The 126,887-nt window shown below is 37.4% G+C and overlaps 5 protein-coding genes across 8 annotated transcripts; 4 read left to right on the top strand and 1 right to left on the bottom strand.

Annotated features, from left to right (window-relative positions):
- The first annotated feature begins 5,426 nt into the window (after nt 1–5,426).
- LOC125225098 lies at nt 5,427–8,360 on the top strand. Its single transcript, XM_048128645.1, has 2 exons — nt 5,427–6,858; nt 7,381–8,360. Exons 1-2 carry the CDS (start codon nt 5,782–5,784, stop codon nt 7,654–7,656), a joined length of 1,353 nt encoding a protein of 450 aa, XP_047984602.1. The 5' UTR covers nt 5,427–5,781; the 3' UTR covers nt 7,657–8,360.
- Nucleotides 8,361–10,313: 1,953 nt separating this feature from the next.
- Nucleotides 10,314–62,287, bottom strand: LOC125225096 (sphingomyelin phosphodiesterase). 2 transcript variants are annotated; one of them, XM_048128640.1, is made up of 13 exons: nt 62,029–62,287; nt 37,451–37,548; nt 36,207–36,685; nt 35,822–36,053; nt 34,936–35,096; nt 18,105–18,277; nt 16,797–16,991; nt 14,603–14,856; nt 14,264–14,373; nt 13,951–14,135; nt 13,371–13,562; nt 11,649–11,698; nt 10,314–10,785 (listed from the first exon to the last, which is right to left on the bottom strand). In XM_048128640.1, exons 2-12 carry the CDS (start codon nt 37,521–37,523, stop codon nt 11,677–11,679), a joined length of 2,076 nt encoding a protein of 691 aa, XP_047984597.1. In that variant the 5' UTR covers nt 37,524–37,548; nt 62,029–62,287; the 3' UTR covers nt 10,314–10,785; nt 11,649–11,676. The 2 variants fall into 2 exon arrangements, with proteins under 2 accessions (XP_047984597.1, XP_047984596.1); XM_048128639.1 differs by lacking the exon at nt 11,649–11,698.
- LOC125225097 (suppressor of tumorigenicity 14 protein homolog) lies at nt 55,314–74,266 on the top strand. 3 transcript variants are annotated; one of them, XM_048128641.1, is made up of 5 exons: nt 55,314–55,566; nt 68,684–69,792; nt 70,689–70,889; nt 72,030–72,149; nt 73,456–74,266. In XM_048128641.1, exons 2-5 carry the CDS (start codon nt 68,757–68,759, stop codon nt 73,683–73,685), a joined length of 1,587 nt encoding a protein of 528 aa, XP_047984598.1. In that variant the 5' UTR covers nt 55,314–55,566; nt 68,684–68,756; the 3' UTR covers nt 73,686–74,266. The 3 variants fall into 3 exon arrangements, with proteins under 3 accessions (XP_047984598.1, XP_047984601.1, XP_047984600.1); XM_048128643.1 differs by lacking the exon at nt 55,314–55,566 and adding an exon at nt 66,150–66,256; XM_048128644.1 differs by lacking the exon at nt 68,684–69,792.
- Nucleotides 74,267–76,875: 2,609 nt separating this feature from the next.
- Nucleotides 76,876–94,379, top strand: LOC125225531 (serrate RNA effector molecule homolog). Its single transcript, XM_048129286.1, is given in 18 exon segments — nt 76,876–77,128; nt 79,318–79,572; nt 79,709–79,894; nt 80,752–80,818; nt 81,019–81,217; nt 81,746–81,834; nt 81,923–82,082; nt 82,369–82,635; nt 82,638–82,708; nt 83,078–83,218; nt 83,573–83,779; nt 87,804–87,947; nt 88,334–88,477; nt 89,104–89,217; nt 89,309–89,452; nt 90,076–90,203; nt 90,743–90,847; nt 94,095–94,379. Coding segments are annotated over 18 exon segments (2,640 nt in total). The 5' UTR covers nt 76,876–76,988; the 3' UTR covers nt 94,174–94,379.
- Nucleotides 94,380–104,035: 9,656 nt separating this feature from the next.
- Nucleotides 104,036–108,664, top strand: LOC125225220 (keratin, type I cytoskeletal 9-like). Its single transcript, XM_048128826.1, has 3 exons — nt 104,036–104,132; nt 107,248–107,676; nt 108,091–108,664. The coding sequence occupies exons 1-3, from the start codon at nt 104,036–104,038 to the stop codon at nt 108,105–108,107; spliced, it is 543 nt and encodes a 180-aa protein (XP_047984783.1). The 3' UTR covers nt 108,108–108,664.
- Nucleotides 108,665–126,887: the final 18,223 nt, after the last annotated feature.

Here is a 126,887-nt window from a genome sequence, read left to right as displayed (position 1 = left end):
ACATTTGTACTGTGCGAGCCCGGGTGAATGACATCATTTCGCATTTACTGGCATTAAAATAGAGCTTATTTTCAACACTCCAGCGATGGACTGCCTCTAAGTCCCGTTGCAGCTCTTCACAATCCCCCGCCTCCGAATCGGTTTAATCAGCTTTACATCATCCGCGAACATTAGTACTGTGCAGTGATGCACGTCATCCGGAAGATCATTTATCAGCAGCACGAAAAGAAAAGGCCCCAAGTTAGATCCTTGACTAATGCCAGATCTCGTGGGGTAACTTTCAGAAACGTACGGACCATACTTTACGTACTGCTTCCGACCGGATAGATAATTCGCGAAAAGATTTAGGAAGAAACAAAGAATTTTATTTCAATTTTAGATTTATTAAAAACATTCATAGACGCAATTTTAGCATTGGCATCAAATTGGCATTTGATTGGCATTACATTACTATATTTTGACGTGATAACGTCTAATAACTCGTTACTACGGGCAGCATGCACGAAAAAGATGACGTCATTGTCCCGTTTCCCAAGAGAGCGAAAGCGCCATCTATTGGCGCGCGTAGGAACTAAGCGGCTGATCGATGCGCTCGGTATGGTTGTAGCGTGTGGCCTGAGTAAAGCACCACAGCTGCGACAGATGGCGCGCCCGTGTTTATTATTTTTGAGTGTTTGTAATTTAAAAACATGAAAGATTGCATTAAAATAAGCATCTTTTATAGAATGAAGTTGTTTGAAAAACCTACTTATTTTTATTTAGGAGTTAGAGCAGTACGAAGTTGCGAATTTTCCCATAGTATTTACTAAGGCGCCAGAGACTTAATAAATTTACGATGATTTTTTTTACCAATATAACCTATGTTAATATTGATAAATCATATAGAACACGTTTAAATAAGGATGTTTTGTTATATAAACTTTTTCTTCTCCATTAATATTTACTGAGATATTAGGATTCTAAGATTAGTAAATGGCACTAGCACTTTAATAAAATTAACGCGTGTCTCGCAAACGGTCTAGGATACAAAATTACGACTTTTATATAGGTATAGGTTAGGTTCGGTAGGTATCTTCAAACGGCCGAAGGCTCCTATTCTGTGCAGTTTCTGTAATAAGCGGGGCTCCGTCGATATCGCTTTCTGTCTCTGGCGCCTTAGTAATGCTACGGGAAAATTTTGCAACTTTGCACCACTCTAACTCCTAAATTAGTAGGTTTTAAAAAAAACTTTAATTTATAAAAAATGCTTATTTTAATGCATTCTTTCTAATAAGAACAAAACACTATGCTAGAAAGAGTGCAGAGGAAGTTCTGTAGGCACATTTACAAACGACTGTACGGATATTACCCATATATGCAGGGCCGGATTAAGGGTAGAGCGAGTGGAGCGGCCGCTCTAGGCGCCACAATGGTAAGGGGGCGCCAAAATCGAGAATGTGGAAAAATCTATACAAAAAAATTATACGTTGCGTGGGCGCGCACAAATCACACAATGGTGAGAGGAGTCGGGAATGAATCCACTATTGAAAATCTAGATTTGTAATTCAGATTAAGTGGAAAGTTGCACCACATTGCCAACATATACCAACATTCATAAGGGCGCTGTTGCTAGGGCGCCGTAAAAGGAGGATTCTAGCCCTTGACTTGACGAACCACATTGTTGTGCGGCGAACGACAAAGTTACGGAGTTCCTCATAAAGCCAAAGGCGCAAAACGTTTCAGAGAGGCGCAATTTTGTGAGTCACAGCAGATGGTGGAGCGAACTTCAATCAAAGCACTAAGATCACTTGGCAAAATAACGAAATGGGCATTTCGACGGTGACGATCGAGTCCACAGTTAATCTCTTAATTAACTCTTAGTACTTATTATAAAAATAATAGTGATGGCGAAATATAAGGCCTAAAAGTCGGGAACATAAGCGCCCTGTGAAGTCAAAATACCCCAAAATATGTCAAAGGCCGCAGCTCTGCAGAACATAATAGCTTGAAAGTTCGCGGATTCCCCGCTGGCGGGTTCAGACTTAATAAATCGAGTAAAAAAAAATCGCGCTCGCTTCGCTCGCGCTTACTATCAACATGTTCTCTTTTAGTTACTCATGAAAAAATCCGAATCTGTTTTCCTGACTTAACCACTATAGTGCTCCATTTTGTTTGTTATTTTATGTATTTCAGCAATTCCCGAAAAGTTTGTACATTTGGATCACGTCTTCAAACATCGATCTTCGAACATGATCCACTAGGTTTCCCAAAATGTCCCAAGCAGTTTGTATGAAACTTTCCTTTTTTGTTACCGAAAATGTATAGAAATCTGGTAACAAAAAAGGAAGGTTTCATACAAACTACCTGGGACATTTTGGGAAACCTAGTGGATCTTGCTCAGAATCATGGACTCTATCAGCCTACCAATTTTTATCAAAATCGGAGACGTGATCCAAATGTACAAACTTTTCGGGAATTACTCATTTACATGATATCCACGTTCAGCCACACGTAACTATACTAGGGTGCGACTACGAATGTCCGAAACCTACGAAATCCATAAATTCTGTATTACGTTAATCTTCAAATTACGGCATTACTATGAAAAAAACTTCGCGCTCGCTACGCTCGCGATTAATTTTCCTACGTAGTGAAACCTTACCAAGGGGCGCCGAAACTCAAACTCGCTCTACCCTGATCGAGTGCACGGGCCGGCGCTGCATATATGTATCCATCTCTATTCGTAACAGGAATGGTTGGTCTTCAAACTCTAGAAACCAGACGGAAACTCATATATATTATACTACTCTTTGCGGAAACTGCTGCATATTATGCATTACCGCCAACTGTTTCACCATAGAGTAGATGACGCATCCGTGCTTGAGAGAATGGGGCTGCAAGTGCCAAGAGCGAATGTGGTGGTTGGCATGCCGGGCGCGGTGCCGGCGCGGCGGCGGCGGCGCCTGTTCGCGGCGGCCGGCGCACCGCTCGAGCCCGAGCTGCTCTTAACCGCATCATGTTGGAGACAGACGATATTGACATATTTGCTGATAGTATTGGTGTGTTTTGCACTCCTTAGGTGATTAATGTAATAACCATAGTTTAACTTTTAAGTGTGTTTGCTTTTATTTATGTCAATTTAACATGTACATAATTATATTACCACATAAGTGCTTTGGTGAAATACTGTTAACTTTTGTGTATTTTTAATAAATAAATAAAAAAACGTGAAAAAAGTCCCAGAATCGGGCCCCTTTTGCTATACTCTGACCGCCCCTGTCTATACTACTGTAATGTTTGACGTTATCACGTTAACCTCTTACCTACATTCTTCCTTTGGAAAGGACATAAGAAATCAAAAAATATTGCGGAGAATTTTTCAATGGTAACCCTAATGTGTTCCTTGTAACTCGTTATACAGCTGTCAAAGTTCACAGATAAAAATAAAAATGTCAACGTCAATCTGTCATTATTTAAAAATGGCGGCGGCGAGTGTACGGTCCGCCCTGCGCCCGCGCAAAGGTAAGTTTAATCGTCATTAATCTCGTGTTTTCTTAGCAATTATCCTATGAAACGTGTAATTTATCAATAATTAGTGCATATATTTACGTATTACACAGTTAGTTTCTTGAACTATTCAAAATCTTTCGTTGCACCATGTCGGAAGGTTTTATGTCCTTTGCAGAGTACAAATGTAGGTGATTAAGTTTAAGAAATTTTGCCTACATGTGTACTTTGTAAAGGACATAAATAAACGAAGATGTATTTTTCATTTATATTGTACGTTGTTTTCAGCCTTAGCAGACATAGAGATAGAAGACGTCCTAAATGACTCGGAATTTGATTACTCGGGAAATGATTCAGACGACGACCCTATGTTTCTTCCATCAGAAATTGCAAAACATGCCAGTATCGAGTCTGAGTCAAGCAGCAGTTCGGATGAAGAAGAAAATGTACCCGATCCTCCTGTTACACCACCTTTATCATATTCTGATGTATCAGAGTTAGCAACTACAAGTTCTTCTTCAAGGGGACTAGCCAGATCTTCATCAAGAGCACGCAGCCGCGGGAGAGGTAGAAACAGAGGAAGAGGCCGAGGACGAGGTAGGGACAGCAATGCACAAGCGCAATCACCGCCTTCCCTTCAGACAAGGGCTTCTGCTTCCAGTGTTCAGGATAATTGGTCGAAAGAATATTTTCAGCCTGAAATAAGACCACTGACACAACCGGCATATAAGCAGATAGATTATTCAGATTATGAATGGTAGGTACCAATTTTACGAACAATACATTGACGCCGATATTCTGTTTCAAATAATTGATGCTACTAATAGAACTCACATTTTGAACACTGGAAAGTCACTTGGACTTAGTCTAAGAGAGTTAAACGTGTTTATTGGAATAACTCAAGTCATGTCAGCTCTCCAGTATCCACAAATTGATATGTATTGGTCAGAAAAATGGAGAGTTCCCATAATAGCTCAAGCCATGACTCGCAACCGATTTTTTTTCATTAGAAAACGCCTCAAATGCGTTTACGATAATGAAGTAACTCTTGAACAGAAGAAGGATAGGATTTGGAAAATCAAGCCGTTGTTTGATCGCATACTAAGAGCATGCTACGAACAAGATCGTCCTCAGGAGGAAGACCGCTTTTCTGACTACGAAGAACTGGAGCCAAAGCATAAAAAGCGTAGGATATTAATTAAGCCAGTTTCCTACCCAAGAAATTCGATTGAAAAAAGCTACTCATCTGCCAAGTTTATAACACGGAAAACCAGCATCGTTGCCGCAAGCCCGGCTGTGAGAAAAAGACAACGGTATTTTGTCAGAAATGCGAGATATTTTTATGTTTCATGCCAAACAAAAACTGCTTTTCTGATTTTCATGAAGCTGATAATTAGACTAAACATGAAACTGCTGATCTCATTGTTGATTATTAATAGTATTGACTATTCTAGTATTTTTTTTAGGTCTAGTATGATGACTGAGAGTACAAATTAAGATATAACAGAAGAAAAAGTATGTTTTTGTTTTTACATTTCAAAGAAATGTGCTTTATGTTTATTGTTTTTTTTTTAAATAAAAATTGATTATTTCTATATATTTTTGTATTCTTTTCCTCGAGAAACCCCATATTTTACGCATTTAATAGCTATCTTAGCGTTATGTCCTTTCCAAAGGACAACTTAATTGGGCACTGATGTCCTTTGTAAAGGACGTAAGGAAAAACTGGTTGGGAAAGCGTAGGATTTTTTTCCATATTTTTCCAATACATATCTAACCTTAAGCAACATTATGTGAAAGTTTCAAAAATATACTATAAAAAAAGTACCTCTGGTAGGCAGGAGGTTAAACTACCGTCCGTAAACCGACTTTACAGACAACCAATTTTTTTTACATTGGTAATGTCATCTTTAAACTGTCAAACGAATAAAAAAAAAGAAAGTTAGTGGAACAATACTGAAATCGCGCTTCCAAACAATAAAAGGAAATCAAAGCATCTCTATGCGTATTTGATAATTTTAAATAAAACTTAACCGTGAATTAGTCAGTGAAACTACAGCGAAATAAAGAGAGTTTCGAATAACGAACAAATTGTGATAGCATCAGCGTCGTGTCAAGTCAACCGTCAAATGCGGTCGTTATATATTTTGTACCTATACATTTTGTGGCGGCATGTTAATGTTATGCTGTAGGTAAAAACAGCCATGGCGCCGTTGGAAGCAATGTTTACTTGGATCACGTGAAATTGGCGCGGAAATGCAGTTAAACATTTCTTCGTTTTAAGTTTGCATCAACATGGATACGCTTTCTGATATGATGGAGCCCGCCACCCCAGTGCTATCTTGCGATGGTGTCAACTATTGCAGAACTGAAGACAGTGGATATCATACTTTTACTCCTGGCTCCATCGACTGTTCAGAATTGTCTTCTGAGAATATAGATCCAGTTATTGTTCAAGCATCTGTAGGTGAAGGTAAAGGAAATCATCACAGATTTTATAACAATACTCCTGAACCATGCTATGATTTGACTAATTTCTCGGATAACAATGAAAACTACCCAGAAAGGATTAAGAGAAGAGGTGTGAAAAGGCCATATCAAAATGATACCGAGGCCAATGACAGCTTTGGATCAATTCCAACTCCAACAAGTATAATAGCTGGTCAAATACAGAAGTTAAAAGTAAATGAATCTGGAAACTACAGCGGTAACTATTCAATCTCACCAATCAGTTCTAACTACACTGATGCCAGTAGTCTCTACAACTTCAATGCATGTTCATGGTCATTCCCATCTACACCCATAAAGAAAGTATGCAAAAGCAGTTGCAAATTGAACAGGATAAGATCTAATCACAAATCAAGTCCATTGAGGCCATTAAATATCAACACCCAGCAACCTAAAAAGTTTGCTAGACAACTTGATTTTGAAACTCACTCTTTGGCTTGTGAGCCCCAGAGCCTGATATTGATCAATATCCCACCTCCAAGCTCTCCTGCTCCAGTACTCTATAAACCCAATCAGAGGATTGATATCATCAAGCTCTTGAGCGACAGAATCTGCTCCATACCAGTTATTGATACTATATTGAGCTTTATGTCACCAGCAGACATTTTTAACTTCTCTTTGGTCAGCCCTACGTGGTCCCGGGTATGTGGAGATTCATGCGCAGGCAGAGAAAAGTTAAAGACATATTTGAGATTGTCTAAAGAAAACCAAGAGAACAAAAGGAGTAGCCCTAAGCTCAACATTACTGATATCAGAAGGAAGCTTAGGGATATACACAATATTGAACACCTGCAAACTACACCAAGCTCTCCAAGAAGTCCTCCAACTTCACCTCGATCCATGAGGTTCAAGACATTTGCTCGGGTAAGATATCAAACTTTATTGATCAACAAACTGTAGACTGGTTACCTATCTGTTTTAGGTATATAATGTATTTATTTAAATTACTGAGCATAAACCATGTAACTTTAATCTCATAAGAACAAAAATATTGAAAATGATGACAGGTGAATTATAAGTGTTACAAATTGCACTTTTGGTTTATTCCAGTGAGATATATGTATTTGAGATCTTTTAAGATCACTAATGGTAATTTTTTTGTTTTCCTAGAACCTATTTTAGTTTACATGTTTTACTTACTACACTGTGCTGGCTTAGCAATCCAAATTAGATTTTGGCTTTTGACACTGACTATGCCATTCTCTCCCGTCCTGTGTATTCTGATGCTACTTAATAATATGAAGGTCTTTCAAGGCCTCATATATACATTTTAGATTATTGTACTTATCTAAGATTTTATTCATATGTCCCTATTCGTCATTCCTAGTGTCTATACAGATCAAACATTACTTTGACATGAATGACCTATTCTATTTGTGTTTGCAGTCAGCATCTTTGGATGTGTGCATTCAACTGGCCTGTGTGCGGTGTCAGCAACCAGCTAAGGTGACAAAAGATCCTTCCGGTGAGATTTGGGCATCATGCACACGTGCTACCTGCGCATACCAGTTCTGCAAGCTTTGCTCCTGTGATCGCCACCCAGGTAAGAGCTGTATTCGTTTTGACCTTGAAGGACCCAGCCCATCTAAAAGGAAAAAGAAAACTTGTGCTGCTGGATCTAGGCAAAGTAAGACCAATCTGCGCAGGCTTCTCATCAAATGAGACATGATTAAACTTAGTTTATAATGTGTGCTACTTAAAGTTGCTAGTTTCTATGTAAATGTAAGAAGCTGGATGTGTAGGGGTCCAATTCGTTTATAATATGTGTTGAGATTATTTTTTCAAAAAATCCCAGTGTTAGGTGGTGTGCCATTTTTTACAACTTTTTATTCAAATTAACTTTGTTTATAATGTGTTTGGTTATTTTTAAAGATAAGAAAGAAAATTAGATATAATTTTGTGTGCGTAATTTGAAGTATAAACTATTAAACATTCTTTTAATGAGCCCTACATTCCATAATGACATTTTAATTTTAAATTTCAAGTATAAGGAATAACTCTGGAAGTTAAACGATAGACTGAAATATTAATGCCATGTTAAAGTAGGTTTTAATTTAGAAATAATATTTTGACTCGTTTGCCTGTAAAAGGAGATGTGCCTGTGTTGTGCCTATTAACAATAAGCTAATTTCTGTACCTACAAGTAAATGGCAATTCCATTTACTCAAAATGCCATAACATTCGTGCTGATGGCTAATATGCTACAGTAAATGGAAACAGTGTATGATTTTATTGAATATTGAACAACTGATTTTTTGTTCTATTTTATGATCTTGACATATCAAATTTGTTTACTAGTTTTAGTAAAATCAAACATTCTGGTTATACAATTCACTACTAAGTAGGTATGCCGAATCCGTGGACTTTTTTTTTTTTTATTATAAATGGGCTTACTCTTGACCACAGACTAGCCAAAGGCAAAGACGTGGCCTACGATGGAGTGAGCTCGCCCAGAAGATGCCTGTTCACTCTTGATTTGAAGGTTGCCGGGTTAACAACAAAAAATAATAACAAAAAAGAATTTTAGATGTAAACCACTCCATAATATTCAGAACTTATCCTGCAAACTTAATGGTCCTTCATAAATAATATAGGGTATAGTTAAAATATTAACATCGAATCTAATAGTGCCATATCTTTGCGGTGTAATGTCTGAAGTACCTAACTTTTACACTTAAATAAATAGTTTTGGTGATCTCCATATAATAGGCAATACACCAGTGATGTTTTAAATTAATCATTCTGTATAAGTGTATATTAACTTTTTAAATATCAGGTGCACAACATAAAATAATCTAACAATGTAAGGAGGACGCATTTACTCACAAAAACAAGACTGTTCATATTACATCACTACTTTTTAACTTTCACTCGAATTACATGGACAAAATGGCATTTTTGTGTACAGTGCGATTAAAATCAGTTAACGATTTGGCTTTTACCCTTCGGCTTCGGCTCTTATCGAGAGTTAACTGATGTTGATAGTACTGTAATAGGTTACATTTTAATTATTTTTAATTCGGTTTTATTGCATTTTATCACATAGATTATTTGAGTAATATTAGGGATTGTTACACTAAATCCTAATAACTATCAAATAAGTATCTAGTCCTATACATTATTAAAATAGTGGTTTGTTCGTAATATTTAAATAAATAGTATTACATCAAAAGTCAACTTATGTGCTTGTAATACTTGATTTTAGTAATAACTATGTTGTGCTGGCATACTTTTAATTACCTGCACGGGAAGCATGGTCGCGCGATAGACGATAAAATATTATCGTCTATCGCGCGACCATGCTTCCCGTGCTGAAGTGAATTATCATACTTACAATTAAATATTTTAATAAACAGGATGTATTGTATTACTGGATGAGTGAAGACAACTACCTGATTAAATAGACAAAAATAACCTTTTTCCCGCAGCATGTACGTTTTTCTCCAAAATCTGTAAACGCCAACCTTAATAAGGTAATTTAAAATCGACGCAAGGTCTTCTAAGATAGTTTTCGCGTAGCAGCACGCGATCTGGTAGCTGCCCTCACTGACCCAATAAAATGCATTCTATTCTATATACTTCATCATTAAGATTTTATCAAATGGAAACAAGATTTTCCAGTTTAGGTAATTAAAAATATTAACAAATATTGAATGTAAGTTACTTGATTTCTGTTGAACAAAAAAAAGTGTCATTTTCCATTTTATACACAATGTTATTATTAATTTCAAGTATTTCAAGTACTATTGCATAAGCCTTTTTCCATAATTATACGTAATGGTATTGACTGGTACATACCTCATTTTAATTATAATTATATTTTGATTTTAATTGTATTTGATAGCATTCAGTAATTAGTTATCGCTACTAAGTTACGTATTTAATGCTCTTAATTTTATTGTCACAAAACATCGAATTACTCAATGTCGTAATGTAGAATTATCAATTTTGGTTATGCAAAAATTGCTATGGGCACAATTGTGTTTAGACACATTTTAAATAATTTTAAAGACTCATTTGATTTAAATGTAAATACATGATTATTATAATTCGGGACGCTTCGAAAGCTCTCTATTTCTGTGAATTGAAGTTTTAAAGATAAATAAAACCTGATAAAATTTTGTTTTTAATTTATGTTAACCAAGATAGCCCTCTTCATGTTACCCGCATTAAAAAAAATGCCAAAGTTAATAGTTTAAAATGTCCAACAAAAATGTCTTAATAGATTATAAAATACTTATCATTCTTATCAACTCATCACATAGTACAGCAGTAAATTATGGCGGGAGTAGGTAAATCTATTTAATGAAGGACAGATATATTTCAAATCATTTAATTAAAAATTTACAGATTTGTAGGTATTTACAATATAACATTACTTAAATTATTATTAACATCAAATTATCACTAAGTCTATACAACATTCAGTATTTAGTACAATTGGAGACCACCATAGAGTCAATCGGAGTAAGTTATAAAATTAAATCCAAGTCGCAAATGTATTAGGAACTGGAAATATCCATACAATTGAAGCTTGAAGTCATCAATATTACTTAGAATAAAAAGCGATAAGGGAAACAGTTGGAATAATGTCTTGCGTAATCAGTAAGATTGTTCGATGTGAATCAGTTCCCTGTAATAATTGAAGTGACTACAGCAGCTTATTTAACTACCGAGCTTCCGGCGCTGATCAAACTTCCGCAGTTTCCGCTTGACACTTCTCAGCCGAGACCCATCACGAACTTTGGTATCGAGTATGCCACTTGAGGTATTTGCATTATCATTGACATCCTGAAATGGTGGTAATATAATATTAAATTACTTAGATATAGGTGTGTATAGATATAAGTGTCATTCACGATGACGCACAAATTTGTCAAATCTAAGGTCTTAGGGTCCATCAAATACGGCCTGCGAACTTGCTTACGAGTTTACATTGCTATTGAGATTGCATACAATTCAGCACACCAATCAGTTCAATGAATGGGTTCTTACCGAATAAAACATAATCGGTAAAAGCGGATAGAAAGAAGCCTTATGTCTGCGACCTTATTTTAGAGCGGAAAAGACTTCGTCGCGTCAGATGGCGTCCGCTACTTCGCTCTTGTTGCGCAGCCTTTTACTTTTGTATGGACTTCTACAGACACTGCTGAATTTTAGGGAAGCCGTTGGGAATCGAGTTGTATCGACGCTACGCCACTGATAGGCTAAAGGTACGTGCAAGAATGATGCACGTTGAGGATTTTTTATACCACCTATTTGATTTTCAATGTTCATCCTGTTGTTTTACCAGCCAGCGTATTATGCTTCCAATTTTATCCTTTATTATCCAGGTGGATAAGACATCTGTCACTCTCGCAGTGACATGCTTGCCAAAGCGTGACGGATACTTTATCCACATAGATAAGTGATAAAATTGGAAGCATAATACGCCGACTGGCCGGAAAAAAATGGAAATTATAAATCTAGGTATATTTGGCCGCAGGAAACCAATTCCAAGCAGCGAACTGTACGCTCTATCGTCATTCGCTTAAGTAGATACTTAATCTTATGATTCTTCAGTATCCATTCGTTTCAACCACGATATTTATACTTATCTTGCGCATCCTTATCACAATCCTTAGGTAAATAGTTTATCGTTAAATTGTACCCACCTTTTTTGCTTTGGTTATTTCCACCACCTTAAACTTGCTGTACACTAGGTCTGTACAAAAAGAAATGAACAATAATATTTACAGTGAATTGTATATTATAAGCTGTGTAGGCACTAGGCACTTAAAACAGTACTGGCCAAAAATATTTCTGTGATTTTATTTTATTGATAGTCTTATAGATTTAATTACCTTCACAGTCATGTCATTGTCATGATGAAAATATATGACTATCTGACACATACAATTTATTGGCGGATACTGTTTATGCGGAAATAGAAGAACCATCACCATTCCAAACCGAATTAACCAGTACGGGTCAGTGTCAGACCACGCACAATTAAGGGTTCTGTATGTAGCATTCCAAATCCAATTATCCAAGTTTATTTATAATTATGACACACGGACGGACAGGACTTGTAGTAAACTTACGAACTGCCTGCTGTAAGTTTTTTTTTCTTAAGAGCTGAAATGTTACTATTACCTGTAAGTAAGGCTATTTTTCGGAAGTAGGTGATGTCTTTACGTTTAGTGATCGGTAAAGTAAACTTTAGCAAATTTCATGTCAGAGTTGCAGAGTTAAAACAATATTGTGTACTTAATTCAGGGGAATTTATTAACTAATGTTAAAAATCTTAAAATTAACTCTGTTTCAAATTGTTACTTTACCTACTGTAACTCGACTGCCATGAAATTTCCTACCAGTTCCCGATTACTACTTAATACTTATGCTATATTCCGTTATCACCTACGTGCAGAAGTTAAGATAGAGTGTTTGTTCTCTTCAAGTTGCTAATGAACAACTTTGGCAACTAATATTAGAAACTTGAGTGAGTTGAATTGGATGAAAGCTTTATTTCCAACTTTTAGACATTAAACTTGATGGGTATAGTGCATTCGAGGACAGTGAATCTAAAGATTTGTTTGAGGCAGCAGGCCTCTGTGCAGTGCATATGCATGGTGTTTACACAGGTAATACATGTTGTTACCTTGACATATCATTCCGTTATTTAGTCGAAAAGCACAAATTACAAAGCATCCAATATTACTTTGATTAAGCTTTCTATAGCTTTGAAACTGAAAAGTGATATAATAATATATACATACATGATTTATTTAAGAACGTGAGGATAGTTAGACGGACAGGCAAATATTTAAATAAATAGGTAAGCTAGGTATTAGGGTACCTACAAAAGTATTGACAGATTAAAATTATATTAGAATTTTGCGTGTTGCATTGAACGTGCTCTTAAAATATTGAGTGCATTCTTAACATACCTTCATTGTTAACTAAAAGTGTATAAAGTGCACTGCGGCAATTTCGACTGGGGGTAAATTTCAACTACTTTATCGATTTTTTTCCACATTTTATACTCTTGACTAAAGTGCCATAATGATTCCACTGAAGCACTGAACAGTTGAATACGCGTGACCAGTGGATACATGTCGCACTCCAGTTAATAGTTTAGAATGTGGAAAATATTTAAGTTTGTTCCCCAGTCCCCCCAGTCGAAATAGTCCCGGTGCACCTTACAGCAGATTGTGAGATCGAGAACAGTTTCTAAAGTAATTTATAGGCAAGCTTATGGTATAAACTTGCCTTTAGTTTAGTAGTGACTATGATACACCTTCCACATTTTATATGTAGGTAGGTAATGTGAAATATTATACACTGCAGAATCGCTGTCCTGTATCGAAAACTGCTGAGGTGAGCTAAATACTTACGAGACTGAGAGTCCGTTATAGAACCATGCCCGCCACGTCTGTGGCGCCGGCGCAGATCCGTCGATGCGCGCCTCGATGTGCCCACAGAGCGCACGGCGGTCGTGCGAGCGGCCTGAACGCGCATCGCACACCAGCCGCTTGCGGCATTCGCCGTCGCAAGTTCCTCGGCGGGGACTGTTCTTCCAGTAATGTCTGGAAGTATAATTAATTGTAGAAATCCTACAGCCACAAGCGGAGTGGAGACAAGCACAGTTTTCTACAGACTCCCCTCCGCCCTGAGCAAGTGAGCATATCATATGGAGGCGTTTTATTGAGAGAGAACTGAAGGTAGTTCCAATTAGCTGGAAGATGAAAGGAAGCCAAGGACGTTGCAACGGATTGGAAGCGTTGTGAGAACTCATGAAGGTTCTCAGGAAGGTGTAGTTGCAGGAATGAATAAAAAGGAACCGTTTCTGCGGTGACTTGCTTGGAAGACTTCAGTTGAAGGGTGTAGAAACTATCATATAGTATGCAGTCGTCCTATCCAAGAGTATTTATGGCTCTGCTCTCGTGTTGACAAATAAACTTAAACTAAAATTACTTGTAATATAAATTGAAGACGTCTTCTTTGGCTGTCATATCGTCAATGAATTTGTCCCAGTCCTGCGGCCGCAGGGCGTTCATTGTGTACGACGACCGCGCGGAGTACAGCTTGTACCATATCGGATAACCAAACAAATTGGCCTCCTTCAAGTTCATTATCCATGTCTCATGATCCACCACTAACTGTAAAATTCAATATAATTCAATTAGACCTAAAATCGTCAATAGCCATTAATTTTCAATATTTTTGATGTGTAGATATGTCTGTTGCTACGAATATTTATTTGGACAGTTTACATACGTATACGTACCCGAGTAGTTGCATCATGATCTCCATCAACATAATATATTCGATATCCAAGATTTAAATCATAGTAAGGCGAGACAGACGGTCCCACGTAGGCTATACTAGTTGCTCTTCCTGTAAACAAAATTAAGTAATGTAAATGTTTACTACTTATTCAAGTATAATACGTCATATACCTAAGTACATACTCGTATGTATAATTAACTACATAGATAACTGTGACGACTTACGAAATCCTCATTTACAATCCGAAAAGTGATTAAACCTGCCAGTTTGCAACCCACTGACATGAGAAGATAAACGTCAGGTACTTAGATGCAAGAAGCATATTTTTAATATTTACCTAAATCGTTTGGATCGTAGAACACTTCAAATTCATCAAAATGCGTGTGTCCGAAGAATTGTGCAGTAATTGTGGACTCGTAACGGTTGATGATGGCGTAGTAGTTTCTGCTCCACACTTTTAGACAGTCAGAGTGACCGGGCGGTATGTGACCGATTATGTGAACTTTCTCCCCGCTGAACTCTGCTGACTGCAACTCGTAAATCAGCCACTGAAGCTCGGTCGCCGGGTCGGTGCTGTTCAGTAACAGCCACCTGAAATTATTTTTCTAAATTAAAACAAGATACCTCTATTGATGACCTAGATTTAAAGACTGTATCGTTAAGTATGAAGACAACTTTGAGTAGCCGTATTTATTTGCTATTAGATTTTTTTCTTATAACAAGACATGGGCTTAATAAGGCACATAATAAGGTACACATTTTGTCCTAGAAGCTCGACTTAAAGCATATGGTTTAGACAGTATTGACTTAATCCTCCCGAGTAACAATTACGATTCCGGACAAATGCTACTAGAAAATTCACAAAGTGCGTAAAAGACGATACGATTGCGAAAAAAAATTGTACGGTGCGAACGAAAAAAATTGTACAACGACACATGATCCACAAAGCAGAATATCTGGACATAGTCTAGCCACTGTTATTTTAAAAAAATAAAGTTCAGGATCTGTGTATGGCGGCCATTTAGAGAATGTGGCATGGTGCTTACTCTAACTCCGACTTTGATGTCGAATTTGACTATCATACACTGTTTATATTGATCTGGTTTAGGCACTGTTCAAACACCATGAATGTCAATTAGACTTTGGCCTATGGCTAATTTTTTTATCTGTTTCTCTCATCCTGCTCGCATCAAAAATTTACGGCAATCCGGAACGTTGCTCAAAATTGCGTTTTATTAATTTATATAAATTCACCGCATTTATTCTACAAGGACCCAATTGGAAAACCATGAAGAGGACTCATAAAGAATATATTTTGGCAGCATATTAACCTTTGTTTGTTGAAATCGTACAAAGAGTCATTGAAATATTCTCAAATTAAGCCAGATAGGGGTTGTCCGAAATTTATTTGCTAGACCTTAATGAAAGTACCATAAAGTCCCTAAAATAAAAAAAATATCAGACCTTCTTATATCAAATAGTGCTTACCAATACCTTCAGATCATACTCTCGGAACATAATAATACAAAATTATGCACATGTCAACATTTAGACGAGGTTTGTTTTGTCCTTATACTTAACGATACAGTCCTTACATACCTCAATATAAGTTTGCGAAGTAAGAAGCACAGCAAATGATTTGAAACCACTAATAGTTATTTGTTATACAAGGGGGCAAAGTTGTATTTTAACGCCGAGTGTGGAATTGAAAAACGAGCAAGTGAAAGGATTCTATAGTTGAACCACGAGCGAAGCGAGTGGTTCGAGAATAGAATCCTGAACTTGCGAGTTTTTTAACACACGAGAAGTAAAATACATTTGCACCCGAGTGTAACACAAAACTTTTCCCCTCACTATAGCGAGGAAACTACAACGCAAAGAAATGCGTTTATCACTGCTTCCAGTAGTTCCACAGGTGGTAAATCATCTTTATTACTAGATTCACCTACTTTTATCAATTTTAAAGCAGTTAATTTGACTTTATTCAAGGTCAAATTACTTTACCCACTAGTGGATAAAATGCGTTTTTACCCGCTGGTATTAAAGGACAAAACACGTGTTTCCGAGCTAGTGGGGGGAAAAGATCTTTATGATACAATCTGTAGGAGTGTGTATTCTGACTGACTACGGATTAGATAAGGCAATTAATTAGCAGTGGAATCAAAGGGAAGAGGAAATTTTGCAACTGTTGCAAGCGGCGGAGCTGACGTGTCTAATTTAACACCAAAGAGCATCAATTTAGCCATCATGTCATCATTGCATGGGAATGCCGGAGTTACACAAGCAAAGTTGCTAAGTGGTGTTCATAATGGTTTCTGATGTTCTGAATGTTCTTGTTAAGAGGTTAACGACTCCACTTTGCCAGCTAAGCTACCGTCGCCACCGCTACCCGCTAGGTGCTACTTCTGCTTACGGAATGTACGTTTGAATCTAGAGATTTTTATGGCCGTTAAGATGTCGCTGATTACTTAGCACGATTCGTACATATATCACGGACAAAACGTATTCTAATTATCTTGAAAAATGCATACCAGTTTTTATTGTTGCAATAGTTCATGTTGAGCGATATGATGCGAAAGCCAGGGCGCACCAGTACCGAGTAGAAGGCCCCTCGTCGCACCGTATGGGACACCCCGGCTGGCAGCCACCGTCGCCACTGGGCATCCAGTTCGTTGTACAGCCACGCTATGTTGGACTCCGGTGACGATATGTATGGCGGTGGGAAACTGGAAACAATAGATATGTGATTTGAAAAACGGAACACGGCACGGTTACCTACTTACATAATATGATCATGGCGACAGCTCTGATATTTGCAACGTGTAGGTTTCGCATGAAGTATATAAAATAATTCTACGTAGGTATTGCCCCTAGATCTTTAATAGACTTACTCGTCAATGATTTCTTATTATCCTCTATTTAACATGATTATGTTACTGTTCCGGTTACTAACGTACTTTGCGTACCTATACCTACCTATATTCTGCATTTTTTTTAAATTACCTAAATTAGTACAAAGTCGCTGTCAATCAGGGTTCGAGGATATATATCAAGATATATATCCAACTGGGTTCGACGATATATATCAATGGATAAAATATCCAATATATCTTTATATCTTTTTTAAAAATATTGTAATATAAAAATGGTTCTCGAAAATGTAATAACAAGGTTAAAAATATACTTTTTTTTGTGTTTGTTACTGTTTTTCTACAAAATGGTAAGTGTTTCCTTATCTAAAGTAATATTCATAAATAATGCAACAAAATAATAATATGCCATCCATACAAAATTGATATATATCAAAGTTGTTATATATCCGATATTTTGATATTTATTATAGATATTTTCGAACCTTGCCGTCAATAGAAATTGCGAACAATGTAAACAGAATGGTTGAAATATCCATATTCCAACACTCTTTTATTGTTTTAATGGTCTAGGATCATGTGTGATATGATTTGACTGAATAACACATTTTTAAGCCAGTCTTTGATTAGTCAGAATGGAAATTAAATAAAGGCATTTTGAATACAAGGTTTGTTTACATTGTTCGCAAATTCTGTTGCCGGCGACTTATAATTGGTAGTTGGTACCTTGTAGGTTCTGCTGGGCCTTTCGAATTTATTTGTGAGCAGAAATTAGCATAAACTACCTATCGAAACTGTGCCAGAACATCCAACCTGTTTTTATATGAAAGCCAATTTAAAAATATCAACCTTAATCAAGAACATACGAGCGGGCGTGATCGCACTGATTGATACGACCTCGAGCATTACAGCAACACAACGGAACGAGTAATGAACCTGTATCCATAATTGTATCCATTTTATCCGTACCTGTTAACTGGAGATGACTCGTGGTTACCAAGAGCGGGGAAGATAGGAACACCCGGAAACATATCCGACATCTGGGCCACTGTCTCCTGCAGGACTTTGAGGTTTTCTTCCTTCGTCTGGTTCCAAACGTCGTGAGGAGGCAGGTCACCAGTCCATAGAATATAGTCGATATCCTGGAAACACCAGAAGAAAATGGTTGAAATAAAGTATGATCGGAACATGGTGAAAGACTAAATTTACACTTTGGGAAATTTAGGATAATAATTATAATAAGGCTACTCCAAGAAGGAGCTCTGCATAAGAGTAAGCACTTGTTTGTCAATGATTACAATTTAAGAATAAATAGTGGAAAAAGAGTCCAATCGGAAAAGTCGGAAACCGGCCTTGTAGACTAACCCCCGGATTCATAAACGTTCCCTAAAGTTATCAAGCCGATAAAGTTCGTTTGTCCCTTTCCGACGTGTTGGTGCGACAGAAAGGGACAAACGAACTTTATCGGCTTGATAACTTTAGCGAACGTTTATGAATAAGAGTAGTAGGGTACCCCCGTTACCAGCCCGGGTCTGGGGCCTGCTCCCAGGACCCCACCACCGCCCATCCATGGTCTTACTGAACCTAAAAAAAAAAAAAAAAAAAAAAAAAAAACTAATAGCCCCCCATTTAGATTCATTGCGCTGGGTCTCGACGCTCTCAGAAGCCTCCTTCTAGTATTTACAGAATACGTTCTTTACACAATAAACCTTGTGCACGACGGTCACAAAAGGATTACCGACCCTTTCTATTGTTCGATCTGGACTCGGCGCTAGACCATTGTTACCCTACCCAGCTACCTGGCAGTGTCATGCACACCTTTTCCTTGTGTCTCATACTGATAGGTATTTTATAATTAATTTTTAGTATAACTTTGTAATCATATGGATTGCGATTCTAACCTAACCTAACCTAATTAAAATACCTAACTTTTCCATTCGTAACCTAACCAAATTTAATTAAAACCTACTCTTAGTTAACCTAAGTAGTCTAGACTTACCTTTATGAAACCTAACTGAGTTTCACCTACTTTTACTTTTATTTCTATAAATGTAGGTATTTATGAAATGTATTATAATTACGTTTTAACTTAAGAACTTCTGAGTTACATTTAAGTTTATCCAAATACCTAAACTTAACGATCCTATCTAGCGTATCTTTCTTTTTCTCGAATATTTATGATATCTTATACCTATTTCTATCATACATCTCTTTGTTGTATTACCAAATTTGTACATATGATTAATAAGTCAATTTTTTGATTACGTCTTAATAAAAGTTAATTTCCCATCTTATCAAACTTTTTTTTTTTTACATATATTTCAATGTTTTGTATCTGAATAAACCTCGGTAATTTTGTGAAGTTGCGTTTTTGCTTAATTGCTTTATTTATTGTACCTTCTTTGAATAATTTACTTACCTATGTCTATTATTATTTTTTATGACTTGTGTATTGTTTAAGAGAATGCATACTTTCAATAAACTTGTTACGACGTGAGAAACTGAGAACCGGTTAAAACATGTTTAAGGCTAATTCTATGTGAATAAAAATGTCTTTTGTGCATTTTTAAAGATAATATATATTTATTGTTTCCGCTTATTTGAATAATTCGGGTTTTGGGTAAAGAGATCCTTCGACGAACATGTCAAGGCATGATACTTTCTATTCATATTTAACAAAGAGCATTAACTGGTGTAAACATGTTTTAGACTAACGCACCGGTAATTCTTGTGACTTGAATTTATTATTGTAACAACTTAGTTGCTTTATTATAGATGTTTATTGTATTGTAAAATGACAAAAAGTTTATTGTTTGCGTTCAGGTATAAGATGAACTGGTTGAAACAAGATTTATGGTACGTTCCCCTGCTCTCTACCATATTACGAGTATAAAAGCCAAAGAGAGTCGAGGCTGAATAAGTATTCCTGTAGAGGCAGCCTTCTGTACCAGAGCTCCTTGTATCTAGTGTGGTATATAGAGAAGTGGAGTGTGCGTTCAAAAGTGAAGTGTTTATAGACAGATCCAACAATGGACGTGAGTATGTTTTTCTTTTTAAATTACTGTAACCCATATTGCCTTTTTAGGGTTCCGTAGCCAAAATGGCAAAAACGGAACCCTTATAGTTTCGTCATGTCCGTCTGTCCGTCTGTCCGTCTGTCCGTCTGTCCGTCTGTCACAGCCGATTTACTCGGAAACTATAAGTACTACAGTGATGAAATTTGATGGGAATATGTGTTGTATGAACCGCTACAAAATTATGACACTAAATAGTAAAAAAAAGAATTGGGGGTGGGGCCCCCCATACATGTAACTGAGGGATGAAAATTTTTTTTTCGATGTACATACCCGTGTGGGGTATCAATGGAAAGGTCTTTTAAAATGATATAAAGTTTTCTAAAAAACATTTTTCTTAAAGTGAACGGTTTTTGAGATATCAGCTCTCAAAGTCGTAAAAAGTATGTCCCCCCCCTCTATTTTTATAACTACGGGGTATAAAATTCTAAAAAAAATAGAGGTGATGCATGCTAATTAACTCTTTCAACGATTTTTGGTTTGATCAAAGTATCTCTTATAGTTTTTGAGATAGGTTGATTTAACTGTAATTTTGGTTAAGTTATTGGTTTATTATATTTGCTGCTACGGAACCCTTTGTGCGCGAGCCCGACTCGCACTTGGCCGGTTTTTTTTATAATATTGTTTCGTCTAGTGTTCTTTGTATTTAATTAATAGAATTGTTAATAGTGTTTAAAATATTGTCTTTCATTGTTTCAGTTCTCTGAAAATACTTTCAAGAACTATTACTACCCGGAAAATCAGGGTGATTCAACCGATGAGGAAGGTACAGCTGGTTTCAAAGTTAAGCAAGCCCTCGCAAAGAAACGTCCTGGAAATAATATTGACAGCTTCTTTGAACGACCTAAAAAGCAGTGTAAAACCTTGAAACGGTCTTCGAATGTAAGCAAAAGTTCGCCAGAAGGCGTGGCTAATTTATCATCTGGACAAGATGATGGGGCGTATTCATCTCACTTAATTAAAATAGAGATATATGATATGCAAACAATCAAAAACATCCCATCCACGGAACACTGGAAGCACGCGGACGTCAGACTGAAGTATTTTGCGTTGGAAGACGACTTGGAATTACAAAATACGCGAAATATTGTATATAATATTACAAAACAATTAGCTTCTAAGGACACATGTGTAAAATATTTTATAGATAATAAGAAACAGTGATAAATATAATTTTTAACGATAGCAGTAGGATAGTGTTAAAGTGTTTCACATTTCTTATCTTTCCTTTTTATGATTTAAGTAAATTTCCTTGTAAGATATTCTTTTGCATTGTTTCACATTAAAAATGACGAAAAGTGTTAAGTCGGTCCACTACATTTGTTAATATGTAATAACCCTCTTTGTTTTATAAAATGTATACTCTTTATTGAATTACTTAACGCAGAAACTCAATGTGGGGAGGCGGCTTCGTTTGACAATGGATTCTCTGAACTGTGATGTTTATGATGCGGAACTTATAAGACTCTGTGAAGTAATCGAACTAGATGAAGAGTTATATGAAGCCGCCCGACTTGTGAGCCAATGTCACGGAGAGACGTAAGTTATTTCCACTTAAAATATTCATGTTCCTGCATGTTCAAACCATTTAACGAATACCTGCTTCATGTTGAGTTTTAACTTGTTATGACCGGATCTTGTTTCTACTTGTAGCGATTATTCCATTACCTGCTGAACAATAGGATAGTTTTTTAACGAGGTGATACTTGATCTTATTGTTACGTTGATGGTGAGGTGGGAGAGCCCACATATATAAACGGGGTATCTGAGATTGTTATCATTCAGTGTTTTACCACCGTGCTTCAATAATTGTAATACTTATTTGTGACGTTCATTTCCAAAATGGTTTTTACTTACTATCATATTGGTCCCACTTTACCTCGTGACAAGATTGCACAATTAAGTAAAGAATTTATTTTAAAATGTTTCCATAACAGTATAAGGCTCTGGTACACAGAAAATAAGTTACCTTCTACATTAGTGGAAGATTTTGATATTAAACCATACTTTACACCATGTAGTGGTCATTATATCAACGATTCCAAGAAGAAAACTGTATCTGAAGATGTAATTGACGGTGTTTTAATGATGCAAGCCTATTGTCAGCAGTGTCGAAAAGATTTGAGTTAGTATAAATGAAGTAACATTTAAATATTTTTAATTATATCTCGCATCAGAGTATTTATAAATGTATATGTTTTCGTTGTTTTAGATCTTCTCAAATAGGAGGTGGATTGAAAAGGTCGGCTACAGTTTTAGAGACAGAAGAAGAAGTATCTGTTAAGAAAAGTCGCCTAGCTGTTGAGCCTACATCATCAACGTCATCTAAACCAACCCCTTCTGTCATTGTAAGTACAAATAATAATGCTGAAATTGAATGTTCTGTATGTAAAAAGTTAGTGTCTAAAAGATATTTTAAAAATCATTTAAACAGTAATCTTCATAAAAATAATGTTATAAGATCTGACTTAGAATGGATTGATGTTCAATTAATTGAGAATGCGTTTAAGAATAGGGTGGCCACTTATAGAATACTACTTAATGAAAAAGTTTACCAACCTTTTACACCTGAAACTATTTTACAAAAGAATAGAGATAAAATCTTTGCATTATTGGATCGTTCCCTTAGTAATCATTTTGCATTGAAAGTTAACTTTATTCTAAATGCCGATTTTACACAAGAGAGCAAACAAATCAATAATACTTTTGATTTCCAATTATGTAACAATATTATTGATACTAGTAGCGACAAGGATGAAATTTTCGAGTCCGTGATTAAGGATATATTAACAAAATTATCTAACTTTGAAAGAAAAGACAGTGGGTGGGGTTTAGTAAAATTTAACTATCTAGATGTTAATGTTAACAAATTTAATCCGTTGCGCGGTTCTTCTTATATTGAGTTACCACGAGATATTCAAAATAAAAAAGCAGTTATTAATGTAAAAAATAGTGATCAAGAATGTTTTAGATGGGCAGTATTGTCAGGATTATACCCCCAACAAACCATCGTTCAAACTGTACTAAATCGTATATTGTTCATAAAAATAAATTGAATTTTAGAGATTTAACTTTTCCAATAAAATTGGGGGATATTCCAAAATTTGAAAATAATAATAATATGAGCATAAACGTTTTTGGAATTGAATACAATTCTCAAAATAAAAAACATGATATAGTAGGACCATTGCATTTAACAAAGTGTAGAAAAGATATCCATTTGAACTTATTGTATATATCCAAAAATAGTAACGGACATTATTGCTTTATCAAAAACTTATCTAGATTAGTATCTAAGCAATTATCAAATACACAGCATGCTGTTCATATTTGCGATGGATGCTTATCCAACTTCACAACTCACGAAAATTTAATGAAACATCAAAAAAACGATTGTTTCCATGTTTGCACACATTTACCTTCAGAACAAGATAAAAAGAAAAACTGGTTCAATGAAAACGTTCCCACCAATGAAGTTACCTTCGATAATTACGAACGTAAATTAAGGGTGCCTTTTGTTGTTTATGCTGATTTTGAAGCCTTTTTAAACCCTATAGCAACACAGTCAAATAACCCTACAACATCTTCTACTACAAATATTCAAAAACATGAGGTATATAGTTTTGGATATTATATTAAGTGTTCTTATAATGATAAATTGTCTGTGTATAGAACATACAAAGGTAAAGATTGCACCCAGGTATTTATGAAGTACATAGAAAAAGATTTAAAAAGCATTTGTAAGAGGAATACTTTCGGAAAAACTCCATTGCCTTTATCCATTGAAAATAATAAACATATTGCTCAGAGTAGGACATGTTACATTTGTGATAGAAATTTAAATAGTGATTCTATCATTTCCTACAATTTCCATACTGGTCTTTACGAAGGCGTAGCACATACATTTTGTTCTGAAAAATACAAAGCACCTCAATTTATACCTGTATTTTTTCATAATTTGAGTAACTATGATAGTCATTTCATAGTACATGGACTTGGTTTGGTGGAAGGGGACATTGAATTGATTCCACAGAACAAAGAAAAATACATTTCATTTTCTAAGAAGTTACAAATAAATAATCGCACAATCAAATTGAGGTTTGTAGATTCACTTAAATTTATGCCCAGCAGTCTTGATAAACTAGCAAAAAACTTGTTTCCTAAACAATTTCATGAATTAAAATTGAATTTCACTTGTGAGGACGATTTTAAACGCTTATTACGAAAGGGTGTGTATCCGTATGAATACATGACATCATACGATTCTTTAAAGTTAACTGATCTTCCCTCTAAAGACAATTTTTTTAGTTCTTTGACTGATAGTCACATCTCAGAAGATGATTATAATCATGCAAAAGATGTTTGGTCCCATTTTCGTTGCAAAAATATGGGCGATTACTCCGATTTATACCTAAAAACAGATGTTTTGTTACTGGCTGACGTATTTGAAAATTTTAGAAACCTTTGTCTTAAGACGTATGGTTTAGATCCCGCTCATTATTATACTGCTCCAGGATTAAGTTGGGATGCAATGTTATTTACTACAAAAATAAAATTAGAACTCCTAACTGATATAGATAAAATATCATTCATTGCAAAAAATATTCGAGGTGGCATATCGCAATGTAGTAACAGATATGCGAAAGCTAATAATAAATTTATGGGTGATTTTGATTCAAACATACCATCGTCCTATCTTATGTATTTTGATGCAAACAACCTTTACGGATGGGCTATGTCTCAATGTCTCCCTACAGGTAAATTTGAATGGGTTCATGTAGATACAGACTTCAATATAGCCGATGACGCTGATCATGGTTTCATATTAGAAGTTGACCTCGAATACCCTAACGAAATTCATGACTCACATTCAGATTTACCATTCTGTCCTGAAAACGTTTGTTTGGGTAATTGTAAAGAAAAAAAACTGATTCCTAATTTAAATAGAAAAACTAATTATGTAATTCATTATCGAAATCTAAAACAGTGTTTGAAGAATGGTTTGGTATTAAGTAAAATACATCGCATTCTTAAATTTCAGCAGTCTATGTGGTTAAAAAGTTACATAGATTTAAATACCCACATGAGATCGCTGGCATCATCTGATTTTGAAAAAGATTTTTTTAAACTAATGAACAATTCAGTGTTCGGTAAGACTATGGAAAATGTTGCAAAACGTGTAAACGTCAAATTATTAAATCACTGGGAAAATCGAGGGAAATCGCAAGGGGTTCAGTCTTTGATAGCTAGACCTGAGTTCCACAGTCTATCCATATTCTCAGAGAATTTAGTAGCTGTTCAATTGAAAAAAACTAAAGTCTTTTATAATAAACCGATTTATTTGGGGTTTTGTGTATTAGATATATCAAAAACTTTAATGTATGACTTTCACTACAACTACATGAAAATCAAATATCCTAACAAACTCAAACTTCTTTATACAGATACGGATAGTTTAATTTATCAAATTTTCACTGAAAATTTTTATGCAGATATAAAAAAAGATCTTAATTTCTATTTTGATACATCTGACTATCCTCCTATCAATAAATATAATTTCCCACTTATAAATAAAAAGCGATTAGGATTTTTCAAAGATGAAAATAATGGTAGAATTTTAAAAGAGTTCGTTGGTCTAAAATCTAAAATGTATGCCTTAGATGTTGAAAAATATGATGAGAATGATGACAAAAAAGGTAAATATGGTGTTTTATCAAAAGCTAAAGGAGTCAATGTATGTGTTACAAAGAAATTTACTCTAAATAATTTCAAAACATGTTTATTTAACAAAAATGTGCAACGTGCTCAAATGCTAAGATTTAAATCTATAAAACATGTAATATTCACTCAAAAAATTAATAAAATATCATTATCTCATGATGATACAAAACGTTACTTATTAGAAAACACTTGTGACACCCTTGCGTGGGGACATTGTAAAATAAAAAAATAATTTAAATTTTGTCATGTAAATGACAGAACATTCAAATTCGAATTATTGTTTGTAATATATATTTTGTATGTAAATTTGAATAGTTAACTTAAATTTAATTGTAAATTATATTTTAATTAATTGTTTAATTTAACATTTATTCGTGTTTTGGCATAAGAATATTGTAAACATAGATTTATTGTTTTTTATGTTTAAATTTAAATTGGTGGTTGGGTATATAAAATGTAACAATAGATTATAAAGAAAAGTGTTAATATCAGAATAAAAATACATATTTTTTATCAGTTTTTTTTTTTTTACTCTACTTTAGTTTAAATAGTAATATGTTTATTGAATAGCACCATTTAATGTCTATCCGCATTCATATCAACACTGTTAAACATATTACAGCATTCAAAGATGATTCATTTTTATCATCCTTTCACTACCATTGTCGCAGGTCCCAGTGGGTGTGGCAAAACTCAATTTGTTACAAATTTTTTGAATAATACTAAAGAGATATGTAACATAGAATTTGATGAAATTATTTGGTGTTATGATGAAATGCAACCTCTTTATAATCTAGAAAATGTAAATTATAGTCAAGGAATACCAGATTTTTCAACCTTCGATGGGAAAAAACCTAAACTTCTAATAATAGATGATTTAATGAGAGAATCAGATGGACGAGTTGTTGATATTTTTACTAAAGGAAGTCATCATAGAAATTTAAGTGTTTTTTATATAACACAAAACATATTTCATCAAGGAAGAGGTCAACGTGATATTTCACTGAACACAAGCTACATTGTATTTTTTAAGAACCCTAGAGATAAAACTCAAATACGATACCTGTCACGACAAGTTTGTCCTGAAAACTCAAAATTCGTGGATGAAGCCTACAAAGATGCTACAAAGGATGCTCATGGTTACCTTATGATTGATCTGAAACAAAATACAAATGACATATGTCGTTTTAAAACAAAAATATTTCCATTTGATGGACATTGCACAGTGTATGTACCCAAAAAAGGATTTAAATATGATAAAAATCAACAAATTTTAGTCAGTTCTACATGATGCATGCAAGAGTAAACACATATAAACATTTATTAGAAGCATTGCACTTGCTTAAACCCAAATATCGTACTGCATTACTTAAATCTTGTGATGATGAAGAGATCAACATTATATGCGAGTGCATTTATAACGTTCTGAATGGGAAAATTCCTTTAGAAAAAAAGGAAAAAACAAAGTTAAAAAGTACAAAGACATATTAAGGAAATTAGTTTCAAAAGGTAAACATAAATTAAGAAAAACGGTTATAATTCAAAAAGGAGGTGCCTTTTTACCTATTATTTTAGGAGCAGTTCTAAGTGCCTTAGTTAACTCTTTATCATAAATAAACAAAATGGAAAACACGAAAAAAATGTTATTAGTTGAATCGGACTTTATTGAAAAGTTGAAACGCAATGAGAACCCTCCTGAAAATTCCTCATCTCGGCTAGATGAAGAGATGCAAAAAATTCTCAAAAGTAAAATGAACGATCGTGAAAAATGGATGCTTTATTCTCAAGCATTGCAGCGGTTTCTACATTTTATTGAAACAGATCGAAAACCGTTTAAGATACCTATAGTAATGGAGGGGTTCGATCAATTCAACAAAGAAAGTAATGATATCATAAATTCAAAGATACCCAAAAAGGAGGAGACAGAATATAAGGAATCAGCGAAAGGTGATGTAACTGAGATAGCTGCACCATCTTTGTTTAACACGACACCTGGTGAAATAAATCAAGAATCAATGCCGATCAGTCCATCAAAAATAATAGAGATATTACCTAAATCTTATGAAAAAAAAGCTAGAACGCTATTAGATTACATTGTTTTAAGTAAACCTAAAATTTGGTGGAAGCAGACTGGTGAAGTTGTTATAAACAACCAGACTATTCAAAATAGCAATATTACTGATTTGGTGAGCGACACGGTTAGATGTCTTAAACGTCCTAAACCAATTGGCTGGGAAGTGTTTGCTTTACTTTTAAAAGATATCAAAGTTCCTAAGTCATGCATAGGTAATCCTACAAATTTAGCATTTATTAATGACACTCCTTTGATTGAGCCCTTTACCCCCTCTACTTCTATAAGAACAGGAGCCTCGTTAGATAAAGAAAACAACACATCTACTCCTCTTACTACACGAGTACAAAAATCATCTGCAAAAACTATAAATTGGGAAAGATGGACTCCTTATTAGATATTAACAGAATCTACTATGATATCTCTCATCCCGCTGGTTATAGCAGTTTAAATAATTTAACAAAGGAAATGAAAGGTCAAATGAATAAAGAAGATGTAAAAAAATGGTTACAATCTCAAGACACGTATACACTACATAAACCTGTTCATAGGCGGTTTACTAGAAATAGATACATTCTATCTAACTTTAATGAACTTTGGCAAGCTGATTTGAGTGACATGAGTACATATAGTCAATTTAATGATGGTTACAAATATATTCTTTGTGTTATCGATGTATTCAGTAAATATGCTTTTGCAAGAGCCATGAAGAAGAAGGATTCAGCAACAGTTAAACATTGTTTTGAAAGCATATTTACTGAAGCCAACTCAGTTCCTCGTCATATCCAATCTGATAAAGGTACGGAATTCGTTTCAAAGGTGGTAAGAGATTATTTCAAAAGTAAAAATATTAATTATTATACCACTAATAACCCTGATATTAAAGCAAGTATAGTAGAAAGGTTCCAGAGAACTCTTAAAACGAAAATGTGGCGTTACTTCACTCATAAGAATACATATAATTACATAAATGTTCTACAAGATCTTCTTTATTCTTACAACCACAGCTATCATTCAAGCATAAAAATGTGTCCAGTTGATGTTAACTCTAATAATATTATGACTGTTTGGTGTAATTTATATGATCGCAATACAGATAGACAAATCTCACCAGAAACTGCAAAACTAAACGTAGGAGATCATGTTAGAATCACTAAATACAAACATATATTTCAAAAAGGTTACGAAAGTAATTGGAGTGATGAAATATTTATAATTAATTCAATTATTAAAAGATCTCCTCGGATTGTTTATACACTAAGGGATTTGGAAGGCGAACGCATAATTGGGACGTTTTATTCAAAAGAAATTCAAAAAGTAACTTACCTCCCCTCCAACGAGTATAAAATTGATAAAATATTACGTTCACGTCGAGTTGCTGGCAGAAAGGAAATACTAGTGAAGTGGCAAGGTTATCCTAATAAATTTAATTCTTGGATACCTGAATCAAGCTTAAAGAAAATATGAGTGATAATAGCTTTTATTTAACTTTGTTAAGTAATAGTTCATCCGATTATTACACAGATAATACGACTGCACATTTTTTAACAAAATTACCAAAGACCATTAAATTGGATGGAGAATGGGTAGTTGGTTTGGTGGAATTTCAATACCCTTGTTCTATGTATAATGTACAAGAGCATGAAAACATAATCTATATAAAGAAAAAAGTGTTTTCGCCTGCTGACAAGACTTCAAAAATTGTGGATATAAAAGCTCATATACCAGCCACTACTTACGATAATATAGATCACTTTCTTCAAGCGTTTAATGAAAACCCTCAGTTAAAAAATAATGTTAAATTTCGTTATGATGAACTAACAAAAATGATAGGAGTAACAACATCAAATAAAGATATCACTTCTATCATAACAACTCCAATACTAAGTCTTCAAATGGGTTTTAAACCAAGAACAAATTTGAAACAAATCTCATTGGGAAAAAACCCAGCAAATTTATATTTAGGTTTACCATCTCAAATATTTGTTTATACAGATATCATTCATCCACAAGTAGTTGGAGATGTTATAACATCGTTACTTAGAATAATACCTTTAGATCCAACTAAGTTCATTTATGGAGCTTATAAAACACATATTTTCTCACCTGCTCACTATGTACCAGTTTTACGAAGAGAGTTTGATACAATTGAAATAGATATAAGAACAACAACCGGTGTCAGAGTACCATTTCAATTTGGGTCTTCTTGCGTGAAACTACACTTTCAACGTGTAAAATGATGTATAACAGATCATCAACCTCTTGTCCTTACGAACATTATTATTCACACCAAGCCGGCTCTGGTGTAGGAATTGTCTATAAGGGAGTTCCATATCAAAGAGGACATGGTATAGGCAGTTTTTTGGGAGGACTATTTAGATCCGTACTCCCTTTATTATCTAGTGGTTTAAGAACCATTGGAAAAGAAACTTTAGGAGCAGGAGTTGGACTCTTATCTGATATGGTAAATGCTCGCCCTATAGACAGTTCCATACGATCACGATTCAAGGAAGCAAGTGCAAACCTGAAAAGAAAGGCCGATGAAAAAATTGATTCCCTTATGTCAGGATCTGGGTATAAAATGTCCAATAAAAGAAGGGAACCGCTCATTGCTCTAAAAGCATCGCGACGAAGAGGAAGTAAAAAAAATAAAAAAGATATAAATAACGATATATTTTCAAACTAAATAATGTCATTTTTACATAATCATTCATGTGAGTGTGCGAAATCTGAATTAGATATATTTGCCCTTCCATCAACTCAAACAAGCATTGAAAGCGGACAGTGGATTCATTATAAACCAATTTCATCTTTAAGCGATGACGGTCCAATCGAATTTCAAGTACCTGGATCAGGTGATGACTACATAGATCTATCACACACAATGATACACATTACTGCTAAAGTGTTGAACCAAGATGGTACTAAATTAAAAGCAGATGCTGCAGTTGGACCCACCAATAACTGGTTACATTCTCTTTTTAATCAACTTGATGTATATTTAAATCAAAAACTCATATCACCACCAAACAATACATATGCCTACCGTGCTTATATGGAAAATCTTCTCAACTACGGACCAGCAGCCAAAACAACTCATCTTACTTGTGGATTGTGGTATGAAGATACGCCGGGCTATATGGATACTGTTGACGTTAACAACAAAGGGTTTAACAAAAGGCTGGAATTTATCAAGGAGAGTAAGGAAGTAGAAATGATTGGTCATTTACATGGTGATATATTTAATCAAGAGAAATTCTTAATAAATGGTGTAGAACTACGTATTAAGTTAGTTCGCTCAAAAGAATCATTCAATCTTATTTGCCACCAAGATAAAAAATTCAAAGTACAAATAATGGATGCCAGCCTCATTGTAAGGAGAACGAGAATCAATCCTAGTGTTTTGTTAGCCCATCAAAAAGTATTAGCCACAACAACTGCGAAGTACCCCATTACGAGGGCAGAAGTTAAGGTTCTCACAATACCAACGGGGGTTCAGGGTAAAACATTAGATAATATATTTCTCGGACAAATTCCTAAAAGATGTATTATTGGATTTGTATCAAATTCAGGTTTTAATGGTAATTTAGCATTAAATCCGTTTAATTTTCAACATTATAATATGAATTCATTTAGTTTGTTCGTAGATGGTCATGAAGTTCCTTCTAAAACATTACAACCTTCATTTAGTTCTGGTACAATAGCAGCAGCATATCACACTCTATTTTCTGGAACTGGTATTCATTTCCATAACGAGGGTAATGGAATAAGCAGAACAGATTTTGGTCAAGGTTATTGTTTATTGTGTTTTGATTTAACTCCTGATTTATCTGCTAATTCAACTTCACACTGGAATCTTGTTAGACATGGTAGCGTTCGGATAGAAGTACGTTTTGATTCCGCTCTAACTAGTACCATTAATTGTATTGTGTATGCAGAATTTGATAATATAATTGAAATAAATAAAAATCGTGATGTATCTGTAGATTACAATAGTTAAGAAACATATAAATACCCCGTTCTCTTTAATTTATTTTATTTGGAATTCACCATTGTTTGCATGATCATCAATAATTTGTATATGTTACTTAACTATGGATACTAAAGAAATTCAATTTTGTATGAGGAAACTAAACCCATTGTTTAATTCAAATGTTTTTGCTGCCAACAAAATACCTATTCGGGTTAATCTACCTACCTTTATTGTCAGTAATTTGGACCCTGATTCAAAACCGGGTTCCCATTGGGTTGCTATACACATTGATGTAAATGGTGTAGGTGAATATTTTGACTCCTTTGGCAGGAAACCTTCCGGTTATCATAAGTCATTTCTAGATAGAAATACGAGACGGTGGTTTTACAATAATAAATCACTTCAAAACCATTTCACTTCTGTTTGTGGTGAATATTGTTTAGTTTATTTGTATTTTAAGTTTCATGGAAAATCTATGAAACATATGCTTAACTTGTTTTCTGATAATTCTTTATGTAATGATCTAGTATTACGAAACATGTTTAAGACCTTTTTTGTGAAATAAATAAAAATACGTGTACTGGTAATAATGATTTTTATTTTGAATTCTCACATAGTAACCTTTATAAAACTACAGACATTTGACACCATTTTATTTCTTATTTATTTTGTTTGGAATGTGAAACAATGCAAAAGAATATCTTACAAGGAAATTTACTTAAATCATAAAAAGGAAAGATAAGAAATGTGAAACACTTTAACACTATCCTACTGCTATCGTTAAAAATTATATTTATCACTGTTTCTTATTATCTATAAAATATTTTACACATGTGTCCTTAGAAGCTAATTGTTTTGTAATATTATATACAATATTTCGCGTATTTTGTAATTCCAAGTCGTCTTCCAACGCAAAATACTTCAGTCTGACGTCCGCGTGCTTCCAGTGTTCCGTGGATGGGATGTTTTTGATTGTTTGCATATCATATATCTCTATTTTAATTAAGTGAGATGAATACGCCCCATCATCTTGTCCAGATGATAAATTAGCCACGCCTTCTGGCGAACTTTTGCTTACATTCGAAGACCGTTTCAAGGTTTTACACTGCTTTTTAGGTCGTTCAAAGAAGCTGTCAATATTATTTCCAGGACGTTTCTTTGCGAGGGCTTGCTTAACTTTGAAACCAGCTGTACCTTCCTCATCGGTTGAATCACCCTGATTTTCCGGGTAGTAATAGTTCTTGAAAGTATTTTCAGAGAACTGAAACAATGAAAGACAATATTTTAAACACTATTAACAATTCTATTAATTAAATACAAAGAACACTAGACGAAACAATATTATAAAAAGGCAATATGGGTTACAGTAATTTAAAAAGAAAAACATACTCACGTCCATTGTTGGATCTGTCTATAAACACTTCACTTTTGAACGCACACTCCACTTCTCTATATACCACACTAGATACAAGGAGCTCTGGTACAGAAGGCTGCCTCTACAGGAATACTTATTCAGCCTCGACTCTCTTTGGCTTTTATACTCGTAATATGGTAGAGAGCAGGGGAACGTACCATAAATCTTGTTTCAACCAGTTCATCTTATACCTGAACGCAAACAATAAACTTTTTGTCATTTTACAATACAATAAACATCTATAATAAAGCAACTAAGTTGTTACAATAATAAATTCAAGTCACAAGAATTACCGGTGCGTTAGTCTAAAACATGTTTACACCAGTTAATGCTCTTTGTTAAATATGAATAGAAAGTATCATGCCTTGACATGTTCGTCGAAGGATCTCTTTACCCAAAACCCGAATTATTCAAATAAGCGGAAACAATAAATATATATTATCTTTAAAAATGCACAAAAGACATTTTTATTCACATAGAATTAGCCTTAAACATGTTTTAACCGGTTCTCAGTTTCTCACGTCGTAACAAGTTTATTGAAAGTATGCATTCTCTTAAACAATACACAAGTCATAAAAAATAATAATAGACATAGGTAAGTAAATTATTCAAAGAAGGTACAATAAATAAAGCAATTAAGCAAAAACGCAACTTCACAAAATTACCGAGGTTTATTCAGATACAAAACATTGAAATATATGTAAAAAAAAAAAGTTTGATAAGATGGGAAATTAACTTTTATTAAGACGTAATCAAAAAATTGACTTATTAATCATATGTACAAATTTGGTAATACAACAAAGAGATGTATGATAGAAATAGGTATAAGATATCATAAATATTCGAGAAAAAGAAAGATACGCTAGATAGGATCGTTAAGTTTAGGTATTTGGATAAACTTAAATGTAACTCAGAAGTTCTTAAGTTAAAACGTAATTATAATACATTTCATAAATACCTACATTTATAGAAATAAAAGTAAAAGTAGGTGAAACTCAGTTAGGTTTCATAAAGGTAAGTCTAGACTACTTAGGTTAACTAAGTAGGTTTTAATTAAATTTGGTTAGGTTACGAATGGAAAAGTTAGGTATTTTAATTAGGTTAGGTTAGGTTAGAATCGCAATCCATATGATTACAAAGTTATACTAAAAATTAATTATAAAATACCTATCAGTATGAGACACAAGGAAAAGGTGTGCATGACACTGCCAGGTAGCTGGGTAGGGTAACAATGGTCTAGCGCCGAGTCCAGATCGAACAATAGAAAGGGTCGGTAATCCTTTTGTGACCGTCGTGCACAAGGTTTATTGTGTAAAGAACGTATTCTGTAAATACTAGAAGGAGGCTTCTGAGAGCGTCGAGACCCAGCGCAATGAATCTAAATGGGGGGCTATTAGTTTTTTTTTTTTTTTTTTTTTTTTTTTTTTTTTTTTTTTTTTAGGTTCAGTAAGACCATGGATGGGCGGTGGTGGGGTCCTGGGAGCAGGCCCCAGACCCGGGCTGGTAACGGGGGTACCCTACTACTAATAAGGGGGTAAATAAATTACCGTATGCGTATCAGCGATATGCTTCAACATATGGTCGATGGTCCTCTTGGGAGTATCGCACTTGCGGTAGTCGCCCCAGCGGCCGGCGCCGCCGCCGGGCGTCACCGCAGGCCCGTTGGACGCGCGGCAGCACAGCGGCTCGTTGCATTCTGCGTTTGCACCTGCGCAAGGCATATACTTGATTCAAATGTGTTATATTCTTATAGGTAGTAGCCATTAGTCAAAAACTCAGTATAGTAAGTATTGTAACAAAAACTTCATCCCGTTATTTGGGGTGAAAATGTAGGTTGGTACTGTACCTACTCGCGTCAAGAAAAATATTGGATCTCAGACTGAACTAAAGTCTCGTCAGTCTCGTGGAAAGGATATTCCGATTCTACCTTCCTTTCAACTTGATCCTTGTATGTATAGTATAACAGTTACAGATAACTCTTATTTGCTACTTACTTAACCACAATAAGTTTTAAGTACGTAGGGAATTACGGCGACCTTAATTAATACATACATGTTCGCGTTCTCCTTTCTTAAACCATATAAGGTTTCAGTCCTAATTCCTTTGATTTTTTATGCGATAGTCGTCCTAGCGCTCCTTTAGCGTTTTATTCTAATTAGGTATATCCCTTTGCCATTCGTACTAAATATTCAATGGATTCTGCAAGAACGCTTGCTCTTAGGTCAACGACTCGTAATGGAATTTTATATGTAGGTAGCAACAATTACATTTGTGTATGCGTAACAACTTAACAATGAATCACCGTTCCTAATTCGTTTCACGACCCGAATTAAATCTTATTCGCGTGACATTCTTCTACAGCAACTGTTTTGAATACTGCCAAGCGGTTTTGATCGCAACTAGAAAATCTGCAATTGTAAATATGTTACTTACCTTCAGCGTAATATGGATCGAAATGAGTATCAGAAATCTGAAGAACTTTGAATGTTGGAGCCTTGTCTACCGGGATATCGAGGACTTTCGCTACTGGCTTCGGCACCGGAGGAAAAGCGACTTCCCACTCATGGTAAGGGTTATACACGTCACCACAAGCGTCGCCTATGACAAAGCTGCATATCTCGTCGGGTCCTATTGTTACACGCTTCAGAACGTATACGACTTCACTCTGAAAGTGAAAATAAGTGTGAAAAGAAATATGTAATCGATAAATAAATATGCTGTCTAATCCTATGGTCAGTTAACCGCACACCACAAGCATTCAAATACATCGTTACATAAGTGTTTGTGGTTAGTTTGAATAAATAGAAACTTATCTTACCCCGAAGAGCCTTGTTATTCCATCACATACTCTGGCCGACTGTATTTTCAATGAGACACAGAACTGAAATATCATTTTATTGATTTCCTCGTTGCTTTTGCCAGCGCGTATGTAGTGTTGGAGGAGACCTGCGCCGGCCTTACACGCGGTGCACGATACTTTAGACATCACAGAGTGTTCTACTTCGTAGTAAACTTGCTTTAAATTGAGCAATTTCAAGGCTTTTTCTACGAAAAGTGGCAAGTTTGAGCTTTTATCGCTGTCCCACAAAAGGCGAGAGTAGTTTCTTTTTAGGGCAGCCATGTGCGCTATCAGTTCCGTCTCATTCGCTGACGGCGGTAGCTTGTGCTCGTGGTTGGAAGGCATGAAGAACAGTTCCTGGTTGCGAGGTTCTGTCGTCCAGTTCCAATTGTCCATCGGAGGCGACCATTTTATTACAGGTTTTGTGTTCCATTTTTGATCCAGAAATATAGGGTTACCTGAAAAAGAATATTGTTATCATTATCATATATGCTGTACTCGTATTGTTTTCGTAAGCTATGAACATAATACTCATAGGTACAAGAAAATATGCCTACTTCATATAAGTACCTATGATACGGTTGATACGTTCACAAAAAAACCGTCACATGGGCACGTATTTTGACTAAGGTTTGGATTTTGTGAAGTTGGGGCTTGTAGAGCTAGAAACTTGGTTTTACATAACATCTGATATTTTTGACTTCCCACAGCTTTTTGGCAATGAAAATGTTTTTGCTGGGATATTATAATAAAATAACCAAGCCAACTTGACAATAATTTAAAGTTAATGACTTGCAAACTGAGCATGCTTAAGAATGTTGTTATAATTATGCTACCACATGACTATACAAACAAGATTACATAAACAGATGTTTAAAGTGCCACATTATAAATCGACGATTGCAAATGACAGACATTCGCAATCTTAAGCCATATCGCAAATATGCGTAGGTATTCATTTCAACTTTCTCAGCTTGGCAGCCAAAGTGCTGCATTTATTGAAAGCGGTATTTTTAGCACTTTCATAATATTTGTACAGGATAACCCCATTGTGCTTTATCAGCATGAAAAGACGACAAATCTATTACTTTTTTTTTGCCTTACTAAAAAGGACTCTGAGAGTAGGAAGAAAGAATCAACTAAACGTTAATTATTTTTTTACAGCTTTAATTTAACATCGACTATAGTAAAAATACCTAAAGTAGTTGTTGAATTGTACTTACCTAATACAAAAGTAATGTAAGCAGAAGTAAGTAGTGTCAACTGCAGCGAAAGCCATGGTATTCTAATAATCATCACTGAAGGCGAAGAGAGAAGTTATCTGAAACAGAGGAAATATCATTTGTAGGATACATTGTTTGTGTGTACCTTATATTTTTGTCATTATAAAGTATAACAAGGTATGAATTGTAGTTTACATTCTAGTATTGTAGATATCTACCCGGACATGGCAAACCACCAGCGTATGGTGAATCATGTGTATATTTGGAATTCCATTACATTCTGGGCGAGTTAAGTATTCTTCAATCGACTCTGGTATATACAGTCGCCATCAGATAATATATTAGAGCTATCAAGGTAATAAAAAATATCTGCACGGGTAGCATGGTCGTGCGATAGACGATAAAATATCAGGCCGTCCCTATCGCACTATTAGTAAGTGCGATAGGGACGGCCAGCTGTTTTATCATTTATCGCGCGACCATAATTGCCTGCCTGAACGAACACACACTTTAAAAATACTCTGACGCTTTGACAGTAGATGCGTGTTCAAATATTTCTACATCAATATTTTTAACCGCCTTCCAAATCTCAAAGGAAGGGGTTATCAAGTCGTCTGTATGTTTTATTTTTTTTTAATGTTTGTTCCTCGATATCTCCGTCGTTACTAGACCGATTTTGAATTTTTTTTTTTTGATTGAATGTATATGCATACAGATTGGTCCCATTTTTCTTAGAACCCAGTTCTGATGATGGGATCCTGGAGAAATCGAGGGAACTCCTCAAATCTGAAAGGCATACTTATGGTGATTTTTGTGTTTTTCAAGGAACAGCATGCATTTACGTACGTAACAGTGACATTTGGTGCAGTGGAACTCCTGATGATGGTCAGAATGGAACTCCTCAAATCTGAACAGCACACTTATAGTGACTTTGGTATTTTTATAAGAACAGCATGCACTTACGTCCAAAACAGTGACATTTGGTGCAGTGGAACTGCTCATGATGGTCAGAACGGAACTCCTCAAATCTGAACGGCACACTTATAGTGACTTTGGTATTTTTATAAGAACAGCATGCACTTACGTCCAGAACAGTAACATTTGGTGCAGTGGAACTGCTGATGAATAGTGAGCCGCCCATGGTTAGAGTTCCGTTCTGATAATCATTCTCATCTGTAAGTACTTCAGAATCATCCAGATTTCAAAATTGGTTCAGAAATGACGGAGATATCGAATAATAAACATTAAAAAATATACAGACGAATTGATAACATAATCCAACATTTGAAAGTATTTATCACCAGAACCCCAAAGGAAGGCGGTTTTTTTTTTCTTAAAAATTATCTTTTATTAAAACTCTGATGTATCTGATGGTGACTAGCTGTAACTCTGATGTATCTGATGGTGACTCTGATGTATCTGGTGGTGACTGCTCTATTAGTAGTTACATAAGTAAGTATTCCAGATTCTAGTGCAAGAGTGTTGTATGTCTGTCCAGTCCCATAGCAAATCTTGTTCAATATTATGTATAAATTCACTACTATTCTTAATAAGTTTGAATGGTTTCGAAATTTCTTTATTTAGGTTTCTTCCGTCATAATATTCATAATTATTGAGGACAAGTAAGGCAAATAAAATGAATCCGCATCGCCAGTTACGTGTCCCAAGTTAAATGTTAAAAGATGTCGACGTAACTACACCGACACAGATTTTAAGCTCGCTCTCAAAATACTTAAGTCTAGATAACATAAACCACGCAAGTTTAAAAAGTTATGTAGAAAAACAGGTTTCAGAATCAAAAGTTTCATATCACTTTCGTATTCGACTGTATACAAAAACTTTCATCCCGCCTGCCGTGAAACTCGTAAAAAATCTCTTCTTTATTTGAGTGACTTTGTAATTGTCGTAAAATCATTTTTGTAATGTAATAAGCTGACTTTTATGAATAAATCCATAAATATATACTTGAAATGTAATAACATTAGTAATAGCACTATAAAATAATTCGGTAGTAAAACTATTTCAACTTTAGGAATATGTAGTGAAAGTGGGACATCGGACGATACATGACCTATTAAACGAGTCTTTACATAATTCAAAGCAATCGTTGTTGTACCCAATAAAAGTTAAAGATTTACTCGAGACCCATATTTCCGGTAAGCTTTCATACGACTGTGGGTATATGTATATCGGGCACGTGCGTCGTAAACATGGCTTATGTAATTTGAGTCACAACTCATCTCTTATTAAAGACCTACATTTACTTTACCCACTTTCTTTCGGTGAAATGTGTTCTATATTTATTTAGTTGAATATTGTCATCTACTGACGATCTGGCCCCGGAAAAATCATGTAATTAATAAATAGTATCCCGGCTGACACTAACGTAGTTACTAACAGTTTTTATACGATGGTTTGAAATATTTTTAGGATACCCTATTGACCAACGTACATATGTGCGCGTGTATTTAGGTCGTCCGATTGGTTTAGAAGTCACTCTACTACTTATTGCCTATAAATAATATTATTAATTAATGGGAAGATCTGATATTCAAAGTGAATGGGCGCAAATCGCTCTACGGAGTGTACGGTCGCCGGTGAAGCAGAGTTGGATCTGCGGATGCGGCCCGTCTTCTCGTGAACGCAGTCGGTACACATTTGTCATTTCAGAAAAAATGGAAAACAATGTGTGATTTACGGTACGTGTGTGAGTCAGCGGGTTTTACAGACTGTACGCGGACGTGGAGGTCGGCACTTTCTCCGCGCTTCATTGACTCGCTCCAAAGAAAGTGACGGTTGTATCGCACATTCGCACGCGGTGAGTCTGCTTATTGACACATTGTTACCGTGGTAAAATAATCCGATGCAAGCAGTCAGTCGTAAACTCTTCATCCTTATCCTACACGTAACGGAAACGGTAACGCGCGCCCGCCGAGGGCGATGAAGCGGCCTATCGGAAATTGTTGCGTCTTGGTTACCATGCCATAAAAAAATAAGTGTTATGGGCAGGTCGATACTCATGAAATCCATGAAACCTCTTAGCCCTACCTAGTATATTTCAGGACCTGGTAAAAAAACAATGTTTTTTTTTTAATATTTCCCTTTACAAACACTAGTAAGTACCACTATGCGACTACAATTTTTAATTGGCTATCAATTATCCTTCAATTTGATTATGAGGTGAGGGCGGACTTAGAACCAGTGCGTATAGGTACAATACAATGTGTTTCTAATTATTTTATATTTTAAAATATCTACTTTTATTTAACAATTAACTTCGTAATCAATCACGATGTACCTAATGTAATTTCTGCGCAGTTATACCTCTAGTATGTACATATTTTCCATAAAATTGAACTCAAGAAAAAAACGAATTAAAAGAAACAGAAGCAGTGCCTAAAAAGATAAGGCTGTTATGGCTAAATAGGTACTTACCTTCGTTAAGTAAGATACAAAAAACGTCCTTTGTTTTTTATTTCAAGACATCTTAAATAGATAAATTATAATGAAACATCTACTTTGACCAATTTAAATTAATACTTTGGTGTTAGTCGGTTAACCTTAATCTCATACATTATAATGTGTGTTACCTTATCCGACCGAGACCCTTTTGTGTATTCACGTAACCGGGACGCACGACAACTAAATGACATCATTTAAATATCAAACAAATGTGTGTGCGTTCCAATTTGCTACGAGACAAACTAGTAAACAAGAGTGTAAGTATTCGATGCTGAATGCCTTATCGTATACAGTGTGGGGCCTATAACAAAGGCGAAGAATTGAACTCTAGGCTATTCTCCTTATACTGATCAACTTTTGTTCGGCGACTTTTAAAAATAACTTGTATTTTGATTTTTATCACCCTTGAAAGTTTTTTCTAAGAGGTAATGTATTGCGAATTCTGTTAAGTCTAAACTTTAGACTCTAAAGTGTTACAGACAACGTCAATGACAACAATAATGGCGTACATTGAATCTAATATTTATTTTGTATGAAAAATTAAAAATTTAAAGACTTCATAATTTTTAAAAGTCACTGAACAAATGTTGATCAGTATAAGGAGAATAGCCTACAGTTCAATTCTTCGCCTTTGTTACAGGCCCCACTCTGTATAAGTAGTTAGTTACCTATGACTTCCTAAACATATGACTAGAATATTTAGCACAAAAAGTAAATTAATAATTAATCATACTTTCCATACACCATTTCGTCTCGGACCCGGACATGGTACTTTCCAAGAGAAAAAGTTACGTGAGTCACTTTAAGGAAAATACAATGATATAACAGCCGAGTGACCATATTTTATTTTAAGAAATTCCGACTCCTCGAGAATCCATTAATTTGAAATATTTTTTTAAATATAATCGTAACCACATATATATGCATTTTAGGGTGAGTATGAATTATTGAACTTCGTTTTCAAGACTGGAGTGGACAGTCTAATTAATTTAATTCGTAAATATTTTTTCATTTTTTGCCTCGATCCATTGTATTTTCCACTTAATATTCTAATATTGTTTTGTTTTTTCTGAAAGAAAGAACATAAGTAATTTTAAGACGTGTCTATAAAACTATTACTATTTTTCAGATATATGGAAAAGATACATGTTTGATTACACTAAGCAAGACTTTTTCTCGAAGTAATAAAAGACATCAACGCATATTTGGACAAAATCAGCCACAATTGGGAAATTACACCTATTAACAAATCATTACGGGGTAAGTATAAAATATCCGCTTTGTACAATAGTTAATGATGACTCTGGAGTCTAGTCGACTTGTTAGGCCGTTTTCACATTATCCGATCCGATATCGGATGTCGGAAGGATTTCAATGGAAAAAATCCAAGATGGCGCCTGTAATCAGCTGATATCGGATCGGATAATGTGAAAACGCACTTAGAGTGAGCTGTCGTGATGTAGGTGACCAGCACCATTTAGAATTTTGTTCAGAACGCAATTACTCTTAGGGTGGTATTTAAACGAAAATCAAAAAAATTACTTTTTTTACGCAAATATAGTCCAAATTCATATCAAAAATACTAATTGAACAGCAAAATTTGCAACTCAAAATATTACTAAATACACTTCAATATATATTCGTGGCGTGCATCTATTTTAACTTTTAGTAAAGCTTTTTCATGATTGCATCGCTAATAATTACTATTAGCACAGTATACCTAGCAACGCTTTTTTTTTAAATGTAGCTTCTATTTTTACATAATATACAGCAGTTTAATCTAAATGACACAGCATTTTATTCTAATTGCAATCATTTGTTTATTAATTACAACATAAAGTAACCAGCAAAAAAAAAAAAATTTTAAGCGCATTCAGAAAAGAACGGCTTTTTTAACCGCCGCTTAAAATATCTTAAAAGAAGGTGGTTCTCTATTAGTTTGTATTTTTTCTTTTTTTTTCTTAATGTTTGTTCCTCGATATCTCCGTCGTTACTGGACCGATTTTGAAATTTTTTTTGATTGGTTGTATATACATACAGATTGGTCCCATTTTTCTCAGAACCCAGTTCTGATGATGGGATCCTGGAGAAATCGAGGGAACTCCTCAAATCTTCAGATCTTCTGCCTTTCAAGGCATACATATGGCGATTTTTGTGTTTTTAAAAGAACAGCATGCATTTACGTACGGAACAGTGACATTTGGTGCAGTGGAACTGCTGATTATGGTCAGAACGGAACTCCTCAAATCTGAACGGCACGCTTATAGTGACTTTGGTATTTTTATAAGAACAGCATGCATTTACGTCCAGAACAGTGACATTTGGTGCAGTGGAACTCCTGATGATGGTCAGAACGGAACTCCTCAAATCTGAACGCCACGCTTATAGTGACTTTGGTATTTTTATAAGAACAGCATGCACTTACGTCCAGAAAAGTGACATTTGGTGCAGTGGAACTGCAGATGATGGTCAGAACCGAACTCCTCAAATCTGAATGGCACACTTATAGTGACTTTGGTATTTTTATAAAAACAGCATGGATTTCAGAACAGTAACATTTATTTTGCATATTGACTTTTCAAGTCAAATTTTGTCAAGCTTCTATTTCTTATAATCGGATTCATGAGGAATTGAGGAAACTCCTCAAACCCCGGTATACGTCTATATTGATTTGAGTTGCCATCAAATAATTAAAGCATTAAAAGCAGTTTAAAAAAATACCTACACATTTCTACATAATCCAACATTCGCAAGTAGCTTTCACCAGAACCCCAAAGGCGGCGGTTTTTTTCTCTTAAAACTTATTGACTACTTCTAACCTAACCTAACCCACTTTTCTCACAAAAGTTTGTTTCTGTGAGGGTCAAAGTTCTAACCTAATCTAACCCACTTATCTCACAAAAGTTTGTTTCTCTGAGAGTCGCAGTTCTAACCTGGATCCCACTGGCCCGGGAAAGACAAGTGGGTATGTCCGACTCCCATGGACTCCCTTGGGGTGTTCCGACGCTCGCCTTGGGCGGGGTTTCGGGAACACGGTTGTAGACCACCGTTGCCCCGCCAGCGTTGCCCTTGCGGGCCCGGCTCTTGTGGCTGGGGTCATGCAGCCTACTCCGCTGAAGGTACCCTTAAAACGCTTGAGGGCCTTCCAGCACAGAAACTCTTCAGGCGGGTGATGTAGCTCCCGGTCCATCACCCGCAAGTTTCGGTTAGGGCGGCATCAGTCTCTCTGCGAAGACTCTTCGCCGCCTGCCTGGCCTTCTGCGGCGCTGAGCTCGCGCACTTTTTCGGCGGCCTCCTTTTGCGTCATGACAACGATGCTAAAGGTGGTCACTGCCTCCCACTCCTCTTCACTGCTAAGCATATGGCGTATTAGCGCCGGCAGTGAGAGATCACCCCCTATAACCGTGAACAGGGCAGCGCGAGGCTCATCCCAAGCAGGGCACTCTTCGCGCGTGTGTTGGGCCGTGTCCACTGCTCTTCGATCACAATGGTGACACGCTGTAGTAGGCTCCCTTCCCACCCTCTCACACAGGTACCAGCCGAAGCAGCCGTGCCCCGTCAGGAGCTGTGTGAGATGGAAAGAAGGTGCGCCGTACTTACGTTCCACCCATTCTTTTAGAACGGGCCGAACAGCGGCCGCTTCTTTCTGGTTCCCGGCTAGCTCCCGGGATCTCCAAACGCTCGAAGAACACTTCTCGTGCTTCTTCTCTCCACTTTTGGATTTCTTGAGGGGCAGGCCAGTTCTCTTCCCTCCTTGCAGCCGTCACCCGCCAATAGACCGCGGTTTGAACCTTGGCTTCAAGGTCCCACGGCGGGCTTCCGGCTAGTAGGCTAGCTGCCGCGTACGAATTGTCGCGGTACGCTCGAGCCACCCTGAGAACTATAGCTCGTTGAGGACGACGCAGAAGGGCCTCACTTTTAGATCTCAGGGTGTCCGCATATATTGGCGCCCCGTAGAGGGCCATTGAACGTACCACGCTCATATAGAGTCGTCTACATGCTCCTCCTGGCCCGTCCAGATTTGGGAGAATACGCCCAAGCGCGCCGGCAGCAGCCAGCAATTTTGGGGCCAGACGCTTGAAGTGTTCTTCGAACCTACCGTCGAGAACGAGTCCCAGGTACTTCATCGTCGACCCGATGGCTATAGAAGTTCCCCCCACTGTAATTTGGGCTCCCTCCGGAGGTTTATTTCGAGGCCCGTGGAAGACCGGAACCTCGGATTTGTGCAGTGCGACTTCCAGACCTAGCGCCCGAATCCTATGCACTACGTGTGCTACCCCAGCTGTGGCTACATAGGCGGCCTCCCTGTAGGTTCTGCCACGGGCCGACACGAGAGTGTCATCAGCATAGCAGGAGATGCTGACCCCCCGCAGAGTGGCCCCGCGTAAGACCCAATCGTATCCAATGTTCCACAGGAGCGGCCCCCAACACCGAGCCCTGTGGAACACCGCACGCCATTTTCCGTCTTCCCCAGCCATCTTTAGTTGGGAATACCACAACGCGCCCGGCAAAGTATTCCGCCACTGTGTTTTGTAGATGATTGGGCACATTGTGATATTTGAGTGCCGCCTTTATTGTCTCCCAGAGTAAGGTATTGAATGCATTCGAAATGTCTAGTGACACAGGCATCACAGTCCCACCCTGGGAGATCTCCTCTTCTGCGAAGTCTCTTACGTGGGCAATTGCGTCTAGTGTCGAACGCTGCGGACGGAAGCCATATTGGCAATCGCTCAGACCCGACTGCATGCTCTTAACGAGACGGGCGGCGACTATACTTTCGAAGACCTTGCTCGTCTCGTCAAGCAGCACTATGGGGCGATATGCTGACGGCTGATCAGGTGGGCGCCCGTTCTTCCGAAGGAGCACCAACTTGCCTGTTTTCCACCTATCGGGAAAACGCCCCTGGGTTAGGCACGCAGTGAAATGGTTTCTGACTCTTTCCTCCATCTCGCTGAGCGCGACTACCAGGTATGCCCAGGTATGCCGTCTGGCTCGGGTGCTGTCTTTTTGGAGCGGAGTTTCAAGACAGCAACACTCAGTTCGACCTCCGTGACTGGCGGTACCTCTCTAACCACGTCTGGTGGTATGGCACAACCAGATGCCATGGCTGATGGCACAAAGCCGCCCCTTTCTAGGAAAAGAGCACTGACAACTCGTTCCAAATGATCTGGCTCGAGACTGCTGGTCAGTGGGGGGGGGGGGGGCCGGAGCTTTTGCCTTACGCTCCGATACGATCTGCCCCATGGATCCTCTTCTTGAACTCGGATGCGCCTTCTTCTACTTCTTGTGTATTGACGGCGCGCAGCCACGCAAGCGTTTCGCAATTGATTCTGGCAGTGAATTCTAGCAATGAGTTCTGGTATCCACCAGTACACCCGTCGTTTCGTCGAAAGAAGTTTTGCTCTAGGCATCGCTGCGTCGCAGATGCGAATCAGCGCAGCTCCGAGTTGTTCCACCTCATGCTCAACCCTAACGTCCACTGAACCATTACTTTGCCCCCAAGACTCAACGATGGCCGCCTCCTTGGGCACAGTTCTAACCTTTTTTTTTTGACCCAGACCCAGACCCTTTTTTTTATGTCCGACTCGCACGGACTAAACCCCCTGGGGCGTTCCGTCGCTCGCTCTTTGGACGGGGTTTCGGGCACTCGGTTGCAGGCCTCCGATACCCCGTCAGCGTTGCCCTTGCGGGCCCTTCTCGAAGACTGCTTAGGCAGCTTACTCCGCTGAAGGCCCTCGGAACACGGGAGGGCCTTCCAGCTCGGAACCTCGTTTAGGTGGGTGATGGGACTCCCGATCCATCACCCGCAGGTTCCATGGGCGCCAGAAGATTTCCGGCGCCCGGCGGTGGACATGGTCTTTGGTTCCACCGCTAACCTAGTCGGCCGCAAAGGATAGGGAGAACGGCGCACCGTAATACCGGCACTCCTCTTCCCTTGCGGCCCCACCAATGCCGCTACAGCGGAGCGGCCCCGCCAAGGTCGCAGGGGGTAGGGAGAGTGGCGCACCGCTATACCATCACGCCTCTCCTCCTGCGATCCCACCTCGGCTACCGTGGGAGGGCACAGAGCGGCATCCCATACTGCCGGATCTTCCCTCCCACGGCAGTCCTCCCAAATGCGTCTCAAGTGGGCTTTACAAGCCCATTTGGAGCATTCTCCTCGGGCCAGCTCGCCCAGCAACAAGCCGGCCCTGGGTACCTCTTAGCTTCGCCGTGGGTGACCAGTCCACGGTTACTAAGCCCCCCCACCACGGCAAGGTGGGCACCCTCGGGAGGGGGGGGGGCACAGTTCTAACCTAACCTAACCCACTTTTCTCACAAAAGTTTGTTTCAGTGAGGGTCGCAGTTCTAACCTAACCCAACCCAATTTTCTAGCAAAAGTTTGTTTTCGTGACGGTGACAGTTCTGTTCCTTAGAAATAATGCAATGAATTAAGATATTGTAGCTATAATAATTATTAAATTAGCTGAACGTGAATACTTAAAAAATAAGAAAAAAGGATGTATGCTCTTCGAATTTAATAATTTGCTATGAAGACGGGTAAATTGCTGCGCAATTAGTATTTTTGATAAGATTGTTGTATTTTTGTTCCTAAAGGAATTTAATTGTCTTGCATTAGAGGAAAAAAGTAATGTCGTGCTGATGTGTATTTTGGAATAATCTGCATTACTAGTTTTGTTAATCATTTAGTTTATTTGCAGTGAAGTAATTAATTTGATGTACAGAAGTATATTATTGATGACGATAAATTGATAGGCGATTATTTTTTTGCTGTGCGCTTAATAATATCCCTTACTCTTATATTTATTTCAAGATAATATAAATATATGATATATTTTATTTATTTATAGATTTATTTATTTATGATGTTTATAAATAATATGCCAACCTAGCAGATTTTGTGGAGCTGAGATATTGAATGTGGCGTCTCTAGTGCTGTAATAAAGTGCATTGGAGTAGTAGGTATAGGTATGTACCTAATAAATTATAAGTTTACACGGCCTGAAACTCTGTCGAGTCCAATACCTCATAAAGTTTGTTATTATTTTAAGTTTGCGCAAGTGCTCCATAGCGACATGTGGCAATCACAAATCAATGTCAATAAATGTGACAAAAGGGAGTCATATATTGGGCATTAGCGTGTCGGACATTGGTGCTTTTACCTTACTTTTGGTGTCATTAGTTAATTATAGTATTGTATCCGATCCGTTGCTACTTCCGCATGAAATTGTTTAATCACGTTACATAACAATGTTTACAATACAAATAGTTGAGATCAAACGAGGTCACAGATGTTTGGTAAGAGTAGTCTGCCCTAGAATTTGCCCGTGACCTATCTTGCTAAGACTTAAACGATAATTAAGGTAATAAATTAGATTACTTAGATAGTACAATATGTTCCCCGTGTGGTGTCGGGCTAAGAATTTCACCACCCTCTTTCCTCCCGTAGTTGTCGTAGAAGTTGACTCTGGGGTTTAGGTTCACATTGTGATATGGGCCCATCTACCCATATAATTGTGATATGGGCCCTTTTAGCCCATGGGCTAGCACCCTGTTACTGCGATGGCACAACTTCGGTTTCTTTCAAGCCTTATATCTCTAAGAGTGGCACTCAATTTGAGTAGTTTCATTTGCTTTGCCTACTCTTTTTTGGAAATACGGGTGTAAATGTATGTATGTCCCTTTTAGGTATACACTACAAGTTTTAATAAGCCATCATAAGTAAAGACTTATAACAAACATAATTATTACTGGACACTCAAGTAGATAGATACGATACATGTTTCAGTTAATATATGATGGCAAAAGTTTATGAAGGTCATTTTATTACTTTTTCTTTTTAGGGTTTGCCAACGAGGACTGGTTTTACCGACAAAAGTAGTTATGGGATCTGCAAGACTTTATTCGATGGCAGAATTCGAAGAAAACCTATCACAAGTTGGTAAGTTTAATACTGCATGTATTGATGAATTAATTACGAACGATAAAAGTGAGTCTTATTTATGTATTTACAGGGGTAAAAAAAGTTATATGGGTACGCTATTACTGCAAACGCCAAACGAACATAAAAATTGCGTAGGAATGACAGGTGCTACGTAAATCACGTGACTATTGTTACAATTGTTATTTTTATGATCAACATCTTTGCTAGGCCCACCGGCAAATTTATAACTACAATACAATGCAATGCCGGCAATGTGACGCACTCGCGCAAGATGCAAGTTTCGCCGGCTACAAGGACTATCTCCAATCTGCATGCTCAAACAACTTTCTTTCATGCATTACGATACTTTCGGTCCGATTCAAATTTTAATAACGTCAAATATTAGATATGGATCGGATATTTCTAAGTCAAACCTGACGTTTTGAAGATTATTAAACAGACGTCACTTTAAAACGAACGTATTGGTATCTATAATTCTTATCACGGTGACATCTTATAAATATCTTAAAAATATTGTTAGAATACGGCAGTTTGTTTACAAGAATAATTCGACCACATAACGCGTGTAGACGTCCTTTCAACTTTAGCTGCATTTATACATTTTCAAATATATAAAGAAGTTTTCTGAAAGTAAAGACTGTGTGAAATCACTTTTTATTTTCTTCCGCAACTGACTTATAAGTCTGGCTTCTAATTTTCTAAACAGTCGTGAGGATCGAAACTGGTCTGGGCACTGCACTTATTGCGGTCGGTATGGGGAGATAGCTGGTACCTAGTCTAGGAAAAATCCTATGGCAAGCATGCGGAGTCGCAATTACACAAGAATTTATACAGTGATAGGGTAATACCTACCTACATAATGGGTACCTAATTTGAATTAGTAACGACAATTCAGTATAACGCAACTTACTCAACAGGCAAAATTTATTTATGAGGCATATACTTTTTCCTATTCAAAATTTATAAGATTGAAATAAAAGGAGGCTTATTTCTGATCAGTGATCACGGAAAAGTACGGCAGAAAAAACCTACATTAAACATGAGGAATCCGTAATTCTCATGTTTAATTATTACGTAACAGAAGCAAATAAAGGATATAATCGATTGTAAATACATAGAATGGTAAAAAAATATGTGTATAATTTATAAGAAATACCTATAATATGTACATATAATGCTACATGAATAATTGCATTTATTCTTTATTTACATGAACATATTTACATAATTTTATAAGAAACTAAGCCGCCTTACAGAAGACCCCAGCCAAATAGCACTAGACCCTACTCATAGTGTTGTGTCCTGCCGGTGAGTAAGGCTGCCAGAGCTCAACGAGGGTGCGGTGTGCTGACGACGGGAGGACTTACGGAACTAATTTGTTCCGTCTATTGTCCTTTGATTCGTCGGCAACCCGAACCCTCCTTAGAACTTGTACACTCCTTTTTGCTGTGTACTTATACTTAACACAGCAAAATCCCGTGTACAATTTTCTAATGGGGTGGCAACGCGCATATGACACTCTTTGAGTTGCAGGCGTCCATGGGTTACGGCGACCGCTTTCCATCAGGCGGAACGTATGCTTGTTTGCCACCGACGTAGTATAAAAAAACTAAGACTAAACTTAAAAGCTAGCTAATGTCTAACTAACCTAACCACAAAATTAACATTTTGAAAAAACCCCCGACCGCGACATAGTGGACCGATTTTCATGAAACATGGCTAAGAATACTCCCGACTAACTCAGCTTTCAGACAAAAAAACTAAATCAAAATCGGTTCATCCGTTCGAGAGCTACGATGTCACAGACAGACACACACACAGACAGACAGACAGACAGACAGACAAACAGACAGACATACACACAGACAGACACGTCTAACTTAAAACACTCCGTCGTTTTTGCGTCGGGGGTTAAAAAATAGGCCCTTGAGGCATTGTACCAAGGATACTGGAGTCATTTCCTCGCTGTATCGCAATGCTGATACGTTGTGTGAGGAAGTCGCCAGCTCTTCGGTCACCAGTTACCGCAACCAGACGCTTCGCGATAATTGCATTACAATAGGTAGTCTTAGAACCAAATAATCTAATAGTAACTCGATGTGTTAATTGAATTATAAATATCATTTTAATTAATTTTATTATCAAAATAACGAATAAAATCTGAACAGTTATTAGAATTAAAACTTAAACAAAAACCAACCAACCATAACCAACGTTTAACGTACCGACATTATTCGTTTTCACATTATCCGATCCGATATCGGATGTAGGACCGATATCCCATACATTACAGGCGCCATCTTGAATTTTTTCCTTTGAAATCTTTCCGACGTCCGATATCGGATCGGATAATGTGAAAACGGACTTATTCTGATGTATGGGGTTAATGGGGTAACAGTTCAGTTTAGCATGAAGAAAATAGTTCTAATGAAATTCCGCAACATGGCGCGTAGTCATATATTTCTGGTCAGGCTTTAGTTTCATGAAGCCGATTTGCAATGGATATGAGTTTTCAGCTGTCAAAGTTGACATTCTCTTCAACCTGAAGTAACATTTGAGAACAGCTGCTGTTCTATTAAAATTCTTTCATTTTACACAAATAAATATATACATATTACGCAATATATATATATTTATTTGCAGATGCATACGCAACGTGAAAATATATAAAATATGTACCGTCAAATGGGGTGAATAGGGATGCCGAGATGAATAGGGACGAGGCTTAAAATGTGATTTACCCTCCCATTTCTTTAAAAAATTCTACAGAAATTGTATCATTGAATTGTTATGATACACTTTGTGTAAGTAGTCTCGTACCTATTCACCTCGGCATCCCTATTCACCCCGTTTGACTGTACATATGTATTTAAAATACGCCGTGTTTTTCTTGTTTTCCGTTAAATTCGACACGCAGTTACGCTGTGTCTTGCGTGGGCGACGGTCGCGAGACCGTCGCGAGACCGTGCCGTCGCGTCTCATACTTCCATATCGATAAGGTTTGATGTCGTACGCGTCGCATCGCCGTCGCGCGACCATCGCGCGACCGTCGCCCACGCAAGCCACGGCGTTAGGTTCATCATCAGGAACCACCCTGAATATCGCTTTTTGTTAATTTCTAAAAAAAAATTTTTTTTTCCATACATAATAAATAGATTAATTAGTGTGAGAGGACCTTAATCATAACATTAAAGTCATTGTCAAGTGTTTGACGGCACATGTCAAAACAAATAACATTAGGAATTGGTAAGGGATGCCCCACACGTGTTCAGTAATTAAATTATTTTTTTTAATAATTCGATAACCGTAAGAGCAAAGATGCTAGTTTCTTAGAGAAATTTAATGTATTTGAACTAAAGAATCTTCCCTTAAAGTTAACGGAATTCAATAAAAACAGCGTGTATGTATACATTTTCACGTTGCGTTGTATTCTAATAAGAATTTTAAAATAATAACAGCTGTCTTTATCGCGAGTGCTGAATAGAACCCCTAGTTCAGAACTCTGAGCGTAGAGGGACTAACACGATACTTGCCCGGATAATGTAAAGAAAATTGCTTTACAGTTCCGTTATAGTACGTAAGATGTAGAAAGTTGCGCATACAGCAGTTATGACTCTTATGCAAGCCTTATAAAATATGCAAGCTATCACTATTATGTGTTAATTTAATTGTCCTAATAATGCAAAAACGGGTAAATAATAATCGCAACAAATCATCTCTAAGGACTGTATCGTTAAGTATAAGGACAAAACAAACCTCGTCTAAATGTTGACATGTGCATAATTTTGTATTATTATGTTCCGAGAGTATGATCTTAAGGTATTGGTAAGTACTATTTGATATAAGAAGGTCTGATATTTTTTTTATTTTAGGGACTTTATGGTACTTTCATTAAGGTCTAGCAAATAAATTTCGGACAACCCCTATCTGGCTTAATTTGAGAATATTTCAATGACTCTTTGTACGATTTCAACAAACAAAGGTTAATATGCTGCCAAAATATATTATTTAAGAGTCCTCTTCATGGTTTTTCCAATTGGGTACTTGTAGAATAAATGCGGCGAATTTATATAATTTAAAAAAACGCAATTTTGAGCAACGTTCCGGATTGCCGTAAATTTTTGATGCTAGCAGGATGAGAGAAACAGATAAAAAAATTAGCCATAGGCCAAAGTCTAATTGACATTCATGGTGTTTGAACAGTGCTTAAACCAGATCGATATAAACAATGTATGATAGTCAAATTCGACATCAAAGTCGGAGTTAGAGTAAGCACCATGCCACATTCTCTAAATGGCCGCCATACACAGATCCTGAACTATATTTTTTTTAAATAACAGTGGCTAGACTATGTCCAGATATTCTGCTTTGTGGATCATGTGTCGTTGAGGTTCGCACCATACAATTTTTTTTCGCAATCGTATCGTCTTTTACGCACATTGTGAATTTTCTAGTAGCATTTGTCCGGAATCGTAATTGGTACTCGGGAGGATTAAGTCAATACTGTCTAAACCATATGCTTTACGTCGAGTTTCTAGGACAAAATGTGTACCTTATTATGTGCCTTATTAAGCCCATGGCTTGTTATAAGAAAAAAATATAATAGCAAATAAATACGGCTACTCAAAGTTGTCTTCATACTTAACGATACAGTCTTTATACTTCCCGAATTACTTACAATGACTAATACCTATTACTTTAATTTATTTATATTTCCCCTGTCCCGTATCATTTTGGTTAATTATTAGGTTTTCATTGTTAAACATAAATATTGCTGTAAATCATGTAAATGGCTTCTATTAACGACTATAAAACTAATGATCCCAAACGAAATAAGTTTCTACTATAAAAAAAAGTTTTTTCCCCTCACTGGCTCGGAAACACGTGTTTTGTCCTTTAATACCAGTGGGTAAAAACGCATTTTATCCACTAGTGGGTAAAGTAATTTGACCTTGAATAAAGTCAAATTAACTGCTTTTAAATTGATAAAAGTAGGTGAATCTAGTAATAAAGATGATTTACCACCTGTGGAACTACTGGAAGCAGTGATAAACGCATTTTTTGCGTTGTATTTTCCTCGCAATAGTGAGGGGAAAAGTTTTGTGTTACACTCGGGTGCAAATGTATTTTACTTCTCGTGTGTTAAAAAACTCGCAAGTTCAGGATTCTATTCTCGAACCACTCGCTTCGCTCGTGGTTCAACTATAGAATCCTTTCACTTGCTCGTTTTTCAATTCCACACTCGGCGTTAAAATACAACTTTGCCCCCTTGTATAACAAATAACTATTATTGGTACATCAATTGCTGCGATGTGAATCGCTTTCTTTACAATTAACGTCCATTCATCCCGACAGGCGTGACCTTTTACTTTCTGGATCTCTACCCGATCCAGACTTTTGTCGAACAACTTTCATTTACAACTAGTTCATCGAACTCACTTTCTCCCGATGCCCGAACTCCCAAGGCTCTCATCGGAATGCATTATAATTGTTAGCGCCATCCACGTGCAATGAAAAATCATATTCATACATCGCCCGCTCTATTACGCTTCCAAAACATTATCGGCCGAATTCGAACAACATGTACAAGATACCTATGCCGGCGATCGGTGCGATACGAATCAGTCAGAGTCAAACGTTTCTATTTGTAGAAATGCAATTTTTGACACAATCACGTCTTATAAACATTGTCCGAATATCTTAACTAACAAGTTAACTGCTGCAGCTATTTTATGTAAGAGCCAGATGGAAAACGTCTATTTGCCTTTGTTTTTTGAGGTTTTTTTATAATTTTATATTAAATCGTTTGAACAGATCACTGCTTAATTCAAAATTTTCTAAAAGCATATAGGTAAGTTAACTAACTTTTAGAATAAAATTTTACATTACCTATTAACCCAATTAATTGCATGCAAATGAAAAATTAACCTAATTGCAGTTTTTAGTATGAGCTGTGAGGGCGGGCAGATAATTTCATCAAGCATGCTAATGAATGTCCCACTGACGAAGCCGCACGTGCCTCGTGTACTGTTAATCAGTTTTGCCGATTAACTTAATTCTAGCACGCGACTTGTCTTTCAGATCAGAATTCACTTTCATCTATAAATCGGTTTTGACACCTTGCCCGTGAACGTGCAACTTTGTAATGTCTCGTTTATTTAGGTTAGGTACTGTCTTCAGAAATATTATGATACTTTTTATTAATTAACTTATTTAATGTTTGAGATGCTTATCTTCCTTTTTAATGATGTTTGTAATAAAAGAAAAATCGTATACTTATAGGTAGAAAAAAGATAAAAAATACTTGTAGAGGCGATATCAAAAGCCATAAATTCGATAAACTTTTGATTAAGAAGTCAAATAACTAATGCCTAATAACAATGATGAGTGAGATAGGAGTCATATTATGTATTTTCGTGTACCTAAATGGCATAGGTTAGTCGGGTCCGCGCATCGGCCAGCGCCTGTTCGGAGACCGCGCGAGATTTTCTCATTTGATATTCACATTCAGTGTTAAGACGCTTCGCCCCAGCTATCTATAAAGCGCATCACTGTCGCGTATAAATAGTGTTAGTGGCCGGCCTGGATGCCGGAAAAACATACAAACCAACATTAAAATGCTCTGCTTGCTTCTTCCTCTGTTGTGTTTGTGATTTTGATGAGCTTCTTATCACGTTATTACACGCTTAGTATCCGGATATGGTTACAGGTAAGCTCGTGATTCAAAGCAATTATCTAAAGATCAAGTATGTTTACCTATCTGTTTATCTAATATGAACCAAACACCGCACATACATTATTTAGGTCATTAATTGTTATGACAAACATATCTGAAGTTTATGTAAACATAAATGATGAAAACTGTATTAATATTATTCTAGTTTGTTAAATACACAACAATAAGCGATCTCGAAACTAAATTAAGTACATAGAAAATCAGGCGACAATTGACCCGTGTGGCCTGCCGCTCGCAGACGTCCGATAAAATCCTCTTGTAAATTAATATTTATCTCAATGTGATCTAAATAATATTTATTAGCTAATACTGTTATGATATATATGGCCATTACGACCGTCATCCAGTGTCTAGTTGACGCTGACTGGATGGGTAGTGTTTTGAAGACCGTTACCTCTAATAACAATTTCAATGTGTTACAGATAAATGACATTCTTAAAATGGAAAAAGGGGCAGTGCAATTCGAATGTAGACAGTAAGCCTTTGTACAAGTAAAATCATACTTTGGAGTATTATGCAAACAAAGCAACATTTATACGCTATCGCTATAAGTGCTATAACTAAACTTTGGACATCGCTGTTTATTTTAATGTATGTAATTCTGGGGGATAAAGTCTCTTTGATCGTGTACACTCGCGTGCCTAGTTCGTGTTTATATCTTTGCCACTAACCGCAAATATCATCTCGGTTGATGGATGTTCGAGTGAATGACATTGATATTTCATAAATCATAATTTTCAATTGTTTACAAAAACGCTATGGTCCTTACTTTACTGTTTAAGTACTTAATTATTTTATTTAATATTTTTTTTGTATAGTGAAAAAAAAAAGAATTATGAAGGAAAATGTAAAAATAATATCCCCCTCCCTTATAAATAATATCCCCCCTCCGAAGTTTACCAACGAAAAATTATGAATTTTTTACGAAACATTGTTTTAATGCTAAGTATTACAGGAAAAATAAAATTGTGTCTGTAATTTGGAAACTTTTTTTTTAATAAAAAAAAACTTTTCAGATATTCACTTTCAATTGTATCACTCTTGCGGTTGCATATCGTACTTCAAATGAATACAAGAGTTTACGTAAAAAATATCTTTCAAATAATTAAAAACTGTCGAAATCGGTTAACACCATAAATAATTATCCCTGAAAAACCAACATTCCATATATGATATAGGTCGAGCAAATTAGTTATCGAGTTCACCGAGAGATGGCGCTATACCTGTACTTCTAGTCAAGTCTTTAAAATTACACGTGAAACATGATTATTTTAACTATTGAAAGTTTGTACGGATATGGAGCCCTCGGTGGGCGAGTCCGACTCGCACTTGGTCGGTTTATTTAAATCACAATGCGTTTTAGTTTTCTAAAACATACATTAGTCATACCTACACCAAAGTAAACGAAATCAAATAAAATACCGTACAATAAATAACTAAAACCCTTTATAAAATGTACTTGTCCTTTTTTCTATATGTACATATAGAAATTCCAATTAAACAAAAACTAGATGGCTCACTGTGGTATAAGTATCTAATATCTTTTCAACAAAAATAACAAAACCCTGAAAAACCATGACTCATCAGTACCCAAATCGATGAAAATACAAAGAAACAAAGAAATCAGACATGTATCCGGAAAACTGTGTAAATGAATCTATTACCTACCTCGTAATTAATTGAAGCACGTTATGAGTGACTAATCGGCTAAGATTGACTAGCCTACTTCTAACTGCGTATTTGAATGTGCGACCTCAACCCTGTTTTCATAATCGAGCCAATAATAGTGGTCTTCCTTGTTTAAACACGCTGATAAAGTTATTATAAACTGATTTCATTACTATTGTATATGTATATTTGTATAACCCTTAATTGGGCATGAGAATGCCAAAACAAAATTTAGTCAATTTTGAAACATGTCAAAGACGACAGTTAATGTTCGCGGGTACAGAACGAATACCAACCTTATTCCTATACAGATACGAACTTACTCGTGTTTCCCTGAGATGCAAAAAACACCACGTTAGGGTGAAGACACATATATCAGCATCGAATCGCATTTTGTAGTACAAAAACGCAATATTGTACGGAGATGCGTCCGCATCAGTTCACCCTTCCGCATCGATTCAGCTTCAGCATTAAATGCGTATAAGTGTAACTATCCACTTCTCATGCTGAAGAATGCTTATTCAAGATAAAGCATGAGAACGGCTGCTTATGACATGAAGTTGGATGCTTGCGGATGAGAAAAGATGATTACGTGTGAGTCATGACACTTGCGATTGATAACGGCTGCTTAAGGGAGGGATGCGAATGAGCAAGGCTGCTTAAGCATGATATTCACAGAGTGCGGGCGGACGACCGCGTCATTATCACTACGTGTCCATCTAGCAAAGTGCACTAGTTTGTTTACATTGCAATAATTACTTACTTGCGAAAATGGACGAGGATAAATTGATTATGCTAGTGCAAAAATATCCTTGCCTTTATGACATGGCATCACCAATATATAGTGATCATCAGAGGAAGGAAAATGCATGGGAAGAAATAGCGAAAATAATATCATCTAACCGTAAGTATTTGCAAAATACGCAATTTTGATATTCATAGGTGCTTATTTAACCAACTTATAGTTGACCTATCCATGACGGTTTTCAACTTCAACTGCGGCATAACGTATGCGATTAAATTCAATAGCATGCGATGGCATGCTTTAGCGGATGAAATGCATGCTATATGATACTTCAGCTTTAAAAAAGGTGCGTTAGCTCCCTTTAGCACCTGAACACATGTAACAGCATACTTTAACTTCCGATGCGTAAAGTGTGTCCAAAATCATCCAGCTAAATGCGATTCGATGCTGATATATGTGTCTTCACTTTATTGTACTTAAATAGCATTAAGTTAAATTTTAATTCTCATTTTAAGTGAATAATGTATATTCTTATGAGAATAAATGTCTTAAACCATAAACTGATTTCATTACTATTGTATATGTATATTTGTATAACCCTTAATTGGGCATGAGAATGCCAAAACAAAATTTAGTCAATTTTGAAACATGTCAAAGACGACAGGTAATGTTTAAAATACATGCATACATACAATCACGCCTGTGTCCCATGAAAGGGTAGGCAGAGCACATGAAACTACTCAAGTTTCAGTGCCACTCTTGGCAAATAAGGGGTAGAAAGAAAACGAAACTGCTGCGAAGTTTAAAATAGCAGGGGAAATATACCTACTCCACTCCTTATGCCCAATTGAGGGATAAAATATTATAATATATTAAACACATTGCCTTCTGCGATGGCTGTGGCATATTTTTTTTTACACAAAACCAAAATACGCAAGCGAACATCCGAACAATACAATGTATTTAATCTGCGACCTAGGTTGTAAACGGTATCTCCATTTCATTGTCAGGGTCGAGAGAGGTCGCCACTCGAAATGTGTGGTTTCTGTATTATTGCAACTGTTAAAGATTCCAACACAAATACATGGTAGTTTTCCAAGTACTTACGAGTACATTGGCCACTTTATGAATGAATTATACTATTTATACATACCTATTCACAAATTCATATCATAATGTTGCCACGTAACTAATTTTGTTACGTTATTTTGTTTTTTTTTTAATCGGTTTTTTGAGTACTAATTGTAAAACAGGCAGAAACAATAGAATTGCCTAGTACTCCTGTGTCATTATGATGTTGCCGTGTAGATATTTGTTCTTCTGTAGATAAGGAACTTGTCTTTCTATTGTTTATCGTTGCGTAGTGTTGGTAATAATTGCAGATCAGTGATACAATAGTACCAACGTACCTACAGTACAATATTTTTGAGCTGCGTTGAGAAACGCAATTTTCTAGTAACGACGCTAGCGCTACTGCTACTGTACCTACTGTGTAACAAGGCTTGTATTATGGTTAGTATGATTTAAATAGGTACAAGAGGTCTTGCCCTGTGACGGTCTTCTCAACCTCCCCCTATGACAGTCTTGTTTTATGCCTTCCAAAGTTTTGCAATCCATTGTATTGTCAATCAATATCACGACGGATCACATTCTCTTTTCACGAGTGATGTTATTATTGTTTTAATACATGCCTAGCTCCGATATTGGACACTTATACAGGGGGTTTATTTAGTCATACTGAGCAAATTTTAATACGGGATTAATTAACACACTTTTATGTCGGAAAATCACGGGAAGAAGGCTGTCCGAGCCTGATATATTCTATGAGAGTATTTTTTTTTTCGATCTTTGCATTTTTTCTATAGGTAAAACTTGCAGCGTATAACCTATACTCACAATGACTCTGTAAATTATTTCAGGTGTCTGAGTAAACAACCTTTATTTTCACATGAACAAACATATCAATATAACTAGAACACAATACTATTTATATGCTGCTGTGGTACAGATAAGCTTGCGATTCGCGGCACATCGAAATTCGCCGTTAACCTCCTTCGGCTGCCAGAAAGAAAGTAGCTGCCGTGCCTAAAGGATGACATGAATTTATAATGTCTCAACGCTTACGTACAGTGTCAGATGGTGTAATATATATCCACTTAACACTCGTAGACATGTTGCAAATTAAAAGTTAATCTTACTTCTGCGCAATGTAACATCAAAATTCAAAACCAGAGTAAACATTTCAGGAGGAAGACATAAATGAGTTTGGGCAATTGTGTTCGTTCAAATCGTTTTCCACTAAAACAATAACTACCTAATATTACAGAAGCTATATCTACCTGCTTATAGGTAATTATATCATTTGTACTTTTAGTATCTCTCAAGTTGGAAGGGTCACAGTTACATAATTGTTTATGTTTTGTATGAATAAGTAAGTACCTTCATAACTATTCACGTACTAAAGCGTACTTAGGTACTGTTATCGTAGGCGTAAATAGAATTTACATAAATAATAATACATATGTTGTATAAGCTTAATATAATATATTAGAGGTAGGCCCTCTTGATAGTAAAGCATTATTTTTATATACATAAGTAAAGCGTTTTAGCAATTACTATTTCTCAGTTGGGAGGACATCCATACTAATATTATAAATGGGAAAGTGTGTGTGTCTGTTTCTTTGTCCGTCTTTCACGGCAAAACGGAACGACGAATTGACGTGATTTTTTAAGTGGAGATAGTTGAAGGGATGGAGAGTGACATAGGCCCCTTTTTGTCTCTTTCTAACGCGAGCAAAGCCGCGGGCTAAAGCTAGTTATACATATATTTTAATACAATTAAAAAGAGAAAACAGACAGCTGTGTTGTGCAGGTATTTCTTGAGATTACATATACCTACGTTTTATAACTTATTTACAAAATAATTTGATTTACGTAGCTCGAAAAACATGTCAACCATATGTCATGTAGTTACATTTATAAAATTTTCTTCCAAACTTATTTCGGTATTATCTACTATTCCTAATTAGGGGTATCATGCCACAAAAACAATCAATAAAATTGAAGCTGCGATTTGGTAGTATACACGCGCGACAAAGTAGCGACAAGTTAGCTGTGTCGTCGTCATAATTTCTAAGTACCAAGGTAAGTAAGTAAGTATGAGAAAGTCGAGCTAAGTCAGAGCTTAGCGACACTTAGCTTGAGCTAACTGGATTGTCTTCGGAGCTATCACGCGCCATAATTGAATACAATATACGTTTATAAGAAGCGGTGAATAACGCATTTCACTTTTTTTGATAATAAACGGAGATACCGCGTCACACGACGCGACAACGGCTTTGATGATTATATTCGCCGCTTTCAGTTGAAAACATACGGAAATAAACATTCTCATTACACTGCTATTATTATTCAATCATCGAGGAAAAACAAACATCATCAACAGTTGATGAAAGAGTTATAATTAAAAATTACCGTTTTCTACCACAATTAATATGTTTAACTAGGCAAATAATATGGATCGTAAAATCCAAAGTCATCGCTAATGTGTTAGGTGAATAGGGATGTCCGAATATTTTATATAATCAGGTAAACTGACAGCATCATGTACCTACACTACCTACTTTCAACCTGCTTCTTGCAGTAACTAAATAAATTTGTTGGTAAGGTAAATGTTTGAACAGGTCACCCTTGACCACATTTTTGCTCACACAAAAACTTGAACCAGTGTTGATTATAAGTGCAAAACTTGGCGGAAAGTGTAAAACAGAATGTCCTCTAAAATATCGTAGCCAATAAACCGGCACGAACTAACAGTTAACAACAGTTCGCCACTCTGTTTGGTGACTTGATGCCGCCCGTTGACAAGTGGGACATCTGATTATCTGACCTACACACCTCGAACTGCTAATAATATTGACATATATCTTGTATTAAGCAATAATGTGATCATGATCGTCGTTAAAGATTACGGAACAACTGTTGCACTTATGAGAACCCTACAGTTAACGTATTTAGCTCACCTAAGCAAAACAGGATATTTCGACCAGTTCCTCATGAAGTCAGTCCAAGTGCAAGACGAAGCGATCGCGCGCTGATCAGCGAATCCACACCATTTCACTCGTTTTCGTGTTGAACAAATACACGTCGCATTCACATACTAATTATTTACGAGAGAAACTGCGCGATATACGTTGAAACGCGCATACGGATCGCTGTGTGCAAGTACACTGAGTGTGTGTCCGAGTCGGGTGAGCGAAGCGAGGAGTGGAGGCGAGTGACCACAACCGCACGCGGCGCGCGCAGTGAGAGTTGTGCTTGATGCGATGCGCTCAGCTTTGATTGCGTGTTGGGCTCCGGCTCCGGCCCACTCGGCGGCAAGGTATTCGCTATGCACCAGACCAGGGAGATGCTGATGCTGGTGTCTGCACCAGCACGGGCAGCGCCTGAACCCGGCGCACTCGCGCGTTCAACGCACGCACGCGACGTCATTCACTAACTTTATTACATTGACTTCCTAAAACAATGAGGAAAGTGAACAGCGCTTTGTTATGTCACAGTATAACAAGGATAACAACAGGGACCATTTTACGCCTATTTTTTGATGTCGTTAATTAAAGCAGGCCCCGTAGCCGAATGGCACAAACACTCGCGAAACGAAATGCTCGTAGATATCTATCTCTATCGCTCTTGTGTATTGGCGCGTCAGAGCCAAACTACTTTTCGCGGCGTTTCGTTTTCGTTTTGCGTCGCAGAAATGCCATTCGGCTACGGCACCTGGATTCGTCCCAAAATGCTTACTTGTGAAAACTGTATGGCAGACTGGCTGGGCTACATGCTACATCCCTTGCGATTCTTTGCTAAGTCGTACAAACGCTCGCTGGGTAAACCCAAGGGTATTGACTTAAAGCGGCATCGTCGCGTCGTATATTGTAGTATATAAACTTACATACCTACCGATAATATAAGTACTTAATTAATTCAACGACTGATATGTACCTACCTAACGTTATAACATCATTCATTCGGCGAAAGCAAGGAAAGGGCAAAATAAGAATCCTTTGAATGACATGAAACTTCTTACTCGTTGCGTAGTCACCTCGTAGTACGTATTAATATTAAATCAGATAAGTTACTCGTTTAAATGTAAGATAATTGACATTTAAAAATTTAAAGTAACCAACATGTTTCGTTTTGTAGGTATAATTACTACTTACATGTTTTTATTGATTTCCGTTATCCATTCATCCATCTTCCTCATTCATCTTCGTTTCCGTTCATCTTTTCTTACTTCCTAATAGTATCTATTTATGTTGGTATATCTGCCGTCAGATAATTGACACTATTACAAGCGCGGATCCAGCTTCGTGCTCAGGGGAGGGATCACGTGGTCTATTTGTATGGCCAGCCTAGGCTCCAGGGGGGGGTCATGACCCCCATGACCCTCCCCCCCCCCTCCCTGGATCCGCGCATGCACTATTATGTTATTCTTAACGTTCTCTCACACTTATTAAGCTTGAAAACGAAATAAAGTAAAAATTGGAATTTAACGAAAAGGGGCATACCAAGATGAAGTATCGAATTTAACGGAGAACAAAAAAATATACACGGTGTATACGTTATGGACCAAGTGATATACAATGTGACCTAACCTAACCTAACATCGAAACTATTATAAGGATAGATACAAAATTGGTTGGCTGTACCCGCCTCATTAAAAATAAAAATAAATTAACTTGTCTCCTCTCAAGCAATTATGTAATTGCTACTTCCAATTCACGACATCGACAGTCGACACTGACCCTTACCTTATCTTCCTCAGTAACTCGCTATTCTATTATCAGAGGTCAATGAACTTTTAAGTCTTAACTTTCATCTGAATAACAAATACGGTGCCTGTTGCCCAGGAGTGCAACGAACATGATTAACGCCAGTCATTACTGTCTGGCAGTGAAAAATACTGCACTGGCCCCGTAGCCGAACGCACAAACGCTCACGATAATATCTCTTTCGTAACTATCTACCTCTATCGCTCTTGCGTATTGGCGCGACAGAGCCAGAACTACATTTCTGCGGCGTTTCGGTGGCGTTTCGCGTCGCAGAAATGGCATTCGGATACCTAGACGTCACAATCACGATCCGTAAGCCTTCCGTAGAAACCTCTCTCTATCTCTATCGCTTCTGTAGTGGCGCGACAGAGCCAGCCTGCGTTTCGATCGCCAAATAACTTCAAGGATTGCCACTTTAGCTAGGCCGGTTGTACGCGGATAAGTCTAACTTAACGAGTTAAACTTAGGTATTATGCGCGGTAAATAATACATAGGTCAAAACTTAGGCCCGTTTCCTTACTAATAATATGTAGGTACAAAGTATAAATTAGAGATTTCTATATAAATAAATAAATAAATATTGGGGACACCTTACAGTACACAGATCAACTTAGCCCCAAACTAAGCAAAGCTTGTACTATGGGTGCTAAGCGACGATATACATACTTATATACATAGAAAACATCCATGACTCAGGAACAAATATCTGTGCTCATCACACAAATAAATGCCCTTACCGGGATTCGAACCCAGGACCGCGGCTTAGCAGACAGGGTCACTACCGACTGAGCCAGACCGGTCGTCAAATATCGATTGTTATTCCGCAGTACCTAATCGTAATTTATTTATCCTTTCACCGTTATTAGAAAAGCTATATGAAACATAATGATACAGAACGCAACCTATTTGTGTTTATTTGTTAGAATTGTCTCAGTGAATAGGTACTCGCCTGATGTAAAAAAAAGTATAGTCATCGTTTTAACGCTTATTATACAAGCTTTTAAGCATAGCTGGGCATTAACTCGTTAATCCGTTAATCGTTAATTAACGAAGTTAACATTTTGGTTAACGGATTAACTTTTAAGTTAACTTTAAAAAATGTTAACGGATTCGTTAACTTCCGTTAAATTTCTTAGAGTCCGTTAATCGTTAATCTAGTTCCGCACGCGCCGAGTAAAACTTGCTCTAACCGCTACTGTAAAAGCCCGGAGTACGGTGAAACCTAGGATTTTCCCGTAAATTCACAGTCTATAGACAAGTTGGTGCCTTTGGATCACTTGTTCGAGACCTGCTAAAGTTTATTAGTCCAACTGCACCCATCACTAACTGCGAAATAGAATGTAAATCATCAGGCATGACATACAAATCGCGCAACCGACGTATCAAGCCAAAGTGCAGAGTTCGGCGGGCCGCGCTATCTACCAAGTTACCGTGGATCACAACTTCGATTAGAGGTGTCTCAATCCGAGGAACCTACGCACCATGACTACGACCGCATGATTGACCCAATAAAACATATAAAACCTAGAATTTACCGAACCAACGTCGATATAAGTCCAAATAGAACAATATTTATTAACATTTTGCTTTTACCAATTGGCAGCTGGGATTTTTTAAGAGATTTTGGCGAACTCCGGGCTTTTACAGTAACATTATTAAACTTACGCAAATAGTAAATAGTTCAGTAAAGTTTTTTTTTATAGCGATTAACGGATTATCGATTAACTTTAACTTCCGTTAAATTTGTTGAAATGTATCGCTTTAACGATTAACGAAGTTAACTTTTAAAGTAACGGATTAGCGATTATCGAAGTTAACTATTTGATTAACGGTGCCCAGCTATGCTTTTAAGCTTGGGTTGTATCAAAGGGAATTTTTTGACAAAACACTTATTACATGATTAATATGCAGATTGTGCTCCTCTCATCTATAAATTCACTTATAAAATAAGTCTAAATTTTATATGAATTGCAACTCGAAATCTTCAACACCCATCTGTTTTCACATAGCGTGACGTTAAGGGCACCTGCATTCACTAAAGCTACTTGTAGTGCATCGCGTTACCCAAGGGCGTAACATGAACAGCTGTTAGTTCAGTTGCTTTCCCCCGATAAAAACCTGCTGCGTGTCACTCTTGGCTGAGCACAGCCTTTGGCCACTGGCACCACCATACGTCACCAACCCCTAGCTGTATCCCTTTCTAGCACACTCTTATTTTAAATAGGCATCTCTTTTCTTTGCCAGTTTAATTCGAAAGGGGTTGTGTGGGTTGTTTAATGGTCGTCCCGGCAACGGAGCTCCGTCCACAAGACCCGCGGCTGCCCGGCACACTGACGTCCACGTTGTACTTCCATAATTAGACAATATTTAATTTAGAAAATGTTCTAGTTCAGTGTCGGTTTAGTACATCAACTCGCAACGCGTAAGTAGATAGTAATAATGTACCTAGATGTGTATTATATTTAGATGTAAGATCGTAAGCAGACTCAGCTGACGCAGCACGCTGATAGTAAAATTTATTAGTTACGTGTCACATTCCAAAGGTTACCTACTTTTGGGACCTGCTTCTCCTTAAGTATACTAAATACTTACTATTTCCGTGTCCTGTGGATTATTCTTAATTTATCGATTTGTTTGATTAATGATTACCTAAAGTACGAATTACAAATGATTTATATTTTCTCTCTTGTAATTTGGTTTCTTAAATCTGCGGGCCGATTTTTGAGTCTCACGCGTTCGAATTCAGAAAATTGTCACTGAAAATAATAAGCAAGTCACCGTTTTCAACCGGTAGGTATTAGTGACAAAATCCCGTATGCGAGATTCAAAAATCGCCCCCCTGATCCTCAAATTACCTAGTTCACTTCGAATATAATCGAATATAAATAGGTAACGTTATTTATACGCAAATTACCTACTTATAGAGACATATTGACCGGGATATAAACCGTGATTACCTTATTGAAACTAACCGTAAATCATTTAAAACTCTTACTTAAAGTACAGCGGGGCAAATCTAGACTGGGGGGCAATTGTAACTAATCCATTTTTTCCATTATTACACTATGATGTTGAGTTCTACATGTATCCACTGAACACGCCTACCATCATATATGTATAACCGGTGGACACTCTATTTAATAATGCAAACATTTTAAAACATGGGAAAAATGGACAAGTTACAATTGAGATTTGCGCCGCTGTACCTTATACAGTTTTTTAAGGGGATGGGTGGGCCAATACGAGTATCAAAGTGGGTTATAAAAAACATGCACTGTTAACTTGGTCTGACTTTATGCTTACCAATTGTCGGGACCTTGTAATGAAACATATTTGTCTAAAATTATTAGTTATTTATTAAGTAATTATTGTATTCAATTTTGACAGGAAGCGTTAATTAAAAGTTACTGAGCTGGACTAAGATAAAACGTTCTTGCGTCAAATTCTTATAGGTACTTACTAAGTATCTTTAACTTACCTAATTAATACCTAATTATAGGTAGATAGACTGTTTACGACCTAGTCAATTCGGAGATAATAGCAAGAAAATTGTGAGAAAGTAAGCATGAAAGAGGATTGTAATAATAATCATTAAGCGTGCTCAAATGCTCACGACGTCAATATCACGCCGTGTGAAAATCACGAGTGCGACGGCTCAGTTCCTTCCTGTAACAGAAAATTAATACAGTCAGCATCAAATGACTGAAAGAAATCGCTCAAAGGGATAAGTTCGCCTTTGTACTGTTCTTTACTGGAATTACTGTGTTTTTGGTTATTCATTGTACAATAAAGAGTTGACTAGGTCCTACTACTACTAAATGTACCTAATCATTCTCTTATCTAAGACACCTTTGTACCGTTAAACTAAGAATTATTTTATAAGCCCCTTATTCTTAAACGTACTCTAAAGTTATCAAGCCGATAAAGTTCGTTTGTCCTTTTCTATCACACTAATACGTCGTAAAGGGACAAACGAACTTTATCGGCTTGATAACTTTAAAGTACTTTTTTTATAAATAAATAAATATTGGGGACACCTTACACAGATCAACTTAGCCCCAAACTAAGCAAAGCTATGGGTGCTAAGCGACGATATACAATTAAATAGATAAATACTCAGGAACAAATATCTGCGCTCATCACACAAATAAATGCCCTTACCTTACCGGGATTCGAACCCAGGACCGCGGCTTAGCAGGCAGGGTCACTACCGACTGAGCCAGACCCGTCGACACGTTTATGAATAAGGGGTTAAATCTGTAACGATTTCGATTAGGTGGTGGTTTTTGGAGGAGATAAATTAATTCAGCTAGATTTTACCTCTGGGAAATCGCGCATTTTTAATTACAGTGGCAAATACTTACCTATTTTTAAACGGGTATAGTCATAATCACCTGCAATAAAATGTTACACCAGGAAGGTAGCAAAAATGTCGGATTCTGTCTTATTTGTAGAGCGTGCACGCCACATGTGACATATTTTTGGAGCCTACCAAGAGTAACATATTACAGGTGACTGTACAATAAGTTTACTTTTAATCACTCAATATAAGTAGACACAATCTTAAATGATTATTATCTACTTATATTAGGTAAGTTAAAAGTGGTGATGAGCTCAGACCCCTCGTGTATGTTCTTAATCCCTTAATTTTAATTACGAACACGAATACCCGCATAGATTAAACGGTGTCGTTTTCACGCAATTAGAATTAACCGTAAAAGATACTACATGATGCCCTTCTAAAATATCAAGTAACGTACGCGACTAAGGTGGGAAACGGACGTACGAGTAGGACGTACCTATTCCTACACGAAGAAACGAAAAGAATAATCATTTATTTTTGTTTCAGATATTCTCAATCAACATAATGTAACTAGACCCAATATGAATGTAATAAACATACAAAGAATATACCGGACACTATGACATTGACGGACAGTTTTTCCGGGGAAATAGCTAGCGCGACCGATGACTCTACATCAAACTGGGATCAACTATACTGCTCCCATCTTTGGTCAAATAGTAATTTACGGAAAACAATACTCAACAATGTCCAAAATGTGGACGAAAGAGCTATTACATATTGTTATACTTGCAGGGGAAAGATGAGAAAATATGAGATCAAATCTCCACGAACTGAATTCCGACCAAATGAGCATTCCACTCCAAATATAAGAATTTCCAAAGAGGTTAGCTTACCATTAAATGATTCTAGAGGAGATACCATAAGTGAAGATATTAGTAGGACAGAAATTTTCCCATGTAGAAAAAGTTTCACAAACTCCGCTATCACAGAGGTAGAAATTAACCGTTGCATTCCATCAATATCTCATCAAATAGACTCGAGTATTCGCCAAAAATATACTTCCTATGAACCGCAGCCTACTGAAACCAATCCCCGAAGACTGCGAAAAAGCCTAAAAGGCATCGGATGTATCGTGAATTTTGCTCTGACTGAACCCGTGAAGAAGCGGACTCAGATTCAAGCGTGCTCAATAAGTGTGATGATTGTTGCTATTGTAGTTATAAGTTTTGTTTTGGTGAATTTTACTACTCCTAGTTCTACACGTGTAAAAGTAATTAGTACAACTGTAGTGCCAACCCAACCCGTAATTGTAAACAAAACTTCGTCAGCAGTTACAAATATTGCATTACCGTCTGCGCAACTGCCCGAAATTGTAACCACTGAAATATCGTTGACAGCAGAAGACGAGTTTAACAGTACAACTGAACATAACTCCTTAATTAATAACGTTTTATCTAAAATTCGTAAGAATATAAGGACATACCCGAAAAATTCTAACAAAAGTAAAGAAAGCCAAAAACCAAAAGATATCATAAATCGAGACATTGTATCGCAAAGTTTTTGCTCGTGCCAAACAGATGAAATATGCATGCTAAACGAAAACAGCGGAGCGCCAGATTGCAGGAAATCTATCGACGCCGACGATCCTACTGGTAAGTTCACATTACTTTTAGCACTATACCTGCACATATTCATGTTTTCAACAGACACAGTCCCATAAACGAGTAGTTTCACTGACTGCCAAAAGCACCCAATGGACCCATGTCTAACTAACTCTACCTATTAAAATACCTATCATTAAATTCACCTCTCGGCCAGAGGAAGACGTAGGTGAAAAGTCTCGTTCCATTAGTCCTGATAAAGAAAGCACTATGTTGCATGTTTATCGCTCTCACCATTGCGACATATGTAAATAAAAATATAATTCATAGGTTGTCGACTTAAGGCTGCGTGTCTTAAACCCTAAACTAAAGCATGCCAAAAGCTCTTGAAAGTTGATCACTGCGATAAGTACTATAAAAAAATATAATTAGCCCGGTTATTATTATTATTAACTAACTTTAACTTTAACTTTTGATTTGTTGTTACTTAATACGGGGTGTAATTTTTATAACCGGCAATGTTTTCTAATGCTTGCGGACACGGTTTGAGTTGGTAGTACGTAGTTTTTAAGAAAACAAATATCTGGGCGACAGCTTGGTTCTATTTTATTATATCACGTGTTTAGATAAAAATAAAACTTACAAAAAAAAAAAAACTTTATTTCTGGCCGGGATTTGAACCCCCTGCCACCCCCTGACACCTGTGATGCGCTTGCGAACATTAGACCGACCTCTTACGACTGAGCTACGCCCAGCTGATGCGCGGTCAGCGAAAATTAACGACCATATTTTGCGTTTACTAACCTGAAAGAAAAACGCATGAAAACTCGAAAATTCGCGTTTTCAGGGATATAAGGCTAAGCTAGACAATCATTTATTATTGCCACTGGAACAGGCTCTTGAAGTCTCTCCCTTTTTCCTACTTATACCTAATTATTTGTTTGCAGGTTGTGGAGGCCTGTGTGCCTTAGAGACCGAGGCTTGTCAGCTGGTAGACAGACTGCGGGGAGTGCGCGTGTGTCGGCAACTGAGTCTGGTCACGTGCTCACCGCAAGAGTGGCGCTGTCGCAACGGGCTATGCGTGCCGGCCGCGGCGCGCTGCGACGGCGCTGTGCAGTGCTATGACAAGTCTGACGAGACACACTGTGGTAAGAACCATCTAGTTTGCTATTATCTACCCTGAAGGAATCAACTATGCTCTTGACTACTCCCGCAGAAGGAGTGTTGTCGAAATTATGTCTATGTAGTTTTTCCACTACAACAAGCTGCAATGTGTCCGTCGTACCTATCTAATGGCAATCGGCCGCCCGTACTCCTAGCGAGGGCCGATTGACCCTCACCAAACACCGAATAAAATAAAAAAGATACCGTAGACTCCGTAGAGAGAGAGAGATGATACAACACAACTACAACACACCAACTACAGCTTGTAGCAACCGAAACACTATGATATCCGCTTTCGACTGGATCTCGAGGTACCACTTCCCTGAACTGACTGAGCTGGTTAGTATGCTATGAGTCCAACATTACAGCCTTGTATTCAACAGCCTGTCCACTGCAACTGCGCCTTGTGGCTGTCGAAACGAGAACAAAATTACACAGTTTATATTCATGTGCTGTAGATAAATGGGTGTTAAAGTGTGCGACACGAACATGACAGAAGTCAATTCAATAAAATTATACTACGTGCGTTAGTATCTAAAATAATAGGTACCTAAAATATCAACGCACAAAGAAAAGAGGAACAATAGGAATTAGAGCTCTGCCTTATGGGAAATGGTCGAAGAGATAGTTCAGATCTGAAAACCGTTACGAATTTTTAGTAGTTATGTTGTTGAGCATCGTATTAGGTCTCCAAAATTGCAGGGAGACAGTGGCGCACGCCATCTACTTCAGCGGAATGTTGGTGTACCTATTGGTTCACGCAATTATAAAATAGCAAAGTGAAACCATGTAAATGTAAAACATAAAGATAGCAGGTGGATTACCTGACAAAGAAATGGCGGTAGATATAATTGTAATATATTAACATTGGGGACTCTTACTCTTAGTGTTTAGTTTGTATAAATGCTTGGCTGTGCTAAATGAATATTATGGTTAAGGACCCATTTACACGGTGCGAGAATTCGTATTTGGTTGGTGTACAGTTGGTGTATGTGCCTAACTTTCAACAATCCACAAATGTAAATAAAACCGCAGGCGAATTCGCGCGCCTTCTAAATAAGCCTTTATTCAACAAATGGCGTCGAAAAAAAGAGAATGTTATTATTTACTGTCGCTTGTTACAGAGTGTGACCTAACGAAGCAGTTTCGCTGCGGTCACTTCATATCATGCTTCCCCAATAGCAAGCTGTGCGACGGAGTCATCGACTGTTGGGACGGCTTCGACGAACTTAACTGCACGACAGGTTATTTATCACTTTACTCACTACCTAGCATTTTACTTGCCCATCAATTTTGAGAAATCGTTACTTTCTAGCTGTTAACATTTTTCTATTAGGTACCTAGTCTTTAATGATCACTGTTTTACGATGACTTGTCTTCTTTGTAATTTTTAACTTTAGTACTTAATGGGAATTTACTTTTACGAGTAGAGTAGAGACGAACCAAGCTAATTTGGCAGACAATTTTGATAGCATAGGCACAAGTTTTATTTTGAACGTAACGTCTAAATCTTGAAATTATGAAGTTCACTTTACACTTTAAAAGTCTGTGTTATCAAAATCACTGCCTAGCTCTGCTGTCCCCTGTCCCTTTAAACCCTCTAAGGCAAATATGGCTCTCGTCTCGCCCCGACCTGGGGCAACAGGAACCGAACCTGGATCAGTTTAGAGTGCTAAATCTTTAGGACCTTTAATTGTAAAATGAACTGTAGTCCAGTTCGCTCTCTCTCTCTCTATCTATATCTAGGTCTCTCTGGACTTGTAAATCAGTAGCACTAGGTACATAGCAAGAGTGCGCCTAATCCTATGCCTTTAACCAACATTTTAATAATAAAGAAGCCACAAAAACGTAAGCTGATTATTTGTTTAGCATTTTTTCGGAATGATAAAGCAAACGTCTTCGATCTATAAATACCTACTTATTATACCGAATGTAAAGTAAATCGTCGTGACCTTCATTTCGAAGCCACGAAACTAGGTTATGAATGAATTTTAACGGGAGTTCCTATTCATTATAATCTGTATTGACATAAATACAATTTTTATCGTACTGCTAATGAGTAAATAGGTACATATTGTTAAGGTCACAAACAATATCGGTTATAATCTTATAATTATAGATTGATGCAATGCCATCTTATCTTAGCCCCTAACCTCAATAAACGGACTCGTGTAAAACAGTATTAATCACAATAGGCTACTTGCCTTCTAGTCAAATCAGCTTCTTTTTAAGAACTGTCAAAACGAATTTGAACGACTTGCTAATATTGAATTTATATGAAATCGAATTGAGTGACGTCACGGTCAATTAAACTTCATAAGTCCATGTTTTTCTTATAATTAGCTGATGTCTTATTTCGTGCATGGTATAAAACATTTTATTTTTACTAGTAAACACCATACTAAGATGCCGAAGAAAAATTTAAATCAAATTACTAGCATAGCTAACCTAACCTAACTAAATTCAAAATGAAAATTATTTAACAAACGTCAATAAATCTGGGCTAGGTACTTAGTTCTTCCCAGAAGTAACTTTTCATAAATGTTCCAGAATGTCCCGAAGACCAGTTCACCTGCACAGACGGTCAATGCATCATCGAATCTCGCTTCTGCGATGGATACGCCGACTGCCCCGACGGGAGCGACGAGCCGCGGGGCTGTGACGGCGGCTGCAGTAAACACGAGTTGCAGTGCAGGAATCGCCGCTGCGTTTCTAACGCGTTGAGATGTGACGGTCATGACGATTGTGGCGATGCTACTGACGAAACCAACTGCTCTTGATGATCGTTCTTCCCTTATGCAATTAATATTTATAGTTATTCATGACATTCTCGAATCGCTCTTCTGCGATGGGTATGCCGACTGCCCCGACGGCAGCGACTGCCCCGACTGCAGTAAACACGAGCTGCAAGCTGCAATGCAATGCAGGCCGCTGCGTTTTTAACGCGTTGAGATGTGACGGTCATTCTCATGACAATTGTGGAGGTGCTACCTGACTAAACTAACTGCTGTTCATGATCGTTTTTCCCTTATGCATTATTTCTATTTATTCATGATATTTCCGAATTGCGCTTCTGCGACAGGTACCTACGCCGACTGTTAAGCACAGATTGCAAATAGTTGGAATCTTGGCTAGGCACCCAGGCATCGGTTTAGAGCCATGCTGATCATCAGTATAACACAAAAACCATCAGCCTATCTTTTGTTGTGATCTCACTGATGAAATTCAATGCTCATAAAAGTTCATCCTTCCTCTTATTCTGGAAAGATAGAATGAAACTTCCTTACAATCTGATTTTATTTTAAGTGTTGATAGAGTGACTGTTTAATTATTTTCAGTACAGATGGTCGTTTTTTTACGATAGTTCAAAGTGCGTTCAAATATAAAGTTCGAAACTTCGAGTCATCGATAAATTAAAACACGACCGAAGGGAGTGTTTTTAAATCGACGTGTTTTAATCTACGAGTTAATCTATTCTACATTCAACTTAATTACATTAATTTAATATAAATTAATTACATTAATTTGTATAAATAGATAATTAGTTAAATAAATAGCGACTGAAAGTGAAAGTTATTTGACTTTTTTATTTCATGAATCAGATTTCGTTAAATTTTACATAGACTAACTTTACCCCATTATTTCCGTTTAACATCAGCGAAAAGTCCGTAATGTGACTTACATAACTTTGAACTTCGCGCCTTTACGGCACGATTACGGAAATGGAAAGAATAGGTTTGCCCGAGAAGCTAATAACCATAGATTTAGAGTTAAGCTAGATTGAGTAGTTAGGCCAAAAAGTGTGTCCACGTGAGAGGGTAAAGTTGGGGCTGGCTCTCGCAATTATTGCCACTATCAAAATCATTTGAATGACGTCATCACTGTCATTCTTTGGGGATACCAGTTAATATTCAAAGTTACTACCAAATCTACTAATACCCAATTAAAGGTTTTTTTTAATTGCGCAAATCAATTGGTTTTATGGCTTCGTAATAATGACTTGCCAATTCGTTACAAGGTATTAATGGCCATTTCTCAAAATTTTGGCACCGACAGGTGAAAGATTTGTTTTTTTTTTAATGTCGCATTTTTAAATAAAAATTTTGTAGGGATCGTTTGAATGAATGCGTCTCAAACATTTCAAAAATGTCAAAGGCACCGATATCAATTAGTTATTTTAGAAGTTATGATCGATTAAAATTCAGGTGAACGACATCATGATCAGGTGAAGGATAAATATACACAGGTTATCGACAAAAGCAGCAGGATAACGACAAATTAGTACAAATTTGTATGACACATTTGACAAGTTAACGACAAGCGTCGCTAACCTGCGTCCGTAGTCGATCACCTGTAGTTTGGTGGTCATTCACCTGATATGGACGTCATTCACCTGCCCATCAGCATTATAATAGTTTTTAACCGCCGCCCAAATCTCAAGAAAGGGGGTTCTCAATTCGTCAGTATTTTATTATTATTTTTTTTATGTTTGTTACTCGATATCTCCGTCGATCGCCCCTCGTAATGGTTCATCTGGCTTATGACAAGTGATCGACGTGTCGGTTTCCTGTCACTGAGTCGTTCACCTGGCTTTATCGCACAGGTGAAGGACACACACCGCAAAAAAGCAACAATCCTTTGAGAAATGCAGCCTAAACCGATATAACAGTAATACTTTTCTCATTTAACGCACAAAACAAATATTGAAGGTGTAAAAAAGTATTATTACGATTGGTAAATTTATCATTATTGTCGTCACCCTGTCCCAAAATGTCGTTCACTTGCCTATTTTAGCCAGGTGAACGATGCACAGGTGACCGACAAAATGCCAGTTATTTCGCCAAAACTGAAAAAGTATTTGCCGAACGAACTAAATATTAAGGTGCCTAAAAATTAAGCAACAAAATACAAAACATATGTTACAGTTAATGCAGTATCTCAAACAATAACCAAATTATGATTGACAGAATAACGACTACTTACCCGTTACAAACTCCCGTTCGAGGTAATTAAAATTTTCTATTTTCTAATCAAGGCGTAGTGAGCACGTGCCGTTGCTTGCAGGTGATGGCCGATACTGGCGGCTTCGATTCATCCGGGGTGGGGCGGCAGAGGTGGAATAGGGATCGCACAGTGCTTGCGAGTTTGTCTCGACAGGTCAACGACAAAAACGGCCGTGGACAAACTTTAAAGCCAAATAACTTGGAACATACGTGTAATATTATTATCAGATAGTCTAGTTTTAAAAGTTAAGGATATATGCAAATAAAATACAGCAATAAAGGTAAGTAAAGTTAATAATTTGTGTACTTTTAACAACTCGAAACATGAGTACTCCGCGTTGGGACACGGAAGGTGAACGACAAAACTTAGTTACAATTATTATTTATTTCATTGATATAAAATAAATCGATTTCAAAGCATCAGGCCTCTATGTAAAAACTGTCTTTTAATATGTATTGATAATTGATTTATGAAGATATTGTATACTAAAAAAAAAGTTCTAACATAAACGTACTGACAGGTGGAGGTGGCAAACTTTTGAGAAATGACCTAATACCCTTGCCTCGATATAATACGAAAATAATTTAAGAAGTTTATTAACTTAGTTATCATACAGGTAAAAATACTACTACAATAGGAAGCTCATTAACACTGGTCACACGTGCGAGAGGGACACCAGCCCCAACTTTGACCCTCTCATGTGGACACATTTTACTAGTCTGACCTGACACGAACACCTTTCTGTACCGGTGATAAGGTTCAATTTAGTATGGCAAAAAAAGTGTGAACTCAGTCCGTATTGAACATCCATGCAAATAACATCTGCAAATCAGGAATTTTCAGACTATTCTTGATATTAATTCAGAATGCCAACATTAACATAAAATGCAAAGTCAAGCGAAATTAATTCGTTATCTGTGGTTTTTTGCGTAAGATGCTGATCTATAGTCTATGAATGAAGTTTCTCTCTTCTTGACTTTACGTACGTGCCTGACAATCGTTTATTAGTTGTTGATTCAGCAAAAACTCGTAATTAGTGTATAAAAGTAATAGTTGGCATTAAATTGCCTTCATAAACTATGGCTGACAGTGATGATGAATACGATCGCAAGCGGCGAGACAAATTTCGTGGTGAAAGAGGTACGGCTGAGGGCAGCAGCTACCGGAGCAGCGATCGGCGGGAAGAAAGAGGTCGTGGTCGCGAAGAGTGGTCTGAGAGGTAATTGCGTTATTATATATGTTAGCATATGTGGCAGTTACTTTATGTTTACATCACAAACACTAAACTTTCTTTTCCAGATCCCATCCTCAAAATACCGAGCCTCCTAAGAATCCTATACCTGCCCCTAAATATCCCAAGCGTTCTTTTACCCTAGTAATAAGGTACACATCAAGAATTTTATTTCAATACTAGTTCCTACACCATCTGTCTTAGTTAGAAATATGACTGCATTTGGTGCTATTATTCTAACCTTGTTTGCTTACTGCAAGTACTACAATTATATATAACACAATTGTATAACATTTACATACTTATTTATTAAAAACTACTTATTACACAGACTTGGTAATAAAGTTTCAGTTTTGAAGATTATAATTATCTTGCGTTATAAAAGTAGCCTTTAAAATTATTAGTTAAAACATAAGCTAGAAGTTTAATAAATTGCTTATATCTAGTTTACACTGAACTTCTGTAAAGACATGAAACTTGAAGATTTATTGTTCAAATATTTTTTCCAGCTGTATCACTACATAGTATAAAACAAAGTCGCTTTCTCTGTCCCTATGTCCCTATGTATGCTTAAATCTTTAAAACTACGCAACGGATTTTGATGCGGTTTTTTTTAATAGATAGAGTGATTGTAGAGGAAGGTTTACATGTAGGTATAGTACCCGTGTGAAGCCGGGGCGGGTCGCTAGTACTTTAATAATATAAGCTCTCAGAGAACATACATTACAGTAGTAATTGGTAGCATATTGTAGTAACATACTACTAGTACTAGCATGAATTGAATGGACTAGAAAATGCAGTTTTGATATATTATATGTCTTTCCCATCACGGAACAATGGTGTTCCGGACCTTTGGGAGGCGTGCGCGGGGCCGAAGCCAACGCGTAGAGGCCCTTTCGACACTTTAATGAAATGTAAGGGGTACACCGAGCGGATGTTGCCCTTGCCCGTATCATGGGACACACGCAGAGGCAACACCCGCCAGGGTGTAAGGACTATTTGAGAGTTAATGGAATCTAAAATGAACTGGTCTATTTTGATGAAAGTGATGGACTAAATACTGGGCTATGGATAAAAAACCGGACGCCTGCCTAATAAAACGGTTGATATATTATTATTATTATTCAATTGTAGATGAGCAGCTATTCAGCTGATGAGCCTATGTCACAGTGTCTCATGATTTATATTTAGCAAAGTCATTTTTAGGGTTCCGTAGTCAACTAGGAACCCTTATAGTTTCGCCATGTCTGTCCGTCCGTCCGCGGATAATCTCAGTAACCGTTAGCACTAGAAAGCTGAAATTTGGTACCAATATGTATATCAATCACGCCAACAAAGTGCAAAAATAAAAAATGGAAAAATGTTTTATTAGGGTACCCCCCTACATGTAAAGTGGGGGCTGATTTTTTTTTTTTCATTTCAACCCCAACATGTGATATATTGTTGGATAGGTATTTAAAAATGAATACGGGTTTACTAAGATCGTTTTTTGATAATATTATTTTTTTCGGAAATAATCGCTCCTAAAGGAAAAAAAAGTGCATCCCTCCCCCCTCTAACTTTTGAACCATATGTTTAAAATTATGAAAGAAATCACAAAAGTAGAACTTTATAAAGACTTTCTAGGAAAATTGTTTTGAACTTGATAGGTTCAGTAGTTTTTGAGAAAAATACGGAAAACTACGGAACCCTACACTGAGCGTGGCCCGACACGCTCTTGGCCGGTTTTTTTTTTCATTCATTTAGCAATGTCAGTCACTATCTTATTATTTAAAAGCCACTTGTCCAGTATATTTTAAACACATTTACTGAGGGAGCAGTAACGACACTATCCGGTAAACGGTTCCAAGTCTCTACAACATGATTGGATAGGGAATGATATGCAGCTTTAGTGGTAGTAGGAGTGTGAATCAGTTTTAGGCTGTGACCTCGGGTGTCGCAGCTGGTACTTCTCATAGTGACTACTTTGTGAATGTCGGGGAGGTTGTAACAGTAGGTAATGTATCTTGAAACACTCAATAAGGTCTCCTCTCGCTCTCTTTTATTTAAGCGTGGCATATAGTTACGAAATATCCGATAGTGTAAAATTAAATTAGCTTGCAAGCTGCAAATGTAGCATAAAAGTATATTTTTATGCTTAGAAATAGAAATTAATTGATATTTAACTTTACTTCAAGATCTCGAGGTGGAGGCCGTTCCGGACCAGATTACAGAGACTACCGTGGAGGTGCCAGTGCAAGCCGTGGCTACTCTCCGATCCGGGGAGAGGGTCCACCGAACAAGAGAATACGGCCTGACTGGCCTATGGAAGACAGGAGATATGGGGGGATGCCTCATGATTCTTATGGCTCCTATGGATGGGCACATGACCACTTTGGGCCTCATCCTGCTCATCAAGGATATGGTCAGCCCATGCCCCCAGTTCCTGCTAGGTACATATAAATAATATAATTTAAAACTTAATTTAAACTTGTGTCATGAATAAGCATTGTATATTTCTTTTTCAGTTTATACCTAAATATACTTTTTAATGTACCTATAACAAACTAGCGATTAACATTGTTTCAGAGATGCTGTCCTCCCTATTGGACCAACTGACGGCTCATCCACCATGATGTCCTTCAAGGCCTTCCTCGCAGCACAGGATGACTCCATCACTGTCGACGACGCCATTGTCAAGTACAATGAGTACAAACTTGAGTACAAGCGCCAACAGCTCAATGAGTTCTTCGTGGCTCATAAAGACGAGGAATGGTACGTAGCAGCATTTATATTCTATTTTGGAAAGCTAGTTAACGCTAAACACTCAATTCATTTCAATTTACAAACTATGTTTTGCAAGCAGACTCTTAAAACATTGAGTCAAATAAAGGGTGAGAGTAGAATTTCTGAATAGTAACTTCAACTTCTAATTACAAGGATTTTTTTCTATACTCAGCTTTTATATTCATGTATTTGCTGGTAATTAAAAGATTCTAAGCATTAACAATTGCATGGGATAAAATTATAATATGTTGTTTTTGTAGATAAGTTAAGGCTTAGAATCTCTTAAAGACCTTATGCAAATTATAATGTAACCTTTTTTCCCTACAGTCAACCGCGTAAACTCGTGGAATTGCTGGACACCGTTGAGAAAAATATATTGAAACTTTGTACAAATAAAATCGTGTGTGTAGCTAGTTGATCTCGCGTTGACCAGTAGCGCGCAATGCTACCGGTTTCGATACTGTAGGGCTGTTAGGGCTAAGTTCCACAAGTGTGGTACAGGTGAGAATGACGTAATTTTACAAATTATTACTAAGCTCTTTAGTTTTCTGAACACCAACAAAGGTTGAGCGAGGCTGGTGTGCAACAGAGGTATAAACTGCTATGACGTTCTTGCTAATAAAAGAGAAAGTTCAATTGTTTATGAGCTTTTATTAGTGAGAAAGTCAGGTCTATGTTGTTGTATAAGTCTTTTAGAAGTGGTTTTTAAGTAATAAACTCTGGAACATTCACTTGCGCTTCTAAAGGACTTGTGTATCTGAGTGTATGACAAGACTAGACAACTTGTTTGTAGTCATGTTGTGTACTCTACTCTGATTGTCTGATAACAATGGATGTTGATTTAGGTTCAAGATCAAATACCATCCCGAAGAATCGGTTAAACGGAAAGAGGAGCAACTGAATGCACTTAAAGTAAGTAATTTTCAAAATATTAAACTTTCTTGCAATTTATGCCTACAAAACTAAAGTGAATCAGGCAGATTTTTGTTAACCATAGATATTGGAAACCACTATTTTGGCTCTGAGAATGTATCTGCAGTTGCTTGAGTTGCGTTTTTTTTTTCTCATTGGCCACCTTAACCTTAATGGATATGGTGAATTATTTTTTCTAGAACCGCGTCAACATCTTCCTGGAGTTATTAGAAGGTGGGGAGCTCAACAAAGTGTCTGTGGACGTAGACAAGTCCGACCAGCTGGTCCGATTACTGGACACCGTAGTTATAAAACTGGAAGGCGGAACTGAGGAAGACCTTAAAGCTCTCGATCTGCCGCCTGCCCCCGAGAATACTAATTCGATAAGTGAAAAATCAGGTACTTGTGTTTGACTACCTAACTGTTTTTAACTTTAGAAGTTATTATTTTTTATTTCTTTTCTTTGTGTAACATTTTGATTATTATAAGTAGATGCTTTAACATGATCACTGCCGGCGCGAGTTACGTAGCCCATAACATTGTAAACATGTTAAGCCTATACAAATAGGTGAAATAGGTAGAAAATACGCCTAACGGGTCGCTAGCAGTGAAGTTAATACATTAATTTAAACTTTATGAAATTGTAATTGGTCACTTTGTAGAGTGTCCTTTGGTATTAGCAGTACTTACAATTCACTCTTTATAATAAGTCCAACGTTGATATGAATGATATGTGTCGCTTAACTTCAAACTCGGGTAAATCCATTCTGGTTTAAGGTTGATTATGTATAAAAATGTATATAATCTGATAAAGAATCAACCTTATAACAGAATGGATGGATTTACCCGAGTTTGAAGTTAAGCGACACATATGTTTTTATCAGTCAGCCAATATTACTTGTTTATGAACTAAATGTCTGGTTGCAGATAAACGCGACGAACAACCAGTCGTCATTGACGTAGACGCTGTCAAAGTAAAAGAAGAAAAGGACGATTCTGAGAAAAAAGAAGAAAAAGTATGCAAATTAAGTTTGTTAGAACCAATTATTTGCCCAAATTGTTAAATGTATAACATTGCTAAATACAAGACTTTTGTTTGAATAGGAAAAGAAACCGGAGTCACCAAAGCCAACGACGCCATTAACTATGGAGATTGATCCCCATCTCAAGCAGTTGCAAGAACAGGCTAAAATGTTCTCACGGTTCAACTCCGCGCCGGGCACGGAGCCGGGTGACGATATCGATGTACCCGAGAAGGAACCACGTAAGTACATACCTGACTGAACACAAATAGCTAAAGGAACTCGAGTCCCCAAAGCCTACAAGTCTACTGGCTAGAGATAAATCCCCATCTCAAGCAATTAGAGGAGCAACCCAAAATGTTGTAGCGGTTCAACTCTACTTGTGTTGATCACGAACACTATAAACGGTTCACCGTTCGAAACGGGGATCCATAGTTTTATTTCATGAGTAAATATTGCAGTAACTGAGGACAATATTAGATTTATGATTTTCTAGTTTTGTCCAATATATCATACTTTTTATTTCAGCACCACCTGGATCTTCATCAAGCTCTTCCTCGTCCAGCTCATCATCTTCCAGCTCCGAAGACGAAGGCGACACGGCTCCTAGACGCAAATCAAAGTCCAAGTCCAAAACGCCTGACAAATCCCCCAAACGCAAGGAAAAATCCAAATCACCAGAAAAAGAGGAAAAACCCGTCGACATTGTTAAAGAAAATGACAAGAATGGAGACAAGAGCGGCGATGAAAAGGCAGAGTCGGTGTCTGACGTCGTTGTCGAGAAGAAAGAAACTAGGGCCTTCATAAAACCACCTCCATATTCTTGAGGAACCTCGCGCCCAGTATTACTAAAGCTGAAGTTGAGGCTGTAAGTCTAATATGAACTGCCCTTATTATGTCATTTTTAATCCTTGTTGTTATATTGAATTGGAATACATAAAATACGCGGTTTAGTAACCGATATCACATAAGCGACACCGCGTCGTTAATCTAAATCATTCAACCTCCTTTTCTGTCTAAAGAAGTCCATTGTGTTCACTAAAGCAATAATCTTTTCACATTAAATCATTACAGCAATCGCCCCAGTTCCTAAACTGATATGAGTGCCCTTTTATATTGCATAGTGCCATTTGTTCAGATATTAAGTATGATTTAGGTTACAAGATAAAGATAACAAATTCTCCTTTGCACACTCCACTGCTCTTTATCTATGCTAAAATCCACCAATTTACTGCAGATGTGCAAACGCTACGGCGGTTTCCTGCGCGTGGCACTAGCCGACCCGCTGCCCGAGCGGCGCTGGTTCCGCCGCGGTTGGGTCACCTTCCGCAGAGAAGTCAACATCAAGGACATCTGCTGGAACCTCAACAACATTCGGGTACGTGTTTTTCCTTTCAAGAAATAGATAAAAGATAACTGATTGTTTTGAAAATATTTTAATTAAGCTTTATTTGAATTATAGAACAGGCTACACTAGTATCTTAGTATGTTTAGTCTCAGCAATGCAAATTATGCTAGCCAAAAATATCTTGAATCTCTTTTTTTACTCCATTGATGATGCGTGTGTGTGATTGTTAATTGAGTTGTGTAGGTATACACTGGTTCGCCTGTTGCAATCGAATATCGCGAATCCGATAGATGAACTGATGAAATCATTAATGTCTACCGTTTGGCGTCATCCAGTTAGGTTTAACTTTCCACCCTCTTCAATGTTTATATTGTACTCATACAGTTGCGCGAGTGCGAGCTGGGCGCCATCGTGAACCGCGACCTGGCGCGGCGCGTGCGGCCCGTGACGGGCGTGACGCTGGAGCGGCCCGTGCTGCGCGCCGACGCGCGCCTCGCCGCCCGCCTCGCGCACCTGCTCGACACGCGCACCAAGCTGTGGGACCGGCCCAAGGAGAACGCGGCTGAGGACCAGCAGGAACCGCAGCAGGAGGTATGTTGTCACAGATTTGTGACGCTTAACACGAAGCCCGCCTGCTCCGACGCCCTAAGCTGTGGGACTCGCTTAAGAAAGACAACGCTGAGCGACAACAGAAACTATTGTCCCGGATTTGTAAGTTCACATTTTTGACACATTTGTTTTGAAGTATGTTGCGATGTGGCTAAGACGTATCGTTTGCCAAATCTAACGATTAATTTCGAATTGGTTGAATCGATTAGGCCCTATGTACAAGGAGACGCTTAAACAAATATACGATTTCTATCAACTTACTGAAATGTCATTTGAATCGAAATGACAGACTGCCACAGCACTAGTTTAAAAATAAAAATGAATGATAAATGACATAATAAGTAAATCCTGCGTGAAATTAATATCGTAAAATACTCACGAAGATCCGCAAAAATGTAACATGCGTTAGATTATGTTTAAGGACGCTGTCATGTGTCAAAAAGAGGTTCTTAGAGCTCTGGGACAATAAAGCCGGAGGTAAGTCGCAAGTTGAGAGAAATCAGTGACGTTGGAGTGACCCGTGCTCTGCGAATGGACCATGCTGTGAGACCCGCCCAAGGAGAATGCTGCTGAGGAGCAGCCAGATCAGCAGCAGTAGGTAAGTTGTCATAGATTGCCGAAGATATAACTACCCGTCCGGCACGCGAATTCCCAGGAACCGCAGGATGAAGATTGCATGTTGCCTCATGAGTCACATTGTCACAAACCAGAGACCTTGTGGTCCGACTTGTGGACCTGCCGGAGCCTTATTTGGGCTGATATGAGTCGCCAAATTGTCCGAGAATGGCTATTTGTCCTGCATCTGTGGTTTGGAATAAACTGCATGTCAGTTGTTTATGACATCAAGACAGACAAGCACGGTCGCGTGATAAACGATATAACGTCGGGCTGTCCTTTTCGCACTACTGGGACGCACCGATGCGATAAAGTTTATCCAACTAGCGTGCTACGCCCGCAGATTTATCCAAGTTTGAATTTTCAACTCATATTTGATCACTGGTGTTTGAGCATTGGTCCTTAATATTAGAAGCAAAGAAAATGGCATTTTCCTGCCTTGCTTATGCTAATCTGACGATGACAAATACGGTGATGGTGACATCGTCATGGTTACGGGCAACGTAATCGTAATCATATTCATATCAATATTACGCACTCTTTCTATCACTGCTATTTCATTTTAAACTCTTTTATCTAGTGCGTAAAAAATACAGATCTTATCCATTTTTATTATTATGTGTACAATTATTAGCTCAAAAATTAACATTGCATCCTTAGCTATTTCGCTACATAGTTGGCTAATATACGAGACGAGGGTCATGCCAAAAGAAGTTAGATACTCCATGGTCATTTGATTGATACTGGCCAGTTATACACCAATGTAAAGGTAGGTTATCTGCTTATAAATTTAAAAATAGAACACTTGGAAATTCTTAGGATTCCTTTTTTAATTATTTTTTTTCTAAATAATTTTGGCGGGAATTTTCCGCAACAATGGAGCTTACTCGACGTGATTTTGGTGTTATGATATATTATGACTTTAAAAAGGTTTAACACCTCAAGAGTGTTTTGAACTTTTAGTCTCGACTTTTGGAGAGTCTGCGTGTTCACGTGCAACTGTTTTCAATTGGTTTGCTGAATTTAAAAGAGGACGGGAGAGCTTTGAAGATGAGGCGAAGACCGGACGGCCGCCAACCGCAGTCACTGAAGAAAATGTAAAGACTGTGGAAAAAAATATTCGTGCGACCGACGAATTACATATATAGAGCTCGAGCGTGAACTGGGCATTGGATCAGCAGCATTGCAAACTATAATTCATAGTAAACTGTCTCTTCATAAGCGTTGTTCAAGATGGGTGCCGCACAAGCTCACCGATTTACAGAAAGACCGTCGCGTGGATTGGTGCAAATTTATGATAGATAAATTCGACGCAGGCGAGAACAAAAACGTATATGATATACTTACTGGTGACGAAACATGGCTATATAACTACGATCCCGAAACAAACCGACAGTCCACAGTATGGTGTTTTGAAGATGAGCCGACGCCAATAAAATGTCGCCGAACCCGAAGCACACAAAAACAAATGGTTGCCTCATTTTTCTGCAAGACGGGACATATTGCTACAATAGTGCTAGAAGATCAAAAGACAGTTAATTCAGAATGGTATGTGACAGTTTGTGCCCCAAGAGTACTGTCAGCTTAATGTGACAAGCGGCCGAAGTCAGGAACCCGGCACCTGCTCTGGCACCACGACAACGCTGCCCCGCACACTTCCGCTAGAACACTTGACTATTTCAGCTCAAAAAACGTGACTATTCTGCCCCACCCCCCATATTCCCCTGACCTAGCCCCCTGTGATTTTTATCTTTTTCCTAAAATTAAAGAAAAATTAAAAGGAAGGCGATTTGAGAACAAAGAAGATGCGTTGGCTGCGTATAATTACGAAATTTCTGAGGTGTCTAAAGAAGAGTGGTCATCGGTATTTTCTAAGTGGTTTAGACGGATGAAAACGTGTATACGTGTTTACGGTGAATACTTCGAAAAAATAGATAGCTGTAATAAAGAATAAAGTATGTAAATTTTGAGTATCTAATTTCTTTTGGCATGGCCCTCGTACCTAAATACTCAATAATAATGAAAGTGGATATGTTTGTAACAAGCTCCTTTGTCTAATATCTTCATCCTCATTTCATTGCGTTTTTGTAAATAACCTATATACTTTTAGGACGCCCATGGTCAAAAAGCCAAGAACAGTCGCGATCCCCGACTCAATAAAACCTCTTCCGCCCCTATTGAGGAATCGGTTAGTAAACCCTTTCATCCCCAAGCATGTGTACACTGAACATGATTAGGCCTTGATCATACGTACCGAGTGCAGTGCCGTGAAAGTGCCCTCTGCGGAGTACAGAGTACCTACGTGTGATCAAGACCTTCAGTAATATTAAGCACCATGCTCCCTATGAGCCCATCTCAATTTTGTTGCCTCTATGTTCAAATTAGGGATGTTACGAATATTTGCATTCGCATTCTTTTAAACATTTGCATTGACATTCGCATTCGCTTCAAACGATGCGAATGTTTTGCGAATGCGAATGTGTGCAAGTCGCAGCTTGTTCCTCACCCGCGCCGGCCGCTCCAATTGCTACTTGTCGACTGTCGACTCGCGCATGCGCAGATAGGTCAAATTCGTACGGCGTGAAGTTCGTACTCGGCATTTTGACCAATAGTAAGCATTTTAAATTTTTTACCTAGCGGCTTGTTGGTGATTGCTTGGTTTTTATTTTGGTTTTTTATGAAATTCAGCTATATTCGCATTCGCATTCTGAATATTCGCATTCGCATTCGCGAATGTGACACATGCGACATTCGTGACATCCCTAGTTCAAATGCATCCAAACGTAGCTGACTGGACATTTTGCTTAGCTTTCTCGTTGGGTGGGTAGCTGTCGTGCATGTATTTTCATGTTGTGTATGTAGATCTATATTCAACTGTGCTTAAAATTACGACATCTGGGAATTAAATGATGAATTCTTAGAGAGTTGGTGAGAGTCATCACTCATCAGGCAGCACTCGAACCATTTTACATTGGTTGTCTTGTAGCATGCCGTATAATGTACTGTTAGAAGTTGCATCAACATTATAATTCTAAAATATGTTTGCACCGCAGATATGTCGTTTCAATATCAGAACAATCGTAACTTTAAGTTGGATGTACCAAATTTTCAAGATAGGTTTGTGTTTATAGAGATAGACATTATAGAGATATAAACCTTACGGTCTAGTTTACGGGCTACCGGAGGCGTCTTCAACACCCATAGTTGGGAATGAAAGGTCCGGTAGATGTGTCTTACTCCAACCTATGAAGCAAGATACAGCAATCGGAACGCCGCCTGTGGCCGGGCCGTTAAAGGTTACTTTAATGAAAACCTTTCTTGGTGCAAGTGCTTGAGTCAGCATGTAAACCAACTGAGCGTGTATATTACCATATCCGTATTATGTTAATAGAGCTTCAGCCTGAACGAGTCTCCGAACCCCGTGCTGCACAAGATCACCGAGCACCTGATCGAGGAGGCTTCAACTGAAGAGGAGGAGCTGCTAGGAGTCGAGGCCGACACTGAGGCGCAGACCGAGCAGGCGGATCCGGAACTGGTACGTAATAACAAAAGGGTTGAAGTAATTGTATTTATATATCAAATTCTCCGCGTAATATTTAACACTGAAATTGTACTCTCTAATTGTATCTCTCCTGTATATAAATACTAGCTTTCGCCCACGGCTTCGCTCGCGTTATTAAATTCGAAAATTGCAGGATGCTTCATACAAACTTCCACCCCCCATTTTAGGAAATTGGGGGTTTAGAAAGAGAAAAAAAGTGGCCTATGTCACTCTCCATCCTTTCAACTATCTCCACTTAAAAAATCACGTCAATTCGTCGCTCTGTTTTGTCGTGAAACACGGACAAACAAACAGACACACACACTTTCCCATTTATAATATTATATTTTTATGTCTTGACTACTATTTTTCCGTTTTAGATGCGCGTACTAGACCGGCTGGTGCTGTACCTGCGCATCGTTCACTCGGTTGACTACTACAACCATTGCGAGTACCCGTACGAGGACGAGATGCCCAACCGCTGCGGCATCATGCACGCGCGCGCCGGCCCTCCTGCCACTAAGGTAACATATGTGCCATGTCCTAGGAATATCCTCATTTTGAGTCCATTAGCCCGGTTAGGTTCTAGTTTTTTTACTATTTTTATTAGCCTGCTTTAGGGCCAGTTGCATCAACCACAGTTAACAGATACATCAACGTCACGCAGCTATGGAACTTCCCCTACAAGTTACCGAACGCTTTATTGGTGACAGACAGTATGATAGAACTGACCCTTAGTGCGTTTTCACATTATCCGATCCAATATCGGATGTCGGACTGATATCCCATACATTACAGGCGTCATCTTGGATTTTTTCTATTGAAATCCTTCCGACATCCGATATCGGATCGGATAATGTGAAAACGGTCTTAGTCTCACACTGCTGGGCAAAAGCATCCCTCAATTTCCCCACTCAACCCTGTCATCGGAGTTTTCCCACCATTTTGGATATAATGCGTGCTTTACGGTGTTCAGACGGTGGGTCCGATTTAGCAATGATTTTGGCCCATCTAGGCCTGGTATCTGGAGCAGAATGATTACTAGTAATAAAGGAATAAGTAAAACACGTTTATCAGTGTACTGTATTCAAAATGCCAATTGATAAATTTGTTGATTTCAGTTGATATTGAACTTACGATTTATTTTTAGCCCACCCAACAAGAAGTGCAGGATTACATCAAGACATTTGAGGGGAAAATGTCTGCATTCCTCCAAGATGTCAAACCCCTCACTGAAGAAGAGTTACAGAAACTTGGAATTAAGGTAACTTGGCAGAATGTAATCATGTTTACGATCTTATTAATAGTTTGTATTGTACTTATTTTGATACTAATGTTGTTCATATTTACATCAGGATCCCGATGCGGAAGTGGAAAAGTTCATCCAAGCTAACACTCAAGAGTTGGCTAAAGACAAGTGGCTGTGTCCACTCAGCGGCAAGAAGTTCAAGGGGCCCGATTTTATTCGGAAACACATCTTCAACAAGCATGGAGAGAAGGTGCGAAAAATAGCTTTGTTCTTGTTCTTGCCATAAAGACGCTTTGACAGATCATAAAGCGGGATGTTTAGCCGGCCGAGGATATATTTCATATATAACTTAACTGTTAAAAAGAATATAAATACATTTTTCAGTACAGATCTACAGATGGTCGTTTTTTTACGCACTAGTTCGAGAAGTGGTTCATTATATGCCAGGACGAAACTTCGGAGGCTCATCTGTACTGAAAAACGTCGTACGATACACGTGCAAAAAGGAAATTCGTAACTCGTGTCGATTTAAAACACTCCCTTCGGTCGTGTTTTAATTTATCGCCACTCGTTTCGAACTTCCTTTTTTACGCACTTGTATCATAATGTACTATTTTGTGTTTGTTTTCCATCGTGGCACTTTATTAGGTAGTATTGAATTTTCATCCACGTGCGACCCGTTTAGATGTTGGAGATGGCTCAACCTAGTTAAACTCGCTCAAGGGTTATATATTATCTGTTTTGATTAATGTAACATGTCGTGCGTCGTGAACTGAATAAATTAAAGCACCGTTGCCGATATTTGACACGTTACAAGTGTGTAGAGACATCTAAAAGTTGTCGATTAGTTCCATGGTGTTATAATGTTGTCAGGTGGATGAGGTGCGTCGCGAGGTGGCGTACTTCAACGCGTACGTGCGCGACGTGCGGCGCCCGCAGCAGCCCGAGCCGCCGCAGCGCGCGCCGCCCGCGCAGCTCGCGCCGCCGCCGCAGCCCGCGCCGTGAGTACACCACACCGATACTCACATTTTTCCTTCTTATTCTCTTAAAGCGTTCGCCATAGACGTCTGCTGCGTGACGATGATGGATGTGGTTGATATTGACATTATGGAAATCGTACTTTACGATACAAGTACGAAAAATACGAAATTACTTATTCGCACGTGTATTGTAATTTTAAAACGTTTTACAGTGCATTTTTTTCATAAGAGCAAAGAGTCTGCTCGCTGTTCAAAATAGTTCTGCACGAGAGCACATATTTATTGCCGTGAATGGTGAATGATTTACTTTTCTTTTTAATCCTTATACAAAAGAAAATACGAAATCCACGAATTACGTGCTACGGAAATAAGTATGTGCAGAACTATTTTGAACAGCTTACCGAGGGCCGCCATCTCACAGAACAAATTTGTTCGGGCGAGGCAAACGTGCGCGCATGAGCACGGACGTTTTCCTCGCGAGGCGTGCGGCCAATGTGAACTGATGACCTTAAAAAATGTTCAGAAGTTAGGAGAAGTATTGAGTGATTGTTTGTGGTCAGGTACGGCGGCGGGCCGGGCGGGCCGGGCGCGCGCGGCTGGGGCTGGGCGGGCTGGGCGCCGCCGCAGCCCTACGCGCCGCGCCACCCCCGGTTCTCCAGGCCCAGGTGAGCTGCTTCACATTCTTCTCTCTTATACGTACACCCTATCACAAGAGGAACCCGAAACGTTTTATCCTGACGTTTCTGAACTCGAAAGAAGGAAAAAATATTACACGAGTTTCTTGTATTCTGTTTAAATTATTTCTTAATGTACTTTCATTTAAAATATAAAAAAGTAAATCGTAACTGGTACTTAATAGTACATTACGATATTAATGCGGAAAAGAGGAAACTCGAAACGAGTGGCGATAAACTACGTATACGGGCGAAGAGGGAATTCGTAACTCGTGTTTATTTCAAACACTCCCTTCGGTCGTGTTTTAATTTATCCTTTTTTCCGCACTTGTATCGTACTCGTAATGTACTCTTTGTCTTTACTATTTTTTTCTCTTGAACCCTACTCTTTGCAATTTATGCAATTTATTATCCATTAGATTGAGTCCCATAATGATATCATATCATTATACCATCAAACATACATTTTGTGCTAAGGCGTTGTTTATTTGTTTTTGTTTAAATGAAATTAACTCTGAAACTAGACGAAATCCAGGCCCCGTAGCCGAATGGCATTTCTGCGATGCGAAACGCCGCAGAAATGTAGTCTTGCTCTGCCGCGCCAATACACAAGAGCGATAAAGACAGATAGCTACGAAAGAGATATTATCGTGAGCGTTTATGCATTCGGCTACGCACACATGAATATTCCTCTTGAAACATGATCACGAATATATCGTTAAAATGATTCGGTTTCCTCGTGTTACTCTGTGTATAACCTAGTTTTCACATGGAAATTAAGTGTAACGAATCTGCCGTTAATATTGATAAGACTAGTTCATTCATTTTTTTAAATTTACGAGAAAAAACATGAATTCCCTACTCATAAACAAACACTGATCTCCGAGTGAAAACAGGTCACGATTGAAAAGCGTCTGTTATTCAGCCACATGTTTGCACTTTAATGTCAGCTAAAATAAAATATATTTTTTGTACTTAGTGTACTTTAGCTTGCCTTATTTTTTATGTTAATTTGTAAACTTGTGACTTGATGACCGATCTTACATGTATGCTTTCCTGGGTTTTTGTGTTTTTTTACCAATATTTTGATTAGAAAATGATATTGCTCCAATACCTACTACATATTTCTTAATATTTTATTTAAAATATGCTTATCTTTTGCATTTAATATGCTTTATTTCATTGATCAGTTATGGACATCATACACATTTACAATTAATAATGAAACGACAATGTAATTCTGATCTTAACGATAGCCCAATATGGGCCGTGCGGTTTCCAGATTACACACTCATTAACTCAGTATGGCCATCATGTCGTGCCGTAATTGAACATCATATATATTACTATAAAGTCTATTGAAATTTATGATGTTTTAGTTTATTAATGAACTTAGTATGCACTTTAATTACATAAATAAATCACTAATGGATTGGGAATAATACTTATATTGATCTTATTCTGCTCTTTTAACCTTATTGGGATATTTATAAGCCGGTGTCTAAACAATTTTGTGCTTAAATTAACTATAAAAAAATACTATCATTAATAAAAGCTTTAATCAAATTTACATAAACAAGCTACTCGTAACGTCTAATAAATGATACCAATATCTCGCAACATCATACCGTTGTCGTTTAAAATTTATTTTAAATATTATTTGAAATATTTCCTATAATTAACATAATTTACATCTAATCATATTTAAAAGGATGTAATATTGTACTCGTTAAATTGTAGTTAACATTAATCTGTGTCATCAACCGGAACCGCCCGATACGTATACCGCTCATTTTATGAACATATATAAGTAACTATCATAACATAACAAAGTGCTCGTTCAAAGACTATCTACACATGTTCTTCTCAAAACACGGGATCAAACTGCTTTTTGGGTTTTTGCATGGCATTTTTTATAAGAATATTCAAACATATATTTGTACCCCCTTATTCATAACCGTTCACTAAAGTTATCAAGCCGATAAAGTTCGTTTGTCCCTTTCCGACGCATTGGTGTGATAGAAAGGGACAAACGAACTTTATCGGCTTGATAATTTTAGTGAACGTTTATGAATAAGGGGCGTATACTCTTCAAAGACAATCAGCTAAGTTTAAGGAAATAATTTGCAGGGATAATGTCGACCGCTCCCGGCCTATTATTGCCTACAACGATCTTGACTTCCCGGATAGTGGCGATATATTTTAAGTATTGACTTTTTATCATGACAGATCATATTTTATATTTGATATTTTTGTAATAAGCATTCCGACTTACGTATAAAATAATGTTAACTTATTTCAAGCCTATTTCCATGTTCCGATCACTTAACATACCATTACATCTATATAATAGACTAGATTGTAGTGAAGCCATAAAACGGACCTATCTCTTAATTACTTATTAAATTTTTCAAACTCTATCACCAATGAAACATTATAAGACAAAATTACACAGTACAACTAAATAGCTGTCTTATAGACATTTTAGTCTCAATTTTGTTCATTTCTTGTACAATTTTTGGTTGTGTAATGTTACCTTAGACTTTTATATTACATGAGCTATTAATTCTGTTGTACAATGTACATTAAGTATGAATATTTCTTTACCAGCACATAAATACAAGTATAGTAAACATACCATACCACGTTAAACTCTGTTAGCAACGCCAGCAAGACATTGTAAGTACAATATTAGTACATAATAATACAATCACTTGTAAGACTATTTTGAAATAAATACTATCTAATAATATTACGTGTTAAATCTGTTTTTCCTACACTTCCTATTCATCAAAACCATTTTAGCGTATTACCTATATATCTCCGGGAAGCCGAGATTATTTGTCTTTCAATCTCTAAGCTGGACAGACATTTATAAAAAGCATATTGTATCGATATTTCTATGTTGCGTACCTATAATAAAGAACAAGTCTTCCGCTCTGTAGCTACATAGACACTTTACATTTAAAATGACATGCCTACACTTTGCATTAAGCGTGTGTTTTGCCGTGTGTACGAGTTTTAGTAGAAACATCTCGATTCCGAAAAACATTGTTCCGAAAGCCTTCATTTTAATGTCGTCTTAATCAGTAACATTACCGATCTTCAGTGGAGAATGATTTTCGGAATTATGCAATTTCCGAATGATGTTTTCGAATTAATGATTTGAAGATTTTGGAAGGATTGCGACCTAGTATGTTTGAGTAGTGGTTGCTAACCGTGTGGTTGCTTGTTAAAGGGGCGGCGGCGCGGACTACCGCCCTGTCATACACTACCGAGACTTGGACGCGCCGCGCGAACCCGACGAGTTCATATAACTTGGACATACATCACCCAAAGGACGCCCGTTACAAACACTAGTAGTATTTTAACAATGTTCCGTACACAAAATAACTTATTTAGACTTTTAGTAGGTTTACTAATTTGTTTTCTTCGAAATTGTTCGTAGTTTTAAGCTTAAACTGTCGTAATGGACTAAAAATATGCTATTTTTGAATAAAATACATATTTTATTCTGGTGAAATCGGCTTTAATTCAAGCAAATCTTATTTATAGTACATCTAAATAATATATAAACGAAGAAACTGACTGACTGACATATCAACGCACAGCCGAAACCGCTGGTCCTAGAGACTCCAAATTTGGCACGTAGGTTCCTTGTAAGGTGTAGAAGAGCACTAAGAAAGGATTTTCAAAATTTACATCCTAAGGGGGTGAAATGGGGGTCCAAAGTTCAACGTTTTAATAAAATTACTTTTAGCACGCGGGCGAAGCCGCGCGAAAAAGCTAGTATTTTTTAATAGGAGTAGGTATTCTGTACCCATTTCACGTATTTAAAAACAATAATTGCTGTAATCCTAAATCCAACTGCTATAGAGTCGAGTAAGAGCTTGAGAATTGATTTAATGTGTTCATCGTGCAGACCTTTTAAACAGGAAATTAATTCAAATGCTCTCGTACAATGCAACCTTGCTTTGTTTCGCGAAGCCAAATTTCTAAGTAAGGAAAAACTAAATGTTTATGACCGATATAATATATTCACTCTTGTAGAATTCATGGCACGTGAATTCAGTGAGTAATACCTTATTTATACAATATAATATAACGTTGGAAATATTGGTTGCGAATGAAGCCTTGAACTCTCAATCGCGATAGGCACAAACTGTTACTAGGTGCATGCTAAAATAGCATTGAAGAAGGATCCTTCAAGATTGATACTGAAGGATCATGATTGATATTATTTTCGCATATTGACATACACACAATTTTATTAAGTGATTAGCTGATTAGGTAAACGAAGATCTAATAATATACGCCTCATTTTCCGAGACAAGTTGGCTCTATTGAGCCATAAAAGCGCACATTGTTAGCTAAGATATGGATATACCATTTACCATCTAAGTCCACGCCAAGTTCGTGGCATGATTTATAGGAGTATAGATGAAACATATATAGTTTGGAATGTATGGAGAATTAGTGGTAAGTATGTGGGCGGTACGTCACCCGGATGTGTGGATGCAACGCGCGGCCAGCGGTCGCACGACTTCGGTCGTTATTCGTATCGCGTACAGACCGCAAGCGAGCGATCGCGACAACTGAGACTGGAGCCAATAATACAATCTTTCACGCTTTGTGGCAAACGATACACAAGTCTGTGGTGCACTAATATTGAAGAGCTATAAACAGATAACTTTAACTATGATATGCTACATAGCGGGAACGATTGACTCTTGGCTTCTGATCCTGAACTAAGCGTTACCAAATTTTGTCAGATCTTTTCGATTGAGACTTTAAAATTCTGCTGTTATGCTCACATGGGCCTAAAGACCTTATAAAAAGTATGGTTAATTCAAAATTCAAATAAGCACTTTTAAGCTTAATTGCGAGTTATACTAATTGCCACAGCGGAAGTGTTAAGAAAATCAAAGTACATACCTATTTGTTATTTCATATTTGCTACTTTTTAGTCACTGAACTGAAATACCTACTTTCTACTGGAGATTCACCGTCACCGCGCAACTTACCCACCGCCTGAGAGTATGAATATGATGGACCAATGTTCACTTGAATCGAGCATAAACTTCAACGTGGTTAGCTATGGGCAATAACTCTGACTTTATAGCCAGACGACACACCACGCTTTGTCACGTCATAAGGCCACGGTCACACGGCGCCTGCGGCTGACACTTGCAACGAAAACCAGGACACATTACACCGGCTTCGTGAGATGTACTGACGTCTCAAATCTAAGATAACAAACAATATAGTAAGAAACTGTTGTAAGAAAGGCTTAGTATTGACTGGACATAAATAATCTTAGCTGCTTTGTAAATTACTCTGGATGAATATAGTCTAATTACTATCTATTAGTGGCTCTGTCCGGAAAATTGCGTCCACAACTGGATGAGACTAGCTCAGGACCGGGACAAGTGGCGTACTAGAAGAGAGGCCTATGCTCAGCAGTGGGCGATAAAGGGCTGATATGATGATGATGATGATGAGTGGCTCTGTGAGCAAAAGGGAGAAACATTTTTTTCATTATTACCGTCATGTCATGTAATAAAATAATGAACAAAATGTTTCTTCCTTTTGCTCACAGAGCCACTCACGTTGGTCTTAAGCTATTGGCGCTTAATGATGGCAATTTCAAATGTCAAAAAATCGACAAAAAAATGTATCTTAAAATTTCACGAGAATCGGTTGATAATTGCGACCTGTAAGAGGAAAACATGATTACGGTTCGTTACAACCAAATTTATAATACGAGTACCATGTCCTTAGAATGTGGTAAAATTATAACTTGTTAGTAGTATAATTTCTAAAATGACATTGGCATATTACATCTAATATTCGAAAAGTTTCATAATAACCAAAAATCAAAATGACACTCAGAATACCTTAATTTTTATTTACAATGTGCAATATATTGCTTCACTGTGTTTTATTATTAACTTTATTATTCATTAGGTAATTAATATTAACCATTTAAGAAAAACTGTAAAAATACAGTTGTCTGCATTTTAGGCATTTTGAGAAAGTGAAGTTTTGGTTTTAAGTTAATTTGACTTTAGACGTTTTGGAAATACGACAATTTGAGAAGTAGTTTTAAGTCATTTGTCATTTCAAGTTTTAAACATTATGAGACTGATTTGTTTTGGGATTGTGACGTTTTAGAAACATGGATTGTAAATGTTGGTTGTAACTGGTTGTAACGAACCGTAATCGTAAACATCGGAACATACAAAAAGCATATCGACTTAAACAGTAGATCTACGCTGTCGCTCCGGTCAATTACAATATACTAATGACAACCATACTGAGGCAAAATCAGTAAGGACCTTTAATTTTCTTGATTAACTTATGTAGGTACTCGTTCGTGGTATAGATATTTATCATTGCACGTATTTAACACCAGGTACAATATTCAAGGAATCGAGATTCAAAAGATCATTGCATAGCTGCAGAAATAAGGATAAGGATAGTCTTCGTGCTAATAAGTTGTTAAACGACTAAAAAGCATTGTAAGGATGTTACGTATAAGTTGTAAATTTATAGCCGGATTTCAGTACAGGTTTAAAGACTAAAGCACTGACTCGGGCTAAAGTTCAAGTTGAACTATGACTAACCTGAGCTGATTCAACCGATCTAGTTTAAATCACACTATCACTTGTCCTCGATGCAACGGATTTGAATAAGAACAGCATCTTTTGCAGTTGGTTTTAGATTAAATTGGTAATACTTGTACCTATAATGTCTTGTTTACCCCAAATTGATAGAGACAACTACATTACCTACGAAACGGAGCATGGCCGGTTGACATCTTGTCTACGCGTCCTATTAATTTATTTCTTTAATTCACTAAGTGTGATAATTTCGAACTTTAAACAAATATAGTGGATTAGTTTCAGTAACAGTGCTAGCGAATCTGCGTCAGCTTCAAGTATGTGACGGGCAAGAGGCTGCGCAGGTTCGGGACAGGTGGCGATCTCTCATTTCAGAGTCCAAGATTCACTTTGGATCACTGAGCCAAAATAGTTAGTTTAGTGTTAGGACCGATAAAAATAAAACCCAAAATTAAACTTCCCCATACAAGTTTTAAGATTGTTTTATGGACCATTGTTGCAAATCTTCCTCAGTAACAAACCAAAATTTACCTGTTATGTTATAAGTTAAAGCGCAATGTCACCAGTGGTCACGAAAAAAGTCAAAAACCACCTCCGGCTTAGCGACATAGGTAGTTCGTGATTCAGTTTTCCCCATTGTCATTGGCACCGAGATCACATTCTATAAGCTCCAGATGACTTGGCGTTGATGTCATATCTTGTTTAATTTTACATTCATGCACATATGGATGTAGTAGGAAGGACCGATTGTCTGGTTGTAATTTATGCCAATGACGTGGCTGTAATACAGTAAAAATGTTAAACTATATTAAAATACCTACTCGTATCTGTTACGTTTTTTGACTACGAGCTTTTGTTTAGGAAAACCTCTGATTGGTCCTCTCATCCTCTGGTTGGTTTGCCAACCTGCCGGTTATTCTGGTAAAACCTGTGGGCTTTTCTTTTTTTACTCGTACAAGCTGTTATTCAACTTTAGACGAGGCTCCAAGGGGATGTTCGTTTGCAAAAATAGCGCACCTCATTCTGACTTCTGATATATATTGCATAGATCCCTGACATCCTATAAACAGATGTTTTGTGGTCCCTCTCGCCCCTACACGGCAATTAAAGATAGCATACAAAGAAAAAAAATATCAAACCATGCCGTGTGGGGTACCAAATGAAAGGGCTTATTGATTGAGTAGTTCACGAATATATAGCATAGCATACTAACATTTCTTACATTGTCTCTAAAAAAAATTTTAGAAAGTTTACAAAAATGCTTCATTTTTGAGTTAATTTTAAGCCACTATAGATTGAGAACTAATGAATATATTTTAATTATTATTATTTTAAATAACTTACAATAGTCCATTGTTTGCGAACCAATAGTTCGTACAGTGAAAAGGTTGCATGGAGGAGCGGGGGCAGCAATCAAAGATGGTGAGTTTCGATATTTCAATATATTTCTTAAAATTCGGTTTCTGAGTGGAATTTCAAATATCGAAACTCGCCATCTTTGATTGCTCCCCCCGTTCCTCCATGCAATTTTTTCACTGTACTAACTATTGGTTTGTATACAATGGACTATTATTTTATTAGTTATTTAAAATAGTAATGATTAGAATATATTCATAACTTCTCAAGCAATAGTGGTTTAAAGTTACCTAACTCAAAAATGGAGCAATTTAGTAAACTTTAAATTTTTTTTAGAGAAAGTGTAAGAAATGTAAAGTATGCTATATATTCGTGAACTACTCAGTAAGCCCTTTCATTTGATACCCCACACGGCATGGTTTGATGAAAAAAAATTTTTTCTTTGTAAGCCATCTTTAATTGCCGGGGTGCGGGGTGGGGTGGGGGACCATAAAACTCGTTGGCAACATCTGTTTATAGGATGTCCGGGATCTACACAATATAATTATATCAGAAGTCAGAATGAGGTGCGCTATTTTTGCAAACGAACATCCCCCTGGACTCCCTGGAGCCTGCTCTACTTGCCTTGTTAGTATGTTAGTTTGGGCTATGGTTTGGGTCAAAACTAGGGAATGCAGCTAGAACCGAAAACCGAGTATCGGTTTTTTTTCGGTGAAACTCGAAACCGATTCGAATTTCGGTTCATAACCGAGTTTTTGTTCCCTTCAGGTAAATTGTTAAACAAAACAGATTTTTCGCTTATATTGTGTTTTTATGGACTTTGTAAACACAGTATATAAATAAAAATCTCATAGGACGATTTGTTGACTGCTGGGACCAGTTTTTCTTAGGAATTGGTGAAGATTATTGCTTTGAAAAGTATAGCTGAAGTTCAATCGACATGAACAATTTAAAAATGTAACGTAAGTGATGTTACATATTTCTTTATGTTAGACGCAGCATATTGCGATGTAAAATGGGATGAAAAGACTCTATTTTCAACTCTCTGAGAACGAATCTCATCTATAATTGAAATGATGAAAGTAATCGTTTTGGCATCTTTTGTGTCCTGGTGAGTTCTTTCATTTTTAACCGATTTCCAAATATCAATGGAGGAGTAAAATGAAATAAATATACTATAAAAAGAAAAAAATTACCAAGGCCTCCAAGTGTCCAAAGCTGATTCTAAGAGATCAATGGAGGAGGTAATCAGTTCATCTGTATTGTTTTAAATATTTGTTATTTGATATCTCCCTCAACTCTGAACCGATTTTTTTTATCGAATGTATATATAGGTTGGTCCTATTTTTATCAAGTGGTGTCCAGTTCTGATGATGGGATCCTGGAGAATTCAAGGAAACTCTTCAAATCTTAAAGGTAAACTGATTTTCGTTTGCTAAGAACGTTGGGGTTTTAAGCCACATTCTGGTCAAGCTAGTGTTGTGAATTTAAGCTTTGAGGCGACGAACTACAAAACTCGAGTCGCGACTTCTGAGTTTTAAAGCCTCGAATTTTAAAGCCTCGACCATATAAGCCTCAACCTTATAAGTTTGCGTTGCTGCTTACGAGCACAGAATCCTCGAGTCTTTAGTCCTCAAGCTTTAAAGACTCCTAAGCTTTGAAGGTTTAAGTCTATAAGGTTTGTAGCATTTAAGTCTTAAGAGCTTTTAATAAACTAGATCCTAAGGTCAACAGAAGTAAAAAAAACAGGCCAAGTGCGAGTCGGACTCGCCCACTAAGAGCTCCGTACTTTTTAGTATCCTGAGATACATGAGATACAGCGTGGTGAAGTGACCGGGCGGACGGATATCTGAGTCTTAGTAATAGACTTACGTTTTTACCCATTGTGTACGGAACCCTATAATCTACCAAACCGACACCGTCAAATTAAGGGTTAAATATAAATACTATCTGCCTATAAAGCTCGTTGTTTGAGCTCTTAAAGCTTGACACAGGCCTTCGAGGTTTAGGGGCTTGAGCTCTCTATGAAGCCCGAGTCTTAAAGACTCACTCTTAAGAGCTCATAAAAAGCTTGAGTCGTTAAGGTTCTGAACCGTTTCTGAGCTAAAACCTTTAACGCTTGAGTCTTTAAAGCGTGAACCTTTAGGGTTTGCAAGTCTTTAAGGTTTAAAAGTCTTCAAGACTAGTCTTATAACAACACTAGGTCAAGCTCGTGTTTTGGTGGCGGGCTCCATGAAGAATCAAGGGAACTCTTCAAATCTAAACGGCACACCAATAGTGACTTTTGTATCTTTATCAGAAAAGGAATAACATTAAAAAGAATGGCATTTGATGAAGTGGAATCGCTGATGATGATCAGAAAGAAAGTTTTAAAGACGCATGACGCGTTGATTTGTTTTCTTCGTTATGTTTGTTAAGCATGTTGGCTTTTCAAGACGTAATTTTGTCAAGCTCGAGTTCTAATAATGGGATTCATGAGGAATCCAATAAAATAAATAAATAAATAAATCCAGGGAATTCCATAAACCTTAACGGTATACGTGTATTGTCTTTTGTATTTTTATCAAATAAAACAGTCGCTTTTGATGAAGTGGAAAAGATAAGCTCCTTCAAAACTTTTTTATATGATTGTTAAGCATGAACCCAGACCCGACACCGCATCCGCAAAACTTTACTTTTAGTTAATTTTACCTACAGTGTCTCCGCAAAAGAAAAAAAAGCACCGAAATTTCTTCTTTCATCCTACAATTGCCTGAAAATAGCATATTATGTTACAATTACAAATCTCTTAAACACCGTTCAGTTGCCTTTTATAAAATATTAGATATTTGGCGTATTAGGTGAATCTTGAACAACGTAAGTACCTACTACAAAAACAAGATGTTCGTTAAAGTTCAAAAAGCGCTGCTGGCCTTGTGGTAAGAGAGTGCGAACGCGAACCCCGGTTCGTACCAATGAATTCATATGTGCGAAATGTCATTTGATATTTACCAGTCGCTTCTCGATGAATTAAAACATCACGAGGAAACCGGAATAATTCCAATAGGATCCTTCCGGTTGGAAGGTGAGACGGCAAAGGCTTTCATAAAGCTAGTGCATGTGCCAAATCTTGGGATTAGTTGTCAAAGCGGACCCCAGGCTTCAATGAATGCCGTGGCAAATACCGGGATAATGCAAGATAGATTAGAGATAGATTGATAGAAGTTCAAATAACAATTACCTACAAGTAATTTGAAAAAGTAAAGTGATCACTGTAATTTGAAATATTTGAACAAGTAAAGTAATCTACATTGGCTTTACGTCAGTTTCTAGGTGAGAATTTGCATCTTAACTAATGTATTTAGTATTTTTATTAAAAAATCCTTCAACGAAAAAACTCGAGTTTAACTCGATTGAAAACCGAGTTTCAAATCGGTGAAAACCGGACGGTTTTAACCGAAACTCGGTTTTTTCACTACTCGGTTGCATTCCCTAGTCAAAACGTAGAAGCTAAATTTGACCCAATTTCCGATTGAGCTGAAATTTTGCACACATATGTAAATCACGTGACAATGCAATATTATGGTATCATGAAGCTGACCTGAGGATGGAGCAGAAAGCTGGTTATAGGAACTCTGTTATGAAATGTCGTATCCCCATCGAGTCCATTCGGTTTTTAGAAACGTCTCGGAGAGCAGTAGATGACTGTTGAATGAAAGGTACAGTCGATGATAAAAGCTTGAGCCAAAAATGATTTTTTTGCAAAAATACTTATTATTTACACCCCTTAGACAGTAGGAAGGGGCGCCGTGATACAATCTTACTTAGCCTGTTTCTAACTACCTATTTCGAACAGGCTAACTAGGATATGGCGCTGTAAAACTTAAAACTTGCAAGTTCATCGCGGATTGAAAAATATTGGGAACTTCAAAACGGCTTTCTTGTAGCAGTTACTTATAGGTATACCGTTTCGAAGTATGATACCGTAAAAAAATGATAAACAACAAATCATTATCAATATAAAACTTGAAAATCTTACAATATTTTATCTAGTACATATTAAAAACTAACCGACACGTAAACTAGGTACCTATTTGCAGAATATTTAGTGCACTTCGCACTACTTATACCCTAAAAATCACAATTATAGACTAGTTTTAGTTTTTCATATTCTCTTTCTTGATTATTTTTGCGTGGGCGGAGTCATAGATCTGTGTATGTTAGGTTACCTAAGTACACAAACATCGCAGGTATTTTTTAGCGGGACAAATCTCGACTGGGGGGCAAATGAAACTGGTCCATTTTTCCATGTTTTACAATGTTTGCATTATTAAATAGAGTGTCCACTGATTATATATATGGTAGTCGTGTTCAGTGGATACATGTAGAACTCAACACCATAGTGTAATAATGCAAAAAATGGATTAGTTACATTTGCCCCCCAATCGATCGAGATTTGCTCCGCTGTGCCTTACCCCTATATTTCAGAATGTTAAGTCATATTCATTATGTTCAAATGGTCGACATAGTTAACGCCTTTTACTGTCCTTTTTGCCTAAGTGCAGCATCTTCTACCAGTCAACAACTTGTTTAAAATGAGTGACAAGCTGCGTAATGGATAATGATAAACATATATGTACAACATTATGATAATAGAGGGAGTTAGGGAGGTCAACCTACCTAGATGGTATATCTTTGTTGTTGTGTACATAAAAATTGAAATGACTAAGCGATTATTGGAATTGATTTGTAAAAGTTATTGGTAAATACCGGTTCTACAAAAAATATTAGGTACCTATGGAGGCCATCACCTTGTAAACAATATCAAATCATCTCGAATGATAACCCCAACAATTTCAACGTATTTTCCTCTAAAAAACTAAAAAGGACATTAAAAAACATTGGCGGATATAGGCACCCACTTGCAAATTCCTGAATAGATTCGCGCAGGGTATCAAGTTCATATGTTAATAAACGTAAGCTAAGGACGTTACTTACGTAATAAAATTTGAAGTGGAGTACCCCAGCACCCAATTACCATGCACTGCGGAGCGGTGCTTCTAATGAATGCGGGAAACAAACATGAAGTCAACATTTTGATTCGCGGTAAACGCCGACTGGTTTTTTGCTATATATTATGAACGACTGGCTATTTGTGTATCGCTTTATAAAGGCAGGCACCCGTGGCCGTGGTACATTGTAATCGTGAGGCTTCACTGAGATGGAGCTCAAGTGCGCCTTAGTGTTAACCTTCGTGGGTGTAGTGGCATCCAGTCCTTATAATAGCTATGGCGTTAAGGGCGGCGCGGGGGCTAAAGGTGAGTTTTTACTTCTAACTCTTCTTAGGTATATTTGTTAGGAGATCAGGTTAATTTAAACTTAGATTTGACTACTCGCTAATAAATTAAGCCGTCTGCAGTTTTTAATTGTTAAACGTTAGTAATAAACCGGCTTTTAATTTGAATAACTGGAAACTAGACGTAAATAATTATGTGACTAATATTACCATCAATCATAATTTAGGCTAGGTAGTAGGTAAATTTGATTACTTAATATAAATAGATATCGAACAAGTTATTAAAAGTGTGTGTACTTTTTATCCTTTTAGCCGATGCAGCAGCATTAGCGGGCGCATTTAGTGGCGCTGGAAGCATCCCCGCTGGTGCCGGGTTTTCGGGCAGCTTTTCCAAATCCTCGGCCTCCAGCTTCGCCTCATCAAGTGCAAGTTCGAGTTCAAGTTCATTCAGCTATAGCGGTAGTGGTTCCCTTGGCCCGGGAGGTGCGGGATGCACTACTGGAGGGTGTCAGAAGACCACAGACGGTCAACCTGGAAATGGCTTTCCAGCATTCAGTGGCGCCAATTCGGGAGCTATAGCATCAGCAGGTGCCATCGCTGGTGCATACTCACCTAATGGTGCCCCTTGTACTAGTGGTGCCTGTTCAGGCCAGAAACCCTCAGGCTGCCAAGGATCTAACTGTGGTAGTGCTTCCAAATGTACTTCAGGCAAATGTGACTCACCATCTTCAAACGATGGCCCGGAAGATGACGGAAATGATATTCATGTGAATATCGCTGGCACTGCAGCTTCGAATACTACTGAAAACGCTGAAGGATCACAATACGATAAATCAGCAGACAGCTATCAACCTTTCGGTTGTTCCAATGGAAACTGTGAATCGCCATCCTCTACAAATCCATCATATTCGCAAAAAAATCCTGGCACAGGACCCGATTATTCCAAGCCGCATTCGCAAAGTGGAGCACATAGTAATGAAAACGTACCTGTACCGGCAACAGATTTGACGGCTCCGAAAGAAAACCCCAATCTAGGAACTGGACGCTTGCCTTTAAATAATAATTATCAAAACATCCCCTCACCAAATGGAAAAGTTGGTCAGTGTACTACCGGAAAGTGTGATAATGAACAACCGGATGGTCTATACAATCCCGCTAAAGGTGATTCTTATTCAACTAATTACTTAGGCCCTAATTTTCCAACGCAATCGACGGGTAACAACCTAAACTGTGCTTCTGGAAATTGTGGCACATATCCCACTTCCGCTTCTAGTCCAACGGCCCCCGGTTATACACCGACACCCGTCGGTGCTAATGGAAACTGTGCTGGTGGCAATTGTGGTAACTATCCGTCAACCGCCGCTGCTCCTACAGGGGCTTATCCTGGATCCAAAGCCCCAGGCTATTCAGCGCCCAATACTAATGGTGGCTGCACCAACGGAAATTGCGGTACATACCCTTCCTCTGGGCCTAGCACGACCGTATATTATTCACAAACACCATCGGGTCCTAAGAGCAACTGTGCCAATGGTAATTGTGGCAGCTATCCCACATCTGCCTCAAGTTCTGCGGGTTCTTTTGCAGGTTCCAAAGCTCCCGGCTATTCTGCACCATCAGCTCCTAGTGGTAATTGTGCCAATGGAAATTGCGGAAGTTATCCTTCCGCCCCCAGTACTGCGGGATCTTACCCAGGTTCCATAGCCCCAGGCCTTTCGCCTACACCGACATCTAACAGCAACTGTGCCAACGGGAATTGCGGCAATTATCCTTCACCGGCCCCAAGCGCTCCGGGATCTTATGCCGGAGCCAAGCCCACAAGTTATTCACCTTCTGCCCCCAGTAGCAACTGTGCAAACGGAAATTGCGGCACCTATCCTTCATCTGCTCCAAGCGCAACGGGATCTTATGCCGGTTCCAAACCCACGAGTTATTCACCTTCTTCTCCAAGTAGCAACTGTGCTAACGGAAACTGTGGCACATACCCGTCATCTGCTCCAAGCGTTTCAGGATCGTATGCAGGTCCCAAACCCACAAGTTATTCACCATCTGCCCCCAGTAGCAACTGTGCTAACGGAAACTGTGGCACATACCCGTCATCTGCTCCAAGCGCTTCAGGATCGTATGCAGGTCCCAAACCCACAAGTTATTCACCATCTGCCCCCAGTAGCAACTGTGCTAACGGAAACTGCGGCACTTCTTACCCTTCATCAGCCACAACCGGTGCAGGATCTTATGCAGGTTCCAAGCCCACAAACTATTCCCCTACGCCATCAACTCCCGATGGCAACTGCGCCAACGGAAACTGCGCCACCTATCCTTCTTCCGCACCAAATGCTGGGGGAGCTTATTCAGGTTCCAGAGTCCCTGGTTATTCATCTTCGCCTTCGGGCCCGAGCAACAACTGCGTTAACGGCAATTGTGGCAATTTCCCATCATCAGGACCCAGTCCCACCGAAGCTAGCTCTTATCAAGGATCAAAATTCCCAAGTTATTCGCAAGGAATATCACCTACAATTCCATCAGCGAGCGCGAGTGCTCCCACAAGTTGCGCAACTTCTAACTGTTTCGGATCTTCTGCTCAACCTAGCCCTGGAATCACCAAACCAAGTATTACATATACTCCTCCATTTACTTCACCTTCTAACTCTGGCCAGTACGGTGCGGCGGCTGGTGCTAATCCTGGAGCGGGACCTTTGGGTGTTCCTAAACCAGCTAGCGGCACTTATCCCTCAACCGAAGAAAAATTACCTCCTTACACTGGTGGCTTTGGCGCCCCACCTGGAATTTTAAAACCTAACGATTTTTCACTGCCATCCAAACCTGGATTCCCAACAGGTCAAAATCCAACAAATCAACCTGCGCACCCTAGCACAAGTGCACTCCCGTCCACTACACATGGAATAGCTCCACCTCCCACGTCTCCTACTACCAATTTTTACAATAAACCTTCCTGCACATCTGGAAATTGCGGAGCTCAACCAAGTACCTCATCCCCTTCATATGGGGCCGGCAATGCAAACAAGGGTATAGCCGGAGCCGCCGCCGGTGCAAGTGCGTCAGCCAGTGCCAACGCTGTTGCTTACTCGGGAGGGTTTGGCGGTCCACCAGGGCTTCTAAAACCTTTTGATGATGGAAAGCTAGGAAGCAAACAGGCGCTTCTCAAAGCGGCCTGGAGACTGGTAGTTTCGGGAATAATGGAAACGGCAATCATCTCAATGCGGGATCAGCAGGAACTGGAAACCATTCGCCTTATAATTCGCTGAATGGAGGTGGAAGTGGATCACACGCAGGCGCTGGAGCATACGCAGCTGCCGGGGCTGCAGCTGGCGCATTCAACTCTGGAAAGAACCATGACAATGGTGGACATAGTGGATGTGGTGGCGGTTGCGACGGAAGCGGAGGCAATGGCAGCAGCCCGCATGGAAACTTGGCGCTAAGTAACAGCGGTGCCGTTGCATCTGCGAAGAGTCTCGCAGGAGCTACGAGCGGGGCGTACAACCAAGCTGGCAGCTTTGCGAGCAGTTCCGCAAGCGCGCATGCTTCTGCCGGATTCCCCACTAAAGGAGGTCAGTATTTGTTAGCATCAATCTAATTAATAGGTCATCTATCCAGAGTATCCATACCTGTGTTAGATTGTGTTTAGATGAATATTTCCATAATGATTCACAGATAGAAAATGTTTCATAAACTTAATTTTTAATCAATTTATGTTGGTTAAGTGAAGATTCCATACTGTTACTTCAAACTTTATTAATTTGTTTTATCTGTACTATAAAATTTTACGCGACTCCTACGCTTTGAGTCTGAAAGTGCGTGCGACAGTGCGTAAACGATTAGCACGTTGGCTACAAATGCCCTACCGCGAATTTTTTCTGCCCTTCAATCACTCGCTAATATGCAAAAGCGATAGAGAGCTTGATAACCGATTTTAGTTTTTCACAGTAAAGTAACATACTAATTCGCTACTGATCTTGTTCCAGGTTACGGAAGAAGATAACTTTAATTGCTTCACGAAAAGACTCCATATTGGGCAAGCTGTTAATAAGGCACCCAAGGCCTGTGTGACGACCTGATTTAATTTTAATCATTAACTACTATAATAATTGTTTAATCATTAAGATATCTGAATACGGACTTATTGTGATATTTAAGTTAAAGACTAACCAACTGAGATTGTAAGCAATTTGGCATCTATTTTTTATTTAAGATTAGGATTATTTAATTATCAATGTAAAGCGCATGTTTTATATTTTCGTCTATGGCAAAGTAAAAATGTCAATAAAATACAAGTCTTTGCCACCTCTAGTACAGAACAGAAGTGGCAAAAGCAAGTATTTTAGAGCAACAGTGTAATCTTAAATACTTAAGTGCCTAGACAGTATTTCGTGTAGGTTTGCCGACCTACCGCCACATCAAAGAGTATTAACGCTATATTTTAACGTTTAGCCATATAGTGTTTTAAGTACAAAATAATTTGGATACTTAGTACGTAGGTATTTCAAAACTACTTAGATCATAATTATTCAATAAAATGAGTTTTCAAACACCGTTTTATTACGCTTCTATTATTACCTCTCTCCATCCATAAAAAATAATAATAATGGTGAGTGTATTTAGTAAAACGTCCCACTTTGTCGGCTACCATTAAGGCGAGATCTACTTGTATCTTTATATGAATAAACTGACAAAGCGGTCGATTATTAGCAATCGCCAAAGTGGGACGTTTTCTCGTGCACACTCACAAATATAGAAAAGTTACCTTTTGTTGCTTTTATACATCCTTCATGAAATATTCCAGATTACCTACTGTCTATGTATTTATTTGTAAAGTGTGTATTGATGTGCCCACTTGACAGATCCCGTTGATATATCTGTGTAGGTATTGCGCTTGGCTTAGCATAGAGTTCAACGATCTTTTATTTTACGTTAATAAAAAAAAATCAATAACAGTATTTAAATAGTAGATAAATATACATATTTTATGGGAATTGCGAGCTGCTAATGAAGTTTTATTATAGAGAGCAGAAATTCAAAGTTGGTCACAAAATTTTATTCTGACCGCTTACGGCTATGACACAGCTCTCTCCTCTCATAGATGGTCAGATTCTTAATTCTGGATTATCATCTCATGCCACAGTATGTGTCTTACTTGTTCATTATAAGTATTAAACTGAAATTTGTTTATTTTCTCATTAATAAATTAATCATTACGTAAGTACGAGCATTAAACTTTTCAGTTCGATAACACTCGCATTAAACTGTAGATTGTTTTAAGTTACATAGAACTTAACTACCCAACCATTCATAGACTCGCTGTCATTTGTTTTAGCAATTGCTAAGCAAAAAATAAAAGGCCACTTCTTGCCTCGCGAATATTATACACGACGGGCACACAAAAAAACGACACGTCTTGAGGGTTTTTCAATTGAGCTACTTTCTGACGTCATGAGAGCATACATGTATTAGAGTTCAACGACTACCGACTTCCTGCGTAAGTACTTCCGCGGAATTATCTTGTTAAACACTTTTTACTGTACTAGCGGACATATCTGAGAAATAAAAAAATATGCAGAGTGGATGATAATTTCAGTGTTCATTTTTTGCAAAGCAGTTAATTAGATTAATTATTCGCACTGCTTAAATTAAAAATACAAAAATAATAGACGGCTTATTAAGAACATAATTATGAGGAGTGTCTTTTCAAAAGGACTTATTTCTATAAGTCAACAAGGGTTATTTCTCTAGGAAGACATAGATTAATATAATTAATATAACCTCTGTTGACTTATAGAAATAAGTCCTTTTGGAAAGATACTCCTCATATCTACGTGTTAGTGAATAATATATTAGACTGTTAATCTCAATACAAGTTCGCATTTCTTAACACTAATTTTAATATGGCATCCGACTAGACTTTTTCTAAAACACTGATAACTATTTGATGTGAATTTATGAAAAGTTTATAATAAGTAGTTATTACAGTTGAAACATGTAACCTGTAATGTACCTTACAATTTTCAATAATATCTTCATAAAGAGATTGTGTTTCCATTACTGACTGATCTCTGTTGCTTACTGTACAAGTAGGTATGCTAAGTATTGAAAACACGTGTATAAGATATAATATAAAAAATGCTGAACTCAAGGAATTTTTGATTTATATCTACCTTGTAACAGCTAGGATGCTATGGATCGACGACTAATTAACGTCTAAATATAATTTTTGTGTGTGACTAACGCCTTAACAGGTAAAACTGGAATTAATAGAGGCAATTATATTTAAAACTCTATATCACACAGATCGTTATCTGTCTCTAATATCTTACCTAATCAAAAATCAAAAATCAAAATAATTTATTCAGCAAATAGGCCACAGGGGCACTTTTACACGTCACATGTACATAGGTATTTAAAAAAATATTTAAAATTGAGTTGAAATTACAATTGATACTATTATATACTAATTCTAAGTTCTAACTAAAGTTAACTCTATACAATTAATTAGAGATGTAGAAGGTCTCTAAATGTCGAATTACAACCAAGAACTACACTAAATTTTAATATAAAAAGTACAAATACAAAAAAAAAAAGTCTAAAATTACTTTAGAGGTGCAAATGACTCTAAATGTCACAACTAAAAATAAAATGTATATCTACTTAATCTAATTCTCCTTAGAGATGTATATGGTCTCCATGAGTCAAAATCATATATTTAAAATATTCACTAAAAGAAAGGAAACAAACGACAACCGAACAAAGTGTCCTAATTTAATAAAAATTAGAATTAAAGTTACTAAGTTATAACAGCCCCAGTAAGCTTAAACAGACCGGTCTTCACAGACGGCACCCGTTCACGAGTATGACGCATATCTCAGCCATCGCCTCCCTCAACCTTTATTCGGGAAGGTGGCGACCCGATCAACGACGCCACCGCAGCAAAGACTTTTAAGTGTGCATGACATGTTTAAGCTGCCAGGCTAAATTAAATATTCAAATAATAAAACATAGCTGTAAGACACTATATTCTGTGCTCGTATGTTACAAAGGAAGGAAATATAGATTTATACAATAAAATTAAAGTAAGATAAACATTAAACATTAAACACATAATCTTGGAGATGTATAAGGTCTCCAAGTGTCCACAACTAAACTTAAATAAAAACAATATAATCAGACGAGAATATGTTCTCATACGTCAATTGAACACTAGTATGCTTAATTACACAATGCAGAGAAAATGAAAAAATATATACGACTTCATTCATCTATTGACAAGCAACCACCTTAAAGGCATCCCTATCATCTATAAAATCCTTTACAGTGTAGTACGCCTTACATAACAACAAACGCTTAATGCGTGCCTTAAATTTGTCAAATGGCAAATCCACTATATCGGTTGGTACTTTGTTATAAAAACGTGTACAGTTCCCGACGAAAGACGTACCAACCTTACGGAGACGGTGGGCGGTCACAGCAAGTTTATGTTTGTTCCTTGTGTTATAGTTATGGATGTCACTGTTAAGCTTGAATTCGTGGATATTTTTCCGAACATACATAATATTTTCGTATATGTATTGAGAGGCAACGGTAAGGATGTTCACCTCTTTGAATTTTTCTCTTAAAGATGCTCGACCGCCCAATCCGTAGATTGAACGGACAGCTCGTTTTTGCAGCACAAAAATAGCCTGAATGTCTGCAGCTTTTCCCCATAACAGGATCCCATATGACATAACACTGTGGAAGTAGCTAAAGTATACCAGCCTGGCCGTCTCTACGTTTGTTAGTTGTCTGATTCGCCTTACTGCGTAAGCTGCAGAACTAAGTTTGCCAGCTAAAGTGGCTATATGTGCATGCCATTGCAGTTTTGAATCCAAAGTGACTCCAAGGAAAACCGTTCGATCTTCAAATTCCAGCGTTTCACCTTTCATTTGGATCTTACTGTTATTTACCTGCTTAACGTTCGGAAGCGCAAATCTGATGCACTTGGTTTTCTTGGCGTTTAGAAGTAAGTTATTCGCCGTAAACCAGTCTGTTATGCTAGACAGTGCATCGTTGATGTTATCGAAGCTGCTTTCCTTTCTGTCAACTTTGAATATAAGAGAAGTGTCGTCAGCAAATAACACTATATCATGTTTATCTTGCACTAGTTTCGGTAGATCATTAATGTATACTAAGAACAGGAAGGGACCGAGAATTGAACCTTGAGGCACTCCAAGTGCTACCGGTGAACCTGCTGATTGAGTCCCATTGATAACAACTCGCTGAGTTCTGTCGGAAAGGTACGATGAAACAAGGTCAAGGGCAGCAGCTTTAACCCCATAGTGGCTCAATTTTCTCTTTAAATTCTCGTGATCAACGCAATCAAAGGCCTTTGATAGATCACAGAAAATTCCAACAGCATCTTGAGCTCTTTCCCAGGCGTCAAAGATGTGTTTTAGAAGTACCACACCGGCATCAGTAGTTGAACGACCTCTGGTAAAACCAAATTGATTATTGTCAAGCAATTTATTTCTGTTAAAGTGAGACAACAGTTGATTAAGAATAAGCTTCTCAAAGACCTTACTTAGCGCTGGTAATATTGAAATAGGTCTAAAGTTGGTCGGGTCTGATTTCGTTCCTGATTTAAACAGCGGGATAATTTTGCTGTGTTTCATAATATCAGGAAAAATGCCAGTTTCAATACATCTGTTGAAAATCTCAGCTAAATAGGGTGCAATTGATTCTACTATTGAGTGTAATACTTTAACTGACAAGCCCCATAGATCTTCAGTTTTCTTTAAATTTAAAGATCTGAACGTTTTAATAACTATGGTCGGATTTAATAACTATGGTAATCACTAAATTACAGAAATAAATGAATAGATTTGTTATAGGTACCAGTACCTAAGTATAACCACCAAAGTTACAAACTAACCTACGTTTTTTCTATTACCCACAACGATTCTTCAAACAAAAACGTCACTTTTGTCACTGACATATCCCATCCATATCGTATCTAGAGCACATTATGGATAATCATCATCCTCCTTGCGTTATCCCGGCATTTGCCACATAGAGCACATTATGGATGTTTAATGAAATTCGAATCAAACCGTATGCAATTTAGCAGATAATATACATATAAGAGTATATATATCTTCTCTATTTCTCATCGAAGGTTAAAAATGTTTTTCACCACCCCAACTGGTAAAGGCTCTCTGTGCTGTTCGAAAACAGATAGCAAAATTGCATTTTATCCACAAGAGTGCAAAGTAATTTCATACAAATTTTAACTTGATGTCTTAAGCTGGCTGGTAGATTTTACCTACAAATGATGATTTTGAGTCATAGTTTTGTTCGTGTTGGTGTCTTGAAAAATTGTGTTTCACTCGATGGCAAAGTTTGTTTAACCTACGTGCTTTGAAACCCTCGCAACACTCAAAGTTCCACTTCTTGAACCAATTCAATATTGGAACCTATTCAACGAGACATTTTACATTGTAGGTGTTGTAGATAGGTCGTTTTCTATTGACCTATGCACCTAAAGTAAACTCATGGATAACTTATAACATGTGTAATAGATCCATTTACCTTTATTACGTCTTTATCCCAACCTGACAGAATTACAATGATTGCTGGCATCTACAGAGACTCGGCATCGATCGTAAATCTTAACCGTCACATATATCATCGCTCGTTTTACCACCACAAGCTTGACACATCGTTGTTAGCAAACGGTATTATTTTTATATTACGTTGGTAGCACACAAGCACACGTCCCACTCCCACCTAATGCTGAACAGTCATCGTAACCTATAGACGTCTCCAACTCCTGCCGACCTTAACACATTACACTCTTCCTGCATAAGCTCTCCCCATAACAGAAAACTACCTCCCCGGCGCGGCGGGATCACATCAGTACGAGTCTTCTGCAGTTGGGCTCTGCTTTTTCTATAGATTTGTTAAGATTGTGCTGTGCCTTACCAGCCTACCATACAAAGCGAACCATTCACACTGCTCACACCTTTCTTTTGGGCGAAGAAGGACATAGATACATGCATGGATCAAATAATAATTGTTAGGTGCTTTGATTGGAACTCTCCGTGACCAATGGGAATGTAATATTTACTCATACTTCTCTCCATTGTTCACGACTCTTATGAACATCACGGATGCTGATCGATAAATATTCATTGTGGGAATCGCCCATCCCTACTTTGGCACTCAGGTTCTAAATAATATGACAAAGTGTGCAGGTAAAAAACTTAGCTAAGGCTCCTGTAGTATCTATGTACCACAGTGTTGATCAGATATTTGGGCCATTTTTTTTTTAAGTTTTTTTTTCAACTCCACTTTTTTTGTGACATGGGTAGTTTTTACACAATTCATACTCAGAATCGCGAGGTCTTTCGATCTCGATATTAGGAGAATTAAAATGTCCCAAGATTTCAAACCTTCCATTCTGTTTCCGCCATATAAAATGTATTAAAAAATGGTAACGGAATGGGAAAAAAGCCTTGGGACACTTTTTCTCCTATTAGGATTGTAAGAGCTCGCGATTCTGAGTGAAAACCACATAAAAATTTCCAAAACCAAAAAAAAGTGGGGGAGGGACAACTTTGAAAAAAAAAATGGTCCATTTAACTATTTTAAACTTTATTGCACAATAATAAGTACAAATAGCGGACATCCATAGGACACAAACATATCACATTTGGGATTATATGTGCCTATTCCAAATTTCAAATCAACAGCAATATCTGTTTCACCACCATAAGGGTTACTTTTTTACTTTTTTGGTACTGAAACCTAACAAAAAGTTGATCGTAACCATATACACTATAAGCTAGACTCTGAGAAAAAAAAGGCAACTTTATTTATTAAGTAGACATTCAAAACATGGCAAGATTCGATACAATAATTACACTCGTCTTTTAAAAAAATGTATTTTGAATCATCAGAGGGCACAAAATTTGAAATATATTAATAATAACAGCAATAAGTGCAAAGCAGTTTGGAACATCATAAAAAAATATACTTCCGATTACAGTAGTAGATCAGTGGAAAAACTTATAATAGATAATAACCACATTGAAGATCCACAAACAATTGCTGAATGTTTCAACCAATATTTCATAGACTCTGTGGTTGATAATGTAACAACAAACAGTTGCAATGACATTAATATTCCTAATTGCGATTCAACAATATATCTAAACCCGTTAAATCCAAACGATGTTTTGAAAGTCATTAAAGACCTTAAAAACTCAAAAGCTGTAGGTTATGATGGCATACGGACAGACATTATTAAACAAAGTATGTATCTTATTGCAGAACCGCTTACTCATGTACTGAATTTATCATTAATGCAAGGTAGTTTTCCTGAAATCCTTAAGAAATCTGTGGTAAAACCCCTCTATAAAAAGGGCGACAGAAGCGAAAGGAGTAACTATAGACCAGTGACGCTCATTCCTATTTTCTCTAAAATATATGAAAAGGTTATGTATAATAAAATAATAAAATTTTTAGAAAGTAAGAATGTGCTAGACGACCAACAACATGGTTTTCGAAAAGCTAGATGTACCTCTTTGGCAACATTTAAGTTGATAAAAAGCGTATTAAAAGCTATAGATGATCAGGTACCAGTTACAGTCCTATTTATGGATATGAGTAAGGCGTTTGATTTTGTGAGTCACGAGCGGCTTTTATCCAAAGTATATAGATATGGTATTCGTGGCCCAGCGCTTGACTGGATTCGAGACTACCTTACTAATCGATGCCAATGTGTAGAGACACTGAAATATTGTCCTAAGTCAAAAACTGTAGTATCATATAAATCATCGTATGTTAATAATAACTATGGCGTACCACAGGGAAGCATATTGGGACCTTTACTCTTCTTGCTATATATTAATGATTTGCCAAAATATTTGTCTCAGGAATGCATCTTATTCGCAGATGACACTTCTATCATAATCAAATCTAAAGACATATCAACATATAATGATGACATAAATAGGACATTAGATGAAACAATTAAATGGTTAAATATGAATAATTTAAAGGCAAACTTAAGTAAGACAAATTATATGCAATTCCATACTGACCGTGGCATCTCACAAAATCTTAATATAGTCTCTGAAGATGTCTCTAATCCTAATTCCTCTAATCCTATTGAAGAAGTCCATCATACAAGGTTTTTAGGGATAATAATTGACTGCCACTGTAACTGGCTAAAGCAGGTGGATAATGTCTGCTCTAGGATAAGTAGTTTTATATTTGCAATAGGTAGGATAGCAAGAACGGTCTCTATACAAGCAGCAATAGTTGCATACCATGGGTACGTAGACTCAACTCTCCGCTATGGTGTAGTATTATGGGGTAATAGTACGAACAGAGACCAGGTATTCCTCATACAAAAACGCTGTATTAGATCAATTTTTGGAATGCATCAATTGGACTCATGTCGCCCAATTTTTATTGATAATAACATTCTTACCTTCCCATGTATTTACATTTTGGAGGCTGCATTATTCGTGTATAAGTATAAGAGCCAGTTCATGGAAGTACAGCAGCTGCGACCCCGTCAAGTCCGGGAGCAATACAAGCACAAATTATATAAACCCGCGGTCAAGCTAGCACTCTCCTCCAAAAATGCATACTGTATGTGTATTACCATTTATAATAAGTTACCGGACATGTTTAAAGACTGTAATAATTTTAGTAAATTTAAGAAATTAGTCAAGCAATGGCTCATACAAAAATGTTATTACTGTATAAATGATTTTTTGAATGATATTTTCTAGGGTTGAATAATTTTATGATGACATTGTAATTAGATTCTATTTATTAAGGTTAGTTTTAGTTTTCTTGTTATATGAATTGGTATTATAATTATAGTGTGAATTGTGTGTATCGTCCTAAAATGTATGTACGCCTGTAAAGGTAGAGTTTGGTGAGACTACTTGAGTAGCAAATAGAACCTAATTGTAACCCATTCTCCACATGCATAAATAAATCATTTCATTTCAAATCATTTCATTTCATTTCATTTCAAAATGTTTATAGACATCTAATGTTAGCGAGCGTTTTAAGCTAGATAAAATTTTGCTGTAGGTACTATCAGTTGCAAAAGTGCATGGCGAATTTATCAATGAATTCATTCATAATTTCTCCATCCACTTTTGCAGCTGATAGTACCTACGAGACCATTAGGTACTTAAATAGAGCGTAGCGACTAAAGTGACCTAGTTTGTACCTACACTGTCTAGTTATATCTTCTTTCCGCTGTCTCTATTCGCAAAAACTATGACACTGCTTATGTAGGCAGTCGCATTGTTTAAATCGTTTCCGTCGCGGTAACGCCTTATATTACGTTTGCTGGAAGGGCTGACTAATCACTACCTTCACCCACTCACAATATCCACAAAGGCTCGTCATGGACGCACGCTGTTTACAGAACCTATATTAAACTACGATACCTAGAATTACTACAATTCGCCATTATAACTCACTTTAAGGTGTTTGACCCATTTAAGGCTCTGTGCCCTTTTATGATATAGGAGCCAAACAAGCAGACGGATCTGCTGATTGTAAGCGATTGTCGCCGCTTTTGGACACCTGTAACACTAGAAGAGTTAAGAGTACCTACTATTAGTATTAGGGTATACATAAATAAAATCAGTTTAGAACGTAGTTAATTTCATCTTAAAAGTATTTTTTTTAAAGTAGTATAAGTATGTAGGATTATGATAAATTTTACTAATAACTTATAGGTAAGTTAAAATTAACTACGTTCGATTAAAATGGACTCAGTAACGATGTGACAGTATGTATAAATATTTATATTTAATATGACATCATACTGTTAGACTTTGACTCTGACTTCGAAAATTTTTCATATGGCGACTCCACGGATTTTAGAACCACGGTATGCGATAAAAAGTCCTAAGCCTACATATGACAAGTAGCAAAGTCATACTATGTTCAATTATAAAAAATAATGTACATATGATCAATGTCAGCCTTCTTTACTATCAGCAATGTATGAACCTTTCCCAACAATTATTGCCCATGATTGATATTCCATGGACAATGCCATTAATCAATTAATTTATGCGCATTTAAGTAAGTAGGAAGGCCTTCGAGATTACATACTTACAACCTATTGGCAAAGGCGCCCGAATAACTTTATTTACTTTTAAGCTTATGAGCAGTAGACCGAATTACAGTCAAGTCCCGCTAGACTCTGGCCTAGGTGCCCAAGCTGCCTAACCTAGAAAAATCCAAGTGCCTAGTAATGAATGAATGAATGAATGAATATTTTTATTTCGTGCAACCATGGACACATATGTTATTAGTAGGACTTACAAACTAAGGGGTTAGTGCATACAATATTAAATAATACATCCTAGGCTAAGGAGTATGAAGAGTGAATAATAACATATTTTTTGTTGGTATTTTTACAATAATTAACTCTGATGTATGATCTCACATAAATAACAGAGTGTAAATCGAACATGAATTTAAATAAGAAAAAAATCAATAAGGGTCATCGTAAATTCTGTTGAAAATAAAGCAATAAATAACAAAAGACTATCAATTAAGCTTCTCGACTTATTTGTGGTTTAATCAAAAATGTGAATGAATTTATTCAAAAAAGGAATATATTGTTAAAAGTAAATAAACAAGTCGGGATTGCGTGGCAAGAGGCTCGTGATGTTGATATCCGGGTCAGCGAGCCGCCGGCGTTCATATAATATGCAGTAAACGCTATAATTTCTGTCGTCTCATCCGTAATTCATCTTTTAGAACAATGACCGCTTCGAGCACAGAGACAAGGCATGGATAACGAGGACTACAATACGAGTAGGTATGCTAAATAAATGCTTCTCCTAAACATTGACAGTGAAAAGAAAGCGCTGACGAAATGAATGTTACCTATTCTGTAACACTCAATTTCAAGCCTTATGTTATTTACTTAAACTTAATACATAATACTACAGAGATGGACCGAATATGGACTTTGCCGAATACGAATATTCGGCCGAACATTCGGTTCAGATCTTACCGCACCGAATATTCGGTGCTCTATATTTTTAAAGCTAATGTAGAATTTAAATCATCTAAACGAATGGTAATAAATACATTATGTTACTAAGTAGTGTTACTACGCTACTGTTCTTATCAATAGATGGATATTTAAAATGTTTTTTCTTGACCTATATTTTTGTATTATAAAATACAACATTTTATTGATATTGTTAAGCATATATTTAATTCTATTATTGTAGTTCCTTGGAATACTGAAATAGGATGGCATTATCCAATGAATTACGAAAAAACTTACGTTATTCAACACTTTGTTTATTCGGTAAATATTCGGTAATGTAACCGAACTATTCGGCCGAATACGAACATTGGCAAAGTTGCCGAATACGCCGAATACCGAATATTTACCGAATATTCGGCCCATCTCTAGTCCATAACATATAGATACCTATGTACGTGTAGTAGGTACATTCTTAATTTGAATGCTCCCATTGCTCCCTGTTTAATTAAAGGCCGGCAGCGCAATGGTTCTGGTTTCTGGTGTTTCGAGTGTCCATGGGCGGCAGTGATCGCTTACCATCAGGCAACCTGTCTGCTCGTTTGCCTCCTATCTCAAAAAGAAGGTGGGCTATTTTTTGATTAAGTACACGTATTGCAATTAATTTAAAATTCAAGCAAATAATTGTTATTAGTTAGGTCAAAAAGCTACGTAGGTAAAAGTTGCGGTCCAGTTTTCAGGTTATGTAATAATTGAAATGTTATTTATTTATTTTTTCTACTCCCGAACTGTTATACGTCATTTACACGGTCGTGCATAGATCTTTAAAACCCTACATAAAGGTCTATTCCCCAAAGCCAGTATCGAAAAAACTGAAAACGCATTGTTTGGCTCTGTAACCATGGCAACGCCTTATAACGACACTGCGCGAGTGCGCGGAAAGGCTTTGGGCAGCTGAGCTGACAGTGCAAACCTTTGCGTCAAAATACAGGAAGCAGTGTGAATTTCACGAAAGTTATTCAAGAAAACTATTAAAAACTAAGTGCATGGTCGTAGAAAAAGTATTGTATGCAACGGTGTTTAACTGGGTCAAAAAATACTCGTGTCGTCTCAATAACAATTTTCGGCTTCGCCTCAAATTGTTACCCACGCCACTCGTCTTTTTTGACCTCCTTTAAACGCCTGTTGCATAAAATACTATATCAAGGAGATAACACAGAAACATACATGAAAAATAAGTACAGTAAAAATGTTGGTTACATGTTTGAATACAGATGTGAAGTGTGAACACAAAATACCATAACACAAGTTATACAAGTGCAAGCTTAGTATGAAATAATTTACACATAAGGTCAGTGTGGAGAAGACCGTCTACCCAGAAAGACCGTCTACTGAATATAACTTTTGTATTTATATATCTATCACTTCTTACACCTCCGAAGGTATACCAGTTTTTCATCCTTAATCCATTGGTCTTCAATAGATATCCCTACGACGAACACTTACTAGTTAACAAAAAACTTGATTCGTGTTTCGAACTCGACCATCGAGTTCAACAAGGTTACGCAAAAAATTAAAATAAAATAGAAGCAGTTGGAATATTCGTGCATTATGTATGTAACGTAGTAACTTAATAATCGTTCTTCCTGTCTAGTACAATTAAAGCTCTTAAAACGCGTTCAATTTATTGTTTTATGTCCAGGGTGGCTAGCCGAATGGCACAATCGCTCACGAAACGAAGCGCTAGTAGATATCTATCTCTATCGCGCTTGCGTATTGGCGCGACAGAGCCAGCGGCGTATCGCTTTCGTTTGGCGTCGGAAAAATGCCATTCGGCTACGGGGCCTGAAATATGTAACTTCGAAATTGTGCCTAGTCGGAAAGAGAAAGGCACCTTTTTTAGGCTTTATGGGAAATAAGTCGAGTTTAAACGGGTGTTGTAGGTTAATTTTAATTATAAGTTTCGCCTTTGCTTTTGTCTGGACCTGAAAAAAGAAGGTTATCAACCTCATTTACGGGACATGTGACGGTCTTGCCTTATAAATAGAAAAATGCTGATAATTATGTTGAAAATAACAACGTTATTTGTTTTAATGTCTATCACATTACTCCTTGTTATTACAGAATATAACAATGAACATTATTTGGATACTTATTTCCATATGAAATTACGCGACAACGAGCACTAGACGGTCTTTCCGTACTGTACTCAGCGCGTGGGGACGGTCAACCCGCCGAGCCTTAAAAAAAGTGATTTTTATCACAAAGGTTTACTTTAATTCACCAAAGTATTATAAAAGCTGTGTAGAATATAAAATTTGCTAGCCCATAGGACCATGCGGATCACTCCAGACTAATTTAATAGTCTAGTTTTATCCACTCAAACTTTATTTCAAATAAAGTATGCCGGTCTTGTCCGCACTGAACTATAGTTGGTTCATTACTTTTTAGTTTTGATAAGGTGTGATGGTATTTAATGAAAAGAAAACAATTCATGACGTCTTACTCATCTAGATGCTACCAAGAAAACAATTCATGACGTCTTACTAAAGAAAACAATTCATGACGTCTTACTCAAGAAAACAATTCATGACGTCTTACTCAAGAAAACAATTCATGACGTCTTACTCAAGAAAACAATTCATGACGTCTTACTCAAGAAAACAATTCATGACGTCTTACTACTCAAGAAAACAATTCATGACGTCTTACTCGAGAAAACAATTCATGACGTCTTACACAAGAAAACAATTCATGACGTCTTACTCAAAAAAACAATTCATGACGTCTTACTCAAGAAAACAATTCATGACTTCTTACTCAAGAAAACAATTCACGACGTCTTACTCAAGAAAACAATTCATGACGTCTTACTCAGGCTTATCCTATAATATATAATCAACTAGCTTTTACCCGCGGCTTCGCCCGCGTAATAAAAGTATTCATTAAGATTTTCATTTGGATCCTTAGGTTTCTCTGGTATATTTATCTGCGATTATTTCGATTGCACATAATACTTTTGCTTGAAATGATTGTAGAAATATTACACATCGACCACAGCGTAGGTAATTCTATATACGCTGGGGAAACCTTTATAAACATCCCACATAGCCCGTATTTCGACACTATATGATCGGTGGGTAAAAAGTACTTTTTTCTATTATCCCTTACAATTTTTTACATTTTGCTTATACTTATCGCAAACGTAATCTTCAAGCAAGCAAACAACGATCGTCTTAGAGCACTTTGATTGTAAGAGACCGCCGACCGGTTATCCGTATCCCTCTAACGATACCCATATTATCCGTATCCGTATCCGTTTCCGTATCCGTATCCGTATCCGTATCCCTATCTCTATCCCTATCGCTATCGCTATCGCTAACGCTATGGCTATCGCTATCGCTAACGCTATGGCTATCGCTATCCCTATCGCTATCCCTATCGCTATCCCTATCCCTTATCAAGATAACACTAAGTTCTCGCGCTTTGTACACATATTTAAAGTCACATACAGGTCGAAAGCGATTAATTAACATTATTTTTACCTTTTTTCCCAACGTTTCGGCCAGGTTGCACTGGCCGTGGTCGCGGAAGACTGACGTCCCAGCAAAATGTCACCGGAGATGTAAACAACACAAAACTACCCGATATTAATTTATATAAATGTTCGGGGTAGACAAATAAATATAATCTACCCGCATGTAATTATTTACGACATCACATTAGAAACCTCAAAAATAACAGTACTTCTCCACTATTTAATGGATGTTATTATACATATAAACCTTCCTCTTGAATAACTCTATCTATTAAAAAAAAACCGCATCAAAATCCGTTGCGTAGTTTCAAAGATTTAAGCATACAAAGGGACATAGGGACAGAGAAAGCGACTTTGTTTTATACTATGTAGTGATATCGCTATCCCTATCCCTTATCAAGATAACACTAAGTTCTCGCGCTTTGTACACATATTTAAAGTCACATTCTACCCGCATGTAATTATTTACGACATCACATTAGAAACCTCAAAAATAACAGTACTTCTCCACTATTTAATGGATGTTATTATACATATAAACCTTCCTCTTGAATCACTCTATCTATTAAAAAAAACCGCATCAAAATCCGTTGCGAAGTTTCAAAGATTTAAGCATACAAAGGGACATAGGGACATAGGGACAGAAAAAGTGACTTTGTTTTATACTATGTAGTGAGAAGTGATATACATAATGTACAGTCAGCGCACTGTACGTCGCCCTTTAACCTTTGTTGACTAACCGAACGCTACCTGCGGCAAAAATGGAAGTACATCGCATGTGTACTCGTAATATAGCGATTTATCATCAATACATGTTTACCATTGACCGTACAAAAAGCTCATGATTTTATTCATACACCATAAATTACGCATACCTAAGTACATATATAGTAAGCTATTTCTTTCTGCAAAAACGTTGATTCGTATGTCGCCATATAGCTCGCATCGCTGGCAAGCCGAGTGGCTTTAAGACTTGAGTCTTGACCCATTGCAGCTAACCACTTTCCCTATTGGCATAATCAACTTTAAACTTAAGCTGGTCAGATTAAAAGATAAGTTAGGGATTAAGACAATAGCTACTGAATCTCTTAGACTTGACTATACAAAATGATGATCTTTATATTTAATTGTTATAAAGTATTTAAAATACAATTATCATTAAATATCACCGTGTTTAATATTAATTAACTCTTTAGGAAAATACATAATATGTATATGTAGGATATACATATTATATCCTAGTTAAATATAATACTAAATAGATGAAATAATCCAACAAACAACCAAAGATAATAAAACTAAATAGCACTATTATCCAACGAAAAACAGCAAGCAGTAACAACATAGGGTCGATAGAAACACAAATCTACATAATTTTCTGCTTCTGCTTGATAATAAAGCAGAAAATTCTACTTAAAAAGAGGTGATAGCAGTTAAACAATTTCCTACTGGCGGTGGAAGATCGTTCCAGCACGCAGCTCGTTTGTGGCGGCAAAACGGAAGATGCCACGAAACGCGGCCGTGCAGCATGTAAGTAGTAGAATACGCTACAGGGAAAACACGGTTTGGAGTGTTTGGAGTTTGTACTAGAATCCGAGATTCCGAGCATAACGAATTATGATTTTGATTATGCGTGCGATGAAACAGAAGGAGGAAGGCAGAAAAAGCAAACGCATGAAGCATGAACCTTTTTCCATAACATACCTGTGTTTAGTTTGTATCATTTATTAAGCTTTACCTTAACTCAAATATACTGATGTTACAATGTACATATATCATGCTGCCCTATCTACCGCGTCGTCGCTCTACGATCGTGACCATCGTGTAGGCTCGCTTGAGTAAAGGTTTCGCAAAGCGCTTCTTCGGACAATGCCGCGACAACCGGCGAAGACAAATACTTGTTATCTTATGAATAATGCCGATTATGTTGGGTAAACACATGCGTACGAGTGAATTTTTCACAAAAAATGTTTTTATATACAGGCTGTAGATTTTCTAGATTGTTTTATTTCTCATGTAGGTATAATGGTGTCACGTGTAGTAGGTAAGCGCTGCTGGTTTTACTGTTAAGAGTGCGTGACTTTCAATCTGGAGGTATGAGGTTTCGAACCCAGTTCGGAAATATTAATTTTCGGTACTTATGTAGGTACATAATATCTTTTGGCACTTGCCGGTCACTTTTCATTTAAGGAAAATATCCTGAGGAACCCGGACCGATCCCAAGAAAGTTATTTACCTACCGTTTGGGTTGGAAGATAGAATATCAGTAACTTTCGTAAAAAAATGTGTCCATACCAACTCTAGGGATCAGGATTAGGATTACATCATTCTAGGTTTTTCCTAGTTAAATGATTTGTATTTATTGAAATAATGACGGAATTTTTGTTTAGAGTCGATGCTGGTAGAGTTCATGAAAGCTATTGGGTTGGTAAGAAAGTAATGAGCGAATCATAACCAATATTGTAATTTTTATTTAATTTATTATTTTAATCATTTATCAAAAATATAACGGCCTTCGTTATCTACTACTTGTCTCCATCGTTCTGGTAAAGAATGAATAGCATCGGCGAAGAAGTTCTTAGGTTTAGATTAAAAAAACTCAGCTATGTACTGTCGTAGATGGGCTTGATCATCGAACTTTTTTTCATTCAAGGCATTGCTTAGCGATCTGAACTATGCGTAATCCGTAGGTGCCAAGTCTGGAGAGTACGGTGGATGAGGTATCACTTTCCAACCTAGCTCCAATAGCTTTAGCCGAGTCACTTTTGCAATGTGTGGGCGAGCATTGTCGTGTAAGAAAAAACTTTAGCATGCTGTGGACGATTCTGACAGATTTTTTGGTTTAAATTTTCAAGCTGATTACAGTATACTGATGCGGTAACAGTCATTCCACTTGGTAGGAGTTCCCAGTGAATAATACCATGAATATCCCACCAAACGGACAGCATAACTTTTTTCGGGTGAGGCTCTGTTTTTGGTGCCTCTATTCCTTTTTCGTTTGGAGCTAGCCACTGACGTTTGCGTGTGTGATTTATATATAAGACCCATTTTTCATCTCCAGTGATAAGATGGTCCAACCAGTTGAATGTGCGGCGAAAAGACAGAAGTTGTATGCAGATATCGGCACGGCGGTTTAGTTGATCTCTATCAAGTTCGTGCGGTATCCAAACACTGTATTTGTAGTTTTTTGCCAACTCGTGTAAATGTGTTTCTATGGTGACATGAGAGCAGCCTAACTCGGTAGCAAGAGTATGACTCGTTAGCCTCGGATCTCCTTCAATTAAGGTTTTTAATTTGGCTACATCAATCTTCACCGGTCGACCAGACTTAGGTTGATCTGATAATGAAAAGTCGCCACTACGAAACCGCTGGAACCATCGTTTCGCCGTGGCCTCAGACACAACTTCAGGAGCAACACGCTGACATATATTACGCACTGCTTCGGCGGCTGAATGGCCAGACTGAAATTCATATAGTAAGCAATGCCTTACATGCACTTTTAATTCGTCCATTTTCTTCCTTATATTAGCTCGGCGACAGCTAGTGAATGACGAAAAACTGTGCGACTCGCCCTTTATATACTTTCGACCATAGAAGATTCTAGAACTCTCTCAAAAATTTTATGTGGAATTCAATCGATCGCTCATTACTTTCTTACCAACCCAATATTAAGTGACCCGAGGATACCTATTTCTTACATTACACGTAGGTACGTAACCCATAACTATCTCACACCTGAGGGACCCTTAAATACAGAGATTAGATGTAGGTATTTTTTTAGGTATGTAGGTTAGGTACTTAAAGCCAACCTAGTTACTGCACGAGTTAATGACTCAGTTGGTATAGGAATAGAATGGCCTAAATTGTGCAATTCCTTGATTAAATAGTTTTTAATAACTGCCTTTTGGGAGGATCCATATTAAAGTAAGTACAAAACTTCGATATTGTAAGTTGGAATCGAGTACTTACGTGTAAGTACATAAGCTCCGCGCAATCCTCTTGTACATCTTGCGTTTTCTCTCCGCTTTCACGAGCTAATTATGTATTCTGTCTTCAGCATACGCCATAATTACACGACCATTCCAAGGAAAACTTCAGAGTTTAGCATACTACATGCGGATTCGGCACGGCCTGTGCATCGCACGAGTCACCTAGTTGTCGCGCCTATTGTCCGCTGGGTGAGCCACCATTACCTCACACTATCAATATTG

This window comes from Leguminivora glycinivorella, chromosome 4, assembly GCF_023078275.1.
Source record: "Leguminivora glycinivorella isolate SPB_JAAS2020 chromosome 4, LegGlyc_1.1, whole genome shotgun sequence".
NCBI classification, from domain to species: Eukaryota; Metazoa; Arthropoda; class Insecta; order Lepidoptera; family Tortricidae; genus Leguminivora; species Leguminivora glycinivorella.
The sequence above is the reverse complement of the archived record's forward strand: the minus strand, read 5'-3'. Positions and strand labels throughout refer to the sequence as shown.

Bases quoted from the DNA above. Each gene is read 5' to 3' on its own strand.
- LOC125225097 (XM_048128641.1), top strand. From the start codon at position 68,757: ATGACATTGACGGACAGTTTTTCCGGGGAAATAGCTAGCGCGACCGAT. The intron at 69,793-70,688 runs GTAAGTTCACAT...ATTTGTTTGCAG, and splicing joins CGACGCCGACGATCCTACTG to GTTGTGGAGGCCTGTGTGCC. The intron at 72,150-73,455 runs GTTATTTATCAC...TAAATGTTCCAG, and splicing joins CGAACTTAACTGCACGACAG to AATGTCCCGAAGACCAGTTC.
- LOC125225220 (XM_048128826.1), top strand. From the start codon at position 104,036: ATGGAGCTCAAGTGCGCCTTAGTGTTAACCTTCGTGGGTGTAGTGGCA. The intron at 104,133-107,247 runs GTGAGTTTTTAC...GATGATGGAAAG, and splicing joins GGGCGGCGCGGGGGCTAAAG to CTAGGAAGCAAACAGGCGCT.
- LOC125225096 (XM_048128639.1), bottom strand. From the start codon at position 37,523: ATGATTATTAGAATACCATGGCTTTCGCTGCAGTTGACACTACTTACT. The intron at 14,136-14,263 runs GTACGTATACGT...TGAATTTTACAG, and splicing joins ATCATGATGCAACTACTCGG to TTAGTGGTGGATCATGAGAC. The intron at 10,786-13,370 runs GTAAGTATTTAG...CCACCATTTCAG, and splicing joins TATAACGGACTCTCAGTCTC to GATGTCAATGATAATGCAAA.
- LOC125225098 (XM_048128645.1), top strand. From the start codon at position 5,782: ATGGATACGCTTTCTGATATGATGGAGCCCGCCACCCCAGTGCTATCT. The intron at 6,859-7,380 runs GTAAGATATCAA...TTGTGTTTGCAG, and splicing joins GGTTCAAGACATTTGCTCGG to TCAGCATCTTTGGATGTGTG.